The 144,179-nt window shown below is 33.9% G+C and overlaps 9 protein-coding genes across 13 annotated transcripts in view; 4 read left to right on the top strand and 5 right to left on the bottom strand.

Moving 5' to 3' along the window:
• Positions 1 to 5,722, bottom strand: part of LOC129950874 (odorant receptor 22c-like) — an 11,071-nt gene extending 5,349 nt beyond the window's left edge. For all 3 annotated transcript variants that reach the window (XR_008782109.1, XM_056062802.1, XM_056062801.1), the window contains exon 1: positions 5,363 to 5,722. Coding sequence is in view for 2 of the 3 variants with exons in the window: in XM_056062802.1 (XP_055918777.1) it covers positions 5,363 to 5,696 (334 nt within the window). In the remaining variant the exon portion in view is untranslated. The remainder of the gene's footprint in view (positions 1 to 5,362) is intronic.
• A 10,922-nt stretch (positions 5,723 to 16,644) lies between these two features.
• On the bottom strand, positions 16,645 to 26,554 carry LOC129952248 (condensin-2 complex subunit D3). The gene is made up of 10 exons (XM_056064749.1): positions 25,624 to 26,554; positions 25,266 to 25,555; positions 24,564 to 25,199; positions 24,326 to 24,502; positions 24,064 to 24,224; positions 18,684 to 18,825; positions 17,699 to 18,619; positions 17,483 to 17,642; positions 17,101 to 17,354; positions 16,645 to 17,024 (listed from the first exon to the last, which is right to left on the bottom strand). Exons 1-10 carry the CDS (start codon positions 26,429 to 26,431, stop codon positions 16,659 to 16,661), a joined length of 3,915 nt encoding a protein of 1,304 aa, XP_055920724.1. The 5' UTR covers positions 26,432 to 26,554; the 3' UTR covers positions 16,645 to 16,658.
• Positions 26,555 to 29,815: 3,261 nt separating this feature from the next.
• On the top strand, positions 29,816 to 49,048 carry LOC129949354 (E3 ubiquitin-protein ligase Su(dx)). Of its 2 annotated transcripts, none has more exons than XM_056060752.1 (6): positions 29,816 to 30,045; positions 30,589 to 30,919; positions 41,214 to 41,356; positions 41,427 to 43,633; positions 47,368 to 47,566; positions 47,637 to 49,048. In XM_056060752.1, exons 2-6 carry the CDS (start codon positions 30,835 to 30,837, stop codon positions 47,904 to 47,906), a joined length of 2,904 nt encoding a protein of 967 aa, XP_055916727.1. In that variant the 5' UTR covers positions 29,816 to 30,045; positions 30,589 to 30,834; the 3' UTR covers positions 47,907 to 49,048. The 2 variants fall into 2 exon arrangements, with proteins under 2 accessions (XP_055916727.1, XP_055916728.1); XM_056060753.1 differs by having other exon boundaries at positions 29,816 to 30,107.
• Positions 49,049 to 53,671: 4,623 nt separating this feature from the next.
• LOC129952465 (tripartite motif-containing protein 45) lies at positions 53,672 to 75,215 on the top strand. The gene is made up of 11 exons (XM_056065056.1): positions 53,672 to 54,595; positions 54,733 to 54,965; positions 71,642 to 71,802; positions 71,868 to 72,083; positions 72,145 to 72,366; positions 72,427 to 72,754; positions 72,813 to 72,961; positions 73,020 to 73,149; positions 73,795 to 73,940; positions 74,813 to 74,911; positions 74,973 to 75,215. Exons 1-11 carry the CDS (start codon positions 53,751 to 53,753, stop codon positions 75,213 to 75,215), a joined length of 2,772 nt encoding a protein of 923 aa, XP_055921031.1. The 5' UTR covers positions 53,672 to 53,750.
• LOC129952464 (glycoprotein endo-alpha-1,2-mannosidase) lies at positions 64,549 to 69,373 on the bottom strand. Its single transcript, XM_056065055.1, has 3 exons — positions 68,455 to 69,373; positions 64,938 to 65,166; positions 64,549 to 64,854 (listed from the first exon to the last, which is right to left on the bottom strand). Exons 1-3 carry the CDS (start codon positions 69,327 to 69,329, stop codon positions 64,606 to 64,608), a joined length of 1,353 nt encoding a protein of 450 aa, XP_055921030.1. The 5' UTR covers positions 69,330 to 69,373; the 3' UTR covers positions 64,549 to 64,605.
• A 3,448-nt stretch (positions 75,216 to 78,663) lies between the features above and the next one.
• Positions 78,664 to 80,907, top strand: LOC129949625 (geranylgeranyl transferase type-2 subunit alpha). Its single transcript, XM_056061196.1, has 7 exons — positions 78,664 to 78,765; positions 78,831 to 79,075; positions 79,143 to 79,321; positions 79,381 to 79,659; positions 79,719 to 80,117; positions 80,180 to 80,508; positions 80,567 to 80,907. The coding sequence occupies exons 1-7, from the start codon at positions 78,763 to 78,765 to the stop codon at positions 80,723 to 80,725; spliced, it is 1,593 nt and encodes a 530-aa protein (XP_055917171.1). The 5' UTR covers positions 78,664 to 78,762; the 3' UTR covers positions 80,726 to 80,907.
• A 7,513-nt stretch (positions 80,908 to 88,420) lies between these two features.
• On the bottom strand, positions 88,421 to 89,272 carry LOC129950201 (60S ribosomal protein L37a). The gene is made up of 3 exons (XM_056062047.1): positions 89,133 to 89,272; positions 88,764 to 88,892; positions 88,421 to 88,689 (listed from the first exon to the last, which is right to left on the bottom strand). Exons 1-3 carry the CDS (start codon positions 89,133 to 89,135, stop codon positions 88,543 to 88,545), a joined length of 279 nt encoding a protein of 92 aa, XP_055918022.1. The 5' UTR covers positions 89,136 to 89,272; the 3' UTR covers positions 88,421 to 88,542.
• Positions 89,273 to 90,281: 1,009 nt separating this feature from the next.
• LOC129952405 (kelch-like protein 4) lies at positions 90,282 to 91,745 on the top strand. Its single transcript, XM_056064965.1, has one exon. It carries the CDS (start codon positions 90,390 to 90,392, stop codon positions 90,981 to 90,983), a length of 594 nt encoding a protein of 197 aa, XP_055920940.1. The 5' UTR covers positions 90,282 to 90,389; the 3' UTR covers positions 90,984 to 91,745.
• Positions 91,746 to 102,425: 10,680 nt separating this feature from the next.
• On the bottom strand, positions 102,426 to 140,390 carry LOC129951161 (uncharacterized). Of its 2 annotated transcripts, none has more exons than XM_056063183.1 (5): positions 140,032 to 140,390; positions 121,124 to 121,567; positions 112,869 to 113,016; positions 106,022 to 106,347; positions 102,426 to 102,568 (listed from the first exon to the last, which is right to left on the bottom strand). In XM_056063183.1, exons 1-5 carry the CDS (start codon positions 140,141 to 140,143, stop codon positions 102,429 to 102,431), a joined length of 1,170 nt encoding a protein of 389 aa, XP_055919158.1. In that variant the 5' UTR covers positions 140,144 to 140,390; the 3' UTR covers positions 102,426 to 102,428. The 2 variants fall into 2 exon arrangements, with proteins under 2 accessions (XP_055919158.1, XP_055919157.1); XM_056063182.1 differs by having other exon boundaries at positions 112,857 to 113,016; positions 140,032 to 140,389.
• Between the last annotated feature and the right edge of the window lie 3,789 nt (positions 140,391 to 144,179).

Below are 144,179 nucleotides of genomic sequence, written 5' to 3'. Positions count from 1 at the left end.
TTCTATCTACCAAACTGAATCAACCCGAAGGTGGAGCAATTTACCCAACTGCATTATATCTAGGAAGATATGGCCCACCTATAACAAAACCCGTACAAACGATCTTCTATGTAGGTCAAGACAAGACATAGCCAGGATTGTTGCGGTTTGTACTGGACATTGGCCTATAGGAGTTCATGCAGTGAAGTTGGGTGTCCCTTACAATACCTTTTGCCGTAGCTGTAGTGACCAAAGAAAAAGTGAAACTATAATCCATTTCCTCTGCAAATGTCCTGCTTTGGCAAACACTAGAATGAAATACTTTGGAAAAGCATTCTTTCAAAAACTTGATGAGCTATCTGATACAAAGATTAGAGACCTGATCTTTTTTTTCAATGCGATAAAATGGCTCTAAAATAATCGCTATGAAGTTTCTCTATCAATCTATCCCTTTTAATCAAAGGTCAAACGAGTTTTTGGTATCAAAAGGGCGCACTACAGCGCTAATTGGATCTCAGGCTGGTTGCCTTGAGATCGCCATTTCTACCTACCTACCGCTGAATAAAGTTCAAATTCAATCATATCTATGAAAATAGTCTTCGCGTACTCTTTGGAGGATCTAATGTCGCGTTCCGAAAATAAAAAAAGTGAATTACGAACGCGACAAAAAATGTAATAAACTATTATTTGTACTGATTTCTAATTAATTTGGTCGGCTTTGCTTAACTTAATTTAAGATAACTTTAGTTGTAACTGTATCAGATTTTTTTTTTAAGTTTGGTAAATCTTAAATTTTGTCACAAATTAAGTTTCTAAACATAACCATAATATCTGACATTAGATTTGACAACCAACTAATATGTCAATCATTCTGTCACACTTTAGAACACGGAGATTTATGACTTAAAGTCAAACTCCAAAAAAGTAAATACAAAAATCAGAACACGGAAAAAAGTATTACGATTGACGATATTGTGTTACGATCATGGTTACAATATTCTATGAGTGCATCCTTCTAACTTTGTGAGTGACGATCGCGAGAACTTTCTTTACTTTTGTGATCTTTTGTGATAGTGACACTTTACTGTTAAGTTACTGTTAATTGAGCGAGAAATTTTCTCACTTTGATTAATTACGTTACGATGACTACTAGAAGACGACCTGACTTAGGTACATCTGTAACAATTGGGGAAATGAATATAATTTGTTAATATTGTAAGGCGTTAAAATACACTGGTGATCTACTGGATTATGTTGTCCTGGAGGCAAGGTAAAATTGCCACAATTCGTCCCACCACTAATTCCTTAACGATCTTTAGTTTCTGGGATTGGAAATGATTCTAAGCACTTCTTGGCCAACATTCAGAAATATAACAACTGTTTCCATATGACATCATTTACACATACATATTATACAGGACAATTTCACCAGAATATTTTTTTTTATAATATTTAAGTTTGTACTAAAATATATATACAGCGTGTAACGAAAGGGGGTATCAACCCTGAAGAAGGTGAATGTGCTCATGAAACTCAACAACTTTCCCCAAAGAACATAGGTCGAAAATAGGTAAATCAATCAGCTGGTAGTCAGTTTTTTAAGGTTCACGAAACAGTTGTTAGATATTTGAAATAATAAAGTTGCAATGGACACCTCGACCGGATTCACATTACCCACAGATTTTTGTCACATCACAGATTCAAAAGAGGAGCTTATTCAGTGTGTTTTCCCAGATATAGCGCAAAAGTTCAATAACCATAATTGGCCATAATTGAACGAGCAATATTGGTAGCGAAAAATAAAGATGTGGAGGATCTCAATGCGACCATTCAGAATTTTCTTCCAGGACAGTTGGTTTCCTTCAAATCAGTCGACACCGTTATGAACCAGGATGCCGCAGTCAACTATCCCATTGAGTGTTTATATTCACTGGAATTGCCTGGATTACTACCGCACAATTTGCAGTTTAAAGTAGGATCAGTTGTCATCCTGCTGCGTAACATTAATCAATCTCGACTATGCAATGGAACAAGACTGGCTGTGAAAAAGCTGATGAATAACGTCATTAATGCAACAATCATAAAAGGAAAATACAAAGGAGAGGATGTCTTGATCCCTCGAATACTGATGATTCCAACGGATTTACCATTCGATTTTAAAAGCTTACAATTTCCAGTACGTCTGGACTTTGCGATGACAATAAATAAATTGCAAGGACAATCTTTAGAAGTTTGCGGAATCAACTTGGAGTTTCCCTGTTTCATGGACAATTATATGTCGCTTTTTCGCGCGTCGGAAAACCCTCTTCTTTGTTTATTTACGCACCACAAAACAAAACAAAAAATATAGTTTATGAGAAAGCTTTAAATTGATTAACAAACTGTAGTTTAACAGGGTGTGTCTGTTAATAAAAATTTAAACCTTATAAATAGATAGCATTTCAAGAAAACTCTGTTTTTTTTTAAGTAAGCAACATGATGTGTCGAAAATTATAATAAAATTTCATGTTTCATTAAAAAAATGATTTTTTATTCAATACGTTTTGTTTGTTTGGAAATTAATTTATACAAAAGTTTAGGTCTTTTATTAATCGATTGAGCCAGTACGAACTCTGCCGGGTCAGCTAGTTTTAAATAAATTAAATGCGATTTTACTTCTCAAAAAAACTTGAATTTTTCAAAATCATTATTTGAAAATCGTTAGAGGGTTTTCTTTTATAAAAATGCATTTTTTCTATATGCATTTTTAAAATGTTGTCTTTAAAGTATTTTTGGTATGTAGTTAGTTTTTCATTTGAATTTTGTTAAAATTTTTAAATATTAAAATTTCTAAGATAACGAATTTTGAAAAAAAAATGTAAACAAATTCCAAAAAGGAAATAATTATATTTTTTAGCTTGCGCAGGGTTAGGGTTTTGGTTAGGGTAGGGGTTATAACTAATAAAAAATGCTGATACTAGTCGTTGATTCATCCCTGATCTTATGCCCTTATAAAAATTAAGCTGTTACCCACGGATTAGTCCGCGTGGTGAAAGAAAATCCCTTGTGATAGCGAAACTAACTTTAATGAGGAATTGAAGTCTTTTGAAATGAAATGGTGAATCTGTAAGAATAATTGGGATTTAAGGGAAAACGAATATGAAGTGATCTGCTCTGCTCTGAGTCCATGACAAATATCTGTTGCCAAATACTCCCTCAGATCTTCTGCTGCTTCCTCCAATATGTTTTTTTTTTTTTTTTATAATAAGCGCACACTCAAGGGGATATATTAACCTTATTATGTAGACACAGTGTGAGCACTAGGAAAGGGAGAGAGGGGTTGAAAGGAGATGTCGGTGCACATTGGTTTTGAATTCCTGAATATTGCAATAGCTGGGAAAGACAGAGTGTGGCAAGGCATTCCACATTCGCATAGTACGGCTAAAGAACGAATCTCTGTACTTGACAGTACGACCGAAGATGGGCTCGAGGGTATATTGATGAGCATTCCCAGAAGCGCGAGTATTACGGTTGAACTGTTTAAGGGGAGGAATGCAACTGGCTATTTCTCTAGAGCATAAACCATTAAAATAACGGTAAAACAGGGTGAGACAAGAAACATTTCGACGATGTTCAAGAGACGTAAATGATCTTATGATGGTAATATCACCAATCAATCTAAATGCTCTACGTTCAATACTATCCAAGAGGCTTAAGTAAGTTGTAGGAGCACCGGCCCAGATATGGGAGTTATACTCAAGCTTTGGACGTATATAAGTCTTGTAAATAACAGCCAGATCAGAGGGGGAGAAAAACTTCTTGCATCGCCTTAGAAAACCCAAACATCTTGCGGCATTTTTGGCGACATCGCGTATGTGATCGTTCCACAAAAGGTGGTTGGTGATACACATACCAAGAATATCCAGATGTTCAGTTTCCTCGATGCAAGTGCCATTTATGGATAATGGCAGGGGGGGTATATTTCGCTTTAACGATACAAGACAGCATTGCGTTTTCGAAGCATTAAATTCCACGCGGTTTCTTATTCCCCATTGTACAATGCTGTTAAGGTCGGAATTTAATGAGCTTATCATATTTTGTCGTTGCAATTCCACATCCGAAGAAGAGGGGTGTGAATCTGAAAACGAATATGAAAAGCTAAGAGTACTATCGTCAGCGAAACAATGTATTGGATTAGATGTTGCAGACAGGAGATCATTAATAAAAATGAGAAAGAGTGTTGGAGATAGAACAGAGCCCTGGGGCACACCAGCATTTGAATTTATTATGAAAAAAAAACATAATTTCTTGGAACTAGAATGGCTCTTTGGCCGTAATGTATATTATTTTGTAAATCAAGGTAAATACTTACAATAAATTCAAAATCACTATGTACTTAATTTAAAAGAATCAAAAACATTTGTTTAGTGTCACATACTCCTCAGCATCAGTTTTTAACCACCCATCTCTGATTTTTAATAAAGTTTCCGAAAAAATCGCATGTGTTTATGTCGTTATAAGAAACGTCTTATGATAGGCAACGATTATAGGTCCAAAAGCAGGAAGCACCTAATGATATGCTACTAATTAGTCTTGGGAAATAAAAAGAATATATTGAATATTTAATTTTATATCTAACCGGTGGATCTGCTCAAATAAGCTAGGAATGGGATATCTTACCTTGGTAAAAAGTAGTTTGAAACACTCTCTAGATTCTTAATTACCTCCACACAAAAAAACATGTCATAATATTGCTCCGTTGCGACTTGAAAGATGGACAAACAAGCAAACAAACAAAGAAACAAACAAACAAACTGACTATACCATTTATAAATATAATGTTCGTATCATTACTAATCCCCTCCTCCAACTACCTCATCAACACACTAATAAGCATATCGATTTGTTTTGAACCTATTTCAAGAACACTACGAATCGCTAATAAAGCAGGAAAATCCCACTAAAGGAACTCACTCTGAAACTTATTTAAAAAAAAACCCTATCTCCTTTTTTTACCATTTGCAGAAACTCGAATACCATTTGACAATTAACTACATATATTGAAATGAATGCTAAAGCACTCTAGAACTTGATTTTAAATACTTTCCACATTAATCAAAATATCAATTTTCGAAGGTGGAAACATTTTCGAGACAAGTTTTGAACTCTTAAGCGTCCATTAGCTTAATAGTTATTCTTTAAGATTTTTCAAAAATGAATTTAAATAAAAACTGCTTTATAAAAAAGCTTTGGTACAACTTTCTTAAATGAACCTAATATATTTCCACAACGGCCAACAAAAATGATTAAAACAATTAACAAACAAAATGTTACACATACGCCAGAGTGTACCATTGAGCTAAAAATATTAAATTCTTATATAATTATGAATTCAATTTCTCACCTGCATAAAGATGTTCATAGAGTTCATTTAAAAGTGTAGCCAATTGATTACGATAAATTAAAAAACAAGACAATTTTATCATTGTCACCATCTTAGTTAAACTCGGACAAGCTGCATCCAGAGCTTCTAAAGGTTCACTTCTTATAAACCACGCAAATCGAATTTCTCCAATTATTGCCGTCAACAATGCACTCGAATTGAATATAATTTTAAATATTGTCAAACGATTTAATAAATCCAATGGCCAAATACCAAGAAATACTAAAGTCCATTTGGCCATTCGAAAGAATGCACTTTCAAGAGGATCAAAGCGTGAAAATTTTATAAAACTCATTTTTATGTAATACCTTTTAATTTTTACATTGAAATGAGATGTTTTAAGCACTGAGTGTCCTTTTTATAATATTTATAATAATTATGTTAAACAAAATTTCGTTGTGGCTCAACATCGATTATAATGTTTAAATTAGTCAGAAAAGTTAGTTGCTAATTTGAATTGAATTATTTAAAGGGATTGGACTACGACGCGCGGACGACCAACACGACGTCAAAAGCAGCCACAACAACTACGCGACCACGTTATCACTAAATTCTAAAAACTTTCACTTAATTTGTTTATGATTATTATATTTTTTTATTGGCTTTATTACCTGCATAAATAATAATATTTTTGATGGAGGTTAAATTTTCAATTAAAAGTTTTTCTAAGGTTTGTGCGCTCACTATTAAAATGTAATTAGAAATGTTTAAGCAATTTTGTTAAAACTTTAGCGCACAAGTTTACTCGCCAAATTTATATTCAAATTTTGATTTCAATTTTGTTCACGAAGGTAGCAGAGGAACATTAAAATTATTATTCTTGGTTAAGGATAAAAAAACATGTTCCTGGTGTCTTAGGTTAGGTTAGGTTAACGTGGCTGCGGATTTAGAATCCACACACTTAGGCCAAGAGAAAGGCCCATTGTGATACCACATGAATCTAGATAATTACTTCTAACTAATAGAACCATTTTGAGCTTTTTATAAAGCGAAGAAGATATTTAATATCCTTTTTAGCTAGTTCGCTGGGATTATCAAAAGAGTAGTCCCCCAGATGAAGTTTGCGTTTGAGTGAAAGAGCAGGGCAGGTGCATAAGAGATGAGAGATTGTTTCCTCTTCTTCTTCGTCCATGCAGCTCCTACAGAAGTCATTTGAGGCTACGCCAAGTCGTATTGCGTGTCTGCCTATAAGACAGTGTCCTGTAAGGACACCTATTAGGGAGATAATATGAAGAAGAGATAACAAGTCTTTAGAGCGCTTTAGGTCCAGTGAAGGCCATATGAGTTTTGTGGTTGCGCATGTTGGTAAGCTGTGCCACCTAGAATTTGCTATCGCAAAAGCTGTTTCTTTTAGCATAAGTTTACATGTAGCTATCGGTATACCTATCTTCTCCCTTTCAGGTGAAATAGGTTTGACGGTTCCATTTTTAGCGAGTTCATCGGCTCTACAATTACCTTTGATGTCTCTGTGGCCCGGCACCCAACAGAGGTGAATGTTAAATTGCTGCGCCATCTCCATAAGAGACGATCGACAATCGAGGGCCGTCAAAGATTTGGTCGAGACACCGTCAAGGGATTTGATAGCAGCTTGACTGTCAGAGAAGATGCGGATATCAGAAGTTGATATCACGTTTTCTCTTAGCCAGGAGAGAACCTCTTTGATCGCCAAAATTTCCGCTTGAAAAACGCTACAATGATTAGGGAGGCGGAATGAGATGCTTAGATTAAGCTTTTCTGAGTACACACCACTACCAACTCCCTCATTTGTCTTGGATTCATCTCTATAAAAATGAATACTTTTGTTATCCAGGAGTTTTTTGTCTTCCCATTCATCTCTGGATGGAATGGATACCTGAAAGTTTTTTCCAAATAAGGGTTTAGGAATAGTGTAGTCTATGTACTTTGGTATATAACCAAAGAGGTTCAAAATGATGGAGCGCCCCACATTGTTGTTGGTCCATTGAAATGAGGCGTCGAGTCTTATCGCTGTACTCGCTGCCACTTGTTTACTGAAGATGTCGAGGGGTGTCAGATGGAGGAGAGTGTCTAACGCTCCTGAGGGTGTGGTTCTCAATGCCCCGCTTATGCAGAGACATGCAGTGCGCTGAACTCTGCTGAGTATGTCGCAGTATGTGACTTTCTCCAGTGCAGTCCACCATACTGCAACCCCGTACATAAGTATTGGTCGGATGACCGATGTGTATAGCCAGTAGGTTATGCGAGGTTGAAAACCCCATTTGCTTCCTATAGCTTTCTTGCAAAGGAAAAGAGCTACTGTAGCTTTTTTAAGTCTTTCCTGAATATTAGATTTCCAACTTAATTTTTTGTCCAATATCAGACCAAGATACAGTCGTACACCTTTTATTGAAGGAGGTACAATTACTGGGATCTTGTATTTCCGTGTGAAAAGGACGAGGTCTGTTTTTTGAGGATTAATACTAAGTCCGCAGTTATCAGCCCATCTAGTGAGCACATTGAGTGCATTTTGGAGGAGGTCTCTCAGTGTATTAGGATGTTCCCCTGTGACAGCGATAGCAACATCATCAGCATACGCAACCACTCTGTAGCCATCCCTCTCAAGGGATATTAGTAGTTGGTTAACACCTATGTTCCACAGGAGAGGGGACAGAACACCACCTTGCGGAGTGCCTCTACTGACAGACCTTTTTGTGCAAAAATCTCCCAAACTGGAGTTGATGATCCTACTTTTTAGCATTAGATTAATCAACTCACAGATTGAGTATTCGACGTTTAAGGTCGTCATAGCAGAAGTGATAGCAAATGTGTCAACGTTGTTGAAAGCGCCCTCAATATCCAAGAAGGCCACCATAGTGTATTCCTTTTTATCTAGGGAGTATTCGATAGTTCTTACCAGAGTGTGCAAGGCTGTTTCTACCGATTTCCCTTTGCAGTAAGCATGCTGAGACATTGATAGTCTCTTCTCAATGTTGTTACGTATCTGGATATCGATCAATCGTTCCAGAGTTTTGAGAATGAAAGATGATAGGCTAATAGGTCTTAGGTCCTTAGGGTTGACATGCGAGCATTTGCCCGCCTTGGGAATGAAAACTACCTTTACATCTCTCCAGCGCCGAGGTATATAGACCAGATTTATACAACTTTTAAAGATCATCTCAATGATGGGCGAAGTTATATCAATGGTATATTGTAGCTCAGCTGGTATGTTTTGATCTGGACCTGGAGATTTGTAAGGTTTGAAACTATTCAGAGCCTATGTCAATTTTTCTTTTGTAACCAGACCTTGAGGAAAAATTAAGTTAATATCCGACCCAGGACTGTATGTTGTATTAACGGATTGGGAGCTATCTGGGAAATGGGTGTCTAATAGCATGTTTAGCGTTTCTTCGCAAGAGTTAGTTAGGATATTTTGGCTATTCTCAATTCTAGTTTATACTTTTTGAGAGATTCTTTATAGGAATCCCAATCTTGGGGATGTCTAGTCTTTTTCGCTCGATTGAAAAGCCTTCTACAACCTCTCCTGAGTATATCTAGTTCAGCAGCCCACCAATATGGTTTCTTCTTTCCTCGCACTGTGGTGAGGGGGCAGGCAGTTTCCATGGCTTTATTGAGGGCTGCTGTAAGTTCATCGACCTTTTGATCGAGTTCAAGAGCGCACAAAGGGGCTCTTAAAAATATTTAAAGTTACAGGACTTCCTAGAAACACGATTTATAATTTTGCGGTACACACATATAACTCCTGTAAAAATATAAGATTTTATTTTGATATTAAAAAAACACAGACATTTGAAATCATGGCCAAACAGTTAGGATCGGGTAGTGCGGAAATGTTTTTAAGAAAATGTGTTAAATTTTATAAAAATACTACTTATATCTGTTTTTTTGTCTATCCCTTTTATGAACCAGATATTAATACATGATGTGATACTATTTAAATAGCGGATGAAACAATTATTTTATCTGTCGAAAAGTGGCTCAAAGTTGTCCGAAGGACGGGTTGCTAACTATGATAAGAAACTTTTGCTATCTATAGTTCCAAAAAATAAAAGTTGAAATAATGAAAGTAGCTCCTGTATGAAAAAGGTCCCTCTTGTAAACACTGGTTTAGGTAATTGAATGAATCTTAAGACCAGCCCCGGCCCCGGATTTTTCTACGGGCCCATAAAATTGAAAGCAATAAGGAGAGTGTTTTTTCCAATACAGGTATTCTAAATTAATCATCAACATACCTACTCCCACTTAGTGACTTTAAGAGGCCTGAAAATTTAAAATCATTCATGCTTTGGCAATTGCGCCCCTGTTTGCATGTTATCTACCAATCTTGCAGTCACAAGCCTGTCGATCTCTGCCCCTGATTATTATTGGCGTCCATTTTTGTTAATATTTAATGAAAAATTGGACAACTCTGAACTATTGAAAGAAAGTTATAACAAATTGTTTCGCTTTTCTTATTTAGTTTAATATAAATTTAAAATGTATTTTATTTTAAAAATGTTTAAAGTCTGTAGATGCGTATGCACAAAGCCTAGACCGTTCTTCTTAACATCTACTTTTATTATGAGCTATTCTTCTTATATGTAACAATTCATTTTAAGTTTGAATGACATTTAGTATACATAAATGAACAGAATGAATACATGATTGATAATTTAGGTATAGGGTGTACATGATTAAATATTAAATAAATCAGGTGGGTTGACTCGACCTGAGTCCCCACAAGTCAAAATGGGGGCCCGGCAACTTAAAACAAAACACAAATATTTATTTCAGTTTCTGTTTTTAAAATGTTTCTTTTCTTCTATTTTTTTCAGCTGGTAACGAAATTTTTGATTCGGTTTTGGGGGACCGAAAAATCCCACACAAATGTTTTGTAATTGTGATTTCCCTAATATTAATTAATTAATATTTTGAATAAATTGTTTACTGAAGATTTGAAGGATATCAAGTCACTTCAAAGTGTGTATATTAAACCAGCCATACGAAAATGGCAAGGAGTTCTATATAGAATATTGGACACCCTTCTCTGCCTTGGCTAAAGGGGGCCAGGACTATGAAGCTCCTGAAGTAAAGACCCCTTACTTTAGGAGCACTTGGAAAAAGTAGGAATTTCAGAGCACAACATTTCCACTACCTTTCCGTCGAGATTGAAAATGAGTTCATTAAAATTTGTGCCCAACATGTGAATTCAGCTATTTTGAAGGAGAGAGAAAACGCCAAATACTTCGCCATATTTGTTGATGCAACACCCGATTTAATTGATGTGGAACAAAACATATCCACGCTTTGAAGAAAATGTGTTCACGATTCAAGAACAGTTTTTGGAATATGTCGATTGCACCAAAAAAACTGGCACCGCAATAGCTGATTTGATGTGTGAAACATTGGCAAAGAACGGAATCCCTTTAGAAGACAGAAGGCAATGACAATGGAAGCAATTTGAAAGGACAGTAGGACAAAGTCATTTTTTAAATAAAAATCCAAATGCCGTGTATTCACCATTATTCAGCTCGATTCAGCAGAATGTTGTACTGCCGCAATCACATTGTTTGGTGTTGTTTAAAAGAGTATAAACTTGTTTAGCAGCAGTGCTCAACTTTGAGAAATTCTTAAGGAAAATGTGCCCGGATCCCTTCACAAACTTTCCAATACAAGATGGTCAGCTAGAATTCAGGCAGTGAAACCATTTGCAAATCATTTGAAAAACCTTAGAACATCATTAGAAGCTCGAAGAGATGTAAATGTCTTCGATTTGGTGCAAAGTTCTTAGCGCTTTAAAGAAAGAAGTATCATTCTTGAATCCAGAAACAATACTATTGATATTCAAAATTCGAAATCTTGACAGCTTGATCTCCGATTTGAACATTATTCGAAACGGATGGGATCAAATTTTATCTGAATGCAAAGCAGTTGCTACTGGATTGGGGTATGTTCCAGAATCGTTCCCATCGGACCGAAAAAGTCAATTAAAGAGACTTATTGGAGAAAATCGAGCAGCCGGAGTGGCAGTTTTCAATAATAGATAAAATTGACATTAAAAACTTCGCTACAAGGTTCATCCAAAAGTATAACTCGCATGTACATATCTCAAAAGTTGAAAGAAGAAATAATTCATCTGAAACACATATATGAAGCCAGTTTTGGAGCAGAACTCACTGACATTTATTCCCAGAACTTGGAGATGATTTTCCCCAACATTTGTTTTGCTCTCCGTGTGTGTTCCATCATATCTGCAACCGTAGCTAGTGCCGAAAGTTCATTTAGCGCCCTTGGCAGAACAAAGAATTTTCATCGTTCGTGCTCATCAAAAGATCGTGTTTCCAGACTTGCTACACTATGCATCGAAGCACCTTTGGCAAGGAAATTAAATTTCGATGCAATTATAAGTTGTTTTGCTGCTCAGAGAGCTAGGAAAGCTCGTTTGCCAAAACAAAATATTTCATCGAATGCAAACTAACTGTAATAAAACATTGTAATAATGTTTTAATGAAAAGAATAACAATAAAGTGTATTTGATGTAAAACTTTCAAAGTATGTACTTTGTTTTTTTTTTTAAGACAAATTTTAAATCCCTCTATAGGGTATAGGTAATAGATCTTCATGCTCTTTTTTTAGTAGTTAATCGACCGTATTATCACTTATCAGTAATAACATTTGGTTGTCAATATCAAATTGAATGTAAGATTCTGTTCGGATTCTATACTATCGGCATTTATAATTATTTTCTTTCCAACTAAACTGAACGATACCCGTGAGATTGATTTAATGGTTAACACTTTTTTCGGTTCACTTTGCAAACAAAAACTTATTATTTCGAATTTTTTTCATCCAGGGCCCGGAATTCCTCTCGACGGCCCTGCCTAAAACATTTTTCCAAAGATGAATTTACTTATTTCTCAAAATCGGTCATTTTCCACAGTTTAAGAGATTTCTGCATCGACTTAATTATTTAATTTTTTAATCGAATGCCATAATTTCTCCGGGGTATATTTCTTCATCATATATGGAAGTAACAAACTTGCTTACCTCTCAGACAACTTTTTCAAAAACGACTTTATCATATTTATAAAATTGATAAATCGGTTTTCATCTTCGTTATCTTAAACAACATCCTCGTAATTTATTTACGTGAATGTTGAAACAAAGAGTTTGTTTCTAATGTGTTACGGTACCCTTATTGTTTTCAATGTTTTACGGTACCCTTATTGTTTTCGGATATATTTTTTTTAAACTATAACTTTTTTTAAGACGTGGCGTTATCGTTCATTGAAACATTGGCAACAGCATTTGGGTACTAACACTTGTACTTAATTTTTCATAAATGAATTACATATTCCCAAAAGTTTGATAGTTGTGCAAAATTGACCTTTTGCAAAAGTGTCAAGTAATGTGGGCCCCAAGTGCGGGTAATTTGGAGTAAAGCTCCAAAAAGCTCTGCATGCAGGAATTGTGAACATTATTTGTTGAACCTTTTACTGTCAGGCAGACTGATCTATTCAATATAGGACACGCACCAATCTCAGCATTATTTGTCCGATACTGAAAAAAGGCGAGAACCTCTAAATTACACCAACTTTAGAAGAATCAGTCCCCTTAACATCACATACAATTTTTTTTGCCGTAATATATAAACGTCTAAAGCCTTTCGTCAACAAATCAGTGTTGTTTAAGACCAGGAAAGTCCATAGTCGATCAAATATTCACATTACGACAGATCTTGGAAAGAACCCAAGAACATCAAATCGATCACTTTACTCGTCCGTTTCTGCACGATGACCATGGAGAATTCGAGCTGCTGCATTAAGGTTGGAAAACAACTTAACCGAGGCTTTTGATGTTAATAAAAGTTCAGACAAGGTGATTCTCTGTCATTTGGTTTCTTTGCAATCATCCTTGGAAGAATAGTGCACAGCTCCCACGTCAACTCTAGAGGCGCACTATCTTTGAAGAGTCTTTCAAATTACTCTTATATATATGCTGATAACATTATCGGAAGATCTCAGCGTGGTGTCAATAGAGCTTTTGTTAGTGTTGAAGCAGAGGCGGCAAAAATGAGTTTAGAGGTTGATGAAAGAAAAGCATACTTGACAACACCGTCCTCCTAGTCAAAAAGTCCCCTCGACACACGAAACTTTAAGGTAGTTAAGGAATTTGTGTCTATCTAGGCTCCGCAAAAAACAACACAAGCACTGAGATCAAACGAAGAATTACTCTAACTAACCGCTATTTCTTTGGGCTAAAAAAGTAAAGGGACTTGAAAGTAAGATAAGTTTTTAGCATCTGATTTAAGTCAACTTAGTTGAAAAGTTGACTGGAAAGTTATTCAAGAAAAATCTCCCTTACTATCAAGTCAAGTCTACTTATGTCACTACTTTCTGCACTGATTCATTTAATGTTTTCTTTAAAAGGGTTCCTTGTCAATTTTAAAAGGAAAAAAGAGGCTGGGATGCGACCCACACTGATAACTTTCCAACCCGTCTGTCGATTTGTCTTGCTTAAAAGTTTGTCTATATGTACTTGTATCAATTTTTACCAAATTTGCGTACTATTTTTTGTAGATTTTTTCATGAAAAAACGGACTTTTGGATTTTTATATAAAAATCATTGAATATTGAAAACAATATTTTCTGTAAAATAAATAAGTTTGAAGCCAATATCTAAAATTTTTGAAAAGATATTTGAGTCGAAAATCAATTTTTACCAACTTTTGTTAATTTTTTTTAGGTTTTTAATTTTTTGTACAAAAACTATCAATTCGATTTTTTTCAAAATTTTACTGAATGTTAACAACAATATTTTTTGAAAGATAAAAGTAGATATAAGACAATATCTACAATTTTTGAAAAGATATTTGAGTCGAAAATCAATTTTTACCAACTTTTATTAATTTTTTTTCGGTTTTTAATTTTTTGTAAAAAAAACTGTCAATTCGATTTTATACAAAATTTTATTGAATGTTGACAACAATATTTTTTGAAAGATAAAAGTAAATTAAAGCCAATATCTCAAAGTTTTGAAAAGATATTTGAGTCGATATTCAATTTTTACCAACTTTTGTTATTTTTTTTTCGGTTTTTAAATTTTTGTAAAAAAACTATCAATTCGATTTTTTTCAAAATCTTACTGCACGTTGAAAACAATAGTTTTTGAAAGATTAAAGTGAATCTAAGCCAATATTTCAAAGTTTTGAAAAGATATTTGAGTCGAAAATTAATTTTTACCAACTTTTATTATTTTTTTTAGGTTTTTATTTTTTGTAAAAAAAACTGTCAATTCGATTTTTTTCAAAATTTTATTGAACATTGTTTTCAATATTTGTTATAAGATAAAATAAGTTTTAAGCCTAAATTTTAAGTTTTTGAAAATATATTTGAATCAATATTCAATTTTTACCAACTTTGAGTAATGTTTTTTTTAGATTTTTATTTTTTATAAAAAAAAACTGTCAATTCGATTTTTCTCAAAATTTTATCAGATTTCAAAAACATTGTTCTCCGTTGCTCAAAATTATTTTGGAGATGAAATTATATTTTAGTCGTTAAATTTTGGAGGTGACAATTATTTTTTTTCAGTTTTTTTGATTTATAAAAAAAACCGTTAGATAGATTTTTTTCAAAAAATATGTATGTTTGGTATCACGTTACAATATTATATAAAATTTAATTCAAGTCTCTAACGTTTTTGGTTCGTAAGATATTTAGGGTTAACCAAAATTTTCACCTTTTTTTTAAACTGCTATAGTAAAAAAACCACCCACGCAATTTTCTTGAGAGCCCTTTCTGAAGCTGCCTTATTATATGTATAACAAAATTTATTTGGAGTCGATATTTCTTCTGTTTCTTGAGCTATGGACAACGAAAAAAACGTCGCGAACGTACGGACGTACGGACGTACGGACGTACGGACGTACGAACGTACGTACACACGCACGCACAGACATCTTTCTAAAAATCTTTTATTTCGACTCTAGGTACCTTGAAACGTCGAGAAATGTCAAAATTTTCAATTTGACAAATCGGACCCATTACAATAACTTCCTATGGGAAGTTAATAACTAATATTTCTTTAAAATACAAATCGTGACGGACTTGTAGCTTGTCGGAGGAGTGTACTGTAAATAATAATGTTTTTGATAGTTTTTGTACGATGGACTGAAGGTAGAGGTTAGTGAAGTAAAGTTCCAAGTTTGTAATTTATGACACTTGGAAAACTAACTAGTTGCCTTGGACAAAATGTACGTTCATAGAATTTAGTTGATTACAAACGAATTCCTTTATGTTGACTGAACCTACACAATATGTCACTATATAATCCCTAATCATCTTCGTCCTGCTGTACTTACTGTTCTTAGGTATAGACTATGACAAAAGCGTTGAAAACACCTTGAGTCGTTTCATCGGTTGATATACGGTCCCGCATACATAGAATGTGAATGGAGGCAAGATGGAACTACGAGTTGTATAGCCTGTACAGCGACGTAGACATTGGATAAAAGTCCAATGCTCCGATCCGGAAAGTCTTAGAATCAACGCTCACAGTACGGCACAGTAGAAGAAAACCGCGGATCAGGTGGCACGCACAAGTGGAAAGCGATCTAACTCAACTTCGAGTGCGCAACTAGAGACATATAGTTAGGGACCGAGCTAGATAAAGAAGTTTGTTGGGTGAGGCTCTAGTTTACACAGGACTGTAGCGCCAACTAAAGTAAGAAAATATTTGCTAGAAGTTCGAGAGAGGACTTTCGAACTCAATTGACTATTAAGTTTATTTATTTTTCTAAGAAATATATATTAGGAAACGTTTTTTCTATCTACTATTATATGGGTCTTTCATCAAATCTTGAGGCGAAATATCATAGATGTGAAAATGAAACTTCTTTAGGTTAAAGTTGCAGAAGTTATGTCTAGCAAGTATCCTTAACTAATTTTAAAAAGAGAGAATACATAAAAAAACATGCGTCTTTGTTATAGTTCATATATATCTTTTATTAACATTTTATCACTTAAATATTTATTACTTAATATTTATTTTAAAAAGGTTATAACTTCATGCTTTTGTAATGTTGATATAAATGTATACATAAAAATAAGTCCATGCAAATAAATGTGTTTTCATTAAAATAAGATCTTATTTTAATTCTATTCTAAACTAATTTCTAGTTTTAATTTTAAAAAAAATATTTTGACACATATTTTTACAATTGTATATTTTTATGTTAAAATACATAAAATTAATTTAACTTAATTTAAATCCTTTGTAAAATGTTGTTGTTTTTTTAATCTTAAGCAAGAAGCATATATTCAAGTGTGTCTGAACATTTTTGTTTACTACTGGAATTAATTGGAGTTGATGATAAATTATTATCAATTCCATCTTGGTCAAACGGATCATCATCAAAATCAATTCCATCTAGATCGTCTTCTTCAGCGGAGAGTTTTCTTTTTTTCGGTGTTGATGTTGTTGTTTTAATACTTTTTCGGTATTTATTCCAAAATTCGGCGGGTTGAGCAAAATCAATAATATTTGGAAATTGATGTGCTAATTCCTTGGCTAGTTCGTCTATGGATTTTCGAATTGAATCATTTTGACTGCCAAGTGCTTCCGAGATGGTTATAACATGAACAATTGATTTCTCTAAAGTTGTTAGCTGAAATTTTAAATTGAAAATTTAAATGAATTTTATGATAAAATGATTTAAAATTGTGGTTTTCAAATTATCTTACCGCATCTGCCATTGTGACAACATGCCGACGTTTTCCTCTTTTGCCTGGAACTTGAACAGAATTACTTGCAGATTGAACTGTTTCAGCTGAAGGATTTTCTGAAGCATCAGCCAATTCATCATTTCCATCCTCTGTCTGTTGATGTTCAACTTCTTTTCTTTCTTTTTGACAAATTCGTTTAAGAATATAAATAATATCGTTTACCAAGGCAGTTCCTTCGTCAGATTTAATAAGGGGGTCATTTTGAGATTTTTCTATGAAAAATTAAACAAATACGGTTACGAAAAACTTCTAGAGACTAAATCTTATAACATTCTAGAAATAATGATCACCTTTTTGGTCTTAAATATTCATAAAATGTAATCTCTTTATTTTTAATTACCTGCAATTAATTTCAAGTTGCTAAAATACATTATCAAATGAACGTCGTCAATGCTCTGCATAAAATGATCGTACAACTTGTGCCGAACTTTTCGCTTGTCTTCTCCCTTTAGAGGTGATTTGATCATATTTTCAGAAAAGGTGTCCAATCCTTCAAAGTTCTTTATACAACAGTTTTAAAATAAATTAATTTGGAGAATAATTATTTTTTACTCACCGGATATTCATTCAATACAAATGGACACTCAATCAAACACTTATGAAAAAGTCCTGGATTTTTACTGGAAATAAATTCTGTAAAAAATGCCACTGCTCGATCCGATAGATCTTGATTGTCATCCAAGATCAATCCCAACATAGCCAAAAGCAACGATCCACGCAACTTAAGTTGATCCTGCAACACCAGTGCGGCAAAACTCTTGAAAGTCTCCAAACGGTTTATCAAATACTTTGATGAGAGCTTTTCTAAAATTCTGTCCAAAATTGTCTCAACAATTTGGGTATGTTTCTTACAGAGATCAGCAACAGCAACTAAAATTGTATTTACTATCGGTGGACGATCGATGGCCTTGAGAATTTTCCCATACAACTTGCAAGTTGTATTCGCAACAATTGAGTCACGAATTGAAAATCGACCCGAAATCAATATCATCGAATTGAAAATACGATCATTATCGGTCTCTAGCTCGGCTTCGGGTAGATTTACACAGGCTAAAATGTATTTTTGGATAAATGAGACTATTGTGGGATGTGGACGTTGTTTGATCTCTAAATTAGCTTCGGAATAAGAAAACAGATGTGACATGTATATTGAGCGATTTTCTGGGAAATTCGACATTTCATCCAGAAGTTTTTGCTCCAAATATTTATGCAGCTCAATTATCCATTCGTGGGAGGGATCATCGTGTATTTGTTGTGGAGGTGTTGATCGAATTTGATTCGCTCGTGAACGATGATTGATTGTGGACAGGAAATCGAAGGCTTTGCCAATTACTTGTGGAATTATCATGCCTGATTTAATTGATTGTATTAAATGCTTGAATACATTATTTAATGCTGGGTAGCTGAAGTCTTTGGCACATGTGTTAAGCACTTCCAGAGCTATGAGAAGGTTCTGCTCGTTGTTCCATTCTTTTGACTGAAATTTTAAAAATATTAAAAAGGTTATAAAGATTTTTGGTTGTTTGTGTTTATATTTTTACCGAATGATATGAGATGAAGCAATGAATCAGGGAATCTGGTTCTTTACTTTTGATTTTGCCGCAAATGAAATTTAAGAGTATCCATGCTTCAGTGGAGTTTGAAGCCAATATGTGAGATTCAATGGTGCTGATAATTTGCTGGCTGAGAATAGAAAACAGAATAAATCTTAATTCTATGACTGTTTCGTATTTATAGAATTGTATAATCTAAAGTCTATGACGTTTTTATTGCCGCAGCTCCACCCTAAGTTAAAGAAAAAGTTTTTTTTTATAATTGTCAGTTAGTATAGAATAAGATTTTATTTTTCGTAAATTATTAAAATACTCACTCAAATTTTTATTTTTTTTTATGTATTTTTTTATTTGTAGCTTAATATACAATATCTTTTACATTTTAAATTATTTCATTAGCAAGTCGTTTAGAACATTTTAATTTTTTACATCTTTAATTCAAATATATATAATAAAGAGAAGTGTTATTTAAAATTAATTTATGGTTCAAGGGAAAACGCTACAAAGAAAAAACCCTTATTAGAATCTTAAAAACTAGTATTGCTTAGGCCCCATTATCAACAAAATGCAGAAGTTGACAGTAATTTTAGGTGTTATTTTGGTTAGAGACGTTTCTGATAAGATTGTTTTCAGAGAAGGAGCAGTTTAAGAAAAATTTCTCTTGTTGTTTGTTAACAAGGTTCTTAACTGTGTAAGCATTAGCCTTATCATGGAGTCTTTTAGTTGAGTAATGCCATGGCAATCCGAGCATCATTTTCAAAACTTTATTTTGACTTACTTGAAGTTTTTGAATGTGCGAGTGAGCACAGTCAAACCAAACAGGTGCGCCATAAAGTAGTATTGGTTGGAAAATACTCGTAGTTCTAAATATTATTAATTTATTTTGCTTGCTTAGACTTGAGTTCTTGTCAATGAAAGGATATACAATTTTTATTGTTAAGTTGATTTTGTTAATTGTATTAGATATGTGTATTTGCAGTTATCCGACCATTCGATTTCATTGGCACAGATTTTTAGTTTTTTGTCCGGTAAGAAACAAGAATTTCTTCGACGTGTAAAACATGTTGATATTGTCTCCGTACCGTTGACTTTAATTTTCCATTTGTGAAAATATTTCTCAATAAGAACTTTGGCTTCTTGCAATTCGGTAAAGACATTTTGAAATAAAACACCGGAGGCAAATAAAACGGTATCGTCAGCAAACATTGCTAAGCTAACATTTGGGATGGGAATCGGGAAATCAGACAAAAAAATATTGAATAAAATTGGGCCCAAAACAGATCCTTGCGGACGCCTGCAGGGTCACTCAAATTATTTCAAAAAATTTAATTTTAAAGTAAAAAGATGAATTTTCCTCTTCTTTGCCAATGGTGTTTTTATTATCAACTAGGAGTGAAAGTAGGAATCGGCTTTAGGAACTTACTTGTTTACTTAAGGTGGCGCTACAGTCCTGTGTGAACTAGGGCCTCACCCAACAAACTTCTCCATCTACGTCGGTTCCTAGCTAGATGTCTCCAGTTTAGCGCTCCAAGTTGGGTGAAGTCACCTTCTACTTGTGCGCGCCACCTGATCCGCGGTCTTCCTCTACTGCGCTGTTCTGTGGGTGTGGATTCGAAGAATTTCCGGGTCGGAGCATTGGTTTCCATGCGCTCTACGTGACCCAGTCATCTTAGTCCTTGGACTTTTACCATTCTAGCTATTCTACGTCGCAGTACAGCCCATACAGCTCGTCGTTCCATCTTCTCCTCTACTCCCCTTCGATGCATACGGAAGCGTAGATTACACGAAGAACGTCTGTCGATGGTGACGTTTTGACCAAGACGTCGGTGTTCTATATCCTTTCTTGACGCCAGCATGTACTTTGTTTTACCCTCATTAACAGTTAAACAGATTTTCGCCGCCTCTGCCTCAATACTCACGAAAGCCCCATGGGCATCACGCCGAGTTCTTCCGATTATGTCAATGTCATCAGCATATGCCAGTAATTGGACAGACTTTTGAAAGATAGTGCCTTTAGTGTTGACGTGTGAGCTCTCCACTATTCTTTCAAGCACGATGATAAAAAAAATCACATGACAGCGCATCACTTGTCTAAAATCTTTTTTGACATCGAAAGGTTCTGTTAAGTTGTTTCCAACCTTTATGGAGCAGCGTGAATTCTCCATGGTCGTCCTGCACAAACGGACGAGTTTGGCAGGGATGCCAAAACTAGACATGGCTGTTCGTTCCAATTAGCATGGTTTAAGGCAAATAATTGTCTGGACCTTATTTTGCCCTAAGGCATGAAACTTTCCCGTCGATTTTTCCTGGGAGATTCGAGTTCTAAAGCCTTCTTCGGATCTATCGTGCACTGAACGCATTATCAATTTGAGCACATATACTCCTTGACGAAATAAAAGGATTAGATTTAGCTAGAAATAGTATGAGGCGGTCAGTGGTAGCTGATGTTTTTTTTCGACCCGCCTAATCCACAACAAATCAACAGTAAATATCAAACATTTGTTTACACCTATTTTCTGACCAGCTGCGTATGTAACTGTCCATGTGAAAAACATGGATTTTCATGATAAGTGCCTCAAACAATTAGCGACTCCACTTGAGATTTATTTATCGACATTGCAAATTCTAACCGCACTGAAAATTGTAACTGTTGAAAGTCGAATAGCATGTTTTTAGATTGCTCGTTTTACGATTCGATTTGCATGTTTATATTTCATTTGAGCTTTTTAATGTTTTTAAATAAAATGGATGCCCTTAAACCTGGTAATTATTAGCTTATTACTTTTGTCCACTTTTTGCTTGTGTTCTTGAAATGTGGCCTGTACATTTAATTGTTTTATTTGGTTAATTGCGTCTGTTGTCCTAGTTCCTCTTCCATTTTTATTCTTTGAACTGTATTTATATTGAGAAAACGTTTTTCGATTTTTATTTTGTATATTTTAAGTGTGTCGAGTAAATTTGATGTTAATCCCATTGATTGCAATCCGTATGTCATGACATCTAACCTTTGAGTACAAAATTTGTGTACATACCAAAATTGCTTCAAACAGTTTTTTTATACGTCGGTGGAAAATTTGTTCAACATTTTTGCCTTATCTTCTGGTGTTTCGGAAAGCAAAACAAACAAGCAAAATCTATGTCATCTGCCAAAATTTAGGTTGCTTAGTTTTACTCTTCATATGTTTATTCCAAACCTATTGGTCTAGTTAAGTTAGGTATTCAGACCTTTTAAGTCCGTTGGGACATAGGGCCTCTACGCCTTCGCGCCATCGTGTACGGTTTCCGAAGATGTGTTTTAGCTCCCTCCTATCCTTGGCTAGTGACGCTGATTCGCCTCATTTTTCCTGCGCCATGTGCTTCTCGGTCGTCCAGCTCTTCTTCCTTCTTGTGTGAGCGGATTCCACTGCATTAATTAATTTTCAGCCCACGACTTCTGCTTCTCTCTTCGCTCTTGTTGTCATTTGATGGAGATCCATAATTTTATTAGAGAGTAGGCAAACATCGTTCGAGTAATACAAGTTCTTTAAATAGGATGTCAAAGTCTATTGTATCTCTCCGTTACTTGACAAAGCTGCGCACTGTACATCGCTTATCACCAACAAATACAATATTGGCAACAGAATACTTCCCCGTGTGAATCCGCTACGGATTTGAAAATCCTATGACAACCTACCATCGTGCAGAACGTGACACTTGGATCCATTATATGTTGCTTCCATAATAGCAATTAGCTTTTTTCTGGAGTACCTCTAATCTGCAAAGCTAACCAGATATACTCCCTATTAACGCTATCAAAGGCCTTCTCGAAGTCGATAAACAGCAGGGTGTTGATAAGATCAATACAGGAGGATCCAGCGCGGAGTGTGGTCTTAAGGTGTTCTCTGATTCGTTTCAGTATGAATACTGCGACTATTTTGGCAACGGCAGGTAGAGCGCAAATTCCTCTCCAGTTTTCGCACTTTGTAAGATCTCCAACGAACTAATCTTTACTGGGAGATGCGGTGCGGATTCGGGCATTAGTTTCTTCAGGCGCTTCAGAAGGCTGCACGTTGTTTGCAGCCGAGGAAAAGTGTTCTTTCCATCTTCTGACTTGCTCATCCACCGGACTTATCACATTACCGTCTACTTCTTTCAACAGGTGTTGCTTTGAGCTGTGTGTATCGGTCAGCTATTTGGTTATTGTGTAAACGGTCCTGCTGTCGCACATGTTTGCAGCATTTTCTGCTGATACGAGGACTCCAGCTCATTTCTTTCTTGCTCTTGTGCAGCAGTTATTCGAACCCTTAACTGTTTGTGTTCGTGGATCCTTGCCCAAGACTCTTCTGAAAGCCAAGCGTTGTTGCTTCCTTCTTTCCGACCGACTATTCTGTCAGCACCTGGTCTAGTTAAGCTTGCGAAAAATGTCTTCGATTATTGATGAAAAAAAAGGCGGAGAAATGGAGTCTCCATGTCGAACCTTTGTATGATGAATTTTCGTCCGATTTTGTGTCGTTTTTATATAATGCTTTAAAAAAATTCATAAGTTAAGCTGATTGGTCCGTATTTGGTTATATCTTCTTTATACGTTTTTTGGGTAGCAATAATATGATATTGTGCTTCCATTGTCTTGGTATTTTTTGAGTTCTTATAAAAGCATTAAAAAGCTAGTATTAATATTGGGGTAAGTGACTCGTTTCTGAATTTAAGAATTTCTGCTTCTATATTGTCGCTTCCTGCAGTTTTTTCGTTTTCCTTCGTTGAAAATAATGGAAACATCTATGATATTGTTTTGGAAATAATTTAATATTATGGTGGTTGGTTATTCTTATTGTTTATTATTATATTAAATTTGGTATTATTTTAAAGTTTTCTAATTTTTCTCGCAATTTGCCAATAATAACACACAAAAAAATAATTTGCAAAATCAGTCCAGCCGTTTACGATTGATTTTGTACATATATAAAATTATTGAGTTAATATCAACAAGAAACACTGTACAAATATTTGTGTTAATATCAGTTCTTTATAGACAAAAATTACTATTATTATTCTTTTGCATTTTCTAAAGTTGATAACGAATATCCTGGTGAACAAGGTTTTATAAGTCGCAATCAAATTATACTTTTCTGAACGTTTACCTCTTTAAATGCATTCTGTTTAAATCCGACTTTTTGGTTTGAAGGTTTTGAGTTCGGAGATTTTAGAGTGGGGAAAAACTCACCAATGTGCTATATTTTCTTAAAGATTTTAGATGTGACCTCTTACGTTGTTTGATAAAAAAAAAATCTCAGTTCTATTGTTGATGAGACATAGTTTTAAATAATGGTTTCTAACTTAACCTTAAAAACTATGTCAAATGTTTAAACAAAATCTTGAATAGTTGACTTACTTAATCATTTGCATTTTCAGTGCCATATGAAAACTATATTGCAAATACATTCTTGATTGTGTTATCAGCAATGTTCTAATAATCACCCATGGCATAAAGTGTTCAGCCTTATTTGTTTGATCGATTCCTTTGATATTCAACAGAACTCTTTTACGAAAACACTAAAAATAAATACAAACAAAATAAGAAAACTTTGTACTTTTTGATTTCGAATCAAAAACAAACAAAATAAAAAGAAGAAGAAAATCATTTCTAAACAAACCTCCATAGCAAGTTCAATATTTTTTGGATCCCCATCCTGCAACATTGGTGTGAGAATTTTACACCACACAAATATGACCGGATAACAATTGGGATAGGTTTCCAATATAGAATCGACCATGATCATTGTTTGTTTGCGAACCAATAAAGTTGGTTCATTTACCAATTGACATGTTTCCTAAGGATCAGATTTTTGTAAGTTTAAAAAATAAATGCAAAGTAACACCCTTTAAACAAACCTTTACAAAATTTGTATTGAAAATAATCAAAGGATTAATCTTGACAATTGTCTCGAGAAACATGACAGCAGCCCTCCGCAAATGCGACACCGGATTCGAGAACAACGGATAAATTTGTTCGTGCAAATGCAAGAAACTCACAATTAAAATTTCCGACCCGGTGAAGGTGTAAGCCGGATCAGGAGCCTTTGGTTTGGCATAACGAATTTCATTCTCTAGAACTTTTGGCTCCTCAGGCAGCTGCACATCGAAATCATTCACCTGAGCGTATTTTATTCCTTCGTTGAGAATCTTTTTGGTGTTTGGTGAACCTTTGATTAGAGCCTGTTGCAGAGCTTGTATGGCTTTAATTTTAATACTATTATTCGTATCACGTATGCTATCGACGAGTTCTTTTATGATATAAACTTCACGTGGTGTCTCTGAGACTTTGTGCCGGAAGAGCTCCCAATCAACGTTCGATTCGAGGAGAATGATTTTCGAGAACAGATCAACAGCTCTCGAACGGATGCTTACTTCTTCGGCGTAGACAGCTTCGGATAGAAAATCAACAATCGATGCATTGCAACGGGTAAAAAGAGCTGCGTCGTATTTGGCGGCATAGTCAAGAGCTCGTTGGATGTGTTCTGTTTTCCACTAAAAGTCGTAAAATTTAAAAAGAAGCTAAAGCTGATTCAAGCTGACATCTGAACATCTACTTACACCTTTTTCTGGATTTGTTATCACACATTGAATGTAGAATTCCAGAACTTCCGAAACAATTCGGGGGAATTTTCCGATGATTTTTATGAACCAATCCGAAATGTGCTCACATCCATCAGTCTGGACGTTCGATGATGTGGAAGCGGACCCACCTTTGGGTTTTGAATTATAGGCATGCAGGAATAAAGTCATGTTCATTATTTTCAACAGTGTCTCCTTGGGATCACCATTGTGAGCGCTAACAACTTCATCCAATATTTCAAAGTATTTCCCATGTAAGTTAGCGGCATCTAAAAAAGAAGAAGAATCAAAGATGAGGAGAACCTTTTTGGGGGAATCCCATATCGATGGGTCTTACACATATTTACGAATCCTTTTTCGTAGCACAGATACTGCATATCGATGAGCTTCCGGACAATAGCATTTCGGGCAGTTTTGTACTCATCAAAGTGGACAAAGCGAAACATCAGCTTCAAGTCATCACAGAAAGCTGTGAAGTTGACCCACGTTTCGATGGAATGTTGATGCGAAACATATCTGGACACAGCGGGGCTTTGGATTTTTTCCACCATATTGAAGACCTGCAGGGACACAGATATCAGCTCCTCCTCGAAGATATGGAAACCCTTGGCTCCGGCTATGGTAAGTGAGAGCAGATAGACACTGGAAGCGGCCAAAGACAGTTGTCTGTAGCGACGATTTCGAGGGTCCTGATTACCGAGACCAACTAGGGCGTAGATAAAAGCCAGATAACGAGATCTGGGAGAGACTTTTATGACTTGATCCCAGCAATCGAAGGTGTTGTCATAGCTGCCCGACGATTCACGCATCGATCGGATAGTTGTTGCTAGCTCAAGCAACACTGAGAGGATGCTCGAATCGTTCTCGGCTTGTGCAACAATTGGAATGCGGCTAAGTGGGGATTTCTTCGTGATTGTATCGTCATCTTCAATGCCCGACTCTGGCGAGGAGCATCGTTGTTGTTTTTTATGTCGAGATGATCCTGAGGCTGGTGTGGGCTTGGGAGCAGCTTTTTTTGCTTCTTGTTCATTGGAATTAGCTTTTTCTTCTTCGATTTTCAGATAGATTGCTTCGATTTCTTCCCACGACAATGTGGGATGATAGAATTCACTTAGTTTCGTGAAAACATTGATTAAGTCACTCATTTTTTAGCATGCAATTAGTTTGAGTTGTTTATTCACATTATTATTTAAGAAGTAAATTTAAATTTAAAATTGTTTTTGTTTAAATTTAAATTGAAACTAAAAACAAAACAAATTCACGTTGTTTTTAATTTGTTTGGTTTTTTGTACATAAACAACTGGGAAATGTTTGACATAGGTAAGTGAGAGAAATGTCAAATTAGTTTTGAGAGGGATGTGTTTATGGACTTCAGTACTTGTTTACGAAATGCTTAGGCCTACTGCACACTAAAAGATACATTGGTTGCGATAAATCTCAAATGGATAGCATACCCAGATACCTTTTTCTAAGTGTATTTATTATAAAAACAGCTGCGATGTCAAAAAGTGAAATCCTTTGGTGTTCCAGAATGTCTGCTACATTAAGATGTTTGACAGAATAGTTGAATCATGATTGAATTTGAAGGAAGGTTTTTGGTAAAAACACTGATAAATTATTAAAATTATACACTGAAAAATTGACCTTATAATAAATTAAATGTTTGTCTACATTTGTTAAACACATAACAGCTGCTTATATTTTTTGCATGGACTTAAGGTCCATCTCACACCAGATCAACCGGCGTCACCTTTGTTTCGGGGGGCGGCCAACATTGAAAAAAGCTTGGCCGTGGAAAAAGAGGGAATGGAGAAAAGAAGAAGAAAAAAAGAATTGGACGCATTAAAGATTCGACTGTTAAATTGGAGGTTATAATAAGCTTTGGCACTTTTTGTGCGAATAAAGAGTCAATGACAATAAAATATAAATATTTAAAGAAAGAAACCTAATCGTATTTATTTAGATAAATCATATTAAACAAGCTATCTCAGTTAAGCTATCCAACACGTTCTACTACGACTACTAAACAAAAGATTGAAAGCAGCCATAGTAACAGATAAAATTGTGGGCAAATTTTTTTAACAAACTTATTGTTCAAATTCGACTTTTGATTCTTTTAGACAATTTTTCATTTAATAAATCTCTTATTTGCACTGAAAATGGGTGCCAGATGGGTGCCAGATTTTGATCTGAGATTTAAATTTAAAAAAAAACTTTAGGTGGCATAGGCAGGGATCGAGCCCAAGACCTCTGGCATGACAGTCCAATGCACTAACCATCATGCAACGGGTACTAGTGTTCTTTTAAACAGGAAAAATTAAGAATCTTTGAAGATTTTAAGTTTCTCGTGTGTACAGTTGTGTTTATTTTGTGCCATTTTTTCTTGAAGAATGTCTTTTGGAGCAAAGAACGCAAAATACGAACAAAAACAAATCTCACTTCCGACTATATACAGAATTTGGCTGTGCTAGTGAAACAACATCCCTTAATTTGTTACTTGGAAAATAGTTCCCACATAATTGTCTACACAACGTTCTTTTGACAAAATTGAGTCCAGCTTTAAACTGAAGTTCGAAGACAAAATCTCGAGATTTGTACTACCCTTTGAGCTGGATAGACAGGACTGAACCAATTGGTGTGTTATTACACTCAGGCTTTCTGTATGCTGCATGTTTCGCATATTTTCTTTTGAACAATCATCCCGTCAATCTCGCATTATTACACTCAGATGTTTTTCGGTTGCTCGTTTTTGACGCTTCTTGTTGTTCTCATCTGATGAAGAAATGTTGTTAGATGTGTGACACCTTAGTGAGGATGCTTTCAAAATTTCCAAGCAAAGGAGGGAAAATAGATCTGACTTCGGATCCTCAACTTCCTTGACAAAAGAACTAAAATCGAATGGTAGACAATCGTTTTTAAATTATATAAGGATGAATGAAGAAACTTTTAACCTGTTTTTGTCGTTCGTAAAAAATGATACATGCAATATTGCCAGGTGACAAGTTGGCTGCCACTTTGTTTCAACGGGCGACCGGGTAGTTTGAAACGCAAAGCTTAAACTAACAAGCTAGACTCTCTCAACCATTCCTTCATTCAAAATAATTCGGTTATAAGGTCATTCCTCCACTTGAAATTGTCCGGATTCCTGTTTACTGGGAAACACTAGAAACAATAATAAAGCAACGAAAAGAAAATAGAATGGCAAGAAAAAGAAACGTCAAAAACCATCCAAGACAATATTGAACCCAAAACTCTGCGGGTTTAGAATTTTCAAAGTATTTCTATTTTACCTACTTTCTCTTTTGCGTCGTTCTAAAATCCATTTGTATTTATTTGGAAAACAATCAACTTAAAACTTTTCATAAAATAAATTAAAATACAAATCAAAGTTCAAAATGCACTACAAATACAAAAATCAGGTTCAAAAGTTTCTGCATATTTATGCTAAAACTGCATAACAACGTTAAAGAATAGATGACACCAACGTGAAGTCATTGGACAAAACTACTAGGATCGTTTATTTTCCACACACGAAAGAGCCAAGTCTTGGCTCGTTTGTTTTTAACTTGCTTAAAATTCAAATGGATCGACAGATCCAAACCGAGCCATCTTAGTTTTTCCAGACACTGCACATTTTAGATCAGCTCGGGTCCATTTGAATTGTTGGCTCTGTTTTGTAAGGAAAGCTTCACATTTTTTTTTTCAAGAACATTATTTAAATTTTCTTTAAGATTCCTTTTTTTTATACAGTTAGGTAGGGGTCTCAATAGAACATATTTTAATATTAAGGCTAGGAAATACCTTTAAGTCATAGAAAAAAAATATTTTTTTTCGGACATAACCCTTCCTTTTTTGTATTTCATTTTTAAGCTAAAACAAGTTTTTTGTTAATTGATAACACGGCCTACTATCAAGTAGGAATGTAAGGGGGCTTGCTGCCCCCTGCTTGGGATCACTATAGGATTTGGGTTGGGTGCGAGTTTGGGTAAAAGCAAAGTACTTTTTGCATTTGAGCACTCAATCAAAGAAATCCCCAACAAAAAAAAGCAAATATGGCAACACTGAACAAAAAACATGGAAGAAATGTCAAAATCAACCAATTTTTGCGTGTTTTGTATGTACAAAGGTGAACTTTGAAAATTAATTTTATACAGAATAAATGTTTCCTCGCTCTAAAATTGATATACATAGTTATTATTTATTTGCACATATCTATAAAATAAAATCAAACGCGAGTCGAAATTCGTACTGCTATAATGGAAAGTTGAATCTTTTCTTTAATTGTTTAATTCAGATCACGGACGGAATCCCCCGTGACAGCAACTAGCTATTCCAAAAAGTACCCCATTGAAAAATAAACCAATTTCTTTCCCAATGGAAAACCCCACAATAAATCCTGATTCTTACTGTACAATAAAATCACCTACGTAACTGTACTTAAAACCATTAGCAGCGCCACCTAAGCGCGAGTATGCACTTTTACAAAAGTCAAAAAATATTCATGAAGCCCTTTTTGCCTTGCCTTGCAGACTTGCAGCAGCAGTCATCGTCGTTTTCGTTTGCGTATGTGAAGTGAAGTGAAGAAGGAAAAAAAGTGAAAATTTTCAATCGAACTTCGCCTTAAAAAAGCAAATCAATATTTGCAAATTATTTACAAAAATTCACTCCACCTCAAACCTTGTTAAATTCCACACTTAAATAAATCAATTTTCCATCCGAAATTGCAATTAATTTGCAATTAAATTGCGTCTTGCAAAATGTAAGAAGGAGACTAATTTTTTGATTTTCTTCCTTATAGTTCTTTTTTTTGTACTTTTTGACGTAAGTTCCAAAGTGCTCCCGTAGACAAAATACAAAAAAAAAAAAAACAATAACCAATGAGAAAGGAAAAGACAATATAAAAATACCCGCATATAGACGTAATTCTATAGAATCAATTGTTGTACCTATTTCCTCCTCAAACTGAAACTCAAAGTCAAACAAAAACTCCAAAAGACCAAAAGACCAAAAAGACTGTGTTGTCCCTTGGCTTTGCCTTTCGCCTTTGTCGATTCGATGCGACTAGAGCCATAGTGACTTCGGGTTGATAAGAATTAAATTCGAATATAAATAAAATGACTTAAAGATAATCTTTATAAACTCTGTGCTGATTACTGATTAGCAACCAGGTTTCTTCACAACAAACCTCATGATTCATTTGTTATTAAAACTATAAAAAAAAAGTGTAATCTAGAAAAATTATTGTTAATTCTTATTGTCGTGGTGTAGCTATCGCTTTTCTGATACGTTTTCTTTCTCTCAGGCGCATCCGTACGATTGGCTGACTTCTTGAGCTTGACACAGCGAAAATTATCCAAAAGACAAAGCTGACTGATAAGACGCTAAACAACAACGTTGGCAAGATTGAGAGTGGAAAATAGAATATAAATATTTTGTTCTGCGGAAATCGCTACCACCTCACCATCTTTGTCATCGTCATCCCCGAATAAAGAAACAAACAAAACAACAAACCAACAAGCAATATAATAATATAGTCAAACAATAAGCAATGGCAGAGTCGACTTCTAGTGCGACAGATGCTACTGGCCTTAGTGCTCTCAACAATCAAGGATACCACCAGCTGAGTATTACAAGTAAGTACGAAGAATTACACACAAGAAAAGTCAATTGAGTGGGTGCTAGTGCTAGCGCTGGCACTGTCACTGGCTGCTAGAAAAACACAAACCGGGTGGGCTGACGTTTTAAGGAGAATTCACATTTGTCTCGTGTCTCCTGGTGGTGGGCTTTGGCTTTAATTTTAACTTTGGGCTTGGGGTGGTGGGAGTATTTTCAAAAATAAATAAAAGAAAGGGTTTCCTTTTGTTACATGAACAAAAATATTTGTGATGTGTGATGATGATATGTTTCATATTGATAAATGGAAAACCCCCAAAAAAATGTATGCAACAGGAAAATAAAAGTTTTGTTGTTTTTTTAAGGTCTACTAATGAATATTCTTCTCTATTCCGAAAAAGATGATTTTTTTTTTGTTGATGGGCATTTTATTGAGTGACGACGACTGCCTACTTCCGGACACAATATTGTGACCACAATGTACATAAATAAATGCATCAAGGTGGTGGCCAGTGTGCAATATTGACAGTTGTAGGTTTTCTTCACGTTGCTATTGACCTTCGGTTTTCTTGACCTGACTTAGTTGTAAACCTTGTGGGATGCCTATGAAGAAAAAAAAAACATAACAAAAACGTAAACCACAAGAAATTAAAGAGGAACATTGGATAGTTTGTTTTTTGTCAATTTTGTTTATTTTATAGTATAATTATTTTATGTTAGAAGAAAAAGTTGTACACAAAATGTTCATTCAAGCATTTTACAAATCAATAACTGATTTTGTGAGTATTCAATTTATTTTTGAAAGAAATTGGGATGGCTACCTCTCTAATCCCTTAAATAGTCTAAGAAACAACTTGGCTCTATAAGTCGGGTAAGAGGCATTTTATCATATACATTTTTGGATTTTCTTCCTAATCATTGAAGCGAAGATTTTATAAAGCGTAAACGTGTCTGTGCGCATCAAACAGCTTGGATTTTTATTGTTTTAATCTTCCAATTGTAATTCCCTTAGCATTATGGTTAGTGTGTTGGACTGTCATGCAAGGGGACTTGGGTTCAATCCCTGCCTGTGCCACCTAACTTTTTTCACGGGTACTGCCTCATGAGATTCGGCATATAAACTGTAGGTCTCTTCCATCCCTGACAACATTACCCCCACACAGGAATGGTTGAGAGTTGTAAGTCACTAGGCCCTGGTTCTTCATGGACTGTTGCGCAACCTAATTTATTTTATTTTTATCTTCCAATTGGATTGTAAGGCTTTGAAGTAAAGTCTGACAAACAGAAAATTAATTTTTCTGAGATAAATTTTGTACATTTAAATAAAAAGGTTAAAAAATCAAAGAACTTTAACACAGTAACTTACAGTCTATTATTTAATAGAATTTGCTACACGGAAGAAAAGTTATACAGTGCATAAACATTTATGTAGGCTCTATGTAACGTTGCGAAAACTCCCATTTATAAAAAATTCTGCTGTACATTTTAGTTAAACAATGCTTATGTCAAAAAAAAGTACCCAAATGGATCAATCAATTCCATTTTTCTGTCTGTTTTTTATAACAAATAAAATATAAAAATTTGTGTTGTGGGTGGAAGAACATCCTGGAAATCAATTACCAAGTTATAAAATCCTCTTGCCACCGTGTTACGCGTAGCTATATGAGATATATTGTATCTTATTTTAGCATGCGTTCGAGGATTCCAAACGGGATAAAGAGGATATTAGTACAAGAGTACCCACCATTGAACTCCCATCATCAAATCTTTGTTTAATTCTGCTTTCCTGAAAATTCCTGATTCATGAGTGATGCCTCTCCAGCGGCAAACAATGTCAATATTTTTTAGGGATGCATCGCATACTACTTGGGTATTGAGCGAGTAGAACCCTTTTCTGTTTATATAGTACTGCCCTGATGAGCCACTAACTTTGGGATCCTTATGTGGGTACAGTCAATAGCCCCAACCACCTTTGGAAACTTCCGTATGTGAGAGAACTTGTTCATAGTTTTTAGCTGGTCAGAAAAAGAAGAAAGAAGTTTTGTAATGAACAAAGGTCTTTAGGTAGCTAAAATGCTCTTTTTACTAGATTACAAATTGAGCAAAGCGTTAGGTTGGCTAAATCCGTGGATGTCTGCTCCATCGTCTTGAATCTATAAAAAAAATCATAAAAGGTACAAATTTCAAATTAGTGTGAACATTTAGCACAAACTCTCCTCGTTCTGTCCCCAATATCTTATTGCAGCCATCTCTATTGTCGCCGCTAAGGTCCGAGCGGTTATTTCCAATTATTTGTATGATATTCTCTTTCGAAAATCTGTATTTATTTTTTAATTTTTCGTTTCTTAGGGTCATTGATTGAACCTTTTTTATAAACTTTTCGCCTTCTCGGAGTTGGTTAGAGGCGATTTAAATTATTAAAATCATTAATAGCGAGCTAAACTGGAAAGCCATTATTGTTTTATTTTTAATTTCAATAATGGAGAAAAATCAAAATGAGAGAGAGAGTACCCGTGAAAAAAAAAACTTTAGATGGCACAGGCAGGGATTGAACATTAGACCTCTTGCATGACAGTCCAACGCACCTATGTACTACTATCCCAACTACTAAATCCTTTACATTATCAAAAAGATGTGGATGGTATAGAGAAGTGAAAACTTTTTCGAACTTTCCTATCCTTTTTCTAAAAATAAAAATCTGTTCAATTTTTTTAAAAAATAAAAAAAAAATACCATTGTCGAGAAAAGTAAATCTCTGCAAGTCCACTGAAGCCTGGTATTTTTCCAAAAGCCACTCAATGTGTCATATGCTAAAACATGGATAAGTTCTCAGAGTCAAAGCTGACGAGCTTGAACTCGCATGTGCGATCGATGGAGCAGACTCGACTCATATTCATATGCAAAAAAAAAAACGATTTCACTCTCTACAGTTCTGACTCAATGATATAAGAACGATCTCAAAGCTCTTTGTATGCACTTGCACTAGTTAAAAAAGTAGAAATTTCTACTCTACGTTGTTGTCCTGCACTTCGAATACAAGCTGAGGTCGTTAGAGTCCGAACATCATTTAAATCGTTAATTTGCATGGAGTGTTTGCTTGAATCCATAAAGTCGTATTCATTTAAATTATTTGCAGGGCAAAATAAGAACTGATTAAGGATGGAATTGTGTCATGCTTTACTCGAACTTTATATTGCAAAATCGGAAAACGTTGCTTTATTTGTCCGAAACATCTTTCTATAAAATTTACGTTCGGTATCGTTACTTGTTTGTTTAAATGGTGTCATTAACCAAGGCATTATCCCATTACCTTCATCGCCCAGTAATATTGTTGATTAAATAAGAAACTATTTTTCAAAATACGGAAGTCTTGGACTGATCCTGGCCAGAAAAATTCAATGCTTGGAGATTTTTCATCCGCGTTGCACGTAGCCTGTACATTTATTGAGTAGTATCCTTTGCGGTTGACGTACTCCTCCATAACCTTTGCGCTTCTTTCATTTTTTCAGAAGTGTGGGGGAATATGATTGGTTCATTGGTTGCTTGCAATTTTTGTTGCGACTTGCTGTACCACGCTAGATATCGTTGATTAATTGACACCAATGTCTTCACCAACACAGCTTTGGAAACCAGGATCTCCTACGTAACGCAGAAAAATCCTCATTTTTTTCTTGATAAATCAAAGCGCCACCGCGTGTTTCCAGGGTTGAGCCCAAAAATTCATCTGTCAATGATTGCACACCTGTTTCACTATATCTATACAATTTTCGAAAATATTCACTAATTGGACATCTACTATTTTTATATTGTTTATCAACTGTGTAAGAGAAAACCCATCCTCAACAATTTGTGAGATCGATCTCATGCAATCGTTTGCTCATCTTTTTGCAGATCAAAACTAATACTTTCTCAGGTAGAGCTTTCGTCCAGAGATCGATCTCAACACTTTGAGTTCGAACCCACAGCTTGAGTTCGATCTCGATCTCTGTATTTTTTTGCATACCACTCTAAGAAAGTTCTCAGAAAAGTAAGTAAAGAGCTTAAACTCATCTTTTTGCATATTATCCAATGTATGTATGGTTTTTAATCTGGCAATTATTTTTTTGAAGTTAGTCTTTTTGACAGCAGCTGCTCCTTAACAAGTTTTGCTGGGTTTATGTCTTGTCCGAGACAATTGAGGCCTTCGAAAGAATGCGCGTGACAAAAATTGGGCCTCTCGTCTAAATCATCCTTAAAACGTAATGGCATCCTTAAACCCTTATCTTTATAATAAAACCAAATAATTAGCCATAACATTATTTGCAGTTTATTTCTTCTTGAAAACCACACGACCAAAAAAACACCCTTTACAATACAATACTACCAACCCATTTGTTGCATACTGTTCCCTGAAATTAGGAAATACTTGTATTAGATTAAAAAAGAATGGAACCAGTTCCGGAAACTGCAAATTCAACAAAGTTAACGATACCTTAATAAAATAGTCAATGTTATTCTACTATGAATTTTTTAGTAATATTTTTTAAGCAATGACAAGGCTCAAATCTTAAAAGACTGTTTATAAAATCATCTTCTTTTCAAAAGCTTCTTATAGAATGAAGCTAGCTCAACTTTTAAGAAATCGAAGAGTGTGGCTCAGCTTAAACAACTCTTAGTACAGGCCTACACCAACCCTTTTAAGAATCTTTTTTCCTTTTATGTTAAAGTAAAAAGTTTCATCTTAATATTCGCTAAGAAAGATTGTCTTTTAAAATTGCTTTCTAAGAATTCAAAATAACAAAGTTAGTAGTAATAGAAAAAAAATATGACCATCGCAAATGTCCTTATTTAATAAACTAATTTCCTCGCATAAGAAAAACAGAACCTTCAAAATAGTCCTTTGTAGCAAATTTTCTAGCAGACGAAAGCGTATATACGCTAACAAGATAATGTAGACTTGTATACTCGAAGCTTTAGATACTTAAATTGTATAATTGCACGGCGTTGTCAGCTGTCAGCTCACGATCGATATAAACCCCAGTTTTTAAACCGATAATGAAACCTCTTAATGCGTTCTTAGCACAGCTCCAGAGGTTATGATTACCATTATAATGTGTAAATATAGTTCGAATTTTTAAGAAGAATGTACAAACATTACAGTGGGCCAAAACATCAGTTTTTTTTTCCTTATTTAGGACTTATCATCTGTTGCTTGATAGTAAACGGTGATTTTTTAAGAGCTTGGGAACTTTTTTTAAAAAAAAACGCATACAATTTGCAAAATCTCATCGATTCTTTATTTGAAACGTAAGATTGGTCCATGACATTTACTTTTTGAAGATAATTTCATTTAAATGTTGACCGCGGCTGCGTCTTAGGTGGTCCATTCGGAAAGTCCAATTTTGGGTAACTTTTTCGAGCATTTCGGCCGGAATAGCCCGAATTTCTTCGAAAATGTTGTCTTCCAAAGCTGGAATAGTTACTGGCTTATTTGTGTAGACTTGACGTAGCCCCACAAAAAATAGTCTAAAGGCGTCAAATCGCATGATCTTGGTGGCCAACTTACCGGTCCATTCCTTGAGATGAATTGTTCTCCGAAGCTTACCCTCAAAATGGCCATAGAATCGCAAGCTGTGTGGCATGTAGCGTCATCTTGTTGAAACCACATGTCAACCAAGTTCAGTTCTTCCATTTTTGGCAACAAAAAGTTTGTTAGCATTGAACGATAGCGATCGCCATTCACCGTAACGTTGCGTCCAACAGCATCTTTAAAAAAATATGGTCCAATAATTCCACCAGCGTAAAAACCACACCAAACAGTGCATTTTTCGGGATGCATGGGCAGTTCTTGAACGGCTTCTGGTTGCTCTTCACTCCAAATGCGGCAATTTTGCTTATTCAACCAGAAATGAGCCTCATCGCTGAACAAAATATTGTCGATAAAAAAGCGGATTTTCTGCCAACTTTTTTTTGGTAATAAAATTCAATGATTTGCAAGCGTTGCTCGTTAGTAAGTCTATTCATGTCAAAGCATACTGAGCATCTTTCTCTTTGACACCATGTCTGAAATCCCGAGTGATTATCAAATACTAATGCATGAAAATCCTAACCTCAAAAAAATCACCCTTTATTTGCTTAGAGCTATCATGCACGTCCAAGAATGAATTAAATCTCAAATTATATAATCTAACGAAAAAAACAAATTTCTCACGTGAATTGCAAAGTTCTTCAAAACCATCTCCTCTAAATAAAGATAAAAAACAAAGAACACGTATTCTCACGGTGAACGTGATTTCGAGTCCTATTTTTACATCATATAGTCCTATTTTACATATACACAAATATGAAATTTTTCACAATATACACAAATATGAATAAATCAAAAGTAAATGACCTTTACGTATTGTGATGACCTTGTTCAATCCCTTCCCGTGCTGACATAAAGTTTAATTGATTAATTCTTGACACAAAAAAATGCTTGTCAATTTAGAAGTTCGGATTTTATATTGTTTTAAATTGTAGGTCCTTCCTTTTCTCAAACAGAATGGTTAAGAGTTGTAAATTACAACGGCCAACCTCTCTACGATCTATAACGCTATCAATTTTTTAAATTGCATACTTTAAAAAAATAAATATTTATTAATTATTTCTTATTATTATTATTATTATTTATTGAACTATGTTCAAATACAACACTTAAAAGCTAATAGCTACCAGGGCTTCTAGCTTGTTAATTATTTGTTCTGAAATATGTACACAATCTTAAGAAATTGCTTTTAGGATCTCATATATTTATATATTTACTTTGTGATTTTTATTTAACCACCTACCCAAAAATGTTGTTTTAAATTTTGTAGGTTTTCACCACTTTCGAATTAAATAATTGCACAAAACAATCGTATACATGACATTTAGTATATTTACGTATGTAAGTAAATACATGTGATGGTGGTATGTCACGTAAAAATGTTTTGTTAAATCAACGAAAGCAAACGAATAAATTAAAAAAAAAAAAAAACACTGATGTGTATTGCACAAAAGATGGTTTGTCACGCGATTAAACTTACAAAGCATGAATGTCGCAATGTAGACAAAAATGTATTTCAAGTTTACGTTACATACAGAAGTATATGATCTTCAATTACCTTAATACTCATAGTAATGGCGTGACAGCTTATAGAGCATCAAACTAAAATCAAACCCTATTGACTTGAAACAAGACTCCAAATCATTGTTATTTGGGTAGAATGGAAGAGACCTACGATTTTATGCCGAATACGAAAGACTTCTGTTAAATAATTTTGATAAACAATTTGAACTATTGAAAGTTGTCACAATTAAAAACATCAGCACCACCATCCATTTTTTAAAAAGATTATTCAAGAATTCTAAATTTACTGACAGAAAATTTGTTGTTTTTTTATTGGTTTGGTGGTCAGGAATCATCAGATCATGTCTAAGACCTTATTCTGGGAAGTAGGAAATTCTTTGATTTTTATACCTCGGGTCGGCATGAACTCACAACTAAAGATTTTAAAGGTTTTCAAAATGAGCCAACAATTCAAGTTGTCATTAGATTTAAAGGGATTATTTTTTTTAACTTAACTTGTAAAGATTTGCTCTTTCTTATTTGGCGAAATGCGTCGAGCGAGTTCCTCTTTCCAAGCTACCAAAAAATAACAATTTTACTTCCTTGTTTACCCTTGGATTGGCTTAGTCTAACTATATATTGATTTTTTGAGTAATGAAAACCCTTACGCATATAGGATAAACCACAGCCACCACGATACTTTCACAAGTAGGCCATCTCAACATATGTTCCTGGAATTAGCCAGGGGGCTTCAACATATCCCGCGGTATAACATATACAGTGGTATGCTAACTTAGTCTTTGATGAAGTGCGTCTAGGACATCTAGACTTGTATTTAAATTATTAAATACCGATGATACTTAGACATTTGATTTGTATATTTACTGATACTTATTGGGATTGTATAATTTTTATCAGTAAGTCAACCTCTACCCAAAGGAAGGACGACAGTCCTGTGTTAACTATCTTTCGCTAGATTTTATCATAGGAAGGAAGTAAACCGTAGCTTCTTGTGTTCGGTCATTAGTTGAAAATTTTCTCAGTGCAGTTCTAAGTTGTACTTTTTTTTAAAAATTATTAAATGATAAGTATCATTCAACATCGAGCTACACTGATTTCTCTAACTTGTTTCTAAGTAGCCACCACGTTGAGGTGCAAGTAAGCGCTTCTTCCTTCCAGGTTGTAGACAAGCATATAGCATCATTACATCTACACGAAAGTCAGTTTGACCTCCAATCGTTTTGGAGAAAATAAGATTATTGTTCTTGATATTTCAAAACCATTTGATAGGGCTTGGCATCATGCCCTCTTATCGAAAATACGTTCCTTCTTTGGATTAAAAATAAGCTTTCAATACAAGTAGTATTGGATGGGTTCAAGTCTGGAAACAAAAAGTCTCACGCTTTTGTACTCTTATTTTAATGGCTTATGCCCTCGTATCAGTTCAACCGTAATACTTGCGCTTCTAGGACTGCCCACCAGTATACCATCGAGCGTGACTGCAGTTGTACAGTAAAGTACAAAAATGTATTCTTTAACCGCACTACGCGAATGTAGGCCTCTGCTTCACCCTTACCAATCATTGTATCGCATTTAAGGTGCAACTTTTGGCGATTAGAAAAGTTTTCTGATGGTAACTTCTCAAATTGTATAATCGAGCTGAGAGGTGGGCTGAAAAAATACTTTTTGTTTTTTTTTTGTATTCCTTATATTTGCCAGAGTGTATCAGTTGTTTAATTTCTTCATCCGTGATCCTCCTTTAAAGGGCAGGAGGAGAAAGTTTACATGTGTCCCTACAAATCATGTCGATGTAGTCTGTAGCAACGACATTTATCCTCGGAGTGATGAAATTTTGAATTAGCTTTCCCTTCATAAGCAATCGTGCTTTCCAAATTCAGCGCAACCCTACTTCTCTGATGTATCTACTTTCATCAACTATCATTGCAAGAAGCAAATTTTCGGTATGAGCGAAAAATGCGTTTCGCTCAATCAGAAGGTCAATGACTAGCAGCAAGTTTTGAGATAAATACCATGATGTTCTGATGGTTTCAAAAACAATTTTCGGGCCATCTGTAAACTTTTTGCTGGTTTTAATTTTGAACTTAAGAGGGTATTTCCATACTTCCATAAAGTCGGAGTACTCGATTAGCCGCAGTCAACCACCTTGAATGTAAAAGGGGGCCAGGATCAGGATTTTTACATTCGATGATTACTTTCGACTATACGAACTGTTCAAAACGCTGCTTCGGTGGAAGATTGAAATAAGCGGTACTTACCATTACTAGTTTTGTTCAAAATTAAGCAAAAAGTTGTAAAAATACGATGTTTTACACACCGATTCCGGTCAGTTAATGTTGAAAAACTACTGATTTCTATATTTTTTTTAAGGTTCCTCATATGCTAAATTCAACATTAGGACCTATTGCGTTTTGATAATAGAGAATTTAGTTATTAAAAAAAATCGAAGACGAGAAATTGTTCGCAACTTTTCATAAGTTTGAATGGAATGCGCAAACAGAAATTATTTAGAAATCTTTTTGAGACATTTACTCAACTTATGTGAGGTATTGCGAGTCAAATAAAAAACATAGTTTTTTCAGCCCATTCTACTGATCGTACTCTGAGAAAACTAACAATGCCTTTTTTTGACTGCTCCCGTTTGTGATAACTGAGTCGCCTTGTTCTTTGTCAACAACACAATTTTAAGGTGTTAGGTTTTTCTTAAGAATGTCAACAAAACCTTAGAAATTTCAGAGCCTCGATTGGATCGAATATTGTTTATTCTGAACGTAAACGTAGCCTTTTTCTTCCTCCATTCAAGCAATGATAATACGTTTAAACTTTTTTTGCTTTTTCGATAATCTTTGATGTCGATCTTATTTGACATAATTTTTTATCAATTGTCAGCATTTTCTTCGTCTTTGTTGTTATTTCTCAACTGTTTAATTGCAAACTATGAAGTGATAAGCTCTAAGTTATCGTTTTGCACAATCTTTGCAATATAATCATTTTTGCCGTGCTGTAAAAATATGCTATTTATTACTATTTGAAGTTAAAATGAGCGCACGTCGATTTAACAAACCGTTTATCAATTCCATTGAAAGGTCTATAAAACATTTTAACAATAACTAGACAATTTATGTTTTTAAATTAATCCAAAAAGCAATTAATTAATTTTTTTTACGATTATATAAGGAACTAGCCACAATTTTAAATGAATGTACGTTTTTCCTCTAAATTTTCAGTTGAAGAAGCATCCCTTCGAAACAATGGATTATTCAGACCAAATCCTTATGTGGAGCTTCTTATCGACAATAAGAGCAAACGGAAGACCGATACTATGAAAAACACTCATTTGCCAAAATGGGATGAAGAGTTTACAGTTTTGGTAAATACAACAAATATTTCTCCTTTTTTTAATTTCAATATTTTATTAAAAAAATGTTGTTTTATTTTAGATTACACCAAATTCAATTCTTCATTTCAAAGTGTTAGATCATTCGAGTTTTCGTAAAGATTCTATGCTAGGTGAACGATCAGTAAATCTCAATCAAATTCTACAACACTATAATGGAAGATTGGAATTTCTGGAGCTAAGCATGGATTTGGTAATCACATCAAAGTCGGACAATCGTCAGACAAAGAGTGGCGAGCTGGTGGCAATACTTAATGGTTTGCGATTGGATATGACCAAGCTGGTTATCACAAATGGAAATGGTGCTGTGCAACAACAACAACAACAGAGTCTGCCTGCGATTGATGGGACAACGAATCCGAATCGCAGTAGTGTTCTAAATGGAGGGGTGAGGGCGCGAATGAGATTGCGTAGTACTAGTGGCTCTGATAATGCAATCAATTCTGGTGCTATGACAAATGGAAGGTCGCCGCCGGTACAAGTGACTAATGCCGTTGTTGCAATGAATGGTGGCGGCGGAGGCGGAGTGGGAGGAGTAGGATTAAGCAATGGTGCAACTTGCAGCAATAGTAGTTTGAGTGCAGTGGCTCCGTCGTCGTCGGGAGCTATTCGTCGACAGACATCGACAACGGCAGTAGCAGTGTGGGAGCAACAGCAGCAGATGAATGGATCGCAGCAAATGCTACCGGCGCAGACGGCCCAGCAACAAATGCAGCCCCAGAGAATACCCATCCAGAGTGTGAACGGCACTGGCCAGCGAGTGATGCAAGTTTATACGGCCCCAATGCAGAGTGCGGCCGCAGTACCTGGAGCTCCGCCGCCGGCTGCAGCAACAGGAGGTTATATACCAGCAGAGAATGTTCCGATGGAAGCTGCCCAGGGCAATGCCGGTGGAAATCCGGTGCCTGTGTCGAGCGTTGGCGACCAGCAGTTGCAGGCTGCACAAGCCGACGATGAGCCACTCCCAGCAGGATGGGAGATTCGCTATGACCAGTATGGACGAAGGTACTATGTAGATCACAATACACGTTCGACATATTGGGAGAAGCCAACACCACTTCCCCCAGGCTGGGAAATCCGCAAGGATCCTCGTGGCCGAGTGTACTATGTGGACCACAATACACGAACAACCACCTGGCAGCGGCCGAACAGTGAGCGTTTGATGCATTTCCAACACTGGCAGGGACAACGTGCTCATGTTGTGGCTCAGGGCAATCAGCGCTTCTTGTATTCTCAGCAGCAGCAACAACCTACAGCAGTGACTGCGCCATTAAGTCAGGACGACGAAGAGCAGCTGGGTCCTCTGCCCGATGGCTGGGAGAAGAAACTGCAATCCGACAACAGGGTGTACTTTGTAAACCACAAGAACCGCACGACTCAATGGGAAGATCCCCGAACGCAAGGACAAGAGGTGAATCTTATTAACGAAGGTCCCTTGCCACCAGGTTGGGAGATCCGATACACCGCCTCCGGAGAACGATTCTTTGTAGATCACAATACTCGCCGGACGACTTTCGACGACCCTCGTCCTGGTGCTCCCAAGGGAGTCAAAGGTGTCTACGGGGTACCGCGTGCCTACGAACGATCCTTCCGCTGGAAGCTCAGTCAATTCCGCTATCTATGTCAGAGCAATGCCCTCCCCTCGCACATCAAAATCACAGTTACCCGTCAGACACTCTTCGAAGATTCCTACCATCAAATCATGCGATTGCCAGCCTACGAGCTCAGACGTCGCCTCTACATCATATTCCGTGGCGAAGAGGGTCTCGATTATGGTGGCGTTTCGCGCGAATGGTTCTTCCTTCTGTCCCACGAAGTTCTCAATCCAATGTATTGCCTTTTCGAGTATGCAAACAAAAACAACTACAGTCTTCAGATAAACCCAGCGAGCTATGTGAATCCCGATCATTTGCAATACTTCAAATTTATCGGACGATTCATTGCCATGGCACTGTATCATGGCCGATTCATTTATTCAGGATTTACAATGCCATTCTATAAGCGGATGTTAAATAAAAAACTAACCATCAAAGACATCGAAACTATCGATCCAGAATTCTATAATTCACTCATTTGGGTGCGAGATAATAATATCGATGAATGTGGTCTTGAATTGTGGTTTAGTGTGGACTTTGAAGTTCTCGGTCAAATAATTCATCATGAGTTGAAAGAGAATGGAGAAAAGGAAAAGGTATCGGAAGAAAACAAAGAAGAATACATTACCCTGATGACTGAATGGCGAATGACAAGGTAAGTTAAAAATAATTGATAACAAAAAAATGTTTAAATTATTTTTATTTTTAATTCGGTTGATTGAAGATAAGATAAAAGTTTTTCGTTCGGTTTCTTTTATATTTAATCTTTTAACAAACAAAAAATTCACACTTTAAGAGATAAGTAGTCTACTTAATTATATTGCAATCAAATTAAAACATAATGAATGTCGTAGAGGTCGGAGAAAATGTCGTCGACTGTTGCGAAATTAAAATTTGTCCGGAATTCGATTAAGTGGGAAAATTTGTTGTATGATTGATCTGCTAAAACTTAAGATAGGGTATTCATTTTGCAGAATAGCTTATTTTTTGTGTAAGCCATTAAACAGGAATCCTACTTAATAGATCAATAGGTTTCCTTAAATTATTTTAATCCGAAAAACCTTAACGTTTCCAAAAACTCCCCTGCTGATTGATTTTTGGGGTTCTTCGGTTTTCTAAGGTTAACCATACATCTTTGATACAATGGTCAACAAACGACGAATGATTCATTTCGTGAATCTGACCCCAAGTGTCTTCGGGTGTCCCATGCTAAGCCATTTCAGAAGCTTAAATATGGTTTAAGGGACTTTCTGAGAAGCTTTTTTATTGGCTCGCTGAAAATTCTTCTTGTTTAGTACTCGTTCATAGCGTCACAGAAATCGTATTATAGTAGGCCACCAATTCTTGCTAAGACTTTTTTAAGAACGTGACTAAAAGTTTAAAAAAGGCGCTACTAAAGGGTCATATTCGATGACAGGCACAATTATGGCCTTGTCCAGCAGCAGCTTAAGTTAAGTTAAAAGAGATTTTGCATCAGTAAAAGCCCCGAAATATCTCACTCGGTTCACAATGAATCGAATGTTGGCCTCAGAACTTAGTCATAACTTGAATTGGTAAAAAAGGCGGTATATGCAAGTATAGCATTAAGGTTCTTTGGGAGCGCTTACTTTAACCATTCTGGTAATGTAAACATTTCAAGAAATTCTTGTCGGTAAAAACAACATGTGTCACAAAAGTTATCCAACAAATATTTTTTCCGATAGTTACTTCCTCCGTTCTCAAGTAGGCTAGGACATTTTTTTATGAAGCTTACTTAATTATCTGGCTCCTGTCGATAGAGGGTCTAAACATAAGAATTTGTATTCTTCCATCGTTTCGGGTTCTTGTTGGAAATGCCGAGTTGTCAAAACTTAAAGCTCTTTTGTCAGTAATAGCCTGGTTCGTGTATGCAGAGGTTCGGTATTTCTCGTCGTTTTGAACCTAGAGACCGGGATTCAGCCATTTTTTGGCTGACCGTTGTTGTTCGCTCAAAGTATCCGAGGCGGTGTAGTCGGAGTGTTTTGGCATATTGGACTACATCGACATATTAATACAGCTCACGATTAAGTCTTATTCGTGTCTTCGCATATATAACCAAATATCCACCGAAGGATTTTCCTCACGAAAGTGCCAAGTATCTGCTTGTTGATAGCATATATCCCGTCGCCATTCACTCTAAGACCAACGTCCATGAGTATGGCCTCCAAATTATTTTATTTGAGAAACTTAAGAAATGGGTGATTTTTTGATGATAAATTTATGTCACTTTTGGGTCCATTCTGGCCTCATAGAGCTATGTTCAGGTTTAAAGGGCCATCCCAATTATTAGTAATTTATTACGCGGCAAGGTTAGGTTAGGCACCCAGCAAAGGAATATTAAACTGTTGTGCCATCTCTATTAGAGATGATCGACAGTTATGGAATGTTATAGAGTTTGTAGAGACAGAGTCCAGCGATTTGATAGCAGCCTGACTTTCTGCGAAAATACGGATACCAGTTGTTGATATCACGTTTTCTTTAAGCCAGGACAAGACTTCTTTTATCGCCAGAAGTTCCTCCTGGAACACGCTATAATGATTGGGAAGGTAGACTGAGAGACTTAATTTCAGTCGTTTAGAGTACACACCTCCACCAATCCCTTCTTTTGTTTTTGAACCATTTGTATTAAAATGGATTGACCTATCTTCCAGGAATTTCCTATCCTCCCTGGAGGTAAAGAAATCTGTGGAATTTGATTCTAAATACCTAAGAATTACGGGGTGGCCAATGTTGTTGTTAGTCCACTGCGACAAAACTTTGAGGCGAATAGCAGAGCTTAAGCAGAGCTTCTAAAAATGTCGAGAGATGTTAGGTAGAGTAAGGTGTCCAGTGCCGCAAACGGCGATCCGCCTATACATAGGCTAGCAGAACGTTGGACTTTATTTAATTTATCCCGGTTTATTCCTTTCTCTAAAGCAGTCCACCATACTGCCACACCGTACATTAATATCGGTCTGATTACCGATGTGTATAACCAATGCGTGATTCTGGGTTGTAGCTTTTTTGACTCATTCCTGTACGTTGCGCTTCCAATTTAGTTTTTTTTTACTAAGGCAAGACCCAGATTTTTAGCCCCCAATGATGCACCAGAGGCCTTTAGGATTTTCGCAGCTTGTCGCCTTTGTCTATATAGGCTTTTTGAGAGTTTCCCCTTTCTAGATGTAATCTCATTAGTAGTGGTAGGGCTATTTTTCACAACCCTGCCACTACAGGAATAAGGTATCGCTACCTTCCTACCTATGGTGAGTAGTCAGTTGTTGAGTGAGTGAGAAGGAGCATCGGAGAGAGGAGCGCTGTCTAGCTTTTTCGCCCTTACAACGTGGAAGGTATGATGGGAGCTTGTACGCCTTGTTTATGTGGGATTTTGATTTTGATATTTCTAAAAATTTACTCGTTATATTTAGGTTATTTTAAGAGTCTTATTTTAAGTCTTCTAATAAGTAAAGTCTTTTATATCTACTTTTCTGATGAATGAGAGCATCACAATTTTACCTAATGTATTGTAAGGTGTCTCCTTATTATAGTACCTCCAAATGGCACTCCTCTCAAATCCTAAGATGTTGAGGTGTCTATTCAACTTCCAGTGACCAGTAAGGACCTGATTTTATTCTTATATTTGTACTTCTTAAAGTGATATATTATAACAATCTTTGATGGTTGTAGTCCCCGAGTAGTTGCTTAGACAATCTTATTCCCGGGGCTGTATTCCAATTTTCGATCTTTATATTATTATTATTGCTCCCTAAGTCGTTCACTATACCAACACATTCCCACACCAGTTTTGTGCTGATGGAATAGAAGCTTGTTGCAGCATGTTCTAATGGAACTCTTTTTTTTATAGTGTCTTTCGGTATTACATTCTGTCAGTTCCCTGTAATTTAACTTCTGCCCAAAGACTCAGATTTTTCGATCCATCAATGTAACACTTGATGTTACTTAAATTGAGGCTAAAAGTTCACATTTTTAAACTACTCACTCTTTTTTGGAACTTAACTTTTGACTTTACGTTTTAAAGATTTTCTCGTTGTTGTTGAAGTTGAATTTTTTGAACACGCCATCTTTTGAAATGTCTAACTTAGAAGGTTAGTGTCCGTGGACTTACAAATCGAGGATCTTTCTATAAAACCTATGACTACTTCGCTCCTTAGCTGAGTATTCTACTTTCACGCACAATTCGTTAGGAGCAATAGGGTATTAAATTCTCTTCGAGATAGTCTTTTCTTTCCATCTTAACCATCTATTGTGACAGATCGCGATAGTATCGGGTTTCATGCTTTTTAAAAGAACTGAGACTATGTATAATTATTATTAATTACTATAATTTCTAATTTGTTGTTCACTCATAATACAAACTTGTACTTTATTCCACAGGGGCATTGAACAACAGACAAAAACATTCCTAGAAGGCTTCAACGAAGTAGTTCCACTGGAATGGCTAAAATACTTTGACGAACGTGAATTAGAATTGATTTTATGTGGAATGCAAGATGTCGATGTCGACGATTGGCAAAGAAACACGATTTACAGACACTATAACCGAAGTAGCAAACAAGTTGTTTGGTTTTGGCAGGTATGAATTTAAAAAAAAAGACCAACAAATTTAATTGAACATTTCTAAACAAAAATACTTGATATTTCAGTTTGTTCGCGATACAGACAACGAGAAACGAGCACGTCTTCTTCAATTCGTTACTGGAACATGTCGTGTACCAGTTGGCGGTTTCGCTGAACTCATGGGCTCAAATGGTCCACAACGTTTTTGCATTGAAAAAGTCGGCAAAGAAACATGGCTACCTAGGTCGCATACATGCTTTAATCGTTTAGATTTACCACCGTACAAAAGTTACGACCAACTAGTTGAGAAACTAACATTCGCAATCGAAGAGACTGAAGGTTTTTGTCAAGAATAAGTTATTTTGGAAGATATGGCAAACAAATTAAATGTAATCGAACTACGCAGTAAAACATTTTGTTATGTTATCAATTCGTAGAAGTTTTTGGGTAGAAAATCCTTCAGTAAAAAGAAAAAGGAACTCAAAAAAATATTCAAAAGATCGTTTGTTTATTTTTTGTTCACTTACGAAGATTTAAGAGCACATCTCACTTCTAATAGTTAATTAATATAAATAAATTGCATTAGTTTTGTTTTCAATCGCTTGAAAATAAGAAGAAGAAAAATCATTTTTTTTTCATCTGCTCTATAAAATTATCAGTATCGAAAATAATTTGTTGATTAATTTTTCTATCGTTGTTATTATTGTTTTATAATAGTTTACACGTACACTTTTTTTTCTATTTTATTCATAAATAAATATGCCCCAGTAAAAATAAAATAACGAAAATCTACAACATTTAAATTGAAACAAACAAAATATGTGCTGTGGGCGCAATAAACCTATTTTATGTTACAATTTTTATTTATATTTATGTATATCATAGGAAAATGTTATTTAAACAAAATAAATAAATAAATAAATACTAAACAACTAGGGCGGCGCGGCGTGTGTATAAAATAAGAGAGGTGAAGCAACATTTATTAATAAATATCTTTTATTTTTTAGTATTTTATTCGTATGTACATTTTAAAAAATAAAATATAAATGTTTTTATTGTAAATATATATTTGATGAGAAAATTATAATGAAAGGAAAAAAAAAATAAATAATAAAAATTAAGTTTATTTGTTACATTATAAGAAAAAGACGATTTAAAAAAAGTGACAAAAAATATTATATATTATTATAATAGTATACATAACATTCGACCTAAACAAATTAAAAAAAAAATAAAACTAATTTAACAAAAGTGAAAAAGCATAATGATCGGCAGAAAAGATATACACCGGCATATATTATATTTAAGAGAAATATAATTATATTATAAATACAAAAATAAATATTAGAAAACAATAATTATTGTAACAAAATGATACATATATTATAAAAAATAAATAAATACGTATTATTGTTATGTATGTACAGATATAAAAATGACGGAACATAATGGAGAACTATTGTTTAAAAATACAAATACATTTTAAATTAAAAGAAAATTTATTTTATTTTGTTTTCATTTTGTGGTTTTAGTCTGGGATTTGTTTTCAAGTAGGCTATTCGACGTTGCGCACTCTGAGTTGGGTGAGGCCACTTTTCACTTGTACGCTCCACGTGACCCTCGCTCGGTCTTCCCCTACTGCACTGTCTTTTGGGCGTAGATTCTAAGACTTTTCCGGCCGGAACATTGATTTCCATCTCAGACGTTGGATTTTTATCCTCATGGCTGTACAGCTCGTCGTTCTATCTTCTAGCCTATACTTCTAAATCGTATAACAGAATGGGGACGATTGCGACACTTTGGTTGCTAGAAAGAGGGCTTTACTACTTTATTGATTTCTTCACCCACAGAAATAGGGGCCTGCTTATGAGGTTCGCGGCGTATCGTTTTCAATTCGACCTTTCAGATTCGAATCGCGTTGTATTTCCTTATTAACGAATTCGCGGCGAAGCGAAAATATTTCTTCCTATATTTCAGTGTTTTGACACTTTTGGTTTGAGCTTTTCTTCCTATATTAAAGTGATTTGACAAAAATTGTTTTGTTTCGATTGAATTTGTGAAAATTGAGGTGATTTATTCGAAATTTTATATTTTATTGTGAATTTTAGATAAATTATAAGAAAATTAAAATAAAGCTAACTCACATTTTTATATAAGAACAGTGAATAATAATGAACACTCTTTCGGCAGTGAATCCGCCGAAGCTATCGGATTTCGACTCATCACCAAACATTTCAAATTCACCTTCGAATTCTTTAATTGGTCGAATTCAAACGAAGGAGTCGAAAGCTAAAGCAATAATTGAAAAATGTCAAACTCACTAGCAAAACAATTCGCCGCGAATCCCATAGTCCAGGGCTTAGCAAAACAAATTCTTCGTTTGATCTCGGCGCTGGTGTTGTTTTCAGTGTTCATAGCGGAGTCTAGGTTACCTATGCCTCAATACTCACAAAATCCTCACTGTCATCACGCGAGTTCTTCCGATTACGTCAATGTCATCACTATATGTCAGTAAATGGACAAACTTTTGAAAGAAAGTGCCTCCAATATTAACGTGAGAGCGCTGCACTAATCTTTCACCTTGTCTAAAGCCTTTTTTGAATTGTTTTAAACGTTTATGCAGCAGCGCAAATTCTATATGGTCTTCCTGCACAAAGGAACAAGTTTGGAAGGGATGCCAAAAGTAGACATGGCTCTATATAGTTTGTCCCTTTAGATGCTGTTATACGCGGCCTTGAAATCGATGAAGGATGGCGGGCGTCGTTTTGATGTTCTTAGTCTAATGTTAAGGAGACTTATTTCTCTATAGTTGGTGAAGTTTAGTTGTCTCTCTTTTGTCGTATCGGACAAACAATACTAAGGTTTCACTCATGCTTTTTTCCGACCATGTTTTACAGATCCGTTGGTGAATGCTCATAACCAAATAAGCAACTGCTTTGAAAAGCTCGGTATTCAAGCCATCTTCCCCAGCGATTTTGTTACACTTCAGCTCAGATATGGAAATTTTTACTTTGTCTAAGTCGGAAGGACGGGATTGCTGGCTTTCGTCGCGTCGTCTGAATGGATCATCTTGCCTGACAGCGGAATTCGGTTCGTCGTCACCGTTATACGGTCTGAAGTTTGAAGTGGTCCTTACATATTTTGCGGTTTTACTATGATGTTTCCACTTTAGTTTTTGTTGCCTTCTTCTTTTCGAGGTTTATGCACTTGTGAATTTCGTTTTACATGCTCATAAAACTTTCGAACTTCATTTCTGCTTTTGAGTCTCACAACATTTTTGACCGCACGCTTCTCATGCTCTCTCTCTTTTTCCTTCTGAGAATTAGTGTTTCTATCTCCTCCTCTGCCCATAGAGCTCATGAGCAGTTTTCGTCCTTCAGTGCAGCCCCCAGCCTCGCGTGCCTATTGTTTGCCTGCAGACATTCCTCATCCAACTGTTGGCTGTTTACTAGAGCCGGACAGTTCTTACAACCGTTATGCAGTTTCTCAACGTCTTTTAGCCTGGCCAATCAAATCCTATTTCCTGAATGGCGGTGGAATGGTCTTTATAGCAGCCTAGGGCCTTCGCTTATTTTTCGGCTGCACGTGGTCTATTATGGGACCTAACATTTCACGTGTCCAAGTCCAAAGAAGCAGCGATTTGCAAAAGTTATTCTTCGTTTGATTTCAGCGCTCGTGTCGTTGTCTGTATTTTTAGCGGTACCTATGTAGACAAAGTCCTTACCTACATCCAAGTTATAGCTGTCCATGGTGACGTTTTGTCCAACACGTTGTTGTTCAATGTCCTTTTTTGATGACAGCATATACTTGGTCTTGCCCTCATTGACCACTAAACCCATCTTCTTCGCTTCCGTCGCAATGCTCAAAAACGCTGCACTGGAATCACGTTTTGATCTTCCAATCATGTCAATATCATCTGCGTATCCGAGTTATTGGATGGACCTTTGGAAGATTGTGCCTCTAGTGTTGACGGTTGAGTTTTGCACAATTCTTTGCAGAACGATGTTGAAGAAGTCGCATGACAGTTCATCGCCTGTCTAAAACCTTTTTTGACATCAAATGCATCGGTAAGATAAACGGATAAGTTTGACAGGGATGCCAAAACTAGACATTGCTCGGTAGAGCTCTTCCCTATAGATGCTGTCATACGCGGCTTTGAAATCGATAAAGAGATGGTGGGTATCGATTTGAAGCTCCTGGGTTTTTTCCAAGATCTGCCTTAGTGTGAATATTTGGTCGATAGTGGACTTTCCTGGTCTGAAGCCACACTGATAAGGACCAATCAGGTTGTTGACGAATGGCTTCAGACGTTCACATAATACGGCAGAGAGGATCTTATACGCAATGTTAAGGAGACTGATGCCTCTGTAGTTGGCGCAGTTTAGTCTCCTTTCTTATGTATCAGCCACACTATGCTGAGATTCCACTCATCGGGCATGCTTTCTTCCGACCATATTTTGCAGATGAGTTGGTGCATGCTCCGTACCAAGTCATCGCCTGCTGCTTTGAATAGTTCGGCAGCGATGCCGTCAGCTCCAGCAGCTTTGTTTGATTTAAGTTTAGATTAGGCGGAATTGTTGATCTGCGTCGCCCAGGTTGAGTGGTTCTATCTCCCTTACAGCGGAATTCGGTTCGTCATCGCCGTTATATAATTTCGAAAAGTGATCTTTCCATATTCTCAGCATCGACAGCGGTTCTACTACGATGTTCCCCTGATCGTCTTTACAGGCTTCGGATCGTGGCTGGTACCCTTGGGAGGTTTTTTTTTACCTTTTTTGGTAAAATTTACGAACCTCATTCCTGTTGTGACATCCCTCTATCTCCTCGATCGCGCGCTTCTCATGCTCTCTCTTTTTCCGTCTAAGAAGCCGGTGTTCCTCTCTCCTCTTCTGCTCGTAGCAGTTCTGTTAATTGACCTAACATTCCACGTACATATCCGAAGTTTGTTGTCCTTATTTCGTTTGCGTGGGTTGTCAACAGTGAATCCGTTCGTATCCGATTCTTGTTGGTGCTTCGCAACTAAAGGTATTTTTTACGTGGCCAGGAAGTCACATCGACGGCACAACCCCCAACCTGAAGGGCCAGATTCTTAGTATAACTCCAAGGAAGGGGATCCGGATAAACCGCTCCTTACGGCCTGGGCTCCGAATATGTCGAAGAAGCCCTATAATGTGTTCACTAAGTAGTTCAACCTTACTGGAACTGTAGACGCCACCGTTGATTCCATCTCGAGAGTGCGTCAGCTTTTTAAACCAGTGTTGCCAAAAAGATAATAGCTAAAAACTCACCCTTTACGCCCTGGACTGTAGCGCCACCTTAAGTTAGTAAGTTATTAACACATTACAAACGAATACATATCTAATAGTCTGAAATTTTAACACAGTCACTGTGGCGTATGAGTTATTTCAGTTACACAAACCAAAGATTCAAAATGAGTTACCGTTGTTTGACTTCATTAGGTCTCTTTAGATTGCTTTCATTACATACATTTCATACATTTGAAGTTTTCTGAATGTTCACTATATATGTTCATTTAGATTAGAACTAGGTTTTCTTTTCCATATCAGCTTATTTTTTATTACATTTTGCATATGTTTATTTGGAACATAAAAAGAAACATAATTACAGAAACCTACATAACTTTTGTTCATTCCATATGCATTTGTCATATTTGCAACTTGCAATAACACCCGAGAACTTATGTTGACCTTATAAATCGTAAATTCCTTCTAAGACCATTACTCATAATATAGTATTATTAATATAAATAAGAAGGTCTTCAATGCATATTTCGTGTGTTAAAATCAACAACAAATAGACACAAATTTTCAATCTTTCGATTCGATTCCTTTTACTTTTTTTCCTGAATGTAAACATTTCGACATAACAGAAGAAAGTGATGTTTTGTTTTCCCGCCCCTCTCTGCGTCATCAATACACAGTCCTATATCGCCAGCCCTATGCCAATACCAACCATAAGACATGTGGCTCATTTTAAAAATCAATGAAATAAACTGAATCTAATTGGATTAAAATTCTAGAACGAAATGCAATCGAAGAAACAATTGCAATTTGTTAAATTACCAAATGCGGCCTCATTTAGTGCGTTGGAAGTTCTTGTTCAAATCGTGTTCCTTCGCGCGGGTGTTCGGTGTTCGCAGCGACCTCTGTGTCGAGTATCCATATAGTGCCAGTGCCATTATGAATAGTGAATACTTATCACAGTTAACTGACGACCAGAATAACTCCTGCGACAGTGACTACGAGTTCGTAAGTCGCAATTCTTCACGCGAAAATAGTGATTGTGAATTAGAAGGATATAGGAAAATCAAAAGCAAGTCCATATCAAATGTGTGTGCATCTTCTGCGTCATCGTCGTCGTCGTCGGTGCGAAGGCTTAGCAAACATTTTGATATAAATCATGACGAAAAATTAAAGCTCTGTCTTTCGCCAGAGAAAATTTCCCTTTTAACCAATTCGCCTAAACGAATAAGCTCTCCGCGTGAGCTGTATATCGAAAGTCAAGAGCAAAAGGCCAACAATAAGAGTCGTACAGTGGCGACAACGACGGCGGCGGCTGCGGTGCCGTCGTTCACAATAGTGCCAATAAATTTGGGTTCGGGCAAAGAGGATCGTCAAGTAAAGAATGAGTCTCAGGTCAATTTGCCGGAAATAGTTTTGACATCCTTTGAGGTGGCTAAGAACTCTTCTGCTAGCCGCAGTAACTCCTTTCGGGCTAAAACAAATAAAATTGCAACTTGTTCGTCCTCAGTCTTTTCAAATGGATGTATTCCAAAATTTATCAGGGGTTCAACAGCGGTTAATCCCAAAACTGCAATAGTTTATCAACATCAGCAGGGTGACCAGTCATCTTCTCCCGAATCCACTCAGATAAGTGGTGATTCATCACTTTCTAATCGCAGCAGTGAAAATTCCAATACTATGGAGAAACAACCCAATTCTGTGCTAGAAATTGCAACATTGATGCAACAACCTCATCAAGACCAGTCGAAGAGCAATAATATCGATTATGGCCTGCAACCAAGGTCAGTTGTGTTGTTTGGTCTGAAGGGATTTGCGAATCCATCAGCGTTAATCTCTTTTAGTCATTCTTGAACTTCGAAATCGATAGAAAAGCGGTACCAAGTAATTCTTTTTCAAATTGATTTTAATGTTTACACAGCACGGCGACGGCAGCGGGGGCGGTGGTGGCGGCTTCAACAGAAGTAGCAGTGAAAAATGATCCAATTCCGGAAGATCTTCAATGTGGAATTTGCCATGAAGCCTATAAGGATCCAAGGACACTGTTTTGTTTGCATTCGTTTTGTTTTCAATGCTTAGTCGATGAAAATTTCAAACAGGATTCTAGTATTCCATTTTGGTCACAACCGAATCAGAAGGATTACGATTGGAAATGTAAGTATTGAAAATTGATTTTTGAAATGTTTGTTTTAAGAAATTAGTTTATTGTTCTTTTTTCCATACTAAAAACTGTATTCAAAGCAGTTTTAAAAATTAACTTCCAATTAAGGCAACATTAATGGAAAGCTGACTGGAAAGTTAGTAAAGAAAAATCTTTTTAATAATCAAGTCAAGTCTACTTCTGTCAAAATGACAATTGATGATGTTTTTTTCATTCAACTGAAAGCTGAACTTTATTTCTCACTGATGCACAACTTTATTGTATGCCTTCTGTAAAAGAGTTCCTTGTCAATGTAAAAAGTTATAAGTAAAATTTCGTTACAATACAAAATAAAAATCGCGATGAACTTGTAGCTTGCCTGAGGGGTGTTTTGAAGACAATAATGTTTTTGGTAGTTTTTGTGAAGTAAATCTCTGAATTTGAAATTCATGACACTTGAAAAACTAACTAGTTGCCTTGGTAATAATTTACGTTGAAAGAATGAAGTTGACTGCAAATGAAGTTCCTTATGTTGTCTGAACCTGCACATTATAAGAAAGTTCATTTGCAGTCAACTTCATTCTTTGAACGGAAAATAAGCGAAAAGGAGCTATTTAATTTTTAAATGTCATTAATTTTACTTGCAGAAGTTCCAACAAAATTATTATATACAAAAACATTCGATTCTCAGGCTTATCATAAGATGTATTTTGTTATTGTTTGTTATTATTCATCTCAATGATAAAGAATCTTTTTGCACAAAACTTTACATAAAATTGAGCACTTAATAAATGACCACAGAGTTAAAAAGTTTAGCTAAATGAAAAACATGATCAGCTGTCATTTTGACATGCATAAGTATAATTGACGTAGTACCCGTGGCATGATGGTTAGTGCGTTGGACTGTCATGAGAGGGGTCTGGGTTCAATTCCTACCTGTGCCACCTTATTTTAAAAAAAAAATAATTTTCGCGGGTACTGCCTCTTGCGAGGAATTGACAATTCCTTCAAGAGTAATTCTTGTCATGAAAAAGTGCTTTCTCAAATTAGCCGTTCGAATTCGGCCTAAAATTGTAGGTAACTTCCATTCCTGACAACAATACTCGCACACAGGAATGGTTGCGAGTTGTAAGTCACTAGGCCCTGGTTCACAACGGACTGTTGCGCCACCCAATTTATTTAATTAAAGTGTAATTGACTTAATAGTTAATAAGATTTTTCTTTACTAGCTTTCCAGTCAACTTTCCAATAAAGTTTATTTAGTTTGAAGTCAATTATTTTTGGAAGCTGTCTAATATTTGAAACTTGCCTTACCTTCAAGCAAATTATGTCGTTGAACCTTTCTAGTTCCACATTTTCAATTCGTGACCACAATCAATTCTAGCCAAAATAATTTGTGGAAATTAGCTTTCGAAAGAAAACGTCCCGATGAATACAACGCATCCTATAAACCACTGCAAATAGTCACTCTTTGCGCATCTACTTTAAAACAATCATTTGTGGATTCCTATTTTCCCAAATATAACCATTCTGGTCGTTAAATAATCAACTTAGGTGAAAATGTGCCTCATATGCTGATAAAAAAAACACGGTGTGAACAAAAGTTTAATTTTTTAGAAATAGGTTCACATTAGGTCCGTTTGTGTACTTACTGCACTTAAAGTCGTAAAAAGAAATATTTTAAAGAGTGGGGGAAAAATTCTCTCACAAAAATACAAAACTACAAAAAAGTTAGCGAACGGAAAACAACAAATTTTTCCCACAATTTTACTGTCAAAAAAAATATAAATTTTAAAACATCATCTATTCTTTTAGTGTTTAGAATTTAATTATTTTTTTGTAAATGGATAAATTAAGACAACATGAATTTCAAGCAACATCATGATGGTTCATTGTTTTTGTTTTTTTTTTTTTATGTAAACCTAATTAAATTGAAACTTCAAAATTGCAATCTTGTTGCTGTTCTTTGGAAGGAATTTTTAATTTTATAAGTGACAGCAAAAGCGAGCAATTTATTTAAAGTTCTATCAAATTTGACACTTTTCACAAATCAGCCCGAAGAAATTTCTTAGGCTGAAATTCGTAGGTTGGGGAAATGTTTTACTCTCTCGTCAGCGCTCTCTTTTACGCAAAAACTACGAAATTTTGAGTACGCGAACAGGATTTTGTTAAATTTCGTAATTTTTCTTAAAATTAAACTGTTTTAGGAACGGGCCTATTCTCAATTGACACTATAAAATTTGAGTATGAGAGGGGTTTACATTCTAAAATATAATTCACAAATAGTGAGCATGAAATATCGCTTCTCATTTGAATTTTGACAGATGTCTATCTAATTGCTAAACGTACCATTAAAGTTTAAAAAGAAAATGTATTTTGATAAGTCGCCAGAAAACTAAATTTTATCTCAAAAAATAACCTAAAATATACAAAGCCTTTACTAATTTTGTTCCTCTAAATCTTACCTTAGGTTTTCATATTAATATTCTCAAAAATAATCGTTGTGTGATGAAAAGTCCTTTTTTCAAATTCAAATTCAAGTCTATCAAACCTCAATCTAATCTGAGAGTGTGAATTCCCCTTATCAAATTAAAGATAAACATAAACATTTCGGCAATAGTTATCTTACTTTAATCTTTGGACAAACGATCCTAAATTAATTAATACTCCTTATATCTATTTATAAAAAATGGACAATCAAGAGGTTATTATACCCTTAACATGTTCAAAGTTTAAACACAGTGTGAGCTTTAGGAAAATAGGGAGGAATTAAAGAGGAGATACCGATGCACATTGGTCTTAAAGTTTTGAATATCAAAATGATATGAAAAAACAAAGCTGGGTAAAGCATTCCACGTTCTCGATGTGCGGTTAAAAAAAGAATCTCTATAGTTGACAGTATGTCCAAAAATGATCTCAAGGTTAAACTAATGTGCATTCCTAGAAGTACGAGTATTACGGCTGAATTGTTTGGGGGGGGGAATGCAACTGGCTAATTCAACAGAACACTGTTTATAAAAATATCGGTAGAACAACGAAAGGCGTGAAACATTGCGGCAGTGCTCGAGTAAAGTAATTGTTTTGGTTCGAGTTCAAACCTCTTTTGTAGATCCTCTCGAAAATACTTAAACTTGTTTGAGGGGCACCTGCCAAAATATGGGAGTTATATTCAAGTTTTGGACGAATGAAGGCTTTGTAAATTACAGCCAGACCAGAAGGGGTGAAACATTTCTTACAACGTCGGAGAAATCCTAAGCACCTAGCAGAATTTTTGGCAATATTGAATATGTGATCATGTGAGGTGATCTGTGATACACATACCGAATGCTAAAAGTTGTTTAGTTTCCTGGATGCAAGTGCCACTCGAGATCAGAATCTAATGAGCTTATCATACACTGCTGTTGAAGTTCTACATCCGAAGGATAAGGATGTGAATCTAGAAACAAATATGCTGAGAGTACTGTCGTCAGCGAAACAGTTTAATGGATTAGAAGTGGCAGAGAGTCGGAGACAAAACGGAGCCCTTAGGATCCTGTTCTCTATCTGTCAAACTGAGAACACGCATTTTAACAAAGCTCTTGATAAAAATTATTTTAAACAATAAAATAAACGCAATATATTAAAAAACATTTATTTACTAATTGTGATAAAAGTAATACTTTCATTGGTTTATAAACATTAATATAATTCTTTGAATATACTCGTAAAAAGAATTAGTTAAAAACATTTGCAAATTCACGTGATTGTGATCATGGTGGCTAAATGCATATCTTGTAAGCAAAATGTGTCAAGAAATAATCCAGGAATTTTGTGCAATGGCTGTGATAAACATTTCCATGCCAAGTGTGGTAAAATTGATAAGGAGCTATTCCATAAACTAGCATCTGGTGAAATATCAGTATGGAAGTGCGAATCTTGTCGCATTCAATTAACAACTCATAACCTCAATAACACCAGCTTAAATATGGGGGAAATAGACTCCGAATCAGATATTGATTTTCATCAATCAATTAAAAAAATACACATGGAGCTCGAAAAAATCAAGGCCACTCAATTGGCGTTCACGAACTCAGTTTGTAAAGTGAGCAAACAACTCTCAGAGATCGAGAGCATGGCTACCGCAATTTCAGACAACAAGAAGAGAATCGATGACCTCGAGTCTGAAAATACACAGCTTAAGCATCAAATCGTCTCACAACATCAACGCATACACCAGCTGGAGCAAAAAGAAGCTCAGAAGCAAATTATGATATATAATATTCCAAATCATGAACCGAACATCGACTTAAGAGCTGTCTTTACGCAGGTTCAAGCAGTTCTGTCCAATGTTCCATTAAAAGATGATGACGTCGTTGATATAAGACGGCTTCCTAGCAAAACAGCTAAACCGGGACCGTTACTGATTGAAATGAAGAACACTCACGTTTGCAAACGATTCTTGACTGCAGCTAAACTACACCGTATTAATGTATCACAAAATCAAAATTCTCTTTCATTTTCTATATCTAATTCAATTAATGATCAACTTATTTATATCAATGAATACATTCCTATTTCAGATCTTATTTTGTACAAGAAAGCAAAGGCACACAAGATTGAGCACAATTTTAAGTATTTATGGAAAAAAAATGGCAATATTTTCATGAGGAAGGATGACGAGAGCAAAATTTTTAAACTTTCATCACTTACTGATTTTCGTTTGATAGAGTAAAACTTTAAAAACAAGCAAGTACAAATCACAATAACATAGATAAACATATAAATGAATAATTTAAATATTTACTACCAAAACATTAATAGAGCTGTAACCAAATTACACGATATCAAGAAAGCAATATTATGTAATGATTTTGATGTCATATGTTTTACCGAAACTAATTTTAATGATAGTATTCAATCTAATGAAGCGTTTCCTTTGAACTATAATGTATTCCGGAAAGATAGAAATAATGAAATATTTGAGTCATGCGGGGGAGGTGGTTGTTTGATTGCCGTAAAAAATCATGTACCAGCAATTAGATTTTCAAAATTGGAGACATGTTTTGAGGATTTATGGATATGTTTAACAAATCCAACTAACATGAGAAAAATTTTTATTTGTTGCAACTATATTAGACCTCAAACTACTGCTGATGTATATGATCAATTTTGCAATAATCTTTGTTCAGTTTTTCAATCGCTTTCAAATAATGCAGAAGTAATCTATTTAGGTGACTTTAATGTCCCGACTATCATATGGACTTTCGGATTAATCTCTAAAAGCTTAATACCAAGTTACTATACGTCTCGCAAAGCCGAATCGCTATTGATGTCTACATCCTTTTGCAATTTCTCACAATATAACCCAATTAGAAATTGCGATGACAATTTACTTGACTTGGTTTTTTCAACAATGCGCTCTCCAAACATTACGGTCTCTGCAACAAATGAAGTTCTTTCCAAAATTGACACATATCACCCACCACTGTTAATAACATGTAAATTTCATGTGGAAAGATTTTTGTCAGAATCTGTTATTCAACAAAGAAATTTTCATAGGGCTAATTTTCAAAGTTTAAATTTATTCTTAATGGATGTGAACTGGTCTTATCTCAATACTTTAGGCACAGAATTAGCATTCCAAAGTTTTTTTGATGTCATACTTAATGGAATTAATTTATATGTGCCACTTAAAAAAGTGCGCAACGCAAATTATCCCAAATGGTATTCTATCAACCTTATCAATTCAATAAAAGAAAAAAACAAAATGCTGCGTAAGGTAAGAAAATTTAACAGGCCAGATGATGTAATTACTTTTAAGTATTTGCGTACGGTAGTCAAAAAGCAGATCAGTGAATGTTATGCTCAGTATCTAAAGGAAGTTGAAAATAATATTAAAACAAATGTCAAGTTCTTTTGGTCATACTCTAAGGAGCTACGGAAATCCAATAAGATTCCCAACACAATGACTCTCGATGATGAAATTCATTCCACAAATCAAAGTATAACAGAAGCTTTTTCTTCGCATTTTCAACTTAACTACAGCCATACAAATGCATTATCTATCAGAAGCTTGAATAACAATTCAAATCTACATTTAACAGATATACTTGTTCCTATGATGACAACAGGTAGCGTGGCTTGTGTTTTGAATAGTCTTGATACAACAAAAAATGCAGGTCCTGATGGTGTTCCAAACTTATTTTATAAAAACTGTCAAGAATCTATTGTTGTACCTTTATGTATGCTATTCAACAAATCTTTGCGTGACAAAACATTTCCATCATGTCTTAAACATTCATTTGTTACTCCGATTCTAAAAAATGGGAATCCTTCTGATGTTAAGAATTACCGTCCAGTATCAATTTTGAACGCCATGTCCTTAATTTTTGAAAAGTGTGTGTACACCTCAATAATACCTGACATCCTTCCATATTTAAGCGATGGCCAGCACGGTTTTGTGCGAGGTCGATCGACGGTGTCTAATCTTGTTTCTTTTTCACATTTTGTGGCAAAAGCATTAGATAAATCCACACAAGTCGATGTTGTGTACACGGATTTTTCAAAAGCCTTTGACAGGATAAGCCATTCAACTTTGGTACTGAAATTGCGAGAATTTGGATTTCAGGAAAACCTCGTTAAATGGTTTGAGACCTATCTCTCAGATAGACAATATAATGTCGTTCTAAATAATGTACATTCAAGACCTTTCTACCCTTCATCAGGTGGTACACAAGGCTCAATTTTGGGCCCATTACTTTTTAATATTTACGTTAATGATGTTACTCACAATATGTCTTCGATGTCTCTTGCTTACGCAGATGACTTGAAAATATTCAAAGTTATAAATAATGTTAGGGATTGCATTGATCTTCAAAAAGACCTCAACACATTATTTGATTGGTGTCAACTTAATAATTTAGATCTGAATATAAAGAAATGTTCAATAGTGTCGTACTTAAATCCATTAACTTTGAATATGAGATAAATAAAAATACGTTAAAGAGGGAAACGGAGCATAGAGACCTTGGAATTAAATTTGATTCCAAATTCTCATTCACACCTCATTATGACGATATTATTAAAAAATCTTCGAAGGTGATGGGTTTCATTTTCCGAATTGGCAAGTTTTTTAAAAATTCTGAGTCTTTCCTACAGTTATTTAATATGCTGTGTAGAAGTATTCTTGAGTATGGAGCTGTTGTATGGTCACCAATCTATAAAACTCACAGTGACACAATAGAAAGAGTTCAACGTAAATTTACCAGATACCTTCAGTTTAAACTATACGCCAATCATAGTGAATACGATGATAGATTAATACTTTTTAAAATGCTTTCATTATCTCAACGTAGGTTAATGTTAACAGAAACCTACTTGAGGAAAATAATTATAGGTAAAGTACATTCGTCTTTATTATTGTCTGAAGTATACATACGATGTCCATCTCGACCTAACCGCCACGCATTGCAAATATTTCAACCACCTCGCTCACGAACTAATATATTCATGAAATCACCTATGATCCGGATGCAAGTTAACCATAATAATTACTTCCTCTCGTTTGATATCCTAAATTTTGAACTCAGTGAAAGAAATGTTAAATTACTGTTATTGAGAGTTGTTTCTTCGCACTCTTCCTCATGAAGTCATAACCATCTTATTAATTCTAGTTTGCCTTTGCCTTTCTTCTTTACTTTAGTACATAAACTTTGTTTTTACTGTTGATGAATTTTTTTTAATTCTTAACTTTAAACATTTTTTTTTGCTTTTTTTTGTTTTTGATATTTTTCGGATTTTTGTCATGAATTTAAATTATAATTTAAACAGATAGAATTATGTTATATTGTAATTGGTTTTTTGAACTGTTAGCTACATATTAAAATAAAAATAAAATAAAAAATAAATAAATAAATGAATACCAGCATTTATTTTATGAACTTCAGACTTGAAACCATCAAATACAACTTGTATTAAACGGTTAGAAAGGTTATTTTTAATCCAACGAAGAAGGGATTCGTCGAAAACAAAAGCACGCATTTTCGATAAGAGAGCTTGGTGCCAAACTCTATCAAATGCCTGTAGACCTGTAGAGTAGGAAAGATGGAAAAGCTTACGCAGTGGTTGCAAGCGTTGAAGAACACCTCTTCAGAACAATAGGGGGAATACTATCCGGGCCAGCAGATTTGTGTATGCCAAGGTCTTTCAATACTCTTGCAACTGTTCGAGGGTGAAAGAAGATTTGACCCATATAATCCATTACGCTCTCAAGAACAGGAGGACTCAGGACACTCTCTGGTAGCGTCGAATTAACAGCAAACTTTGCAGTACAACAAATTTGCTTTATCAATCGAGTTTACATAGGAAATGTCATAATGGACGAACGTTGGAACCGAAAATGACGTGGTGTTTCGTACGTGTTTTACAAATGACCAGACATTTTTACTATCTATAGGACATTGTAGTATTTTTTGCTCTAATTTCTAGTCATGCAAAAATTTAGTTCGTCGAATATGAAGTAATATTTCAATATTGGTGTTTTTAGTAACCAATAATGCATAGATGCCATTTCATTTAGAATTGGTCATTTTTGTTTGCATGAATACTATCATTGGTTGGGTTCACACAACACAAAAGATTTAATTTAACAGAGCTCGAACTGTCAAAAAAATAATTGTGTTTTTTTAGCTGTGATCGTTCAGAGCTTTAAATTCGTGTTTCTATTTTAGTTCTGAACATGTTCAGAGTGCGCTCTGTGGGCTCAGAATATTTGAAATCCAATAAATTAAAAAAATAATCGTCAAAACAATGAAAATGGCGGAAGAGCCTGGTCGCTTTAGTGCAGAAAGAAAGAAAAAACTAATTGCAAATAGCATTTTTATGAATCAAATTTATTTCAGGCTTAAAATGGACCAATTTGGTTGACGAAAATTTTGAACTCCTTTAAACATGCGACATTTTAAATCATGACAGTTTAGTGCTCAAGTTGTTTCATAATTAAATCAGAGAGCTCTGAACATACTCTGCTCAGAACTCTACTCTACTCTACACTACTCTGTTCGCTCAGACTCTGCTCAGTGCTCGGATATAAACTAAAAAAGAAAAACGCCAAATTTTCAGTCTTTGAACGTAAATTTTGACCAAGACAACTATTTTTTTAGAGTCATTTATTAAAATTTACATACTTTCTTCACTAACATCTACCTTTATTTAATTGTAAAAAAACTACTAAAAATATTATTGTCTGGAAAAAACTTTTCAGACAAACTATAAGTCCATCACAATTTGTATTTTGCATTGTTAAGAAGTATTACTTATTTCCTTTCCAATTTCCTTATGGCTGTCACTCTGACACCTTTCCTGTCATTTTATTTTTAATAGAAACACATTTAAAAGATTTAAAATATATTTATCTTATCATTTATAGTAAGTAAGTAAAATAGCTATGTCCTAATTATTGTAATACTGATTATAATACATAATACTGATATATAATTTTTAGATATTATTTAACAATAACATATTTGTTTGTTTGTTTTTTTTTTTCAAAAAAGAAGTCTTTTAAAACTGGAAATTGGATAGAATCATTTTCTACTGGAATGTTTAAATGTTAATTGATTTTGTTTTTGGAATTATTGATGAAATTTGTATATATATAAATATTTTATTATTTTTTTAACAAATTGTATTATTTAATAGTTCATAACAAATTGATTGTGATTGTTTTTTAGATTTTAAAAAGTTACCAACCCAATGAGCAGTTAATTCTAAATATTTCCTTGGCGATCCTGGATTATAATCAAGGAATCCACTTCTTGGTAGAACTTCCTCAATTTGACTACCATCTTGCCAATTATTATAGCTGGCTATGTTAATAAAACCAATATGATTGATAATTGCTGTGCGCCAAGCTACTCCGTAGTACTATAAAATAATAAAATTGCAACAAAAGTTTAGTGAAACATTTTTTGAAATTGTTTTAGGGAAATATTATAATAATTCCTTACTCTGCCATTACTACGATGCCTCTGGATATCTCCATGACGGGGAAATTTATTACGTTCTGCAAAACCAGGACCAACTGTTGGTACAAACAACATTTTGTACGTTACAGCAAAAGATTTGAGATATGACCAATTTTTCCAAGTACTCGCAAATGTAGCACCATTACTAGGTACTTTACTATAAAATCCATCAAAACAAAGTCGACGCATTGTTTCTGCGTGGGTTTTTAATCTGAAAATAATATGACAGAAATGTCAGTTTAAGTTTTATTAAATACTGCCTAGTTTACTAAATCATAAATTGTTTGAATGATTGTGCATATCATTATCTAATACGTTACTTTATTTATATGATTTTTATTTCCATGTTCTGTCAATTTAATTTTTCAGAACTTTGGACTAAAAAGTAAGCATACAAGATATTCAGAGTAAAGGAACAGACCTACATATGTATGTATGTACAATACGGAATCTATTAATTTCGTTTTAAAAAACAAACAGTGCTAACACTGGGCAGGTTCATACGACATAACTTGGGGTCTCCATTGAACATTTCCGATGACAGGACTATCGGCCTGTAATCAGATAATCCAATAGAGACCAACAATCCGGTCATCGCAGTTTGGATTTTTCGAGCAGATCAAAATCCTGTCATCAAATTTGACGTTTGTGTTGTATATGGTGGTGAGCGGCCATTTTCATTTCGCTTAAATTGTAGTCGAGTGCCTAAATCATTAATTCAAACTTATCTTTACAAGGCACAGAACAGCTTCAAAGCTGTCAACCGACATTCTACGAAAATTCTTATAGTCTGCACAGTCCTCCCATAATAAGTGTTGAGTAGGTGCACCTTCATGAAGTTCCCTTACTTCGAGAAATGGATTCACCCAAAACCTGTGTTTGCTTTTACCCTCTTGAACCCAGCAATCATATTTTTTAAAAGGGCTAATTTTTGTTTACTCAAGGGCATTTTTTTTATAATTTGTTTGAAATTTAATTTTGTAAAAAAAAACAACTACCGACACTAAAGGTAAATCAACAAAAAAGTAAACAACAGATTAACCGTTTCTAATGTCAAATGTGACATTTGAGGTCGCTCATGGCAAGACAGTCAAAAAAAAACAATGGATTATGGATGAGATTGCGGAAGAGAAGCTTGATTAGATTTTACTCTTGTGGGGCCTCAGGGTAAGGGACTTGAAAGTAAGGCAAGTTTCTGCACAATTCCATTTAATGATTGGTTTTTGGCGCGAAAAGCTGATGGTAGAGGTTTGTTGACTGTGGATAAAGTCCAATATGTTGTCTTAACTCTCTCCATTCCTTTGTGCGAGTAATGAAGTCAGGGAATGGCGATTTAAATAAGCACTTTTCATGTCAACAATTACTTTTTTGAGAATATGTTAATTCCTCGTAAGAGGTGAAAAAACAATTACATGGCACAGCCAGGGATTGAACAAAAGATCTCTAGGATGTTGTTTGTCATCACGGCACGGATACTACTCCCTTATGGTGTCTGAACCGGTAGATTCGGCAGGTTCAGAAACCATAAGCAACCAAAAATTGGGAAGGTTCAGACAACATAGATAAGGGACTTCATTTGCAGTCAACTTCATTCTTTGAACGTTAATTTTGAGGCAACTAGTTAGTCTTACAAGTGTAATTAATTTCAAATTCAGAACCATACTTCACAATTTTCTACTTTAAGTTTATCGTACAAAAATTAAAAATAAACATTATTGTCTACAAAACACTCCTCAGAAAAGCTAGAAGTCCATCACGATTTGTATTTTGTATTGTAAAGAAATATTACTAATTTCTTTTCCAAATTTGCAAGGTACCCTTTTACAGAAAGAATAAAATGGAGTTGTGCAGAAATTAAATAAATCATATAATAATAAAGTTCAGCTTTCAGTTGAATAAAAAAACATGATGAAGTGTCATTTTGACAGATAGGGAGATTTTTTTTGACTAACTTTCCAGTCAACTTTCTATTAAAGTGCCTTAGTTGGAAGGTAATTTTTTGGCAGCTGGCCAATCAGATACTAGTAACTTGTCTAACTTTCAAGTCCCTTACGTCGTCTGAACCTACCCATTGAATTCCACATTAAGGCAACTTTACTGGAAAGTTGATTGCAAAGCTAGCCAAGAAAAATTTCCCCTTCAATTAAGTCAAGTGTGATAATGTCAAAATGTCAATTGATCTATTTTTTTTTAATTTGACGAACTTTATAACTCTGTTTCCAATGTACAACTTTATTTTAAGATTTGTATATGTCATGTTTGAAAAGGGAATGAGGACATTTTTCTTTATAATTAAAAAAAAAAAACGACTTATGATGAACTTTTAACCAGTATAAAGAGTTTGTTTGTGGATAATACTTTTGTTCTTATTTTCTGCAAATAAAGATCCAAGTTAAAATTCATGACTTTTAAAAAATTAACGAGCTAACTTTGTTTTACGTAGTACCCGTGGCATGATGGTTAGTGCGTTGGACTGTCATGCAAGGGGTCTTTAAAAAAAATATTTTTCGCGAGGAATTGACAAAATCCTTCAAGAGTAATTCTTGTCATGAAAAAGTGCTTTCTCAAATTAGCGGTTCGGATTCGGCCTAAAATTGTAGGTCCCTTTCTTCCTGACAACAGTAGGTACTCACACACAGGAATGATTGAGAGTTGTACGTCACTAGGCCTTGTTCACAACGGACTGTTGCGCCACCCAATTTATTATTTATAACTTTGTTTTACTTTCCATTCAAATAATGCGTAGGCTGCAAATGAAGTCTCTTATGTCGTCTAAACCTACCTTTGACGTGATTTACATTAACCTTAAACATTTTTATATCACTTCCACAAAAGTGAAAGGAAAGGAGTCGTCTCAAAACTGTTCATTCCGAATACCGTCAGGGGGTTAAGTTAATTTTGTATTGTATTCAATTGAACTGGTGAGAATTTGACATTTCATTAGTTAAACTTTTGCATTTCGAAGTGATCATGAATACAAATGAAAATCCGTAGAATGATATTTGCTTTGAAACAAACATTCACTAAAGCTTTTTACTGATATCTAGCAAAAATATCTTGTTTTGTCTAAAAGTAAACAACAATATCGTTGATAATCCTTTCGAGTTCTTTTGATTGCAATCTAAAAAAAAAACTTCAAAGATTCCCCTGTGAAAAATGGCGCCCAACGGAACCATATAAAAACACTTGCTATACTCTCAAAACACATTAAAACGACGCAAGATGCATTTCAATGTGTTTTTCTTTGTACTTTGGGTTCTTATCGCACTTTATCCTTTTTCCCATTCGTTTATATCCTTTGACACAAAGCCGACTCTTTGATGTTGCTCTATACTACTAAACATCACAAAGAAACTTAAAGTGAGCACTCTAAACCCTTCATACTTGACTTCAATATTATTTTCAAACATTGTAAATATTCACATAACAAAATAGAGATTCATATCGAATTAAAAATAATTTAAATAAAATCAATAATAACACAATATCACCAACTCACCTTATATGGCCTATAAACAACGCGTCCAAAACATCTCGTGCATTATCCATCTGATTGCTACAAAATACCTTATCAACCTCATTTAATTTGTACGCATTACTAACATATATCAAAGGCACATAAGAGTTCTTTGTAATTGAAAGAACTCTGTAAAAAGCTTCGCTAGTCGAATACTTCCGAATAGTCTCAAGTTGACTTTTCAAAAAGTCCAAACTCTGATTGTTTGCCAAACCAACTTCAAATGTTACCGTTAAATTAAAGCTTGGTGCTGTATTTAGTATCAACTGAATTAAGTCCTCACTAAGTTTTGGATTCAGTGTTAAAATTAAAACTCCAATACCCGCGTTTTTTATATTTTCAAATTGCTTTCGAAGTACTCCGGTTGTAGGTTTATAAAGTCCCAATGCCGGATAAAAGGCTGTATTTAGGACCTTTGGGACTTTTTGTGGAATAACTACAGTGTCATTCTCATCGATGGTCTCCTTGACCAACTTGTGTGGTTTTCCCTTCTTATACCATGCCACCGGCGCTGTATAGAAGATGTGCACATTTGTCGTAACAGTATCCAATTTTGTGAATTCTTCATTATCTATATCACTGTCACGCTCCCGATTCTGGGTAAGGTATTTAATTTTGTCCTTGATAAGACGTGTTTTCACTTTGTGTTCATTGTATTTTTCTGGAACAATAACAGGATGTTCTTCGCGTGATTCGGATTTTGTATCGAACACATCGATGAATCCAACATCGATTATTTTCTCATGTTCATTATTTGAATTGAATAAAACAATTGTGGCAACAATTAATGCAATAACGGTAACGAGTAAGAGAATCTTTAATTTTCTACGATTTTTTACATATTTTTTTAAAAACATTGTTAACCGAGACCGAATGCGATGTGAATTCAATGTTTGACATATCGAGAGTATAATGAATTTGTGTGTTCTGTTATTGCGTAAGTGCGCATGTCCCATAATAATGTATATGGTACAGACATCTCTGCGGAAGAAAAAAAGTTCATTAAGAGTCGCATGAAATTGTTCATATATATCTTACGAACTTATCTACAACTATGATTGACCGTTTGGGATATAGAACGATTCAAACAGACCTAATCGGTTTTGACGTTAATGCACGCGTATTTACTTAATGGTGTTTATTTAAGGTCCATGGATAACCAAAGATATTTACTCCTCTTTTACACCAGCACCAATCAAATTTTCATCTGTCAGTTTTATAAATGATGTTTTTGATTCGGTTGTCACAACATAAAAGGATGATCTACATATATACGTAAAAGTCAATACATTAAGCTTCTGGTGTACATAACAGCCATCCACAATTACGCTTAAGATAGCGCAGAATTTGACATATTGAATAGAAACAATAAACTCCTTTGAAGCAATCTGAAATGTTAACTTTTGTCTCTATTAGATCGTAAATATCGTAAACTCGAGTTCAACGCCCGAACAGATCTATTTTCTTTATTGTCGCGCTTTGACAGGTGACAACTGTATTGTCATTGCAGTTTAGTTTGTTTTATGTGTCTTCACTCTTCCCTTATGTTGTTTTAACAAACAGTATTAAAAATTGGATGACGTAATCAAGATACACCTGATGCCACCATTTTGTTGGTTTTGACAGATGAGCAAAACTGACAATAAAAAGAAAACGCTAAGGATGCATAATGTGTACTTGGGTTAAACATTATTTGTTTATAGCTCTCCATATAATTTAAAGGAAATTGTAAATCAAATATATGTCCTTTAAAATGTATTAAGGACACATTATTATTAATATAAAGTTAGATCAGGGTGGTTATATGGTTAATGTTTGCTTAGACAAAACTTGGCCGTTTCGCATTGAATGAGATGTGTGTTGTGCATGCTCTTATAACTGAAAGAACTGATGATGAAGTGATGCGAGGATGCTCTGCTTAGCAATCAATGGACACACAGGATATATGAATGTGAAGAATTTCTTATAAATCATTAATAAGGATGTCTTTAACAGAAAAAAATGTAAAGCGCACATTTTACAGTAGGTACTATGGTACTATAGCCTTATAGTGTTTTTTTTCTTTTCCACTTATAGGCTATAAAAGTACCTTTATATGATGCTTATCAGATTCTATTTCAGGTCGGATAAATTAAAGATGGTAGGGCGGAAGAATAGTAGACAAACAAAGAGTTAATAAGTAAAGGGTTGTATGAACTGTGAAATCAATTCATTCTGTCCTAAGTGTATATAAATGATTGAAAAACACATCTTTTTGTTTCAAAGCCCTTTTGAGCTATGCAAAGACCGCTTAATAATTTCTTAATAAATTGTTTCTAATTATCAGTCAATTAGTTGTGACCAATTAAAAATTGTCGAAGGAGATTAATTGACAAGTATTATATAAACTAACCAAAAGATTTTTTTTTTTTAAGTAAGAAACCTGTAAATATCATAACCAATTCAAGACTAATTAACGAAAAATTAAGTAAGGCAAGTTTCTAGTGTCTGATTTTCCAGCTGGCAAAAAATTACCTTTCAAACAAGGAAACTTGATTGGAAAGTTGACTGGAAAGTTAGTCAAGAAAAATGTCCCGTGTTGTCAATTTAAGGATCTGATCTACTGACACTTTGACATAAAAGACGTCAAAGTTCAGTTGATCATATCCTTAAATTCAATTGAAAGCTGAACTTCTGTGGGACTTATTTACTTATTGCACAATTTTATCCAAAGTCCTGTGTTAAAGGGTTTCTTGTCATATTGGAAAAAGAAAAATGATCTTTTTTATCAAAAATAAAATACAACTTAGCCTGTTTAAGGTTTTTTTCATTGTATAAATAACAATGCTGTTGGTACTTTCGGCAAGTAAAAGATAATCAAGTAAAGTTTCGAGACATTTAAAAGTTAATCAGTTGCATTTGTCTTATTTATCGATGAAAGAATGCTGTTGACTGCAAATGAAGTCCCTTATGTAGTCTAAACCTGACCATTCTTAAAGCATTTCGCAATGACGTAGATTTTCTTGCCAAAAGATGACAGCTTTCAAAGTGACACCTATCCAAATAGTGATGATCTATTCAAAACAAATTCTCTTACCTACAAAGAAAATTCTATAGTATTGTAATAATATTGCAGTTTGATTATAATGTACAAAATTTGTTTTACAAAACTTCAATTTTTTCATTTCAGCATCTACCAAATCCAGTTATAGCATCAAATCCATATCGGTAGAGTCATCTCCAGAAATGTCATATCGCAATGGATCTGCAGGCTCAACCCGCCCCGAAAGTCGATCATCATTTACAAGTTTTCGCAGTAAAAAGTCAGCTGAAAAAAATAAAAATAAAGTTGTAACACATTTTGTTCTTATCAATATTCGGTTGTATTTAAATTTGTTTTAATTTTTTTATTTAAGAATAAGAAAGCTGATGTACCATCACAGACCCAAATTGAAAGATCTCGCATAATAATCTGTAAGGAATGTCAACAATCGACAGAAGTGCCAATCGGGGGTATTCGTCAATTACCACAAAATTTTGTACTCGTTCGAAAAATTGAAGCATTTAAATTAAAAATTGGAAATGATGTTATATCAAAAATTTGGTGTAGTTTATGTTATGTGGAAACAAGCGTAAGCGATTTATAATAATTTCACATAATATAATTTGAAATGTTTGTTATTAATTTTATAGGCAACCTTTCACTGTATAACGTGTACTATAAATCTTTGTACATTTTGTAAGGAATCTCATGAACGACAAAGACACACTGCAAGTCATAGGATAAAAAACATTCTTGAACTTCGCAAGAGTCGAAATCTCAAGAAAGCGTTCCTAAATGATCCTAATTTCTCAATAAAATGTTCCATGCATCCTGGATTTGAAATGAAAGCTTTTTGTAGTTCCTGCCGGCAGGTCAGAAAATTTTATTCTTCCAAGTCAAACAAATTTACATCAATTTTATCTTTAATTAAGGTTGCATGTTCAGATTGTTTGGTTTTATTGCATAAAGGTCACAAGCATGAATCCATAACGAAAGCATTTGCAAGCTATAGCAAAGCCATTAAGGAATCAACAGATCAAGCCCGACCGCTTTGTGACTATGCTCATCACTCGATTAGTCGTCTTAACGAGATTGCTAGAAGTATTAACAAAAAATGTGACACTACACAAGCTGACGTTGACACTTTTATGGCCGCCTACACTGAAGCTATAGAACTTCATGGAAAAACATTAATTCAACAAATTGCACGAGCTAGAGAATCAAAAGTTCAAATGATTGTCGAACAGCAGTTGGATATGGGTAATTATACAAAAGCAACCATAATAAAGCAGAACTAAAAAATTCCTATAATTTGTAGAAAAAAGATCAACTGAAGCAATGAGTGCAATAAGATTCAGTGAAGATCTGTTCGAGAGCGGAAATGAAGTTGAAATTTTGTCATTTGTAAATATTCTACTAGGACGGTTTGAATTTTGTCAAAAATTTAAGACACCAATTGATCCTAGGGTTAACAAGTTCAACACATGAATATAATAATAGGGTTTAATGGTTTTTTGTTTTACAGATTTCAGATACACTTCACTTTTTACCTGAAGTTCGAGCTCCTGTTTCCAAAAGTAGTAGAAATATTCCTATATTCGGTATAATTACAACTCAGACAGTAGAACCATCGTTGTGTACATTGGAAACCGAAGGTAAAGTTGAATTTGTAAATATGACAGCAAATTTTTTTAATAACACCAAAGATAATGAATTTTCTATCGTTAAATTATATCGGGTTTTCCAATTGGGACTTGGCGGCCTTGAATTTAATTTGTGAACGCACCCTTTTACTAGTCATCAAACTGTCACTGTCAGTTTATTTAGGAAACTCAACATTTTCATCATGATTAAGGTAAACGAGCAATGCCTGCAAAAAATTTCTGCCGAGAATCGGAGTCGCTGACTACACTTTTAAGAGAATTAACTCAAATTTCCGGTTGTAATTCTTGCCCTATTAGACAGATAATAACAAGTTTAGTGCAATAATTTGAGCCTAAATATCGCTTTGTGATGTTGCTGTGTCAATGAGAGAACGGATTGGTCGATACTGCTTTGACACTCAAGCGTAGACAGTAGGCGATTAAAATCAGTCAATTCCAAGGCGTTCTCAAGAATTGGGCAGTGCTCAGACCACATTATAGCGTATTTTGCATAGGCTCAAGAACTGAAGCCGATTTTCTATTTCAAGCGACGTACGTTCCTCAATTGTGCAAATTGTCAAGTGCTTATTGGAAAACATTGTAGCTTCAATTTTCTTCAAACCTTTAAATTTTTTTGTTATAACATTTTTCTTGCAGGCTACTCTCAACTACGGGTACATCGTAAAGTTGAAATGGTTATTCTTAGTAGAGATGCGGATGGAATGCCATTATGCCATGGGGGTTTAAAAATTGGCGTTCAACTTAAGTATAAGGAACTTTCATCGAAATATTTACCAGTTGAGGTAAATTTATTCTATGTCTAAGATTTTTTCTTTATTTGGAAAATAAGGTCAGCTTTTCCAATTCTATCGCCAAAAATTTAACTGATATTACACATATTTCAAACGTCAAAAATGCTATTGGGCAGGTTCAGGCGACATAAGGGACTTGAAAGTAAGGCAAGTTTCAAGTATCTAATTGTCCAGCTGCCAAAAAATTGCCTTCCATTTAAGGCTACTTTATTGGAAAGTTCACTGGAAAGTTAGTCAAGAAAAATCTCTATCGAGTCAAGTCAACTTGTTTCAAAATGACAAGTGATCATTTTTGTTCGTTCAACTGAGAGCTGAACTTTGTTACTCTGTGATTTATTTATTTTCTGCACAATTCTATTTGATGTTTTATATGAAAGGGTTATTTGTCAAACTATAAAAGCAATAAGTTCTATTTCCTTAAAATACAAAATTCAATTTGAGATGGAAGTGTAGCTTGCCTGAGAGGTGTTTTGTGGACAATTAAGTTTTTGGTAGTTTATGTACGGTCAACTGAAGGTAGAGGTTGGTGAAGTAGAGTTTAAAGTATATGACACTTTCAAGACTAACTAGTTGCCTTGGTCTAAATTTACGTTCAAAGAACGCAGTTGACTGCAAATGAAGCCCTTTATGTTGCTTATACCTGCCCATTGACTATTACAAAACTGTCAAATTCATTCGAAAGCGACAATCAATTACTTGTGGCTATCATCGCCATTCCTTTAAAAAGTTATTTTGCACTATAAGTTAAGAAACATCTTTCAATAGCATTTTTGACCCAAATGTCGTTTTCGAAATCTGCTTAAATTACTAATTACTTATCGAAAGCTCTCTTTGTTTATTCACACTTCTATCATTTTTTAAAGGTGAACGATCGTCGAGATGGCAGTTACGGCATTAATTTTGTTCCAATTGCCCAAGGAACTATGGTTTTAACAATTACTATAAATGATAAAAATATCAAGGTAAGAAAATATAAAAAACTTTGGAACTTAAAATTTATTTTTGCTTTGTTTATTACATTAGGGAAGCCCATTTACATTTGCGGCAAGAACTGTACGACCTCATACAGGAATTTATCATTGTTGTACATTTTGTTCGAGTAAAGGTTCTAAGCAAGTAACATGTTCTTGTGATGGACGTATGCCAGGCTATAATGGTTGTGGACATGGACATAATGGACATCCAGGTAGAAGACATTGGTCGTGTTGTGGTAATATTTTGGAAAACTCAGAATGTACAGCAGCAAATAAATTATTAAATCCTTAAAACGGATATGATAGAAAATGGAAATGTTATGTGTATATTGTCAAATAATAAAAAAAAGAATAACAAGGAACATTTTGTTATTTATTTATGTTATGAACTTAGAAAAGTCATTTGTTATTTAAGTGTGACATTTCAAAAGAAAAAACATACAATTTAATTTTACAAAATTGTATATAATAGAATAAATAAGACAAACGAAAAAATTTCTTCAATCAATTAGTCATGCTAAAGGTCTTGGGTTTAATCCCTGCCTGTACCATCATAAAATTGTATTCACCGGTAAAGCCTCTTGAGAGGAGCTGACAAAGCTTCCAAGAGTAATGGCTGAAGCACATACACGCTTCAGCTTCGGCTTCGTCTCCGTTACGTTAGGCCCGCTTCGAGGTTGCTTTGAATGACATTTCTATTATTTCATCCCTCCAAAGAGCAAATATTTTGTTTGTTAACATTTTTTTACTGCTGATGAGCTGTCAGACAAAGCAAATGTTCAGAAAATTGAACTAGAGCTTCCGTTTGGAGTCACATTACGTTACATTACATTCTTTTCCTTACGATTGTCAAACAAAACGTGAGGTCGAAGCTACATTGTGATAGCATGCATTGAATTCCTATGGCTGAACTCGTAAACGTCAGGCGAAGCCGAAGCTGAAGCGTGTATGTGATTCAGCCATAATTCTTACCACGAAAAGTACTTTCTCAATTTAGCCGCTTGAATTCGGCATAAAAACTGTAGGTCCCCTCCTTTAAATTTACTTACATACATGAATGGTTGAGATTTGTTTGTAAGTCACTGGGTATTAGTTTCCTACGCACTGTTGTGCCACTCAGAGAGACAAAATGTACCCTTATTCCTTCGTTTGCTTACTTGTGTAGTGTTTCATGGGTAAAATAACCCAATTTATAGTTCATCTAGATCTGTCTCTATTCTTCATACTTATACTTATACAATTTTGAGCTATCAGCTTAGCAGACAAAAGTTTTATATAGAGTGTTAAAAATGTTTACTCAAAGTTACACAAATATTGATTTATTTAATGCTAAAAAGCAGGATCATCAACTCAAAGTTGGGGGATTTTTGCACAAAACGGTCTGTCAGTAGAGGCACTCCGCAAGGTGGTGTTCTGTCCCCTCTCCTGTAGAACATAGTGGTTAACGAACTACTAAAATCCCTTGAGTGGGAAGGCTACAGAGTGGTTGTATATGCCGATGATGTTGCTATCGCCGTCACAGGGGAAAATCCTAATACACTGAGAGACCTCCTCCAAAATGCACTCAATATGTTCACTAGATGGGCTGCTCACTGCGGACTTAGTATTAATTCTCAAAAAACAGACCTCGTCCTTTTCACACGGAAATACAAGATCCCATTAATTGTACCTCCTTCAATAAAAGGTGTACCACTGTATCTTGGTCTGATATTGGACAAAAAATTAGGTTGGAAATCTAATATTCAGGAAAGACTTAAAAAAGCTACAGTAGCTCTTTTCCTTTGCAAGAAAGCCATAGGTAGCAAATAGGGTTTTCAACCTCGAATAACCTACTGGCTATACACATCGGTCATTCGACCAATACTTATGTACGGGGTTGAAGTATGGTGGACTGCAATGGAGAAAGTCACATACTACGACAAACTCAGCAGAGTCCAACGCACTGCATGTCTCTGCATAAGCGGGGTATTGAGAACCACACCCTCAGCAGCGTTAGACACTCTACTCCATCTGACACCCCTCGACATAGTCAGTAAACAAGTGGCAGCGAGTACAGCGATAAGACTCGACGCTTCATCTCAATGGACCAACAACAATGTGGGTCACTCCATCATTTTGAAACTCTTTGGTTCTATATCAAAGCACATAGACTACACTATTCCTAAACCCCAATTTGGAAAAAATGTCCAGGTATCCATTCCATCCAGAGATGAATGGAAAGACAAAAAACTCCTGGATAACAAAAGTATTAATTTTTATACAGATGGCTCCAAGACAAATGAGGGAGTTGGTAGTGGTGTGTACTCAGAAAAGCTTAATTTAAGCATCTCATTCCGCCTGCCTAATCATTGTAGTGTCCAAGCGGAAATTTTAGCGATCAAAGAGGTGATCTCCTGGCTAAGAGAAAACGTGATATCAACTTCTGATATCCACATCTTCTCTGACAGTCAGACTGCTATTAAATCTCTAGACGGTGTCTCAACCAAATCTCAAACGGCCCTCGATTGTCGATCGTCCCTTACGGAGATGGCGCAGCAATTTAACATTCACCTACATATGTTGGGTGAAAGGCCACAGAGACATCACGGGAAATTGTAGAGCCGATGAACTCGCTTAAAATAGAACCGTCAAGCCTATTTCACCTAAAAGGGAGGGGATAGGTGTACCGATAGCCACATGTAAACTTATGCTAAAAGAAACAGCTTTTGGGATAGCAAATTCTAGGTGGCACAATTTACCAACATGCGCAGCCACAAAACTTATATGGCCTTCACTGGACCTAAAGCCCTCTAGAGACTTGTTATCTCAAAGCAGACTTCATATTAGCTCCCTAATAGATGTCCTTACGGGATACTGTCTTATAGGCAGATACGCAATACGACTTTGTGTAGCCTCAAATGACTTCTGCAGGAGCTGTCTCTCACCTTCTCTGCACTTGCCCTGCTCTTTTACTAAGATGCAAACTTCATCTGGGAGACTACTCTTTTGATAATCCCAGTGAACTAGCTAAAAAGGATACCAAATATCTTCTTCGCTTTATAAAAAGCTCAAAATGGTTTGACTAGTAAGAAGTAATTCTCTAGATTCATGTGGTATCACAATGGGCCTTTTCTTTTGGCCTAAGTGTGTGGATTCTAAATGCGCAGCCATGTTAACCTAACCTAACCCACACAAATATTATGACAAAAATAATCAATTAATTCAAATCGTGTTTTATGTGCCACAAAAAAAATCTATTTTTTACACGGCTCTGAATTTAACCATGAAAAAAACTATTAATATGGAGCTGCAATTGTGTGTGCACTACGGACTCACCAAACAAACTTGCGCTCTACGTGACCCAACCAACTCAGGCGTTAGACTTTTGATGAAGTCCTTAATAACAAAGTTATGTACGTCTCACGATAATGACGTTTGACGTTGGAGTTGAAGGTTCTTTCTTGAGCTCAGCTTGTATTTTGTTTTGGCCTCATTAACAACAAAGCCGATTTGTAAAACCTACCTTTACCAGAATGTGGTATATCCTACACGTTTTTGTGTTTTGATTGGCATCAATTATGAGACAGTAATGTGTGTTTGCCATTTGATTGGCATCAATTATGAGACAGTAATGTGTGTTTGCCAGGTTTTTCGTTTCAAGCAAAATTAAAGACACACCCTTTAAATTTGCCTCTTCTACAATTGTCTTTTATTTCATTAAGCTCAAAGTTAAGGAAACTGTTTAAAATCAGCTGTTCTCTCTGACATGACATATTTGACGTTTCATAAAATTTATCAGAAGATAAGACTTGCAAAAAAAATTGTTCTTCTCCTTTAACAAATACATTTTCTTATACAAAATGGTAAATAAAACATAAGTAATTATTTATATTATTTTATAAAACTCCTATATTTTTATATTAACTAGCATGGTAGACTAAAAGTACGCACATCGGCGGAAGAGGCTGCCCGAAAGAAAAAAGAACAAGAACTCAAAGTCAAAGCTTATCGAGCTGGAATGGCAAAGATTCAATCAAAAAGATCCAAAAACGAGCTAGACGAAGAAATGCTAACAATTTCGGGTCAAATATTGGCTAGAAATCCTGATGTCTATACATTGTGGAATATTCGTAAAGAATGCATTCTCAAATTAAGTGAAAAACTAGATGAAGAGTGAGTCATAGTTCAGAGTATGTTGTTTGAAGGAGGGGAGGGTTTAAAGGTTTGTTTACTTTTCCAGGGCTAAGCAGGCTGTATTCGATAAAGATCTTGGTTTCGCCGAACAATGTCTTCTTGCCAATCCAAAGTCCTACGGCGCATGGCATCATAGATGTTGGATATTGGAAAATTGTCCTAAACCAAATATGGACCGGGAAGTTGCCTTGTGCAATAAATACTTGAAGTTAGATGAAAGGAATTGTAAGTTTCTATAATTTGATTCATAGAAAAAGATTCGTTACGTATTTATTTCCTTATAGTTCACACCTGGGACTATCGTCGTTTTGTAGTTGGAAAAGCTGGAATTGAACCTACCAAAGAGCTGGACTTTTGCACTGAAAAGATTCGCAATAATTTCTCAAACTACTCATCGTGGCACTATCGTAGCAATCTCCTACCGATAATTCATCCTCACGAGACGGACCCTCTGAGGCCTATTTCTGAGGAAAAACTTAAAGAAGAACTCGAAATGGTACTGACGGCTGCATTCACTGATCCGAATGACAGTAGTGCGTGGTTCTATCAACGTTGGCTCCTAGGTTAGTGAGAATTACTTCTACTCTCGTAGTGTTTTGCATTTTTAAGTAATCCACTTTAGGTTACTCACGTCCAGAATTGGACATTGCTGCATTCCGCATAAACAGAAAGCAAGCTGTGATTGCTTTTACCAAACCCATCACTTCCAGTGATTTCAAAATTCAAATAACTCCACCGCTTCAAGTGTTCTCAGAGTGGAAACCAGCGAATGGTTCCTCAGCTGATAGCACTTGGTTCATTGAAGGCGACTTTACAATCAGTGAAAAAGAAACTTGTAAGCCTGTTCTATGTACCTTGGAGGGAAAATATTGTGCGTTGGATTTAAAACGTTGTCATGATGGATTCTTTGGTATAAAATGTCCCAGATTCGAGTATGAATTTGGTGCTGCAGTTATTGATGAGTTGAAAAATCAACTTGATTCATGCGAACAATTGTTGGAACTTGAACCAGATAGCAAATGTTTGTTATGAAAATCACTTATAGGAGATATTTTGTTTGTCTACATAGATTCTTTATTTCAGGGACCCTTTTAACAACAGCTTTGCTTATGAGAGCCATTGATCGTAGCAAACTCCATGAAAAATCAATAGAATACTTAACAAAGCTACAAACTATTGATTCGATGCGAAAGGGATACTACGAGGATCTAGCATCCAAATGGAACACCGAAAAGTGCCTTGAAGAATGGCAAACCTCAAAGAAAATTCCCAACGAAATTAGTTTAAAAAATCTTAATCTAACATCAATCTATTATGATCAATATTTTAGTATAGCGGATGTCATCGATTTGAGTGATAACTGCCTTTCAAATCGCTCCATTCCAAAGCTGAGCTCTTTTCGCTTTGCAAAGGTAAGGAACGATTTGTTTCTTTTTCCTTCGAGATGATTGTAGTTTTCTTTTTTCTTAGAAAATATCCATGGAAAGTAATAAATTGTCGGCAATTGAAAACATTCCGAATCTTAAGTATTTAAGTGAATTATCTCTGAAAGATAATAAAGATCTGCGAGAACATGGAGACTCTTCAGTTGATGCGATATGTGGAGAAGGATTTAAAATTAATATTTAAACAATTTTGATAAGATTTTTCGGTGACTTCACTATATACATACGTACATATTTATATTATATATACCGATATATTTATTTGGTTAACAGTTCAAGACTGTTGTATATTAAGTAAATAAATGGGTTAGCATATTTTACACACATTTCAAAATATAAATAAAAACAAGTTTTGCAAGTTAAAAATGTGTTTTTGTTTTTTTTTTTTCTGGCAAAAAGCGTACTAGAAAGTTTACATCGCGAAGTTCTCAGTAAGTATTCGTAATGAGTGTGTTCGTGGTCTTAAAAACTCTTAGATGAATATGGAAAAAATGTTAAGAAAATTGAAGTTTTAGTAAACAGGGTAAGCTATGGAAGAAGTGTGGATTTGAACCTAAGTCTCTTAAAGCCCGCTCTTATGTGGGTTTATGTCATTCCACAGAGCAATTTAAATGTGTATTCCTATATAAAATTCGGTCCTCAGCGAATATTCTATAGCTAAGAGAACAGCTCGAAGCTACTTTGATTTCTTACGTTACATATCTAGACCTAGAGCCGACAGCAAATTTTAAGAGTAGAGTGATAACCAAAATTCGTTTATACAAATATTCTACACCATTCTATCAAATTCAATGGTTTGGCAGGTTTTTTGTCTGCCGTGGTCAGGGGTGAGCGTTCGAAAGTGGTCTATTTTACGACGTTGGGGTTGAAATTGTAACCATATTAGTGATTCGTCAAAAATCTCTGATTACAAAAATGCATATTTTTAACTTGAAACCATGATAACTTTTTTTCTATAATATGTAACCAAAAGAATGGTTCACTTAAATAGCACAAAACTTCCCCTGATTACAAAAATATGAGTCCAAGACGTTTTGGTTGCAGCCTTCTGCTTGGCAGACGCATCAGGTGGGTGTCCATTTGAGAGTAAACGTGCTGCTAGTAGCTCTCAAGCTGCTCTCGAGAGCGATCACGCAAGTGGACATAGTCTGGAGAGTAGCAATCGGATTTGAATGATTACTCTCGACATTCAATCTTTTATTCACACATATGTGATTAGCACCATCCGAGACAAACTCGCGGAATACCAACAAAGTTTGTATTTTGCGAGTAGCCGTCGAGAATAAACATGGCAAAGCAGTGGACATTGGAGGAAACCAATCAACTTATTGGCTTTTAAACTGTTGAAAATTGCTGGACAGACGTCTCTTGCAATTCTTCCTATTGTATATACTGCAATCCGAAAAAGATACTGAGGGCTGCTATCATCTGCACAGATCATACATGCTTACCGGATGCTAAAAGTCTAAAAGTTACTAGTATACGCTCGCGTACTGATATGGCTCCGCTTGGGTTTCTGTTTTTTTTTAAATTATATGTCCAACGTTTTGTATCAAAGATTCAATTTCACTGACTGGCAAACGGCAAAAATTTCGAAACTGTTGAGGATCTTCAATTTGAAGCCCTCTTGAAAGAGCAGACTCCGCACCAAATTGGCTACGACAATCTACCCACGGTTTGACCCAACATTTTTTTTTTGTATTCTTTAAGAACAGTGCCGATAATTAAAGCAGCTGCAACCCCACGCTTGTAAGAATACATCGCCAACTGATAATATGCTATCAAGTAGACATGATTATGAAAGTACTTTGAGCAAGAAAACTCCTAATATTCTAGCAGAGAGCTCGCGATAGCAAAATTACTAAAATTTGGCTCTCAAATGGACAGTCTCCCGAGAGTTGCTCTCATGAGTTAACTAGCAGAAGTACTCTGAGATGGACACGCACCCTTAGAAGTTTTTCAACTTAAAGGAATTTCGGTTATTACTCCACTTACAATTTGCTGCCGACTCTTAGACTAGTCCTGCCTGAATTGCAATAAAAAGGACTAGAAGATGGCACGTTTCAGCAGGAGTCACATCCGACATAGCCAGTGCTAGCTTTGGACTTTTTACTTATTAATAAATTTTTAGGACACTGGAAATCAAACATTAGGACCTTTATCCTTAAAATATCCTAAACCATGCTTAGAACAGAGCGTATAAAATATTTAAAAAAAAAAAGTCTTAACAAAAATACTGTAATACATTGAATGGGAAGGATATATGTGATTGGATTTGGAAAGACTATTGGAATCAAAAGTTAAGGGAAACATTATGCAACCATAAGCTGCATAAGACTGTGAATCTTGATTATCAAAAGTAGATTCTTATATTTATAAGCTTTTACTTATGTGTAAACCTCACATTTTTAAAATATTCGTTTTTTCCTCTTTCCTCTGATACAAGAAATTTGTCTTCCATATTAATTCTTGCTGTGATCTATAAGCCTGTGTGGTTCTTTACACACTAGAGAAAAATTAAATGAATCCTTAACATTTTTCTATCTGAAACATTTTTGTATCTCTCAAGTTTTGCCAAAATGTTTCAACTCTGTAAATTTTTATTTTCAAATACATTTTTATCAGAATTTTCAGCAGAAGGTCTGAGGAATTTCATTCGCGACCATGGTTTTAACGGTCAAGTTGCCCGCAAAAAAAAACCTTTCAAAAGTGCTGTTAGCAGAGTTTAGCGGCCCAACTTTGCAAAAGAGCATCACTCCCAGGATTTTGACTTCGGGAAAAATGCAATTTTTGCGACAAATCAAAATTAATTATCCTTGGTTTAGATGGACGACAAATGATATGGCAGAAAATAGATACAGAGCACCTTCCAAAAAATATAGTCGCAACAATGAAGCATGGTGGTAGATCGGTGATGGTTTGGGCTTGTTTTTTTTTAAGCTGGGGTAGGAAAGGATGGAAAACAGGGACTACATTGAGATTTTTAAATTAAATTTGGGAGAAAGTACACACAAATTGGATCTACAAAACCAATTCACATTTTACCAGGACAATGGCCCAAAGCATAGAGCTTATAATACTAAAAAAAGAAAAACTGTTTTTTTAGATAACTTTGGTTTTTCTTATAATTATTATACATTTATTTTAATTCTTATAAATAGAAATAAATATTTTCTTTTGCTCTATACATTTAATTAAGAACAATTATTGAAAATGAATTCTTATTCAGCTGTGAGCTGAGAAGACAAATTGATTTTTTTTAGATTTTAGATTATGATTTTATTTTAACATACATTTTTAACAATAATTTGGTTAATACAATCAATATGATGCGTGGACTTGCCTGATTGACAACTATAAGTATAGCAGTTTAAGATTAAAACGCTTCATTTAAAATTTGATGTCTATATTTACATTATTGCTGTTTTGGAATATGCATACAACTTTGTGACATCCATTTCCTGTAGAAGTTTGATGATTTCAGTATTTGAAAGAAAGTCACTTCCTAGGAAAAGTCTTCTTATTTCTCTTAGTACCGCACATCGCCCAACAAAATGAAAAATATCCTTGCGCTCTTTCAAGTTGCACTTATTGCATAAAATCGGTAAGTCCTCGCGGTGAGGAATGTAGTTCAAATTAAGGAGTTCTCCTCTTAGCCGGAACAGGCACGAAATTTGTTCGTTGGTATATTTGTCGTGGAGGTAGTTTCTTTCCGGGAGATCGTAGTGTAGTGGTAGTCTACTGTAAATCATGCGGTGCAGTTAACTTTTGACTTGCTCCGTGTATTGTCTTTTGAGGCTTCATCCAGACGAGCTATTAGACGATATAAAGTTGGCTTCCAATAGGCAAGCTTAATGTAGTAAAGGTCAACATCTAAAAAAAATAAATACGTGGCGCAACAGTCCGTAGAGAAATAGGGCCTAGTGACTTACAACTCTCAACCATTCCTGTGTGCGAAAAATTACAGGGATGAAGGCGACCTACTAATTTGAGAAAGCACTTTTTCATGACAAGAGTTACTCTTGGAGAATTTGTCAACCCCTCGCAAGAGACAGTACCCGTGAAAAAGTTAGGTGGCACATGCAGGGATTAAACCCAAGACCCTTTGCATGACAGTCCAACGCACAAACCATCACGCTACGGGTACTACAAATTATTTTTATCTTGTTAAAAGAATAAAAAGTAAAGAATATAAAATTTCGGGCCGACTACTCAAGACTTACACACTATCACATAAGTAAATATACACTAAGAAATAAAATATTAAACTTTTAAGACCAATAAACTAGAGATATTTTAGTAAAAAATAAGGCATAAATAGAGAATTTTATTTTCTATTCAAAAAAAAAAAAACAAAAATTAGAACTAATTTTCTTAAAACGATAAAAATATATCTACATTATCAACTAAAACCCTGCTTAAAATTCCATAACAAAACTTAGTATACACTTCCTAAAATTAACAAAAAATCAAGGAATAAACTAGTATCTTGTTGGATAGCTCTAATCACTGCTCTAATTCTGGACGGCATGGAAGGAACAAGTTTTCTTCTTGAATGACCTTTTTAAGCTCAGATTTGTTTTTGATGTCATGTTTTCGAATTTGGCGCTCAAGGTGATACCACAAATGCTCGATCACATTCAAATCCAGCGACTGCGGTGGAATTTTGAGTTGCTTGGGCACATTATAGAGAAGCCATTCCCTGACAATATGTAAAGTATGCTTTGGGTCATTATCTTGTTGAAAGATGAATGATCCCTCACAGCCCAGGTTCTGGGCTACCTGGTGGAGATAGTTTTTTAAAATGTCGAGGTAACCATAACGATCCGCCGTGTTCTCGATAAATACCAAATTGTATACTCCAGAAGCTGCCATGCATCCCCAAACCATAACCGATCCACCACCATGCTTTACAGTTGCAGTCATGTGCAATAGATCTAACGCTGTATTGGTTTTTCCCACACTTCCGCGCCCGTCTGACCCATGAATCTTGAATTTACTTTCATCCGAGAATATAATAACAGTATTGAACAAAGGGATTTTACTTAGGAAAATCTATCCGCTTTTTGCGATTGACTTTGCTGATAAAAGTTTTTTTTTTCTTATAGATTGCATGACTGGCCTATCTGCTCCTCCACCTGAGCTTGTAGAAGTTCGTGGCCGGCCACTGCGAGCCATATTTTTTATACTTCTCCAATATTTTTTAAACAGTTGCAGGGCTTCTGTTAGTAAGTGTAGCTACTTTACGGATTGATATCCTTTAGGTGGATTGCTTAATTATTAAGTGTTTCAAGTCCATCGAGAGTTCTTTCCCACGTTGTGCAACTTCCTAGTTTATAGAGATGATAATTCTCATTTTAAGGACTTAACTTAAGATTTTTTTTCACTTAACTATTTAGTTAAACATAAGTGTATTCAAGAACACGCACTTAGCGAGTTTGACATACCACTAGTTAGGGTGTATACTAACTGTTATGACTGTGTGTAGGTGGCCGACTTCTGGAGTATAAGGGGCCGAGTTCATAAGATTCATGGTTTTACTTAATTTTTTGCGAATATTTTCTTTATCATGGTAAGTTCACTAAAATAATTTAGTTCTAAAATTTAGACATTTCAAAAAATCTGTTTTGTATCCAAACTCCAACAACTGAATTTTGAGGAAAAGGTAGATGGCCGACTACTGGCTCCATCACCCTATTTACAGCTGTGTTCAAAATAATAGGAGTGCTTTTACAAAATTTGCTCAAGTGTGTTTTATACCATGCGTAAACTGCTAATCAGCCCATTTATCTACCGGTAAGTATTACGAGACATTAAAGATGATAAAACAATGAACTGGTTTGCAATTCATAACCGTATACATTTGTAACCAGAGATCAAATGATCTTTACTCTCAATCAGGCTATTCAAAATAATAGGAGTGTGAGTTATATTGTACGTAAAAAAAAATCAGAAACTTAAGAAAAATAAACAGTAAGTAACTAAATTAAAATAGGAATATTAAATAGTTGGAATATCGAATATCTAAACAAATTTGGTTATTTAGTGGGCCGAGGAAAGCACTGCACCGACGAAAAACGGGAAATCATAAAAAAGTTGGGAAATGAAGGAAAAACGTATAAGGATATAAAGTTGATGTTGGGGTGCTCTGACCAAATGATCGCCAATGCTGTAAAATATGAAAAAAAAGTCGAAACCCGGGGACGAAAACGAGAAACGAGTGAAAATGCCGATCGTCGTATTGTTCGCTACAGCCGAAAGGATCCTTTTGCGTCCTATAAGATGATCCAGGAAGATCTAGGTCTGGCAGTAAGTAGTGTAACAATAAGAAGGCGATTGTTGGAACACAATCCTTCCGCTCGCAGTCCACGAAAAGTGCCGATGCTTACAAAAAAACATGTAGCCGCTCATTTCAAATTTGCAAGAAGCCATGCTAATTGGCCTAGAGAGAAATGGCGAAACATTATGTGGACTGACGAGACCAAAATTGTTTTATTTGGTGGAACTGGCTCTAGGCAATGCGTCCGACGTCCAGAAAATTCCGAGTTTAAGCATCGGTACACCATTAAAACGGTAAAGCATGGAGGTGCTAAAGTGATGGCATGGGGCAGTTTCTCATATGCTGGTGTTGGCCCCATACATCAAATCATTGGCACGATGGACCAGCGCGTTTATGTGGATATAATGTCCAGTGTGATGCTGCCTTATGCGAGTTGGAATATGGCGGTTAAATGGGTATTTCAACAAGACAACGACCCGAAACACACCAGTAAGTCTGCCAAGGAATGGTTTCGGGTCAATGGGGTTGAGGTCATGGACTGGCCAGCTCAGTCGCCTGACCTCTATCCCATAGAAAATTTATGGGCAGATGTGAAAAAGGGTGTTTCTCGACTAAGACCCTTGAATTCGAGGCAGTTGTGGGACGAAGTCGAGGAAACATGGAACCAAATTCCAGTTGAGCGTTGTCAGGCCCTTGTGAGCTCTATGCCACGCAGATGTGCAGCAATTATAAAAAACAAAGGATTTTCCACAAAATACTGACAAAAAAATCTTAATATTGAATATTTTTTTTAGTTTTTTGTACTTTATTTTGTTTACTCCTATTATTTTGAACATTGTGGCTTTATTTTGATAAAATTCATGTTTTTACTACCTTATTTGTTTTAAACAAAGAAGTCTTTAAGCATAATAATAAAAGACTGGATAACCTATTTTGTACAAAAGAAAAAATAAATTTAAAAAATTATACAACTTTTGAGTTACGATTTAATCTAAAAAGAACAGGCACTCCTATTTTTTTGAACACAACTGTACAAATAAACGGTATTCAACCTTCGTAAATTTAAAACTTGACAGTTTTAGATCTAATCTATTTTAGCATCTGTTTTTGGTACCTATATGTTCCAATAGAATAGAATACTCTTGCAACGAATGGCAAACAAATCTTCCATACCTTCAATCGCATTGCTAAAAGACATGAAACTTATCACGAATTTAAAATGTTGGGAAAAAATTGTTGTTTGGATGAAAGCCGACACTGTTTTGTTACCATTCCGATGCGACGAGGGCTTGTGACAAAGCCGAGTATTCATTGTTTTCTTTGAAACTGATATTTATATCTTGTAAGGTTTTAAGTAAGACATTCTAGGCATAAAATACAAATCAAGACGCAAGCCTCTTTAAATTCCCAATCAATCAAACATCTGATAAACAACCACAGTAAACAATCCAATATGTATACAATGAGAGCACACAGAATCACTCCAAGCTAAAATAGTTGCAATTTCCTCTGAATATATTATAACTTGTTTCATATATGGTCCAAAATTCCTTTTTATCCGGTTCTGAAATAACCATATTTTGCACAAAAAACACTCACTTCTTTAAAAAAATCATTTTTTTTATTTTCACATTTCTGTCTGGTGAGAACAGTTCCAAGCAAAAAAAACACTTCTCCAATGAAACATAGTAATCCTAGTAAAACCTTAACAAGTGAACAGTTTATTGTTCCTTGGTTTCACGAAGACGCCTCACAGCAGACCTGACAGAAGCAGCAGCAGTTGTGGAGTACACCCATGCACCACCAGCAACAACACGCTTGCAACGCTTGCATGACCAGATGCCGACGCAGGCACGCTTCATGGCATCCTATAAAAGATCAAACAGAAGAAGTTCCAATTATTTTCTATTTCTAGACATTTGAGAGTATATCAAAAACTTACCTTGCCACAGAATGTGCAGGTATATTTGGAATGCTGGGTGATTTCCATTTTCTTCACCATTTTACGGAGGGAAGCACCATAACGGGTACCATATTTACCTACGATTCCAACCTTCTTTGTACGCTTGGCCTATTAAATTAAATAAAAGAAAATACACACATCATTAGATTTCTTTCAAATTCACTTGTCTGTCGTTCGCGAATACAAAATTCACTTTGGTAAATATTCACATAAAATTGAAGTCACATAATCTTCGAATGAAAAGTTTGATTTTTATTTTTTACCAATAGTTTTTTAATATTTTGAATTCATTTAATTAGAGTTAAAATTACAGATTTTCATAATATATTTCGATTTATTTTTTCGTACCATTTTTTAGCTGTTGTTCTGTCAAAATTTGAACCGGAAAGAGAGGAACAGCGACGCGAAGTTAGTTGTGAGTACAAAAATTATTATGGAAAAATGTCTCAGTAGAACAACTAGTTATGGATAGAGGGCGATACCATCGAAAGGGACTGTTTGTAAGGCAGAGTTAGCAGTAGCAAACGTATTAGACCGTTTTATGTGAAATTATTTCTATAAACTACAATTTAAAAAAAAAAATAGACCTTTCATTTGACTGGTTTTTTAAGGTGTCTAAATCTTATTTTCTGCTATATATTACTTTGCTTGCTAAAAATTTGTTGGAACCCGTTTATTACGTCAAAATCGTAGATGCTATCTATTTTTGTCATGGTTTCTTTGTAGATCGATATTCAACACAGATAACATTGACAGAAACCAAACATTAAGTTTTTCACTTTTTTAAAAATTAAAGACGGTGTACTCTCTCTGTTCACACTTGACAGAAAACAACAAAAGTCAAAAATATAGTCAAAACTTCATTTTTTTTAATTAGTCGGAGCGCGATGAAATCTTGAAACGTCAAATGAATGTCGACCGAAATCAGATTTAATGTCATTGGGTGTCATTGTTTTACTAAAACGTCAAAACATGGGGTGCATTTATATATGAATTGTTGTGCAAATCTAACAAATGCATCTTTCTCAAATACAAAATGTGATATTTAAATTAATTTAAAACGCAAACATTCACATATTCATATGTATTTACTCTAAATTTAAATTTTAAGCAACAGTAAACTGCAGAAAACAGAAATGAGTTCGAATTTTTCGAGATTAACAAGTAAATAATCTTAACATATGGTTATATTTTGATAGATTACTCAAACCAGAAATAGTTTCATCATTCAAAGAAAAACTATGTGCAATTAGTTTTTTGAACATTATCATCTAATTACAAAAATCGAAATTCAAACATCAGCAGGGAAATCAGCAGAGGCCCGTCCAAACATCTGAACGCGTCTATCACAGTTTTGTTTATACACTCCATAGTTCTTAAAATATCCGCTCTTTGAGATAATGGCTACAGATCGTTAGAGAGGTTAATTTTTTGATATTTTGTAAACAAAAAAGTTGTCGCCGCTCGCTCTTTTGATTTAAGTTTTGGAAATTTAAATTTGTATTCCTCCCTACAAAAATTTATTTTAAAGCAGTAAGTTACTGAACCACGATTTTATTTTGGGTCTTCCTTAAGAAATAAAATGTATTCATCTAGATTTCCGAAATGACAACACTAAATTTAGCAAAAGAAACCGAAACATTCCTCTACAAATGTGATGGACACTCGGCAAATATATCCCAAAAATTGTTGAATTTATATAAAAAAGTCGAATTTTGCGATACCATTATCTATGCTGGAAGCAATTCGATTGAAATAGAAGTTCATTCAGTTGTCTTAACTGCTCTCAGTGATTATTTTTCTGAAATATTTCGTGATGAGCAATCAGAATCCAGAATAATAAACCTCCAAGAAATCGATGCTTCCGCTCTAAAATTGGTCATAGATTTCTTGTATTCGGGTTGCATTGAATTGAGGCTTGAGACTGTGGAAAGAATATTCCGAACGGCGGAAGTCTTAAAGCTGCACGATCTATTAAATGTCTGCTATGATTTCATAGACAAACACACTACACCTCAAAACTGTCTGGATTTTTTTCGATTAGCCAATGAGTTTAAATTCCCTGCGCTCCAAGACAATTGTTTGGCCTATGCCTATGCTCACTTTGAGGAAGTTATAAAGCAACAAAATGTAATGGTGCTTAGCGAAGATGAGTTAAAGGATTTTCTCTTCTATGAAAATCCTATGAAAAACCCGTAGTAACTGTCAGCTGGCAAATTTGGATGGAAATTTGTGCGTTTTTGGAGGATTGAACAACGATGAATTCGTTGATTTGGGAGAGATTTACGATGTTGCGAAAGGCTATTGGTATGATTTCCACGTTTTATATAAGCCAAGCAAGAATTCTAGAATATTAGCACACAATGGAGGGTTGTGCCTTGTGGATTTTGAAAACGGTCTCTTGCAATGTTACCATTTCTTCAACAGTGAGTGGACTTTTGAAGTTTTACCCAAGAGACAACTTAAAAGTTTCAGTTTAGCTGGAATCGGTACGCATATATACATAATTGGAGGCAAGACGAATGGTGATCATGTGAGTACTGTCTTGCGTTATGATACAACCAATAATAAACTGAGTGAGGTGGCATCATTGCCTAATGCCCGTTCATCGGTGAATGCCCACGTTTTTCGAAATAAAATTATAATTTGTGGCGGTCATCCGTGTTGGCGATCGATTCAAGAGTATAATCCTGACATTGACACTTGGACTAATTTGAAACCTCTTGAAATGGATCAATATTACGAGCCGCTAATTTGTTCTCTATCTCCTTGGATCCAATAATAATTTTGTTTTTGAATTGAAATTTTCGGGTTGTTAAAAGAAATTATCATTTTTTTACAAATTATTGATTAATTGAGATCACCATCAGTATCGATTTACTTATTGCATTTGGACTTATATATATATATGTATTCTTTTCTTGTTATGGCAATAGCCGTATATGTATATTTAAGTTTTGAATACCCAAACCCAAAGCATTTGAAAGTATAAGTTAACAATGTTATTTATTCAAATCTAATACTTTCCTTATATACAACTATTGTAATCTAGGATAAGTTATTTTTATACCTTTTGTTAATAAATGAAAACTTAAAAAGAACGTATTAATGTATTTATTTAAATGCTTTTAGCAGGATATTTTTTTTAAAACAGAAGCAGTTAAAGTGTTCTGATTAAGGCCAAAATCTGGACTTTCAATTTGTATACAAAGAAAAATGCAAACATTTTTAAATTTTAGCTATTCCCTTATAAAAGTGAAGAATTTTTTTGTAAACACCAGCTTTCGCAATTCTTTGATAAACAAAATATTAATGATTTATTCGCATAATCTATGGTTGCCACTTTTTCAACTATCAAGAAGAGAAAATTTGAAATCACTGTCAAAAGACACATTTCGCCTCTTTGCAATTGATTTATTTTTTATTTCAGATCAATTCAGCAGATCTAGATTTTTCGGCAGATTTACCGAAAAACAATTTGTGTCGTGTTCCATGCATAATGCCCTTATCTCTATTTAACGTTGTGTAGGTCCATCATATTAAAAGATCTTTCATATTTTGGCAGATTTTTCGTAAAACATTTTAATCAATTTTATATCAACTATGGCTGCGTTGAATCTTAGACAGATAGGGTATCCGGATACCTTTTTGTTAGTGTTTTACGTGCAAAATAACAGCTGATCAAAAACAGCTGAGATGTCAAAAAAGGTATCCAAGAATATCTGGGGTAGATTCTTGTTTCGAACGTCGAACAGTGCGGTCGCATTCATTCGTTTCTCGTGACATATTTCTATTTCTATATTTCAAGTAAATTAAAAGTTAAATAAAATTTGCAAAAGTGTATTCCAAAATCAAGAATAGTTTTTCAAACTCTAACTCCGCTGTTTATAATAGTATTCCCTATATAAAGGTGGTTCGTGGTAAAAAAAGACGGGCATTTTTCACTCCAAAAATGAATGACTCTGGAGGGTGGCCGCAGAAGCCACCCGCGAAATTTATCAAGGGCATAGCTGGCTCGAGCGGTGCGGCCAAAAAACCATCAGATTTGCTTAATAAAGCGGATATTAATAAAATCTACTCAAATGTAGAGGGTTGCTATAGTAATTTTGTTTCCTCAGAAAATATAATGATGGATGAAACTCCAAATTCCAAAGTGGATATTAATTCAACCGTTACAGACAAAGTAACGGATCATAGTTTGGTTGCATCGAACAAGTTGCAACAATTGCTTGCAAACGACAACGACTGCTTTATAAAAGTAGTTGAAAGGAGAAAGAGAGCTGCACAAAACAACTTGCCATCCTCTTCCAAAAAATCAAACACAGAGAACATCAACAACAACAACCGATTTATTTTACTTCAAAACCAAGACAAGGATGAAGATAAAGAAACACCTAGTGACGTTATTAACCATCAGCCTGAGGGAGACAAATGGTGTCCATACATCAACGTTTCGGGATTAAAGACCATCGCAATTCATAAATATCTTATGGAAAACTTCACCGATGAAATGAATCTCAATAGAGTGCAACTCGTCAACCGTGGTCATGGAAACTCGGCAATTCGAGTTAAAAATGTAAACCTGCATAACATTCTGTTTAATAATTTCAAAGAGAATAACAAAATAGAAGGTTATTCATTTACACCTAAATCTTTGCGAAATCCTTCAATTCTGATGAAAGGCTTAACGGGCTACTACCCCCCCAATGAGGTAAGAGAGGAACTTTTAAAATTAGATAATTCCTTAAATATTATTCTTATTAAACCTTTTACTACTAAATGGTCAAGAGAAAATAACTTTGACCTTGATATTTTCATGTGTACTGTCGGCAGCTATGTTGATATTTCTAAACTTAAAAAAATTAAACTTGTGCTTCACCACAGAGTTTGGTGGGACTCTTTCAAAAGAGAGGGCCCATTACAATGTTACAACTGCCAAAGGCCTGGTCATGGCAAAAGATATTGTGCGTATAAGCCAAGGTGTGTAAAATGTAATATTGCGCACGATGCCAATAATCCAGAGGCGTGCTCAGTTAAGGCAAATGAGGATGGTTCCCTCTCAGAGCCATACTGCGTTAACTGTGAAATTTTTGGTCATCCGGCTAATTACAGTAATTGCCCTAAAAGGATTCAATATATGAAAAATAAAGAAAAAAGAATTGCACTTAGCAATAAAATTAAATTTTCAATAGTGGCTCAGGTCAATTCTGTTGTTTTTAACAACAATCAAAAGATCTCTTACGCAGATATGGTTAAAAATAACATTTCAAACCAACCTGCCAATAACAAAACATCTGTTCCCAAAGTAGGTTCTTCATCTATATTCGGTGATTTTATGAATGAATCTATAAAACTTTTCGGTTTGCCGATCAACATTTTGATAGCAAAAGTTAAAGTTTTTTGGTCGGAGTATCAACTCCTAGACGAAAAAGATAAAGCGGGGAAATATCTCGACTTTATTATGAATCTTTCACCATGAATATAAAAGCGCTGTCCATTAACCTTAGTTCGCTCGTCTCCAATGAGAAATGTTTTGGATTTGAGCCTTCTTATGAAAGATATTAATCCAACTGTAGCTTTTCTTCAAGAAACACGTTTAGAATCAAAACACAAAAAATACTTCAAAAATTACAAATTTATTAGAAACGACTCGGGTGTAGGAACGGGTATTCTTATTAAAGACTCCATTAATTTCTCTAATATATCATTTAATAATAATATTATCTCAGCTACAATTATAAGTATTCAATCTAATGACAGAAACGGACATGTAGACAAAATTGCTTTAGTCTCGATTTATACTCCAGGTAATATCGGACATTCATTGCATCAGGCTTTGGACGATTTGTTTAGTGCGATTTCAGATTTTAACCATTTTATTTTTGGCGGTGATTTTAACTCCCGTCACCCACTTTGGGGTGATACAGTCACAAACCTTAATGGCAAAAATTTAGTCGACTGGTATCAGAATAACCTATTTAATGTTGATATTACATCTCCTGGTGAACCAACTTTCCCTAGGTCATCATCATGTATTGATTTCTTTTTAACTTCTCCAAGCCTGACTACCAGCCCAATCCAAATTCAAAATTCTTCTTGTATAACTTTAGATGCTATCTCCGATCACTTTTCAGTGTTACTAGTAATTCATATTATTAACTTCAATCCTATCCCTAGCATGCATGAACTCCCCAGATCATTCAAATTCACAAATTGGACTCACTGTAACAGAGATCTTGAAAGGTTAGTAAATACTAACTTACCTCCAAATGATGTAAATCTTTCAAATGCAGATATTGACAGCCATATCGATTATCTTGCAAATTCGTTAAATGCTTGTATGTTGAAGCACTCCAAAAAACAAACAATTAAGAGTTCTTATAAGAATATCAGTTCAAGCTCGCTTGACCTTATGAAAATGAGAAAGATCTGGAAAAGACAACTTAAACGGATATTTCATGCAAATGGAAATAGAATAAACCCAAATTATACCGAACTCTCTTCCCGAATTTCATGCCTTAGCAAGATAATTAAAGATAAAATCAGAATTGATCTGAACAATAACCTTCAAAGTAGGCTTCGTAATCTAAGACCATCTCCTATGGTGTTTAGGGAAATCAATAAAATAACAGGAAGACATAATAATTTAGATCCTTCGCAGTTACCAATTCTATTTAGGAACAACCAGCTTTCCACAGACTCTGAAAAAGCAGCTGCTTTTCAAAACTTCTATGGTGAAATATACTGTAACAGAAACTCATTAATTAATCCATCAGCCGCTTCTGAAATTGCTTCATTAAAAAATTCTTACCTTGCATCTCATATTAACTCATCAATTATCTCGTTCTCACCTTTTAACCGTTCAGATCAAGTCTCTTCAAATTCATTTGTTTCAACCGATTTTATAAAATCTACAATTTCGAACTTAAATAATAAAAAATCAGCTGGTCCGGATAAGTTGTCTAACTTTTTCATCAAACAATGTCAAAATCCAATTTTAACTCCCTTAACAATTTTAATAAATAACTGCATAAATAATGCATACTTTCCTAAGGCATGGAAAAAAGCTATTCTCCTGCCAATTAAGAAAAAAGGTTCTTGCAATCAAGTTGAAAATTTCAGACCAATTTCACTTCTTTCAAATCTCGGCAAAATACTTGAAAGATCAATTTTTAAACAAATAGAAGTTCATTGTGAAGACAATAATATCATACCTAACACTCAATTCGGCTTTAAAAAATATCATTCCTCCGAGCATGCCATCATGTATCTTGAAAACATTATACTTGAAAATCTGAGAAACAAGGAATGTACAGTAATGTGCTCCTTAGACCTTAAAAGGGCATTTGATTCGGTTTGGCACGACGGCCTTATTTTTAAAATGATCTCACTCAACTTTCCGTTTAATACAATTAAAATAATTGACAGTTTTCTAGCCAATAGATATTTCAAAGTCAAGATAGGTTCATCTTTTTCCGATTTGACACAAATTTGTACGGGCATCCCACAAGGATCCTTCTTGGGCCCCTTTCTATATAATATCTTCACGCACGATATACCTTCTTCATCTGGTGCATCCAAGTCCATTCAATATGCAGATGACACTTTAATTTTTGCTGCTCATGAAAGACCCCACACCGCACTTAATGCAATAAAATCTCATGCCGAACAGTTACTGAACTATTTTAACTACTGGGGTATCTCAATAAACTTCCAAAAGTCCGAGTTTATTTGTTTTAGAAATGCATCGCCAAGAGGCCACCATCTGGCGGTTAGGGAGAGTAAACTTTTAAAACTTGTTATCAACGACCACCCAATCCCTCTCAAAAAACAATTGAAATATCTGGGTATAAACATGAACGAAAAATTAAGAATGAATCCTCATGCTCGACTCTCGCTTAATAGAGCAAAAGCGGCAGCAGCCCAGTTAAAATATTTATTTAGATCAACATTTGTTGAGAAAAAAACGAAAATCCTCATGTACAAATCTCTTATCAGACCAGTGATTTCATATGGATTCTTAACATGGTTTAAAATATCACCAACGGTAGCCAAGGAGCTCCAGTTATTCGAAAGATTCATCTTGAGAGCATGTCTACACAAATATAGAAGACCTGGAGGTAAATGGTTCAGTAACTTGTCCATTTACAACGATTCCCAAATCAAGCCTCTCCTTGCATATTTAACAGAGCTAGCCATCAAAAGAATTCATACCTACAATTTTCACGAAAACCCTCTCATTAAAAATATCTATACTACGAATATCAACTTCGCTGTCGACGATAGGTACTACGCTTCTCCAATCAGCTTAGCCAATGCTTTGACATCTCAAAGTTTTATAGTTCCAGTCAACGAGTTCCTCTCTTCCTTCTACGGGAGGGGTAGCCCTAATATATATAGAGGCTAACAAAACTAAATGTAAAATAAAACTGCCGCCTGGGGTCAGATTGGACCTGGAAATTCCAAGAGTCCATGACTCTGGGGATTTGTAGGTCCTTTTTGACTCCAGGCGGCACAGAAACAGAAACAGAAACAGAAACATAAATAGAAATATAATTTCTAATTATATTTACCAAAAGTAATATACATATCCTACATATTAAATACAAATAAAAAAAAAAAATGAATTATTCATTATAAGTTAAGTTCATACCAAAATGTAATTAAAAAATATAAACAAAAATCACAAATGATATGTACATGTATATATACAAATGTAATATTAAAAACTAAGTCTGTATCTACTTCTTAAAATATTAATAAAATCTAAGAATAAAGATTTGTGGTGTCAGTTGAATCGTCCCTTGTGGAAGAATTTCTCTCTGGTCGGTTTGACTGATGCTCCCCTTTTGTTTCCTAGTTTTAAGTTTTTATCTAGTTTTAAGTCCAATGTACAAAATGAATAAGTGCCTGAGCAACACTACTTCCTTAAGTAACTCGCTTTTTAACACCAGTACAAAAAGAAACGTGTTTTAGTTCCGCTTTTTCATTATAATAGTATCTTAAGTTAAGCAAGACCAAGTCTAAGTCAGCTAAATATTTACTTTTATTTTCCTCTTAGTTTTAAGTTTACAAATGTATTAAATGTAAAAAAAAAGTCTCAATAAATATAATTGAATTGAATTGAATTGAATATCTGGGGTATGTAGGTATCTGACAGAACAGCTGATTCAACACATGGTTAAAGTTCAAGAAACTTTATCTACTGTGAACAAACCAGTTCAAAATCTTACCGCAAGCAACTTCTGCCCATTCGGAAATGAGATCGAAATTCTTCCAAACTATATCTAGGTGTTGTCACTTTATAATATTCCTCGTTTCTGTTAGGATAGTTTTCTGTTAAACGTTAATGGTTTAAAACCGGAGATTTTGCAAGTAAATTATTAATTGTATAGAGTTCCAACGGAGCCAAGAGAAAATTTAACATAGATTACAGATTAAGGTTATCTTTTATTTACTAAATTGTTATGCAACTATCAATTCATCATCATCCTATGAATTAGTTGAATTATATAATATATTTATCTTACAACAATTTTGACTTCGAAGATTAAATGTTTCTCTGCTTTTTGTGAACAGCTGAAAGTTGTTTTTATTTTTTGACAGCTATCTTAATATATCTATCCAAGTCGTTCAACAAGGTATCTGAAAATCCACCTATCCAATATACCCTATCCAACACGACATTAAACACAGCCTATGTAAAACCCAAATTGTATCTGTCCAAAGTAACAGAAAATAATTGCCATTGAGCACGTTCAGACAACATAACAGACTTCATTTGCAGTCAACTGCGTCCTTGGTACATAATTTTAACCAAGGCATCTAGTTAGTTTTTCAAGTGTCAAACATTTCAAACTCAGACTTTTTCTTCACTTAAATCTACCTTCAGTTCATTGTACAAAAACTATCAAAAACATTCTTGTCTACAAAACACTTCTTAAGGCCCAACTATAACAGGCATAAGCAAACATAAGCTTATTTCAAAAACCCAACGAAAATTCACTTATGTTTGTGAAATTACTGCGGATAGCCATAATGCAATTTTGCTCACGGATCTACATGTCAGATTTTACTTATGGGGCGAGCGACTGGGATCGCTCTTGGTTAAGTTTGCATAAGTTAACGAAAATCAGAAAAATTGAACGAAACGGAGCAAGACTCCATTATGTTCACTCGTATTGAGATTCTTTGTATTCGCACGTTTACTTATGCGCGCATAATATGCTAGCTTATGCCTATTATAGTTGGGCCTTTAGGTGCTCTTAAAGTCCAATATGATTCGTATTTTTTTTTAATGAAAGAAATAAATATTAGTTATTCCTATCCCAATTTGAAAAAAAAAACGTTAAAGGGAATTGTGCAGAGATTAATTAACTTACAGTTATAAAGTTCAGCTTGCAGTTGAATGAAAAAATCATGATCAACTGTCATTTTGACATAAGTGAACTTGACAGATAGGAAAGTGTTTCTTCGCTAACTTTTCAGTGAACTTCTAATAAAATTGATTTCATTGGAATGCAAATTTAAAGACCGTTAAATATAATTTCCGCATTTATTAAAATAAGATTTGTGTTTCCTTGTGGATAAAATGGCAAAGATTTAGTAAAAGGGGATATCAATTTTGCGGTTTCAAAAGTATAGGGCTGGAATTCTACTTCTGCCAAACTAAGTTGTTAACCCAATTTCGTTTCAGTTAGAGTCTTACATTGACGAAAATGGATCGCCTAATTACATATACAAAAAGTCAATGTTTAATGCGCTCTTTGGCCCGAAGGTGGGATTGGAACTTTCTTCTTTGAAAAAGACGATGGAACCATCAATTTGGAGTGTTATGGTAATATGATAACCGACTATTTTTTGCCTGCTATTGAAGAATGCGTCTTGGAGAATATGTGTTTTCAACATGATGGCAAATATGGCTTTATTGCAAGAGACATTTTCTGGCAGCGTAATTTCTCGTAGTGGCGATACGACTGGCCACCAAGATCATGCAATTTAACACTGCTGGACATTTTTTGTATAGCTAGTTATTATGTATTAGGTATTCTTCTCTACAACTCAGAACAGAGCATAGGCACAGCCCCGTCGGGAGGAGAGGAAGGGGGAAAAAATTGAAAGCAATGAGAAGTGTGTTTTCTTTTTTGATTATACTATATATTCATCATCACCTATTCCTACTTATTTTTAGGGGCCCACAATTTAAAATCATTCATGCATTCACAATTGGGCCCCTGTTTGCATGTTATCTACCAATCTATCAGTCACAAGCTTGCCGATTTGGGCCCCTAATTATTTTTGGCGTACATTTTTCATACAAAATTGGGCAACTTTGAACTATTGAAAGAAAGTTATAATAAATTGTTTCACTTTTCTTATTTTATTAAAATGTAATTTAAAATTTATTTTATTTTTAAAATTTTTAAAGTTAAAATAAGGGGCCCGTCAACTTTCTGTTTCTGTTTTTGTAAAGTTTCTTTTTTTCTATTTTTGTTTCTGCTGGGAACGAAATTTTCGATTCGGTTTCGGGGGACCGAAAAATCCCACCCAAACGTTTTTCAATTGTGGTTTCCGTAATATTAATTGATTATTATTTAGTATTTTGAATAAGTTGTTTACTAAACATTTTAATGATATCAAATCACTTCAAATAATTCATTTCCATGTAGAATTATTTTTTATCCATCCTCCATTTCAACTAAACGATACCCGTGAGATTTATTTGATGATTAACACTTTTTTTCGGTTCACTTTGCAAACAAAAAATTATTATTTCCGTTAACTCCAACTAATTTCATGCTATTCGTAATGAAATTAGAACGTTCAATAGTAGGCATGAACTTTGAAAAAAATGGTAAATATGCGGATATTTTTCCGTCCTGAGCCCAGAATTCCTCTCGACGGCCCTGCCTAGACATGTCGAGTACGCTGTATGTGTGAAACAAACTGGAGAATTCAACTGCCAAAGGTTTTAGAATTTGGTATCTGTCAAAAACATACATGAAGTTACCCGAGCTTAGCTTTTTACTCCATCATCTCATTTTATTCAGATGGTATAGAGGGCTTTCCGAGCTAGCTCTAATAAAGAATGAAACAGAACCCTAAAATAGCTAAAAAATAAACACTTATATTTTTTTGACATCTCGGTTTTCTGCTGTAAGTTTTCCAGTTAAAAGTGGCATTAAAAAGCATTCTGCGTGCTACGTCAAATTAGTAAATTAGCCGAAAGAAATAATACACACAAGAAACACAATTTTTTTAAAATAAAATAAAATTTATTTTCTATAAAGAACAATAAACTATAGCGAAAAACTCAAAATACATAAGTTTAACTTCTTCCATTTCTATTTGTGTTTTATGTTAACAATTTAAGATTTTTATAAAATATAAACGATTTTTTAAAAAATAACAAAAAGTACAAAAATAAATATATGTATTTATTTGTCAATAAAAATGTTAAAATAAATTAAAAACATATAAACTTTTAATTGTTTTGTTTTGTGTGTTAAAAACAAACTATAATATGTTTTAATTATTTATTATAATATTTTTATACACCACAATTATGTTTATTATTTTGTAACATTCATATTTTTTCTATTACACTAATTTATATAGTTTTGTATATATCTTAATGATACACACACACGTAGGTACTATATATAATAATATTTATAAATAATTCTTTTTATTTTTTTTTTAAGTTTCAAAAACAGTCATTTGTATTTCCTCTGAGCCTCTTAGGTTTTAATTAACTTTTTAGTTTATAAATAAAAAATAAATATCATATTTAAATATGCTTTGTTAATTTTGTTGTTCTTTTTTTCTGGTAAATGTTGGTATTTTTTAAAAAGTTCCATAATGGTATAAGATTTATAGTGTGAATATAGATAAAATTGATTTAATTAATAATGAAACAGGTGCAGTTTATTTTTTAATTTCAACATTAATATATTTATAATGTTTGTGGGTATATTGGTATTTTATATGTGCGAATGAAAATTCAATTTGAAAATACATTTTAAATCTCTTAATTTCAGAGGTTGTGATTTGTGAGATTTTAATATTTTTAGAAAATGCTTGTGTTATTCACGTAGACCCTGTATAGGTTCATATTGTATTTGTATATTAATAGTAATTGATTTTTATTGTTTAAAAATAGTTTAATAATTTGTTTTTGGTACCTTAAGGATGTGTGCGAAATAGTAAGCTTAAAAAACAATGTTTTTAGATTGATACTTTGGATATTAGACGAACATTTTTACCAGAGTTCCAGATGTGAATAAGTGAGATAAATAATTCAGAACTTTTCCAAATACAACGAGTAATGATAACGGTGAGTTATATTAATACTGCTTAAGACCTTGGACACACTGACGCCATCTCCTGTGGCGATGAAGGTGAAGAACCTGTGACGATGATGTAAATTCCCAGATCGCCTCAACTTACCAAAGGCTTATGTCAATTCAATGTTTGAAAAACGTCAAAAATATCAAAATTCATTGTGTAAGATCAGCTGGAAAAAAAACCTATTATAAATTTTACTTAAGCTATTATTTTTGCATAACTATAGATGTATATGTATATTGTTTGTTTTTATATTTTAACGGATTGACAATTTTTAATTCAATTTTGTCTGTATATTTAAAAATATTTCTGAGATTTTGAAAGTTTGGCATAGCGTTCCGGTGTTAGACTAACAGCAGACATTGGTTCAGCTAGAAAACGACCAGAACCTAGAGATCTTTTCTTTTTTGAAACCATAAAACGCTTAGCTGGATAGCCTGTAAAAGAGAAAGAGATATTACAATCGTAAAAGACAAAAATTTAAACAAGTTCACACCAACAAATATATTTGGAAAACAAAAAAAAAAAAAAACCAAATGGCGCCGTAATTGATTTGGAGCAAAATAAACGTCAATATTTTTTTTTCCTCGGCGATCAAGTACTGAATCAGAATTTGATGGGTAGACTTTACTTGTCAAATGTAAAATGATGACAGCTTCAGAAACTGTTTAAATGGAGGGCCATCGATCACAATGTTTATAAAGAAAATAGTTTTAAAATGAGAACATCAAATTTCATCAGCGATTTTGAGGATAAGTTCTCAGATACTCTACACGCACATTGCAAGCGTGTTTCAAGAGTTTTCACTGATGTTCGAACACAATTTTTAGTTTGGTGTTAAATTCAAAGGAATTTTCATTCATTATTTTCTGAAATGCGTTCTAACGTATGTACAGTACAGGACAAAATAAAGTACGCAAAGTTTGAATTGTCATGATTATGCTATACTTTATACTAGACAAAAAAAGTACGCACTTCAATTTTGTTGACAAACATGTTGTCTCAGTTTTGGGACAGTTATCAACATTGCGTAAAGAGCGTAGGTGAAATAAATCGAAATGCCGGAACATTTCAATTCAAGTTAGAAATCTTGTTGTTTTAGACAAAAAAAAACATTTATAATAGGGAAATTGTAAGAATGATTCAAAAACAAATTTAAAATACTTGGTTCGGTAAATGATAAACTTAGTCGCTGTAGAAAAAGAAAGACTAGTTCCTATGATTATCGAAAAATTATACGGGAAGTAAAAAAAATCGAATGATTTCCAGTCGTTTTATTCAAGAAAAGACTGGAGAAAATTTTTCACAAAAAACAATACGAAGGCGCTTAAAAGCAGGCCTCAAAAATAGATTTGCTCAACGCCGCCCTTTAATTCGAAAAGCGAACAAAGTTAAACGATTAGAGTTTGCAAAGAACACATCAGTAAGTCGATTTCGTTTTTTTTTGTAAGAAGTTATTTGGAGTGACCAGAGCGAATTTGATCTTTTTCTATTAACAGTTAAGCACGGTGGAGGGAGCATTATGGTCTGGGGGTGTTTCGCATAGTCAGGAACGGGAAAATTGGTTTGCATCGAGACAACAACGACAGGAGATGTCTACATTGATATTAACAATGAAAATCTGGAGGAGTCATTGCTGACGGTGGGTCTGAAAGATGTCTTCGTCTTCCAGCAAGACAAATACCCTAAGCATACGGCTAGAAAAACACAGGATTTCTTTCGTTCTTCCAAGATCAAACTGCTCGATTGGCCGGCCCAATCACCAGGTTTGAATCCAATCTTGAATTTGTGGTCTATTTTGGACTCCAACCTCGAAAAGGGGGAAGTTACGAATCGCGACAACTTATTTGACACCATGCGGACATCCTGGGAAAATATTGATCCCCAACATTTGAAAAATCTCTTGGAAAGTATGCCAAGGCGTCTACAAGCTGTTATCGAGGCTAAAGGAGGGCATACGAATTATTAAATAAGTTCAATTCCAACTTTTTATTGATTGCGTACTTTATTTTGTCCTATATAAAAAAATTAAATTTTGATTGATTTAAATATTTCTGTATCAATTTTAATTTGTTTAACAAGTATTAAATTGGAAAACATGAAATAAAAAATTAATTTTCGATATTTTTTTTTTATTATTAGCTTATTAATTGTCATCCATTGTAGCACCAACACACAAATTACATCGGTGCGTATTTATTTTGTCCCTTACTGTATGTATATTGAGGATTGTGAATTAACGTTTGAAAAATTGCACGGAACAATCTTCGTTAGATATCATACGATTAGACACATTTAAAGTAAAATGGTTGTCAAAGTTTTAAGTGTACGAAATTAGGAATTGCTGCTCAAGAAAGGTGATAGCTGGACAAAACCAAAATATTTTGAACTACGTATTTAGAATAAAACAACATCTGCAGAAGCAAAGGAAAATGAAAGCTCTTATGAACCTGGCTCAAAATTATATTTGTGTAGTACTAAGACTTATTTAATTTGATGATAATATGTTCAAAAGAAGTGTTTGGTAACCTTTATGATTTTAGAACTCACCAGGTTATAACAAATTGTTATTTCATTTTAGTAGGTCCCATTTCAAAGCCATTATTTAACATTTGTTTAAAAATGGTGGAAAAGGTTCGTTTACGAACTATGTTAGATTCGTTCAGTTGATATATATTAAACAATATTAGGCGTTTTCAATTTAAACTCAAAGCAGGGTACTGAACAGAGCTTGAGCAAGACATTTCCAATGTATTTATGAAACATACTGGAGAACTCAACTGTCAAAAGTATTAAACGGTGACAGTTGTGTCTTTCATTTTACACAAAACAATCGTGAAGTCGGCCACACTCAACTTTTTATTCCTATGCTCGGCCATTTTATTCGGAGTTCATAGGGCGCTCTCCGAGCTAGCATTAAACACAATCCGAAAATTCTGATAATACATTGTGTATATCTAATTAAGAAATTGACACAGATATTTTTTTGACAGCTTCCTTCTCTGCTCTGAGCTTAAAAATAGTAAAAACAATAATTGCAATCACTGAAACTAAGATAATTTAAGTATACAAATTGAAATTAGTAAATGCATTTTTCTTGCTTGTTAAGTGTTTTTCAAACAAGATTTGAAATCTTTGGCTTTGACATTTCATTAAGAGGAGTATTCGCTTGCAATTGTCAATAATGTTGTCTAAATTTATTCAAATTGAGAGGTTTCAATCAAATGAACTTTTTGTTTAGTGCTCTTATAATGTGTAAGTGTTATTTAGAAAAGTCTAGTACCTATTTGGCAAACAAATATGTTACATATAGTGTTAGCTGCCACTTTGACAACTTTGACATAAGCTCTTACTTTTTTCTTTATGAAAGCATTTTTGCTAAAACAATTTGATTTTAAAATTAGTAAGAAACAGTTAAAAAAAATCAATCAAGAGGTTTCTTTGGTACCCTATTATTTAAGGAAGGGAAAAGCAATGTTTTTCGACTAATTTACTACTGAAATAAGAAAACCTAGTTTCATTCTGTGTGATTGTAAAATTTCAGATTCAATTTTATATTTTTGAGAACAAAAAGTTAAACGTCGAAATATTGTTAAAAATGAGTATCAGGGGGGCCAAACGTCAAACAAAAAAATCAAAACGCATAAAGTGATGTCTTCTGGCGGTCACAGCAGCTGCTCTACTCTGTATGACCTGTCAAAACTAAAAATAAAATAAAATTCAATTAAGTTTTAAATTTAAAATTATTAAATAAAAAATGTGAAAAAATAATTGCATTAATTTTAATTTATAATACGCAGTTCGATGTATGGATGTTGTTTAAAATGTAATTATAAATAAAAATAAAGTAAAACCTTTCATGTTAATCTTGTATCAAACTTTATACTTACGATTAATTCCATATTTATGTTCCCGAGCGATTTCATACTTTGGCATAGCATCTAAGTTATAAGGAACCCCATAGTAGTCAACAATTGATGGCTCAACCCACGGGCTGCTAATGTCGTTATCGTCATTATTTTGGTATTCATAGTTGTTGTTGTTGTTCATGTTCATGCTTTGGGTGTTGGGATAATAGGATTTTGCTGATGGGAAATATGTTTCAGGAATGGTGTAGGTGTCTGGTTCAGATTCCTTGCGTGAACGTTCACCAGCTTCGACAAGAGCAACCAAGGCTAACATATCAGCAGGGGTGAGTTTTGATTCACGTTTCAAACTGAAAATCGAGTACAATAAAAGTATTTAACCTGATGATCATCACAAAGTTAAGCAAGAAAATATTTACTATAGAAAATGGTTGTTTGTCGTCTGTAATATAATACGTAACACACACATTATAGATGTATTTTATATGTACAGTAAATTATTTTCCAAGAGTTTGTCACTCTAAGGAACGCAATGGTTTCATATTAATCTTCATGAATAATTTATAATAATTTTTGTTCTTTTTTATTTTGTTGCAGAAAAAAGGGTAGTTTCGTACTCGAATCGAAACCCCGCAGCCACATCCAACAAAATCAACTTTGACTTCGAGTGATGCTCAAAAAACCGGGTAAATAGTTGATTATACACACGTACTGTACACGTTGATGGTGAAAAATGAGACAACCAGAGGATCCTATTTGAATAATTTCGTAGGCATTGAATAACGGCGCATTGCTGTCATTTGTCATTTGTCGGGCGCCATTATGTGTCCCTTGCAATCAGTAAGGGGCATTCTTATTTCTTTCTTTGTTTAGCTTTTGGTACTTTCGAATAGTTTTCTACTTGAATACACTTTGATTGTGGGTATAGACATAATTTGAATTTTAATGGAGATGGAGATGAGATGATGGAACACGAAGATATTATGATATTATAATCAAAGGATTGTAAATTATTTCTATCCTAGGCTATGAAACTTTTGAAGTTAAGAAAGTTTGAAGATATAACCCAAAACTTTTAAGTAGCATCTAGTTACCATCTATTTTTTGTTGCTTCTCTTTGCCTTAGGTAACACGTAAAAGTGGATGGAGATGGAGACCTTAACTAAGTTTGAGTGCGACAATTGTGTCTAACGCATGCAATGTTTATAATTGGGGTATAATATTGACACACTAGATATAGAAAGCTAGTCGATACTTCTTCTTGTACAAAGTTCCCCTTAAAAGTGATGCCACCTCTTAAGTTACTAGCCCTTTTGTAGGTGGGGAAAATTATAGTTAGTTTTCAAACTCCGTCGCCAAAGAAACTATATGCATCCATTGTTTTAAAGTTTGACAAAATGAAGCAAGTACAAAAATCGGGTCCAGAAGTTTCATATTAACGCTGAACTTTTAGAGGGGCTGGCACAGTTAAGGAATAGATAACACCAACGTGAAGTTGGCTACTAGCAGTCTCAATATCTAGTAGGCCAATGGGTAATAAGGCGGTGTTCGCATTTAACTCTTTTTCTTCTTCGTATTTATTACAAAATAAAAAAATCTGTTGTGGAATCGCCTAATATGTTTGGTAATGTTACATTTGTGATAATCATCATCATCATCTGTCATCAAATTCAAATTTTCATCTATGTGTGTTATTACACTCAAGGCCCAACCATAATAGGCATAAGCTAGCATATGTGCGCATAAGTAAACGTGCGAATATAAAGAATCTCAATACGAGTGAAAATAATGGAATCTAGCTCCGTTTCGTTCAATTTTTCTCAGTTTCGTTAACTTAACCACACTTAAGCAAGAGCGATCCCAGTCGCTCGCCGCATAAGTAAAATCTGACATGTAGATACGTGAGCAAAATTGCATTATGGCTATGCAGTAATCTCGCAAACTTAAGTGAATTTTCGTTGGATTTTTGACATAAGCTTATGTTTGCTTATGCTTATTATAGTTAGGCCTTCAGACTTTTTGCATATTTTCTTTTGAACACTCATCCCACTCGGATGTTTTTCGGTTGAGTGTTTTTGACACTCCTCTTTAATTTGTTGTTCTCATCTCAACCGATGAAGAAATGTTGTTAGATGTGTGAGACCTTTGTAATGATGATTTAAAAATGTCCAAAAAACTATGGAATTGAATTTAAATCTAGAGAGAATCTGACAAAAGAACGACAAAATCGAATGTAAAACCTTCGTTTCAAATTATATAAGTATCAATGAAGACTCTTTTAACCTGCTTTTGTAGTTCATTGAAAACGACATTAAAAAAATAAAATTTTGAGAGATGCAATATCGCCATCGCTTATTTACTCAAAAACACTAGAAAGAATAATAAAGCAACACCAATGAACAAAGAAAGGCAAGAAAAAGAAATGTCAAAAACCATTCAAGACAATCCTGAACGAAGAACTCTGCTGGTTGAGACCTTTTAAAGTGTTTGCATTTCACCTACTTTCTCTTTTGCACTTGTTTGTGTCTTTCTAAAAACGTCTGAGTATAATAACACACTATTGCAATATTTCACAGTGGAAGTTTAAATTTAAGATCAGCTGAACCTAAACTTAAGTTTAAATTTGAAGTTCAACTCCTCTAGTTTCACAGTGTGCACTGAACTTCAGTTCAATTGAACGTTGTTTAATTAAATTGTATAAAAATAGTTTGGTAGCATTGTAAGTCATGTGACGTAATGTAAGCAATACGTAGCTGTTCATAGTTTTTTCTTTCTCTCTCTGAAGCGAGGAACACGTGAAACAGCAACAGATATTTTGTGTTTTGTTGATAATCGGGGAAAATTTATTTATTTATTTTTTTTATAATGAAGTTCAGTATTTTGTTTTTTCTTTTTTTTCAATAAATTTTATATTTGTTAAAATGAAAAAAATCCTGTTGATAATATAGGAAACCTTCTTTTCCATACAACATAATTCTTGTTCAACATAATTTCTTGTTCTTATCTGCATAATCAAGGTTTAAACGAAAGTGTAAAACCGAATAAATTGTTGAACTGAAGTTTAAACCAAAATCGAAGTTTAAACTTCTACTGTGAAACTGGGGGTAAGTAAGGTGATCACAAAAATATATTCAAGTTTTGGTATCACTTAAGAAGAAAACCATTGATTTCATAACGACGTCCAATTTTGTGAAGAGCAATAATTATAATTTTACAATTAAAAAATATTTTCAACAATTTCACAAGCCAACAAGTGACGGATAGATCTGCTGTCAAATTACATTTAAACTGTTCCGAACCTTACCAAGTCTATTTCCACAAATGAAAAATCAATGAATGAAGAAAAATTATTACTAAAGGGCCTTGCACATAAGAGCGAACAACGAATGAACGAATGGACGAACAAACGTGATTCAATGGATTTCAAAAAGTCAATTTCCAACAAAAACACATTTAAATTATAAGAAACCAATTGACACTATTGTATGGATAGTAAAATTTGCATTTAGTTCTTTAAAACAGGAACATTTTGTAAACATTTTGGTAGTAACGCATTGCAGTGTAGTTGCTATGAACTGTCAAACTCTATTCGCGTTCCACATACCATCCACACTGCAATGATAACCTCAACATTATACCACTCTCGTTTTGTTTTTGTGTGAAAGATCATGGTTGAGGAAAATATGGAGAAAAGGGTAATTCAATTCGTCACAGTCTGCGAAAAGAAATAAAGCTCTTGTGAAAGAAAATTCAAAACATGCGAACATCTACAGTTCGAAGTTCGTAGCTCATGTACAAGATGCTTAAAAGAGTTAAGGAATTACTGATAATCTAGCAATAGGTCTGTAATTTCTTTCACAATTTTTCAAAATAGAAGATGATAGACCATCAGGGACTGGTTTACAAGTATCGTCAATATAAAATACTAATATTTCAAAGTTGTCAGTATTAATTAATTTGTAAGTCCAGTCCAGATAAAAAATTTGTAAATCAGTACCTGGTTTTTCAAAGCACGATTTACTTTTTGTATGTTTGGATTTAGTTTTTCAGGTTGATCAAAAATTTGTTCAATACCGAGACTTCAAAAACTTAAACACATCTGACTTAGTGCGTGATTTTGAATGCGTAGAATAAAACTCACTGTACCATATGCAAAATGTAAATGATCAAGTCAGGTTCTTACGGCAAAACGTCAATCAGCTTTTTGAGAGGCATGTCCCTATTGAAACCCTTCTCGTAAGGCATAGGGCTCCACCTTGGCTGAATAGCAACATCTCTGCTCTGATGTCACGACGAGATGAAGCCTACAGTCAATGTATTGCAGACTACGTAATCAAGTTGTCGTAATGGTCAGAACGGCAAAAAGGCTTTAATATGAAAAAAAACTTGGTTCTTTAACCTCTGGCAAAAAATGATGGAAAGACCTGCCTAAAATCGGTATTGGCAAACAATCTAAAAAGGCTGTTGGTGACGTCGATTGTGATGCACTCAACAAAAAGTTTACGTCCATTCCCTTAAAGGTTGCTTCACCCGTTAATTTCCTTACTGAGGAGGAACAAACAGCTATCAACAGCTCTCTGAGTTCTATAAGAGTACAAGGAGGAACAAACTGCTATCAACAGCTCTCTGAGTTCTATAAGAGTACAATAATATCGATTAAATCTAATGCTACTGGCCTGGACCAAATGGACCCTAAGTTCTTGAGACTACTGCTTCCATATATACTGCGCTATATAACCTACATATTTAACAGCATATTGCCTACTTCGTTTCCTTTAGAATGGAAGAAGGCTTAGATTACTCCCATACCCAAAAAGCAAACAGGTACTGCTACAGAATTTTGGCCGATTGCCATTCTTCCGTTTCTTTTGTAGGTGTTTGAAAAAACTATTCTGGGGCAGATCCAAAAATATCTTACAATCAACAACCTGTTGAGTACCTGCAAATCAGCCTTACTTTTTCTCATGTTCCATTGCTAACACTGTTAAATTATTCAAAGGCTTTTGATACTGTTAACCACTCAATTCTTTGTAGAAAGCTGCGAATTAACTTTGGGTTTTCTTTAGAGTCCTTTAAGCTTATTCATTCGTATCTCAGTGGAAGGCAACAATGCGTGGTAGCCAATGGACACTCGTCCACATTTCGTAATGTTTTGAGTGGAGTGCCACAGGGATCTATTCTTGGACCAATCCTCTTTTCACTTAACATAAATGAGTAACGACAAATTGCTAAACATTGTTTAATTCATCTTTATGCTGATGATGTGCAGCTCCTGATAAGTCGACCTTTTGGGGCTAAAAATGATGCTCAGCATTTCACAGTGGTCAAAAAAGAACGATCTCCGCCTTAACCCTGTCAAATCAACATCCCTCCCCATCTATCGCAAAAACTTTAATCTATCGGCTTTAAACCTGTTGAAACTTGAAGACGAAACCATTGAATATTTTAGAGCTGCTAGAAACCTAGGAGTAGTATTCAATCGCACTCTTACTTGGGATGACCACCTTAATAGTGCCATTGGTAAAGTCTATTGAAGTCTCCGCCTTTTTCAAGTCACTCCAAATTTCATCCCGATCAAAACTAAACTGGTACTTGCTAGGACCCTTATACTATCAATTGTGCTGTATGGTTGTGAAATCTTTTGTAAACTAGACTGTGTGACTAGCCGCTTGAACGTGAGAACAGGCAGGTAAGGTAAACATTTTTTATTTGTTTCTTATTTTTTATTCTGACATGGTACAGCTTTTTGAATTTCAGTAACACTTCACTTTAAGTGTCTTTACGCTTGCTAGTCGATCGGTAATGACCACCATACATATGTATATACGTAATTGGCAAAAAGTGGATGCATTTGAATTATTTAATTAAGTTTAAAACATTTTAAGATTCCTTTTTATTGAACTAATATTGTATGACACTTCTGCGTTTGACAGGTGTCAAATATCAGCACTATCAACAAATTGAATGTCCCTAATCTTTATCTACTAACTTTCGTCTTAATTCTATAAATAGATTCTTAATTAAAATTCGTCTGTTTCAAAAATGAATGTTTCAAAGCTAAGTACCTACTTTTAACTTTAATTAATTATTATTTTTGACGTATAGAGAAATATTCCTGCACTTTAAGTCAAAGAAAATACATAAAAGCAAATGAATCTCTTACTCCTACATAAATGCCTTGGCATATCCTTTGTAAAGGTACTTGAGTTCGTGGCAGTAATTATTATTTTTTTTTTGTAAACATTTAATTAACTCTTTTTATAAACTCAATTTAAAATTCAACGAGTTTAAATAGTTTTAATTTTTGTATGTAGCTTAAATCGGGTTGTGTTGAGAGAGAGAAAATAAAGAGAATTATTTTTCAAGCTAGATAATTATTTTTGAACTTTTCATTATAAACACCTGCGTCATTTTTGAGGAATTATAAAGTATCTGTTTAGTTCATATACATACATCAGCACATCCACCTAACCCACGCACTTCTATGGATACTCGTAGAGCAGAGTTTTCAGAGTTTTTGAACGAGCAATAAAATCTATCCTTATAAATTATGCCATTGCATGCTTTGTTGATTAATTTAATTGGACAGCAAAGCATTAATGTGAGAAAAAAACACCTTTTTCAACGAAATTAAATTTTAACTAGAAGTAACCGTCAGGACATGTCTCTGCCATAATTATTTTGTCTTTTTAAACCGTTTTTAGTACAGTAAAAAGGGCAAAAAGGATCAGCATTGTCGCGTCTCGTCACCGAAACGTGCTCTGAAGTGGAATTTAAACAATCAAAAAAATAGAGTCCTTTTAAAAGGAGGATGTACAGGGCAAAATAACAAAAGAAGGATGCAAACAAAAACTCTTACCGCATATCATACTTGTTAAGTTTATTGTTGGAACGCTTCTTTCGGTCTCCGTAATAACGACTCGAGTACTGAAGAGGCATTGCAAATGGTTCCAAATATGCTTCTGAATTAAGAATATTCTGAAGGTTATCGTATCCTTTATTGTTGCTTCGGTATTGACCTGTAAATAAAAACAATATACACATTGAATGAAATAATCAAGAAAGATAAATTAATGATATGCAAAACGAGAGAAAGAAATTACAAAAAGGAGTAAAGAATCGGTTTTTAAGGATAATGGGCGAGGATTGATGGAAACGAGAGGTCCTTATTTGGCTACCAATGTTCATATAAATAATTAAAAGTTGACCTCGAGTAGTGCATCGAATTTTAATGGTTTAGCTTGACAAATGAGCTAATTTTTTTTTGATTAATTAATATTTTATCGTTTTTTGCTTTAAAAATACTTTCTTTAAGAATATATAGGGTTTTTCAATAAAAGGTTTTAATTAGATATTACAAAAGTGGTTTTAAGAAAAATTAATTTATTTAATTTTAACTTAATAAATAGACAATATTTAATTTGTTAACTTCCCATAGGAAGTTATTGTAATGGGTCCGATTTGTCAAATTGAAAATTTTGACATTTCTCGACGTTTCAAGGTCCCTAGAGTCGAAATAAAAGATTTTTAGAAAGATGTCTGTGCGTGCGTGTGTACGTACGTTTGTACGTCCGTACGTCCGTACGTCCGTATGTCCGTACGTCCGTACGTCCGTACGTCCGTACGTTCGCGACGTTTTTTTCGTTGTCCATAGCTCAAGAACCAGAAGAGATATCGACTTCAAATAAATTTTGTTATACAGATAATAAGGCAGAAAGATGCAGAAAGGGCTCTCAAGAAAATTGCGTGGGTGGTTTTTTTACTATAGCAGTTTGAAAAAATGGTGAAAATTTTGGTTAACCCTAAATATCTTACGAACCAAAAACGCTAAAGACTTGAATTAAATTTTATATAATAGATTGTAACGTGATACCAAACAGGTATATTTTTTGAAAAAAATCAATATAACGGTTTTTTTTAAATCAATAAAACTGAAAAAAAAAAATTTGTCACCTCCAAAATTTTACGACCGAAATATGATTTTATCTCTAAAGCAATTTTGTGCAACGAAGAATAATGTTTTTGACATCTGATAAAATTTTGAGAAAAATCTAATTGACAGTTTTTTTATAAAAAATAAAAATCTAAAAAAAAACATTATTCAAAGTTCGTAAAAATTGAATATCGATTCAAATATCTTTTCAAAAACTTGAAATTAAGGCTTCAATTTTATTTTATCTTATAAGAAATATTGTTTTCAACATTCTGAAAAATTTTGAGAAAAATCGAATTGACAGTTTTTTTTACAAAAAATAAAAACCTAAAAAAAATATTTATAAAAGTTGGTAAAAATTGATTTTCGACTCGAATATCTTTTCAAAACTTTGAGATATTGGCTTTAATTTACTTTTATCTTTCAAAAAATTTTGTTGTCAACATACAATTAAAGTTTGAAAAAAATCGAATTGACAGTTTTTTTTACAAAAAATAAAAACCTAAACAAAAAATTTATAAAAGTTGGTAAAAATTGATTTTCGACTCAAATATCTTTTCAAAACTTTGAGATATTGGCTTTTATTTACTTTTATCTTTCAAAAAATCTTGTTGTCAACATTTAGTTAAAGTTTGAAAAAAATCGAATTGACAGTTTTTGTACATAAAATTAAAACCTAAAAAAAAAAATTTATAAAAGTTGGTAAAAATTGATTTTCGACTCAAATATCTTTTCAAAACTTTGAGATATTGGCTTTAATTTACTTTTATCTTTCAAAAAATCTTGTTGTCAACATTCAGTTAAAGTTTGAAAAGAATCGAATTGACAGTTTTTTTACAAAAAATAAAAACCTAAAAAAAAAATTATAAAAGTTGGTAAAAATTGATTTTTGACTCAAATATCTTTTCAAAACTTTGAGATATTGGCTTTAATTATCTTTTAACTTTCAAAAAATCTTGTTGTCAACATACAATTAAAGTTTGAAAAAAATCGAATTGATAGTTTTTTTACAAAAAATAAAAACCTAAAAAAAATAATTTATAAAAGTTGGTAAAAATTGATTTTCGACTCAAATATCTCTTTAAAAATTTTAAGTATTGGCTTTAAAGTAATTTTATCTCATAAGAAATATTGTTGGTAAAATTTTTAAAAAATCGAATTGACAGTTTTTTTTTACAAAAAATAAAACTCTAAAATAAAACAATACCAAGTTTTACTTGGTAAAAATTTACTTTCGTCTCAAACAGCTTTTCAAAACTTAAAAATATTGGCTTGAAACTTATTTTATTTCACAAAAAATATTGTTTTCGATATTCAGTAATTTTAATATAAAAATCCAACAGTCCGTTTTTTCATAAAAAATAAAATCTACCAAAAATAGTACGCAAATTTGGTAAAAATTGTTACGAGTACATAAAGACAAACTTTTAAGCAAGACAAATCGACAGACGGGATGGGAAGTTATCAGTGTGGGTCGCATCCCAGCCTCTTTTTTTTTTTTTTTATGTTTTTCATTTTGTAAATTAAAACTGAATGACATAATAAATGAATGAATGGGCTCGTTCGTAGATAATGGTATAATTATGTGTAATTCTTTGATGGCACTATATTTGTGGACACATTAACTTTTTGTAAATAACAATCAAGTATTAGAGTTTATGTTTAATTCCACATTTAATTTAAAAAAAATTGCAAAGAAGCGTAGCCAACTCAAAAATTGATATTATACTAAGCAATATTGAAAACCTAAATGAGAAGTAAGATTTTTATTTTCTTAAACCTTAATCTTATTTTTGAAGACTTGCCAAAATACTTTTAGTCCTACTAGAGTTAATACGGAAACGTCACGGAATTTTGAAGTAATATTCAAAAATTGATTATTAAAATTAATAGATTATATGTTGATGCTTCAAAAACGTAACCAACACCAAATAATGTTTTTTTTTTTTATTAAGATTCTGACGACAGAGTTTTTATTTATGTTGCGTTTTTGTTTTACCCAAGTTTGGTTGTAGAAAAACATAAAATTCCTTAAAATACAGTACACAGTAATAAGTATAAGCTCTTATTGAAAAATGAAAAATACTAGACAACAAACCACTTATCATACTCTACGAACATGCCTTCGATATGGCATGATTGGAATTTTTCTTTTTTAGTTCAGAACAGAGCTCGAATTGTCAAAAAAAAATTGTGTTTCTTTTTGAGCTCCGATCGTTCAGAGCTTCAAATTCTTTTTTAGTTCTGATCATGTTCAAAACGCAGAGTAAACGGAGTAAAATGCTGAACACAATTTGATATTTGAAAGCCGGGAAATTAAAAAAAAATCATTGTCAAAACAAGAGACTCGAGTGAACGTCAAAATTCTATCCGTAGTTGGATGATATTTCTACTTTTATTTGCAGGAAAGAGTTTGTAATAGTGTATTTTTGGTATTCTATAAATAGTAGGTATAGTAAATAATTCCCAAGAAAACGCATAGACAGTAGCCAGATTTGTGTATTTAAAAATTGGCACAACTGAAAGAAGATCTGTCAGAATAATAATAAAAGAAAACACACAAATAGAAGAAAATTTGGTGAAAATAAAAAGTTAAATTTAACTTCAGCAAAAAAAAACTAATAAAATGGACAATTTTCAAGAAGAAATGGTAGAAATTGAGATTCTATAAAAATAGTTAATTTAACAATTGCAGCTTTCACATAAAATAAAAACTTCAAGAAGGGGGTTTGTTCGTAGACTACTACATTAACATGTGGTATTGAAGCGAGTGTGAAGCTCGTCTCTATTCTTAATAACTTAATCAATTCCGATCGGGAGAAACATCGAAACACCATTTGCATTTTAAGAAAGTGCTGTCAAACTTAATCATTTTTAAATCTTTTTGTGCGGTGGAAACACCAAACAGATTTATGTAATCTAAACCTTAAAACACAAAACTTAATTATCTTTTCTATTCTTGCAAAATAAGCCCGTTAGTCTATTTTTATTAACAAAACTAAATAATATCAACAGTAACAGATTGTTTTTTTTTTGTTCGCCAATGAAAAACACCTGATTCCAAATGCAAAACTAGTCAACGAACATTGCCATCGAGATACGAATGCAATATCAATCGTATCAACATTTGAGAACGAAATCACATAAGATCCATTCGAGACTCGTATAATAGTCAAAAACCCCATCCCTAGTAAGATTCTACTCTAACTTTAATCGCTAGTATTCATACTATGGATATTGGTTTTGTTATACGTGTAAAATCCTAATATACTATTGATAGATTTTCCAACAAAACACGGGTTGTATTTGTAATATGTGCAAAATCATATTTCATGAAAAATAGTATCAAAACCATGTTCTTTGGTCATTTCAAATGGCAACCTGGAAAGTGGTGTCTAAAAAACCGGACCACATTCATGATGGAGATGCATTTAAACAATTATTTTTGGGTTTTGCTAGATCCAAAAATTATAATTCAGTAGCTTACTTTGCACAAGCCAAAAAGCTTCCTTTTTGTAGAGGTGTGGTCGGTTCATTGAATAATGCATGTATGGGGCTCTAAAATTCTACATATATCATTGGCAAACATTATACTCAAAGAGTTTGGAATCATATGCAGTAAAAAAAGTATAAAAACAAAAATGGCCCAAGATCCCTTCCTTGAGGTACATTAAAAGAGAAACAATAAGATTCAAATTTAAGTCAACCACATTTTAATGTGATCCCTTCCTTCAATTACACTAGAAAAAATATATGAATTCATACGATGTGAATCAATTATTTTAGTTGCTTAAAGCTCAATGGTAACTTTTAAAATCTGATGCTAAATAAGTTGTTTTACACTAAATAATATAAACAAAGAAAAGTTTTAGTTTCATCCAGGTTTTCTAGATTGGGCTATATTTTTCCTACAACAATCTTAAAGTGTTTTAAACTAATCGTAAAAAATGCTCTAAGCACTTGTTGCCCTGTTTTAAAATGATAAATAATTCAAACTAAATGTAGTACCCGTGTCGTGATGGTAAGTGCATAGGACTGTCTGTCAAATTGGGCCTTATCTCAGGAGTCTTTTTATTATGAAATGACTTGCAATACTGAGCATACTTGTAAACCAATTGACAGCTGTCAAAAAGGCTTTCTCCGACAAAAGTATTTACATTTTATTGCAAACCACACGTTTAAAAAAACACCCATTTATATAAATTTGGTTGAAATAGATTTCAGCTCGAATATTTTGTCAATAATTGAAGATTTAGTAAAATGTTAAAGCCATGTTTAGCAGTTTACTAAGCATAAAAGATGATTTACCTAATTTTAAAAGATTTTATCGTCTTATTACCTCTTAACAATTTTCTTCAGTTAAAATTGCGCAAAGTTTAGCAATTTTCTTAACCCATATGACATTTGTACAATTAATTTTATAAAAGCAATGGATGGAAAAATGGTCCAGTCTGCAGTTGCGAATTCCACGTTTCTTTTCACGAACTGTCACTATTTAGACATGTTTGGATGCCAGTTTTTTTTATTAAGAGTGAATTTGCAACTAAACAAATTTGCAAAACGAAAAGACGAGTTTAACATTTTGGAGTAGATTAGTAAATAAATTAATAAAACGTTAAGCCCTTAATTAATAATCATTGTTTTTAATGTTTGCAAACATATTTAGAAAATTCTTACTAACATTGTTTTCACAAAAAGTATAAATCTAAAAAAATTTGTAAAAACTGATTTTTGTGTCGAGTATCTCCAGAATTAAACAAAAAAATAATCTAAAAATGCTTTATTCACCAAGTCCAAAACCCGGTTTTACTGAATTTATCGGTTTTGGCCGAAAACCTACATCCAAAACTAAAGTTTTCCCATACATTTATGGTAAACCACACGTTTTCGTAAACCACAAGTTTTCGTAAACCACAATTTTTCGTAAACCACAAGTTCTATATAAAACCTCTCGAAAACAAATAGCAATTCAAAGTTGAAGTCAACAAACAAACCTTTCGAATCGAAACATTCATCGCTTAAAATAATGTGAACAAAACAGCTGATGGCTGCTGTCCATCATCCTTTTGAAACAAATTTGGTAGTGGTTAGTAATATTATTTTTACAATTTCTTTACAAAATAATTGCTTTTTGTTTTGTATTAACAGAATATAGAAAAAAGAAAAAAAAATCTTTGGGGGAGCTATTTGGCAACAAATAGCCCTGGTGACTATTTGCGGCACTGGCGGATCTTTCATGATCCTCCAGAGTTTCAAACGCTTTTTGTTAAGCGAGGAAACGGAATTCCCTACGGCTACTGGTGTGATGACCCAAATTGCGAGGAAGACTTGCTCATAGTTCGTAATGACGTTTCCAAGGGATGAGTATTCGAACTCGTCGCCACAAATATGTTCGACGCTTTCGCTCACTACCTGGAGAAAGACTTTGACATCACTCCGTTCAATCACAAGGGTTTGGGACAAATGACGATAAGTTCATTTGTAGAGGAGAATAAGTATGCAAGAAAATTTCTGGTGGAGGCTAAGTCTCAGCGGGCTAGCAAAATTTGCGCCGACAGCGATGTCAACATCAATAAGATCCTCAGTGCTTTGGACAAGCCAGGCGAGCCCTCAAAGAAAGAAACCAAAGAGATAGCCATAGAGAAATTGCAGCCCATCATAACAGCTCCAGTCATCCCTCTGGATGAGTGAGATTTTGTTACGAATCTGGAACTAGGAATTGACCTTTTCTGCTGCGGCCATAAGAACCTACACGAAATCATTCAGAATCTTCTCAACCCCGCCTATAAGTTGCTCGGACGGCCACAATATATGTATGTATGGCGATTCAGAAGGAACATTAGCCAACAGAAGCTTAGTATTTTGGATTGAATTTGTTGTGAAAGAAGAAGAAAATGTTTTAAATAAAATTAATTTTTACTGTAACAGTTTTGTTTGTTGTTGATTCTATGATATATTTTGTAGGCAGTTAGCTTCTCCTTAGTGAATTGTTCGGACCGGTTGAATTGAACAAAGAGGTTAGCAGCAGCCAAGCGAGCTTGTAGTTCTTGTTGGTTCATGTCCTGAACCCATTCCACCCCACCCCAGAACTTCAGTTGAAACTCTTTTTTCGAGACGAGCTAGTGTTACGGCCTTGTCTGCACTGATATGCAGCTCTATCACAGCACAGAAAAGGATTATCGACTTTTCAATTCATTCATTTTATTTTCACAAATAATTTGAGCAAAAGAAATAGTCATAACTTTTTACTCACAAATTTTTTCATAGATACAAAATTTGACAGCTAGTGTTAAACAAATTTAAATGTCAAATTAAAAGGGGTAAATGTTCGGTGTGAACGATTTTCGGTTTTTCGAAAACTTACTGTCGAAAACTCGGTTTTGGGTTTGGTGTGAAAAGGCTATTACACAAACAAAAATCAAAAAGTGATAAAAGATGGGTTTCGACCGAAGTTTTTTGAAAACATATAAAGATATACTTCAAGCTTGCAACTTGGTTAAATGAGGCTGAACACAACTTTTCCCCATATGTCAAGATATCATGATGACAGATGGAATGACTTTTATCGTTAGAGAACGATTTTAACCCTGAATCGAGAATTAATAAAATTGGAATTATATTCAAAAGTATTTTATTTAAAAAAGATTTACATAGTCGAGAAATGTCAAAATGTTTACTTTGACAAATCGGTCCCATTACAATAACTTTTCATTGAAACTTTAATAACATCTATCTTGCTTTTCCTATTCACCAAGGTATTGATTTATTGGTTCTTCAATTTATTCATTTCATTTCATTCTCTAATTTTGACATGAAAATTGATTAATTTAAAAAAACGTTCTAGGCAATAAGAATAATTTAAAAAACTTGATCATTCCACTTATTTGTTAATAAATGGAAAGCAAATGAAAACATCACAGAATTTCTCGTTTAAAAACCCTTCAAAATGCAATTTAGTGTATCTATATTGTTAACGGTAAGCTAACACGAATATCTAATCCATTACTATGGATCATCGCAATTTATTATTTCCCTCATTCAAATTCAAATTCAAAAACACAATCTTCTTGCTTGATGGGCCCGCCCGCTTTAGCTAACACTATACATAAATATGTACCTCCAACATTATGTAATTTATTGTAGGTACTACTGTACAAATAAATCGATATTTCATGCATTCATGCACAACTTACCTCGAGGATATTCATCCTGCAGCTCCTGCAAATCGGAGTACATTAGAGGTGGGTCAATTTCATCGCTCCAAACGCCACCAACACTTCCGCCACCGCCGCCATTAGCCAGGGCTGCCGATGAAATTGGATTGTTATACAAGTCAGCCCCTCCGTACAATAATTGGGAGTTAACACCGCGTTTTTGAAGTATCGGTGCTGACGCATGATGTTGTTGTTGTTGTTGTTGTTGCTGCTGTTGATTCTGAAGTTGTTGTTCTTGGTGGCCATCGATATTAGTATTAGGGCCGGATAGAGCGGTATTTAGAGAAGTGGCAGTGTTTGACGTGGGCGCTGATAGGTTTTCCATATTTGATATTTTATTATTTGTAGTATATTCATTGTAGTGCTCCCGATTGCCGGCTGCTTGGGATAATGATTGTGTTTTTTCATTCGATGAACGTTTTACTGTAAAAGGAGAATGAAGCGTTCCAAATAGTGATTGAACAAAACTGAGGCGTCGTCATTCAGGATCAGAATTTATTAAAAACAAAACCAAACAGAAATCATAAAATTGTGCGATTTAGAAGAACATAATCCGATACAAACTTAATGACCCAAAAAATGAAAAAGCATTTTTAAATAAAAATATCGTGCATCTTTCTTTATATTTATACGTATATGTAACTAAGGCATTCATTTTGCAAGTCTTAAAGGAAAAAGATGTTTATTGTGTAAAAAAGTAAGCGAAACAATATTCACCGATCAATTTTAGTTGTAATTATTAGTGAATAACTTGGCTTTAATTTGATAATTTGAATTAGTTTTGACGATGTCAAATTAATCATATAATGTTGTCTTTGTCTACAAAAGCTGACCCGTCCAGTGTTTTTTTTTAAATCATCATCATCAAAATCGTTATTTTGACACTGACAGCTGCTCCCCGTAAAATATATTATGACAGAAATTCAGCACAATACTTTCTAGGAACGAATTTTAACACTTGAACAATACTGAAAAATATTTTGAAAATAGTGCGTATTTTGAAAAGGAGTCTGGTGTAAATGATGCATCCACCGTGACACTAGTAAACATGTTGAAAACACTCATAGTCTCCAACACGATCTTACCGTCTTTACATTTCACGCATCTTGGATTATTTGCAAGACAATTCGTTTCTTTCTGATGTTATGCTTATATTCCAAAAATTAAGCTCTAACACATAAACAAGAAGTGGAGTTATGTAAGATAATTTTTGTTACTTGTCAATTAATTTTCGTTTGACTTTTTTAAGTGACACTTATTAAGTGTGACGGTACAATTCAATCCAGAACTTATTTTATGAAAATTAAGATTTACGTCAATAATTGATTTTTTTTTGTGGCGCATGGAAAACAATTCGAATTGTATTTTTTGTCATATTAGTACCTAGTGTAACTTTGTATTAATGTTAATGAGTACGATAAGCTGTTTAATTTGCATTAGTGCAAAAAGGCATTAATCTGCTGAAAAATATGGATTTAAACAATAATAAATCAATTTATTTTTTCCCATGAAATGCAAAAAAAGGGGACATTTGTGGTTTGACAGATTACATTACATTAGGGACCAGTTATAGCTATCATTGTTTTTCATCATTTATAACTTTGATTTGAGATTTAAAAGCTATTAAAAGAGTTAAATTTTTTATTTTCAGATTTGATCTGTAGATTTTCTAATAAAAAAAACATTATTTAATCGAAAACTTTTCTTTTACTTCATTTTTAGTTTTTCAATGGTGAACTCTTTTTAATAAACAATTTAAAAAAAATCAATGATAGCTATAACTGGCTCCTGTCCTGAGTATTCACCTTCACAATTATTAATTAATAATAAGTGTGTACATATAAAACTACACAACTGTTTTCAAAAGATTTAAATTTTTAGTACCAACAAATAATTTTACAAGTATCCAAACAATATTTTTGTATTTCTAGATGGAGTCCGTTCAACACGTATTCTTCCTTTCATTCAGGTGACAGAGACATTAATGGCTGAAACACAAACATGCTTCAGCTTCGGCTTCGCCTGACGTTTACGAGTTCAGTCATAGGAATTCTGTGCATGCTATCACAATGAAGCTTCGACCTCACATTTCATTTGACAATCGTAAGGAAATAACGTAATGTTATGTAATGAGACTCCAAACAAAAGCTCTAGTTCAAATTTGCTGAACATTTGCTTTGTCTGACAGCTCAACAGCTGTAAAAAAGTCAAGAAACAAAATACATTTGCTTTTGGAGGGATTCCAATTGATAGGTATTATTATAGGCTGTGTAAGCTACTTCCGCGATAAATTTATTTTTTTCGATTTCAAAACTCCTATTTTTTTTTCATTTTGGGAAAAAATAACAGCTGTTAATGTCATAACTGCCATTTTAGTAATAGCATAGGTATTGGAAGTGTCATTCAAATGAACTGCGAAGCAGGCCCAAGGTAACGCAGAGGAAGCAGAAGTTGAAGCGTGTTTTTGTTTCAGATATAAGTTATTGTTGTGGACTGAGCAGCCCCTAGAAGATTGATATGAACAAGTTGGTATAATGTTCTATGAAAGCTGTCATAAGTTTCTTGAGTACACCCTATGCATTCATTAAATTTTAAAATATTTGTTCTAAGGGCTTCGAATAATATTTACTTACATTTTCACTGACTTTTTTGCAAGTCGTTTAATTTTAAAACAATATAAATTTGACAGATGTCAAGTACTTTTTTAAGTGCTGCCAAATATTTAGAAAACCATAATGTTTAAGTAATCGATTCAGAATGCGCTGTTGCGAAACCAGCTAAGGCAGCAACTGTTTTTTCTCCTAAAATGACTGAAATGTAAATTAAACTTCTGGCAATTTCACATTGAAATTCTTACTTATGATTGAATTAGAGGACACGTGTTAAGTAACCATTTTTATTAGTAACGTAAGACTTATCACCAAAAACCAAGTTCAGGCCTTAAAATTGTTCTTTTTTCATTTCAGCCATAAACTTGAAGTATTAAAGAACTAGTCAGTTTGTAATAAACTTAATTTGTTCATCTTTTACGAGAATAAGACTTTTTAAATCCAATCTAAGTCATTATCAACCATGAGATAAACTAAATTAACAGTGGCTTAATTCCATTAGAAAGGAATACAATTTTCTCTTATAGTATCTACAATATTTTTGTGTAGGGATACATAGAAGTGTAATCAAACAACCCCTCTTCAATAAGATGATGATGATGACCATAAAGATGAAAGTTTAATCACATCATGCGACCTCCTAAAGCCAATTAGAAAAATTTCCATAACTTTATATGAAACTAATTCTCCCCCCTAAAAAGTATAAAAATAGGGCATGTTAACAAAATAATGGTATCAGGACCTACTATGGATTTACACGAGTGATATTACATGTACACTGTACATCCTGGGATAACATAAATTACTGATGATTCATGAATAATATGTTCATAGTTGGAATTTTATGTCGCATTAGGATACGAGTCTACTCGTTGGTCCTACTCGTAGAGTTCTCGTGGAGATGGATTAAATAAATTCAATTATTCTGTTTGTTGTTGATGGATAATTTGTATTTATATACAACACCACTATACTATATAAGCCCTAAAGACTTTGGATGATAGTAAAAGTATAGTGAAGATATTTTAAGTCCATGGGATTTAATTGAGTTTGGTGTTATTAGGCGATGACATTAATTTGTAATTTAATGATATTTTGTTGACGTTTCTTTTTTCTTATATCATTTGAACCACTTTCTAAGTGTAACTTGATAAAACATTGAACCTTCACCGATGTGAATACATCCTTAAACTGCAAATGACTTAACTGTTACTATTACAAATACAAATAATTAAAATTTATTGACATTGATAGAGCAAATATATTTGGCTGAATGGCTGCAAATATTTGTTATTACAGGTCACGTAAAAGCCCTCATATGTCAAAAAAGATGCAAAAAGTGTCAACATAACATCGAAAAAGTTATCAAATCTAAAATTAGTTGTTTTTCTATAGAATAAGATAGTAACCACCAAAATAGTAATCACCAAAAGAAAACCTAAAGATTTTGGAATAAGTGTTTTAATTTTTAATAGCCCACTAATTGAGCAGCTGTCATCTTTTGACATTTGATAATTTTTTTTTAAAGATTTTTTATCATTGAAAATTTCTTTTATTGGATTTCTGCATTGACATGGTGGGAATACATAGAAAATGGAACGATTTTGTTTTGAATTATTATCATTGAAGCCAATCATTGGAATCTGTTGACGGATTGGTTTTAGCTGTCATTGGAAACACGTTTCCTGATAGGCGCCAGTTAAAGCCATAATGGAAATCGATCCCGAAAAATCTTTGAATCGATATTTGACGGTGTTTCTCTTTGATTAGAAATGAAAATAAAATACTGATTGATCGGGAATCGCACAAAGAATGTTTTTAAGAATAAATAATATCTCTAAAAATGTATTTTTCTATTTTCTGGACGGAAATTAATTTTCGACAACAGCTAATACTTTTATGACCAAAAGTGAAAGGAATCGTTCCACTGAATTGTGTCCTAATTTCACATAATTTCAATGGTAGATTTTCGTCAGTAAACATTTTTCAGTGGATTTTAATCAGGAAATTTTTTTAATGACAGAAATTTTTAAAGAAAGCTATAAACGACCTGTCAAAAATTCCAATGATTGTTTTCAATGATGAAAACCAATGATAGCTATAACTGACGTCTTAAAATCAAAGATTTCCTTTTTGGAATCAAGAATCTAGATTTGATCACTGAATCGACAGGAAAACAGAAAAATTAGAAAACGGAACACTTTCGGTGGAAGGATTTTGTGCCGAATTATTATTGAAACCAATTATTGAACACTTTTTGACGTGGTTTTAGCTTTGTTTGAAAATATATGTGTTATTGGACACAAATTTTCTAATTCAAATTGAAATTTGTTGGTTAAATTTGATAATTGAATGTAAAACTGACAGGTAGAAATGCATATGAAATGAACAATCAGTGGTCAATTCAAAACAGTTTCATAATTAAAAATGAGTTAAAAAAAGTTTTGAGTTAAATAAAGAATTGTCTTAGTGAACAAATTAAACATCTCATTACCTTCATTTTACTACCAAACATAATAAAGTAAAATTACATAATCCATTTTAAATCTCGAAACAAAATATTCAATAATAAAAACAATGATTGGAATTGTTTGACAGGTCACTTGTTGCAATAATTGAAAACTTCTGTCATTGTCAAATTTAACAGAAATCTGTCAATGGAATTATGTGAAAGTGAGACGTGAATCAGTGATTTGTATCACTTTTGGACAAATAAAAAATTAGCTTTTTGGGGAAATTGATATTAATATGGAAAATAGAAAAATACGTTTTTAGCGAAAAATAACTGTGAATTTACTTTTTTTCTTCCAAACGAACATTTCTTTGTTCATAATTTGCATTTCAAATTAAAAGTAAACACATTCAAAATCGATTTTGAATTAATTTCAATAAGTGCGTTTTTTTCCACATATGTAGCAGTAGCCAGATTTTTGTATTTAAAAATTGGTACAACTGAAAGAAGATCTGTCAGAACAATAATAAAAAAACACAAATAGAAGAAATTTTTGTGAAAATCAAATGTTAAAATTAACTTAGCAAAAAAACTAACTTAAACTAATAAAATGACCAATTTTTTTAAGAAGAAATGGTAAGAAAACATCTGGAAATTGAGATTCTATACAAAAAAGTTAATTTCTTTAATTTCAAGGAGGGGGTTTGTTCGTAGACTACTACATTAACATTTGGTGTTGAAGTGAGCTGCCTCAATTTTGTATATACCTGTAAAATCAATCTTATTTTAACTCGATTCCCTTCGGACACAGGAGTCGAGTCAAAATTTGAGAGGAAGAACCTGTGTGGAGAAGTTGGTTAAACAGATAATCATGTTTGTATGTTTGCTTGTTTGTGTAAAAAAATTATAGTTTTGTTTTAATTAAATTACAAAAAAAAATGGACATGGAGTTGGTAGCATATTCTTATATGGTTCTGAACTAATTAGTTCTTCATTGTTTAACATGAATCAAACTATCCCACTCACACATCCAAAACATCGAAACACCATTTGCATTTTGAAAGCGCTGTCAAACTTAATCATTTTTAAATTTTCCTGTGCAGTGGAAACACCAAAAAGATTTATTTAAACCAAACTGAGATAAACCTTTGGTGGAAACATAAAAAAAGGTTAAGTAAAACTTAACTATCTTTTCTATTGTTTTTTCTTGCAAAATAAGCCCAGTTAGTCTGTTTTCATTAACAAAACTAAATAATATCAACAGTATTGATTTTTTCCCCAATGGAAAACACATAATTCAAAATGCACAACTACTCAACGAACACAGCCATCAAGACACAAAGGGAATATCAATCGTACCAACATTGGAGAACTAAATCACATTAGATCCATTCGAGACTCGTATAAATGTCAAAAACCCATTTCTAGTAAGATTCTACTCTAACTTTTATCGCTAGTATTCATACTATGGATATTGTTTTTGTCATTCGTGTAAAATCCTACTACACTTTGGATAGATTTTCCAATAAAACAAGGCTTTTTCTAGTTTCAAACTTTCTCCTTACAATGAAATAAAAATCAATTGATTTCGATTTTTAAATATTCAAATGAAACCTCTTATTGGAAATCAATTGTTAAAACGGCTTTGAAAAACTTTAGGTCCCATAAAAACATTACTCTCACACAGTGACGGTGCGTCAATAAGACGTTTTAGACAGTGTCTACCCTTCAGATTTGAAACAATACTTTACTCTCTACAGTACCTAAATACATAACTTTCAAAATTATATGCATTGAAAAAAACTAAAATATGTACCTAATTATACTAATTCCTATTTTGATTTTATTAAGAATAATATTTCCTATCCCATAGTACCTAGTTCTTGTCATTTTGGCTAACCCATTTGTATGTGTATCTACAATCTACATTCACACTTATTTCTACTTTTTATTTATATATCACTACCTCACATATACCAACATCATGCGCTATGCTAAGGATGGCTTGGCTATACATATATGACTGACTTCTATTAACGAACCTCCCGAACGAACGCCGAATACCGAAAGTACGAATGCCACGACCACGACACGAGTAAAGACGAAGACAGTGTCTTCGTTTGCCATTAAAGTTATATAAAGAGAAAAAGGTTAGCTTATCATTCCCAAAAACTAATTTTATATGGAAGCTAGTAGACATAAGTGAAACTGTCTAATCGCTTGTTTGTTTTGGAAGTAAATTCTTAATTCGAATTTTTCATGAAGGGAACGAGTGTCAGTCAGCAGCACAGTGAATGTGAACAGCGCAGCACGCAGCGGCAGCGGCAGCAGGCAACCACAGCAGCGTTTTTTTTTATGTTATTTTCATATTCTCATTCTCATGTTTTCATTTTCATTCTCATATTGAGCTCTGTCGGAAAAGGTTGCGTCTTGCATGTGAATTGAATTATTTTCATTCTGATATTGAACTCTGACAGGACAGGTTAAGAAGGTTGTAAATTTTTGAGATTGCCTACCTGTATTGCGTAAATCAATACATACAATTTATAAAATGGATTTTTCAGGAAACTATGATATTTTTGAGTATTTCTCAAATGATTCAAATGTAAAGTTTTCAATGCTACCTATAGAAGATAAGATAACTATTAAAAATAAAATTCAAAAACCAGATCTTCAGTTATCAGAGAAGGATGGTAAAATTGTACGCAAATTTCAAAACAAATGGTATTCAAAATACGATTGGCTTCATGGAAGCCAAAATCTGAACAAAGTATTTTGTTATCCATGCTTTTTGTTTGGGCAGGATTCTCCATTTGGAAAAGAAGGTTGCAGTACAATAAAAAATTTTGAATCCAAGGCTAAGAAACATGAAAGTTCTAAAGGACACATTATTAATACTGAAAATTTTAAAATTCTAGGTAGTATTCGAATTGACCACCAGCTAATGAGTGCATGTAAAATGGCTGCAATTCAACACAATCTACAAGTCGATAAGAATAGAGCTATTGTTTTTAGGCTTTTGGATGTGGTCAGTTTTTTGGCTAGACAAGAGCTAGCTTTTAGAGGAAATAATGAAAGTGTTGGGTCCCAAAACAGGGGTAATTATCTCGAACTTTTGGAACTTTTGTCCGCTGGAGAAAATCTAATGAAAGACCATCTAGAGTCTTCATCATTATTTAAAGGCACGTCCAACAGCATTCAAAATGATTTAATTGAATCCCTAACTATTGCTGTAAGCAATTTTATCCAGAATGAATTAGATTCATGCCAATTTATTTCAATTCAGGCAGATGAAACTACGGATGTATCCTGTAGTAGTGAACTTTGTGTTATTCTTAGATTTGTTAAAAATAATAAAGTCATTGAGCGTTTTTCTGGTTTTTTTAATGTTTCAAAAGACAAAACAGCGAAGGGCATAGCTAAAATAATAGAGGATGTTCTTGAACAAAAAAAAATTAAAGACAAACTGATCAGCCAGACATATGACGGAGCCAGTGTAATGGCTGGACATAAGGGAGGTGTTCAGGCTCTAATTAAGGAAATATGCCCAAACACAATTTTTGTGCATTGTTGGGCACACCAATTAAATTTGGTGCTGCTTTATGGCTCAAAGCACATAAAAGAAGTCAAATTATTCGTCTGCAACTTGACTGCATTTCACTCATTTTTTTCTCGCTCTACATCAAGAACGAGTTTGCTAAGGGAAGAAGGGTTTTCTTTGCCCCATCCATCAGAAACAAGATGGAATTACCATTCAAGGGCTGTGCAGACTATAAAAGGTCATACCAATCTGCTTTCTAAGGTATTTTCGTTTATAATAGATAGCGACCGTTTTGATAGCGAAACTATTAATGCAGCATTTGGGTTGCAGCGCATTATTAGTGATTTTAAATTCATTTTTAACTTATGTCTCTATGCAAAAATATTTAGTTTGACTGATCATCTTTTTAACTTACTTCAAAATAAAATGTCCTCTAATATAGCTGTATGCACGAAAGAAGTAAACGGCATCATAGAAAGTTTAAAAAGACTGAGAACAGACGAAACAATAAATGAGTGCATTCTTGAAGCAAAGACAATAATCAAGGAGTTGGAACAAAATGATTCATATGAAATAAGAACTGTGAGGTCACAAAACGAAGTGGTTTCTGTGATGGCATACGAAATTTTGGACTGCATTTTAGTACAACTAGATCTAAGATTCGGTGATCTTAAGGAAATTGTATTCGTAGAATTGTTAGATCAGGACAGATTTGCCAGATATCATACCAAGTTTCCCAACGGTCCCTACCAAGTTCTGCTTAAAAAATATAAACAATATTTTGATGCAGAAAAGTTAAAAAATGAACTGCAAATTATTTATTCTGACACCTCAAAATACCTTAAACCCTTGGATCTGCTAAACTTTCTAATTGAAAACGGCCTTGAAAATGTTTATTCTGAAACTTTTACATTACTAAAGTTGTTTTTGACTATTCCAATTTCAACAGCCTCTAGTGAAAGATCTATGAGTGCACTAAAGAGGATAAAAACATATTCAAGGAATAGAATGGCAGATTCAAGACTAACAAGCTCAGCTCTACTTTCAATTGAAAAAGAATTACTTAAAGAATTAATGGTTTCAACTGACTTCAAAAACAAAGTAGTCGATATTTTCGCAAAACAAAAGACCAGGCGCATTGAATTAATTTATAAACAAGTTTAGCTTTCATTTAAAACTTAATATGAAAGAAACAGAAAGAAAAACAAAAACTAAAAAAAAACTTAAAAAACTTAAAAAAAACAAAAAAAAAATTAAAAAAAAAAAATAAAAAAAAAACCTTCTTCAATACATCTACCTTGACGTGGTTAGAAGGCTTTAAACCAAATGATGTATGTAAGTGCTTAAAATGCGAAATAATGAATCAAAATTTGTGTCTACCCAGTCAAATGGACTGCCGCACGTCACTGCTCTCACACAAGAATGGTTGGAATGGTTAAGAAATGTAAGTCACTAGGCCTTAATTCCCAACAGACAGCTGTGCCACCTAATTTATTTATTTTATTTAATATAGAATGGCAATTTTCTTATTGCCTAAACATTGTTCCTCTTTCAAAAGACAGACTACTCCAGGTTCTAATTTTTCAATACGAAAGAAAATAGCAAACATGGGCTATTTTTGAAGTTGTGAGTGTACATTTTAAACACATTTTAGAAAAAATGTTAAAAATATAATTGCTTATTAAATAGCAAGATATATTTTGTTCTTGGTTAAATAAATTTGAATTTTTTTAATAGTTGTAATGGAGTCATGCAACTTTTGTTGCTACTGTTGTTCGAAAACTTTGTTTTAAAAAATAAGATACCCTTGGAGTGGAAAACAAAAATATGTCCATTTAAATCTTCTTCCTCTTATCGTAAGAGACTGTTCACACATTTATGCACATAGATACATATGTATGTTTGTAGAAATGGGGACACATATTGACCAATAACGTGCCAGTTTGTTAAATTGTTAAATATGATAAGATCTTCGTTACTGTGTTCGCTCCCCCAAAAAAATACCAATATGGCTACGATAAACTATATAAAGCACATGTTTAACTTATCAAAACGAAAAAATCGACCGAAAAAATGAAGGTGTCCTTCAAGCACTTACGCATTTACTTCAACCAAAAAATGAACCGAAGGAATAAAAACTGAAAGGTCAAAGACGACGAATTCATTAAATTATGTTAACAGTAGCTACAATATACAAGTATCACAATACAGTAGACAGCCTACGCAAAAATCAATAATACCGTAATTTAATTTTTGTTGTTCTTCTTCTATGTGGTATTGTATATATAAGTTCGCTCCTCGTGATTCAGGTAGGTATAGAAAACCATCATCATCATCGAAGCACTTAATATAATACTACCTGGCTGTTTTTTTTTTATTTTGTATTTCAAGCACATGTATTATTATTATTCTTGACAACAAATGGCAACAACATCAACAACAAAAAAAAGTAACATTTATAGACACACAAACACACCTTCAGCTACTATATAACAAAACTCTAGCAAATTCAAAACAAAAATGTTACGTATTCGCCATAGTGAACAATGAGGACATAAAACTCAAGTTGCTAAATGATAGATACACAAATATGTGTCTGGATATATACAAACGGCCTTTTATCCTTTGTAAGATAGTTGATCTCAGGATTAAGGTTATATTACATAAATACAACACAAAAACTCTTCATAAAAGAAGATACTTTTGATATCATATTCGCTTGATTGAAAGCCACGACACAATGAAGATACAAAAAAATAAATAAAATCGAAGAGGTGGCGGAAATTAAAGTATTCACCTTTTTTTGATGCGTGCTTAGTTACCTATGTGTACAAAAAATAAATAAGACATATTTTCAAGTAGGTATTTAACTATATATGTATGTACAAACATATTTCAAGGATACTACTTCACAAAAAAACTATGGTGTTTTTTTGCCATATTAGCAGGTGAGACGGATATCACATATCACAAACAAAATAAACTGACATTAAAATGTAATAAAAAGTTAATTTCAATTACAATTATTTTTTAAATTTTATTTTCTGTGATAGAAATTAAATCTAAGTAAAAAACTTTGTTTTAAATGACACTTGAAGCGACAGGAGTATGTTTAATGAACGAACATAAGTTTTCTAATTCAAAACTAAAAGATTCTTTTAGAGCGAATGTGTTATAAAATATGTTTTTTCGTTTTCACTTAAAGCACGTGTAAATTTGTTCATTTTGTAAGTAGTTTGGATAAAATATTAAGGCAAACATTTATAACACAAAATTAATTATAATTTTGTGAAAATATTTCATCTACCATTGAGATGAAGAAGAAGAATATTTTTACTAAGGCTATAAAAGGGTTAAAGTTTACTTAGGTTGAGGAACATAAATTTCTATGTTTTAATTTCATATAAAAAGGTGTAGGAGGATGGAACGAGCCGAAATTAGATCATATATAACTGTACAACGGAACAGCTGAAATATTAAACTATAGCTGAAGCTTATGAATTTGAAAAACTAACCTACTTTTGTTGTTGTGAATTTTATTGCTGCAGCTGGATGTTTATTTTATTCATTTTTAAGGTTTGATATTGATTTTTACTGCACCAGCCACTTAATTCAATTGAAACAGTAAACACTTCATATAAGCGTAAAGAAAAAGAGTTTTTGATCAATCTCAGCAAGATAGGGTATCCGGATACCTTTTTGTTAGTGTTTTACTTTTAAAATAAAAGCTGATCAAAAATAGCTAAGATGTCAAAAAAGGAATCCAAAGGGATCCAAGAATTTCTGGGGTATGTAGGTATCTGACAGAACAGCTGATTCAACACATAGTTGAATTTCAAGAAACTTGAAAATTGATTTCAGTGTTTTGTATTTGTTGGTTAACAAAAACATACAAAATGTTAGTTGAAGTTGTATTTGAGGATGTTCTGTACATAGTAGACAATCAAAAAGCTTAAATTGGAAGCTAAAATGTTTCTTTCTTTTTTGTGAACAGCTGAGAGTTGTTTTTATTTTTTTGACCGCTATATCAATAAAGCTATCCAACTCATTCAACAATGTATCTAAAAATCCACTTATCCAAGATACCCTATCCAACACGAGATTGCACGCAGCCATTGATGAATTCAATAAATAAACAGATCTGTCAAAAGTCTATGACATGTGAGACAATTAAGTAAAATGGCCAAACTTTGTATAAAAATGTTAATTTATTTTAGAAGTTTTTCTTGCCCTTTGGTGTTTCTTAGGGCATTTTTTAAATTTTAAAAGCTGCAATTATCAGAGTATCAAATTCAATTTATCAGTGTTTATCATCATTACATTAACTAGTGCCTTTTTGAACCAAGATTAAGTTAAGGTTGCTAGCGATACCAAATTGATCTAAAGATCTCTTCTTTCTACTCCTTAAAAAAGAATTTGAAGGTTGCGTATTCCATTAGATTTGGTAGTGTATAGGGTGACATTGAGAATGGCAAATAGTCAATGAACTGTCAATTAATTTTACTGAAATTGGTTGAACTGGATTTATCATTAGTGTCAAAAACATTAATTTTTACAATATTAATTACTTTTCTAATACCTATATATTTGTTTGTCAAAAGCATACATAGTTGTTTGTCAAAGACTTGCCCTACGCAGTTTAGAGTTAATATACCTGAGGAAGTATTTTGAATATACATACATACATACATAATTGAAAACAATGCTACAAAATTATTACGAATCTAGTTCTCAAAATGCTGAAATTCAACAAATCTAATAATTTAAAAATGTTCCAATAAGACAATTCCTTTCGGATAGCTCGCTATAGATCGGTTTTCTTTTTTAGTTCAGAGCTGAGCACTGAGCAGAGTCTGAGTAAAACGAGTAGAGTAGAGTTCTGAGCAGTGTATGTTCAGAGCTCTCTGATTTAATTATGGAACAACTTGAGCACTAAACTGTCATGATTTGAAATTTTGTCTGTTTCAGAGGCGTTCAAAATTTTCTTTAATCAAATAAATTTAAAAAAAAACTCAAAGCGTTGGTCTATTTGATGCCTGAAATAAACTTGATTCATAAAAATGCTATATTCAATTATTTTTTTCTAAATTATCTTTCCTTCTGCACTAGAGCGACCAGCCTCTTCCGCCATTTTTATTGTTTTGACGATGATTTTTTTCAATTTTCCGGCTTTCAAATATCAAATTGTTTATGATTAGCATTTTATGGCTGAATGACAAACACGCTTCAGCTTCGGCTTTACCTGAAGTTTACGAGTTCAGCCATAGGAATTCAATGCATGCTATCACAATGGAGCTTCGACCTCACGTTTTGTTTGGCAATCGTAAGGAAAATAACGTAATGTGATTCCAAACGGAAGCTCTAGTTTAATTATCTGAACATTTGCTTTGTCTGACAGCTCAACAGCTGTAAAAAAAATATTAACAAACAAAATATTTGCTCTTTGGAGGGATGAAATAATAGAAATGTCATTCAAAGCTACCTTGAAGCAGGCCTGAAAGCGTGTTTGTGATTCAGCCATTCCACCGTTTACTCTGTTGTTTTATTCTGAGCTTACAGAGCGCGCTCTGGACATATTCATAACTAAAAAAGAAACACGAATTTAAAGCTCTGGGGTGTCATTCCGTAATTTCCGAAACGATAATCGTCAAAACGATTATCATTAACGATATCGTCAATAATTTGCTTCACGTAACTTTATCACTATCATCTCGTTCAATGGTTTTCAGTATAAAGGCCCAACTATAATAGGCATAAGCTAGCATATGCGCGCATAAGTAAACGTGCGAATACAAGCAATCTCAATACGAGTGAACATAATGGAGTCTAGCTCCGTTTCGTTCAATTTTTCTCAGTTTCGTTAACTTAAGCACACTTAAGCAAGAGCGATCCCAGTCGCTCGCCGCATAAGTAAAATCCGACATTTAGATACGTGAGCAAAATTGCATTATGGCTAAGCAGTAATTTCGCAAACTTAAGTGAATTATCGTTGGGTTTTTGACATAAGCTTATGTTTGCTTATGCCTATTATAGTTGGGCCTTAAGTTCGTTGAGTATATTCCAAACGTCAAAATGAACTCAACGAAAGATAATGCTTGTTCAATAACTTGAAAATGTTATTAAACTTGGTTTTTCTCTATGGGAAATTTTGAAAATTTGCAAAAAACGTATTGTTCATAAACATACCAATTATTTTGTGATGTTTGTTGTTATTGTCACTTTTTGTGTTTTCATTTGTTGCCGCCGAAGATAAAACAATAATATGAAAATGTTTGTTCATTGTCTTATATTTTTGTAAATCAGCTGCAGTAATAAACCCAACTTGGTCAAAAAGAAGGAAGTGAAGACTTCATTTTATCCACAGAGAACATAACTTGGCTTCAAAAATATTTAATGTTTCCAAAACTAATTTGGATTAGTGCTTTGTGAAAGAGCGATACAAAAATCGTTGCCTGTCGAATACCAATGTTCCTACGCCTCAAAGTTTCAATAGTTACAACAAATTTTAATATTGAATGTATATATGTACATTATGTATGTAGAACGACAACCGTCTGGCAAATTTATTGTTTATAATATCATTATAAAGTCCTCTTTTGCAATTCCAAAACTACGAGTTTTTTATTTATTTAACAACGATTAAGAGAGATTACTAATGTTTTGTATATAAAAAAATGCGTAACCTAATTCATTGTATTTTTTTGAGTTTTTATTTTCATTTTGTAACAAAACTAAACTACACCGAAACTTTTTTGCTTCAATTTGCTTAGTTGTCAATGGAAATTAATAGCAGACGATACCTACTTAGCTATCGTGCAAACGCTATCGTTTTGACGATATCACTTTGACGATTATCGTCTTACGTGAAGTGAGACTATCGTCGAAACGATATCGTCGAACGATTATCGTTTTACGGAATGACCCCCCTGGACGATCAAAACTCAAAACAGAAACACAATTATTTTTTGACAGTTCTAGCTCTGCTATGAACTAAAAAAGAAAAACCCCAACAGATGTCACTTTCCAATTTTCCAATTATTTTAAACATTTGACAAATTAAAACTACGCACAAGCAACAAAGTCATCAACATTTTACAAGAAAAGTTTCCTGACAGTGCTATTTCTTAGAGACGACCTTATGGATGAAACTGAGAAATTATTTAGGATAAATCCCCAATATGAATTGCCCAAGGAAAATTGTATGGTAAGTATACGAGTATGGTACTGCAACAGTAGATAATGTGGCATTTGTCTGATATCTTTTTTTATTTTTAATGTCATTCGCTGTAAAATTTACCGTAACCTCTTTGTAATTAAATAAACATCCACTGATTTCTGTCAAGAAATACACTTATTAGAAAACCCGAGAACAAAAGTTTGCAAAATGTTTTTCTTTTATTTAAAAACACCTGTCAAATCCAAAATTTGCTCTTTTTTGAACTCCATTGTTTTACTCAATTTGTTTTTAATTTAAAATTTAAATTTTTCAGCAAATGTATCCCTTTTAACCAAGAATTCTAATGTAAATCGATTTTAAATAAAACACTTTTTTAATATATTTCAATGTTTTATTAATCTCTATTCGAGGTTAAACTCGTTCACGCGTTTTTCCATTCGGTATTCAAAAAATAAAGAATGTCATTTTCTATTTGTCATCATGATCTTGACATATGGGCAAAGGTTGTGCTCAGCCCCAATTAACCAAGTTGCTACTTTAATGTGTAACAATATATAACAAATTCCACTATTAACTGTCAATTTGACATGTGTATATAGAAATTTGGTTTTACTGTAGCAATTGTTTAACAAAAAAAAAAAAAACAATATTTCCTCTTCATTTCACTGAATGAAAAATTTACGCAGGGATTAGATGAGTGAAATAATTACATCGAAAGGGTTTTCTGGGATGATTTTATTCGCTTTAGTTTAACTTTCTGTAGACTTCAAAGTTGTATAATCTTGAAATTAGTCTCGATTCAAAATTTCATCCAAAACCTCTAAATTAATTTATGTTCTCTTTTATAATAAAATGCCATAGTTTATGGAAATTGTTAGAAAAAAAGTTGGTGACATTTCTCCAAAATTGAAATCCACCGACAAATTTTTGTTGACAGGAATCTGTCATTGGAATTGTGTGAAATTGGAACACAAATCAGAGGAACGATTCGTTTCACTTTTGAACATAAAAGTATCAGCTGTTCAGTGAAATGAATTTCTGTGCGGAAAAAAGAAAAATACATTTTTAGTGAAAAATAAATGCGTAATTACACTTTTGTTTATCAAAAAAATTCTTTGTGTGATTTCCGATCGATCCGTATGTAATTTTTATTTCTAATCAATGGAAAACATCATCAAATATCAAAAATTTGTCCGGATCGGTTTCAAGAATAGCTATAACTGGCCCCTAATTCTAAAAAAAAGACGGAATGTTCCTAAAAAAATTACGACATATTAATAACATTTTGTGAAAGACGACAAAAAATTGAAGTCAATATCTTTCTTCGATTTTAATATCTGGTTTTGTTTCCGACATATTCCAGTCCAAAGCGTATTTTTACCAATTTTAAGTATCATTTTTTGCATAGTTTTCTATTTCTCATAAGAAAAAGCCGATTGGATTTTTCGATGAGAATTATATTTTGTTAACAATAAATATATAAAGTTAAGCAACAGCTCGTATTAAATCAAGGACTAGTGACTTAAAATGTTCAACTATTGCTGTGCTCGAGTAATGTCACCGAATCTAAACGTCAAATTTGAGAAAGAACTTTCAAGTCAACAATTAATCCCGGAGCTGTTGTCTGAAATGAGACTTGAAGATTTTTAATAGTATATTTTAGTTAAGAACATAACAATCGATATGATTGTTTTTAAGTAAAGATCGATTTTTAACTTTTTGGTTGAAAATGTCACTTTCGATAAAATATGGAACAAAAATTAAATTTTGCGAGAAATGACAGAAATGGAAGGGATCCACAACTTCATGTCAAATCTGAAAGGATTTTTGGAAAACACTTTTTCATGACATGAATTTGTCATAAAATTGCAATTTGCTATATGCTTTTTAATAAAAGAATTTAATACAAGTATAAAATAGAGAAACTTCATGTTTCAAAAAAAATATGTGCGATGATCTGAAATCATTTGAAAAAATACATTAAAATTAAAATAGTATTTTTATTTAAAGTGATATTTTTTTAAAGAATTGATTGATCTTCGATTAAATTCGCCCCCTACCACACCCATTTCCATATACATACGTGTTCATTTTTAATTATTTATTTCAAGATGAGCTAAATACAAAATTTAAATATCCTTCAACTCTTGTCAAAATAAACACGTCAACTCATCAAACTCAATGCAAGTCCTTCATAATTCATTCATATAAAGTCTACAAAATGCAGACTCCAACTATATATTTGGTGCTCATTTATTATTACAACATTTTTTAAATGGTGGGTTGTATGGCTTTTATTTTTAATAAGTTCCGATCCCTTATGTCCTTATAGCTGCATTAATTAGGCAGTTATACCTATTTTTTTTGAAATAGCTCAATGGACAAAGAAAAATGTAGCTACTTTTGTCCTTTTGATAAGAACAAAAAGAAAAAAGCCCTATACTGATGTGAATCCAATCAAGTGTTCTGCTGATGAAGTCCTTTTTATTTCAGAACAAAGCTACAAACGACACACTCACAAAAAAAAAATGCAAATTTATACTAATTGACTTAAAGTGAAAAAAGGACTCTCATCTAACAACTGTCCCCCGCACACTTTCACTATATTGATTCAAAGGAGCGAGTCGTATGCTAACCATTTTTTTTATGTAACAACCTGTTGAGGACAACATTATAGAAGAATCCTGCAAACCACCCCTAACCGTTTTTTCTCTAGGTTAGGTAGAGATTGAGGTAGAGGTAAGGTACACAAAAACCATTCTAGGTTTTCATCTACACAGAACCAAAAAAAAAAATACGAAAAAATTGCAATTCCCTGAAGGATATTTAATCTAATAAAGACGAAGGATTTCTATTTTTTTTTAATTTCAACCTCCAACCGCACTTTCATTTTTGATGCGGGACAAAAGAATGGCGGACAAATTAATAAGAACCAAAATGAATCCTTCAAAAACAAAAAAAAACCAGAAACGAGCCAAAAGAAAAAGCAGTGTAGGTGTGCTTTAAAAAATAAAATCGTCGTCGTCCTTCACCGAAAGGACGAAACAAAAAACTTATATATGTATTTTTAACATAAAACATAGTTACAACAAAATAATAAGGACTTACCTTTGCTATTTAGTTCAGTATTTTTGGCCAAAACAGATGTTGGAACACACATCCCAGCAACGACCATGGCCAACAAAACTAAAACTACTCTAAAACTCATTAAAAACTGCATTTTGGTCAAAAGTCCTGAAGGCAAAAATTTATTTCCTTTTTATTGAAAAAAAAAAGGTTCACCGAAAAAATCACTGATTCGGAATTACACAATTTTTCAAAGACCAAAAGAAAGAATCGAAATATACAATTTGGTGTTAAGGCTTCAAGGATATGACTTGAGTATAGGTACTGAATTTTTTGTTTGTAAATTTTTCCAAGGAGTGTTCTCGATATGGCTTACGGCAACCGACTATTGCCCGAGCAAGTGGTAGCAACAGTTTTTAAATACCTAAACCCTGGGTTCTTCGGCGTATTTGTCTTGTTTTATTTTTTGGTTTGCTATTTGAGTAACTATTTCTGGCCGTGAACGCAAAGTGCACATATGGTTTTCTGAAATATGGTGGATTCGGCGCAGAGCAAAGTATAAGAACCTAAAACAGCCTGAACCTGAACAACTGATAAGGATGTTTGTGTATTCCTCTATAGCTCAGAAAAAGTATACCTGCCTTAACTTTAAAAGACATATATATACCTGCACATAGGATAGGATGGGGTGGAGGTTTTGATGATGATGATAATGATGATGAGGGTGTGATAGGGAGGATTATTGCAAACATTCATTTCAAAAAAGGGAGAAATATAAGAACAAATGATGGATTTCTAAGAATACTGCGTTGCAACGCTGAAAACATAGAAACACCAAACATACCTACATTATAAAATGGCTTATACTTACATTAAAAGTGCTTCCCCCTGACCTACACCCTCAATCCTCCCTAGATCTTTAAATTCCGTGTGTCATACTTCTACCACTTGTTGGAATTGAAATATAAACTTATAGCACTTTGAGCGTTTGGTGCTGGGTTGGAGTTTTTTTATTAGGTATTGCGTACTTTTTCCGCTCATTTTGGTATTTTTAATTGGCATCTGTTCTTTTTTTCAACTTGGGTACATAATGATAAAAAAGTTGTATAATATTTACCTTATACTTATAGACATATGTATGGAAAGTTGTAATTTGTTAAAGTCGTTTGAATAAGGACTAAGTGGAAAAACGAGTGCGTAATGTTGAATTGTGATATTTTTCACTTATCAAAAACTTAACATATGTACCAACAAGGAATGAGCGGTTTTAAAGATATAGATATGGATTGCTGGTTGAAAGTATTGTTTAAAGTCTGGTTTTAAATCTTGGGTACTGCAGAAAGCAAAGTTTATATTAGGTTTTGTAAATATTTAAATTGCTTAAAGAAGAACACATTTTTACTTAGTTTTTGATGATAGAATAAACATTTACTAACGTATTCAAAGTCTTGCCGTCATTGATCCTTAAACTTTAATATGTTTTTCGTATCCATAGTGTTAAAAATAGCCCTGAAATTTAGCCTGTGTGAGTTCTTTGGAGTTTAATTTGAATAGTTTTATACAATTGTCCATGATCTTACTTATTTTTTCTATCTAGAGCGATTGGAATTTGCTCTACTCTTTTTCTTAGAAGAGTCAAAAGATGGCAGCTTCAAAAAGTGACAGCTGCCAAAAAAACGTGGTATTGAAATGCGACCTCTGATTGCAAAATCACATACAATAGTCCTTCTATTTAAATATTTGCAGAGTTCACCAAATTGTTTGTAAGACTTAATTTTAGTTTTATTTGTAGCTTTCTCCAAACTTACTCCAGAATTGTTGTCAAATTTGATTCTTATAAAGAAATGCCAATAAAACTTTTCGAATTGATTTATTCGATTCGATTAGTGATCACATTGGACACTTTTTGACATGTCATCATTTAAGAATAAACACCAAATAAGAAGAGATAAAAATAATGAGACGTCAAAGTGTATCACTTCAGAGTATTGAGTTCTAGTTTCATTTTGCAGAACTGTCAATTTAAACAAAATTCTTGTCAAAAGTTATGTCAAAGTGTAAGACTATGAGTTTTTTTGCAACGCTGAAAAAATTTAAAATTATATCATTGTTTGTAAACTGTGAACATGTTATTTTAGAAATCTGTAATCTATAGAGACAATGGATTAAAAATTAAAATAAATAAAAAGGAGACAGAATAGGTGAATTCAATAATATAATCAAACTCCAACAAGCTTTTAGTGAAAATTTCACTAGAAAGCCAGTAAATCCTAAGCTGTCATATTCAGCCTCAGAGCATGTCTTCCTATGAGGCAGTGTCCTGTTATTACTCCAATTGTAGAGCTTATACTTTGTCTGCTCAGTGATATCAAGCCTTTTGATGTATATTTACATTTAAATACTGACAGTTAATTTCATTTTTAATTTTTTGTGTCTTTTTTTTCGGTGTCCACGAACTTTGAAGAAAACATTTTTAAACTTGGCCAGTTTATATTTCTTAGATCTCAGAGATTTCCGTATTCTCAGAAATATGAACAAAATGTTATGTTATAATTACTAACTTAAGGATTCATTAATTGGATTGTCAAATGCGCTCTACGTGACCCAGCCGTCTTAGTCGTTGAACTTTTACCCTTCTGGCTAAGTCTACGTCGCTGTACAGCCCGTACAGCTCGTCTTCTCCTCCACTCTCCTTCGATGCATACGGGGCCGTAGATCACACGAAGAACTTTTCTCTCGAACCGACCCAAGATGCTTTCATCCGCTTTTGTCATAGTCCATGCTTCTGCACCGTATAGCGGGATGGGGATGATAAGGGTCTTATAAAGCAACACTTTGGTCCCTCGAGAAAGGACTTTACCTCTCAATTGCTTTCTTAGTCGAAAGAAACAGCGGTAAGCAAGAGTTATTCTGCGTTTGATCTCAGCGCTGGTGTTGTTTTCTGCGTTTACAGCGGAGCCTAGGTAGACGAAGTCCTTGACTACGTCAAAGTTATGTCTGTCGATGGGGACGTTTTGACCAAGACCCTCATTAACCGTTAAACCCATTTTTGACACCTCTGTCTCAATACTCACAAAAGCCCCATTGACATCACGCTGAGTTCTTCCGATAATGTCAATGTCATCAGCATATGCTAGTTATTGGACAGACTTTTGAAAGATAGTGCCTCTAGTGTTGACCTGCACAAACGGACTAGTTTGGCAGCGATGCCAAAACTAGACATGGCTCTATACAGCTCGTTCCTGTAGATGCTGTCATATGCGGCCTTGATCTTACAGATAAGTTGGTGCATTCTCCTAACCAACTTATCTCCAGCTGCTTTGAAGAGCTCGGGATTCAAGCCATCCCCTCCATCGGCTTTATTAGACTTTAGCTTAGATATGGCAATCTTTACTTCGTCTAAGATGGGAGGACGGGATTGTTGGCTTTCGTCGTCTATGTTGAATGGATCATACTGCCTGACATCGGAATTCAGTTCGTCGTCGCCGTTATACAGTCTGCAGAAGTGGTACTTCCATATCCTCAGCATTGACTGCGGTTCCACTATGATGTTTCCACTTTGGTCTTTGCAGCCTTCGGTTCTAGGTTTATGTACCTTTCGTTTCACCTGTTCATAAAACTTTCGAACTTCATTCCTGCTTTTAAAACTCTCAACATCTTCGACCGCACGCTTCTCATGGCCTTTCTTTTTATTTCTGAGAAGTCGGCGTTCCTCTCGCTTCTTCTGCTCATAGAGCTCATGAGCAGCTCTCGTCTTTTTATGCAGCGCTGCTTTGCGTACCTGTTGTTTGGCTGCATTTGCCTGCCGACATTACTCATCAAACCAAGGGTTCCTTGTTGGTGGCTGTTTGAAACCCAGCACATCAGAGGCGGCTTCTCTGATAGCATCTTGGCACTGTTGCCACTGGTTTTCGATACATTGTGTTGGCGGCAGAGAACTTCGAGAGAGGTTACTTGTAACTCGGTCGGAACGCGGTTCGACGTTGTACCTTCTCCCAGCATCTCCCTGTTTTGCCTTGGGTCTGGAAACCCGAAGTGCTACCTTGGCTACGATGAGGTAGTGCTCCGAGTCGATGTTAGGTCCTCGGAAAGTTCGTACATCCATGATGCTGGAAGCGTGTCTGGCGTCGATCGCAATATGGTCAATCTGGTTGATGGTAGATTGATCTGGAGAAGTCCAAGTTCCTTTG

This window comes from Eupeodes corollae, chromosome 3 (assembly GCF_945859685.1).
Source record: "Eupeodes corollae chromosome 3, idEupCoro1.1, whole genome shotgun sequence".
NCBI classification, from domain to species: Eukaryota; Metazoa; Arthropoda; class Insecta; order Diptera; family Syrphidae; genus Eupeodes; species Eupeodes corollae.
The sequence above is the reverse complement of the archived record's forward strand: the minus strand, read 5'-3'. Positions and strand labels throughout refer to the sequence as shown.

Coding starts and splice junctions, on each gene's coding strand:
- LOC129952464 (XM_056065055.1), bottom strand. CDS start 69,329: ATGTTTTTAAAAAAATATGTAAAAAATCGTAGAAAATTAAAGATTCTC. Junction 65,167..68,454: donor TTGTTTATAGGCCATATAAG/GTGAGTTGGTGA, acceptor TATTATTTTCAG/ATTAAAAACCCACGCAGAAA. Junction 64,855..64,937: donor GGCATCGTAGTAATGGCAGA/GTAAGGAATTAT, acceptor ATTATTTTATAG/TACTACGGAGTAGCTTGGCG.
- LOC129950201 (XM_056062047.1), bottom strand. Junction 88,690..88,763: donor CCTGCACATTCTGTGGCAAG/GTAAGTTTTTGA, acceptor GATCTTTTATAG/GATGCCATGAAGCGTGCCTG.
- LOC129952405 (XM_056064965.1), top strand. CDS start 90,390: ATGACAACACTAAATTTAGCAAAAGAAACCGAAACATTCCTCTACAAA.
- LOC129951161 (XM_056063182.1), bottom strand. CDS start 140,143: ATGCAGTTTTTAATGAGTTTTAGAGTAGTTTTAGTTTTGTTGGCCATG. Junction 121,568..140,031: donor TACTGAACTAAATAGCAAAG/GTAAGTCCTTAT, acceptor CTCCTTTTACAG/TAAAACGTTCATCGAATGAA. Junction 106,348..112,856: donor CTTAACAAGTATGATATGCG/GTAAGAGTTTTT, acceptor CTCGATTTTCAG/TTTGAAACGTGAATCAAAAC.
- LOC129949625 (XM_056061196.1), top strand. Junction 79,322..79,380: donor GAAGTTAGATGAAAGGAATT/GTAAGTTTCTAT, acceptor ATTTCCTTATAG/TTCACACCTGGGACTATCGT. Junction 79,660..79,718: donor CTATCAACGTTGGCTCCTAG/GTTAGTGAGAAT, acceptor AATCCACTTTAG/GTTACTCACGTCCAGAATTG.
- LOC129949354 (XM_056060752.1), top strand. CDS start 30,835: ATGGCAGAGTCGACTTCTAGTGCGACAGATGCTACTGGCCTTAGTGCT. Junction 43,634..47,367: donor ACTGAATGGCGAATGACAAG/GTAAGTTAAAAA, acceptor TTTATTCCACAG/GGGCATTGAACAACAGACAA. Junction 47,567..47,636: donor AAGTTGTTTGGTTTTGGCAG/GTATGAATTTAA, acceptor TTGATATTTCAG/TTTGTTCGCGATACAGACAA.
- LOC129952465 (XM_056065056.1), top strand. CDS start 53,751: ATGAATAGTGAATACTTATCACAGTTAACTGACGACCAGAATAACTCC. Junction 54,966..71,641: donor GAAGGATTACGATTGGAAAT/GTAAGTATTGAA, acceptor TTTTCATTTCAG/CATCTACCAAATCCAGTTAT. Junction 74,912..74,972: donor TAAATGATAAAAATATCAAG/GTAAGAAAATAT, acceptor TTATTACATTAG/GGAAGCCCATTTACATTTGC.
- LOC129952248 (XM_056064749.1), bottom strand. CDS start 26,431: ATGAGTGACTTAATCAATGTTTTCACGAAACTAAGTGAATTCTATCAT. Junction 25,200..25,265: donor TAACAAATCCAGAAAAAGGT/GTAAGTAGATGT, acceptor TACGACTTTTAG/TGGAAAACAGAACACATCCA. Junction 17,355..17,482: donor CAACTTGAAATTAATTGCAG/GTAATTAAAAAT, acceptor AATTTTTCATAG/AAAAATCTCAAAATGACCCC.